Source organism: Solanum dulcamara, chromosome 3 (assembly GCF_947179165.1).
Source record: "Solanum dulcamara chromosome 3, daSolDulc1.2, whole genome shotgun sequence".
NCBI lineage: Eukaryota > Viridiplantae > Streptophyta > Magnoliopsida > Solanales > Solanaceae > Solanum > Solanum dulcamara.
This window is the reverse complement of record NC_077239.1, coordinates 1646533-1790711: the sequence shown is the minus strand read 5'-3', so window position 1 is coordinate 1790711 and position 144179 is coordinate 1646533. Positions and strand designations below refer to the sequence as shown.

Here is a 144179-nt window from a genome sequence, read left to right as displayed (position 1 = left end):
ACCATTTAGCCTTTGTCTATGTTTTCAAAATTGTGCAAAGATATAGCCTTTGAAACTGATAAACTATTAAAGTATAGTCTAATGACTATAAAAATTTAGATTGTTTTTTAACGTCTTCTCATAAATTATTCAATTTGCACAAAAAAATCTTCAGACATTATACTAAAAGACCAAAAATTACAACAGAAATGTAAGAGAATTATTTACTAAACAGTGGTCGTCCCAGAAGGGACAATCGAAGAAAATGTCTACATTTGATTAGAGATCATCTCAGATTCAAGTCATGAGAAATTAAAAAAAAATTAATAGAAAACAACCAGTCAATTGTAATCTTAGCCCATCAGTTACAATTAAATAATTAGTGAACCTTTGAGATAGAGAGATAATTCTATTATTAGTTCATTGATCCCTATGGTAGAATCAATCCGGGGATTTGAGAGACGAAGTTTACCACATGTTTCAAATCTGCTTATATCCAACCTGTGAACTTAGTACTCAAATACAAAATTTTATGATAGCAATCAATTATTCCGAATTATTCAATGCTTCAATTGTTGTTACATTAGATCTTAACGGCGAGAATCCAAATTAATAGTCGGGATTACAATACGAGTACCCATACCAGGTGGGACCAAAAAAAATGTTTTTCTATTGGATGGATGGATTGATGGATGGATTTGATTTGTGACTCTCTTCTGAGTGGCTGTTCCTTGTTATACGTAAAGAGACAACTTGAAGCTGATAGTACCATTTGACTTCTCCTAGACCTTTCAATTAACATAATTTGTGTAGGAAAAAAAAAAGATAGGGTTTGAAGTGTAACAAGTTGAAGCTTTTGTGCATTCAAAAAAATCATTTTTTTTTGTGAAATGAAATTAAATATTTTCTTTTGGCTTCACGGGTACAAGCCTTACAGACAGCCTCTGACAGAAATGCAAGATAAGATTGCGTACAATAGACATTTGTGGTTGGACTCTTTCCTAGACCCTGCGTATAGCAGAAGCTTTAGTCCACCGGACTGCCCTTTTTTTTATTTAATTACTCATATTTAAATCCAACTAAATTTGAAGATGGGTCAAAAAATTCCTATAGAGTTAAAACATGAAACTTAGGACCTAATATATTAACAAGTTCTCCATTCATTTAGCGTTATCATTAGACACTCTTTTATTTGGTTTGCTCGACAAAAATTTATACACATGTATATTTAGAAGCTTTTGAAGTTAAATACTCATTACACAAAAAATATGAATTAGTTATGTAATTTGTCGTTAATTTGTTATTAAATAGTCCGTAGTTAATAAGATTTTTTAATGTATTTTATCGTTAAATAGGATTGATGATAATTAATAATATTTCACCAATGATTATACAAATAAATAATACTATTAAAACATAGACAATGGTTCATAATTTTAAAATAAAAGAGTAATAAAAGATAGAAAATGGTCTAAGATCCTTTTCCTTTTATATATAAATATTGATGAGGGGAATATTGTAATAAAGAGAAAAGATTAATAGTTTTACTTTAACCAATTATTTTATAAATAACCAACAAGGACTGTGGTGGAGTGATAAGTATTCCTTCACAAGAGATCTCGGGTTTGAGTTTTCTTGGGTACGGAGTCGCCTTTGATAAAGAGCGATTTACCCGTTCCCTATCGAACATTAGGTGGAGAATAAAAAATAATATTTTACAAATGGGAATTAATTTAATATTAAAATAGAAAACAAGTCACCTAGTGCTTTAAATGTCAAGATATTGTACGACAAGTGATCATATGAAGTCTAAATTCATCTGAATCACAATCTTCTTTTTAGTATGTAGTGTTTCAAGATTGAGATTTTTGGTGCACTAAATTTTTCTTATATACATAATTCGAAAAAAAAATTGGATTATATAGGTGCATTATACATAAAATTATTTTATATTTTTATATATGTAAGTTATTATTTTCACAATTTGAATTTTATAATTTTTGATAATATGACAATATCGATTATGTCAAGACTTTGTTCGAAAATCATATTTTTTTTCCAATTAAAATGAAAAGGATAGAACAACCTATGATGATTTTGAGTTTATCAAGATTATTTATAGGACCCACATGGAATATATAATTAGCATGATCAATTTTAAGGCCCCCTATATTGACAATGATGCTTAATTTTTTCTCATTTATTTCTTCAAAAAGGCTAGAAAATTATTACCAAAATAACATAGAGGTCATTGTCATTAATTAGTCATTATTAATCTAGTGAGAGATGAAATTACAAAAAAAATAAAAATATAGTGAGAAGTGTCATTTTGTGATGTGGAAATTTTTCTTTGTAGAAAAATCAATTGTTACACTAAAGAATGTGAGAAGAATGTTTGCATAGTTTAGTTGAAAAAATGATTATTGACTAGAAAACTACAATTAAAATAGAAATTAACAATTCAGCGGTAAATTCTATATTAACTATAGATTAGTGAAGAATTATTACAAATCATATCAATTTTAGCGATAAATTAGTAGCAAACACTACAAAAGAAAATAAAAATTAGCAATGAATAACGTCTATTGCAAAACAATGATTAATCCTATTTAACTTTTTAGGGGCATATAATCGATAAATCATCAAAAAAATTTATTAGTTACAGACAATTTAGCGATAGATTGATAGACAGATTTATAGCTAATTCCTTTTTTTTTTTAGTGACAGAAATTAGAGGCTGCCAACCAAACCTATATCTATCAATTTTTCTTGGTGAATTATTATTGATTGTATTTAAAAAGTTGTCTTATCATTCATTATATGGGAGAGTGAGTTGTCAACCCTATGAAAAAGAAAAAACAAGTATAATCATTATACTTAAGAAAACTATTAACATTTGTTTAAGTTATGAAAAAGTAATCACCTTTTAGTCGAAAATTCTGAGATTTGAATCAATAAAACGCGGGCTAACTTGACACGTGTCAATGAAGCGGTGGTTCGGAGTTTGGCTAAGTACTTGTATATTTTTTCTACCAATTCAGAAATCTCTCATTTGATCATAAATTTTGAAGTTATAAATTTTGGAACTTAAAATTGTATTTCAACAAAAATTAATTTTTTGTGAGTGAGTGAAATTTCTCCCAAAAATTTTTTAGATCAATTTTTGTAACTTGAATTTTTTTGACGACACGTATTCAAAACATGATCCAGAATTTATGGCCAAACATATATTTGAAGCTTAAATTTTTAAATTTGATTCAAAGTCTATGACTAAATGCTAGCTAACTATTTACTCAAATCCGATATTTTCACCAAAAATAAAAGACGAGAGAGATCGATATTTTTCTTTTTTTTTTTCAATAGGAGTCGTGACAGAGGCCTCCGCTTCTACGAAAATTATGATGTATGCTCGACCACTTAAGCCAACTTTAGTCGGACACCCCGCAAGTGCAGTAGAGGTCATCAACCCAAGGCATGGACCTTGATTAAGAGCCATATATATTCACACTTTAATTGAGGAGTAATTTCCAAAATTAAATTCTTTGATCTGATATCTATTGGATAATACTCTTTATATCTCAATTTATGTGAATGTATTCAATACGAGGGTTAGAACACTTAATTTTCACTATGCATTCAGATAAATTTACATGTTTGAAAATTATAAATAAAAAAAATTATACAAAAAATATTACACGTTAATATAGCTCAGAATTCAAAATATTTTATTTTTTAAAGAAGTAATATTTAACTTCCAAACTAAATTCACATAAAATAAAATAGAGGAAAGTACGTACTCCATAGTCCATATCCCAACAAATAGTTGAAAATGTATATATGATTAAACAAGATTGAAAAATAAGCATGAATTTCTAGGAAGTTTGTAAAGTTGGATGATGAATTACATTTTTCTTGTTTTCACATAGTGTCCAGTTCTCATATTGTAATCCGACTAAATTTAAATTTATATCGAAAAATTCTCTATTATAAGTAAAACGTCACCCTAACAAAGTCTCCCATTAACGTGATAATAAGAGAAGGAAACCATAAAACACTAATATGAACCCATTCTTTTCGGGCTTTATTATATTCATGTCATATGTCCATCAGTATGGGCTAATATACATAAGTTGAGACCCATTTTTCACAGTTATACAATAACATGGCTCCATATATACATGTAAGCTTAGAATCATTACTATTTTTTATACGGCACGAATTCAATTCAAATGTGTTTGGATTGTGATAAATGTGATATCAAACTCGAACTTATTTAGTACGACATGACAAAGTTTACTTGTGATGTTGAGCCCCTATGGTATATATGTGATATCATTCACAAAGAACGAGTTGATAAGGGTAGGTCAAGATAAATGACTAACAAATTTTCAAAAAGGTGTCTGTATGTCACCTTCAACAAATCAGATAGTACATCTCCGAGCCATACATACTACAAAACCATACATTATGTCTATGCGCCATATATTTGAGTTGTAACAAAAACGTGTGTCAGTATTTATATATGTGAACGCCGACATTATAAAGATTATCAAAATGCTTTTAACTTAAATTTGTGTCCAAACACTTGCAAAAATTCATGGGTAAAGACAAGTTGTCTTACACCATAATCAATTCCACTTTGTCCAAATTATCTACTATAGCATCATTATCGTAAAAAAAAAATATTCAAGAAATCATAACTTATTTATGTGTTGTATGTATATAATATGGTTTTTGTGTGGAATTTTACAGCAGGCTTGGGTTGGAAAAGCCCATCATTTTCTACTTACCATACATTAACAAATCTATTTCTATTTGAGTGTTCCCTTCAATGGTATATCACCAAGCTGAAAATTAGGGTTAGTGGGAAGGCTTTTTGTAATGACTCATTAGGTCATTTTGAGAATGAGTCCTCCTCCTTTCATAGAAGACCCTTTTCGTAAATTTAAGTTAAAAATTTTGGACCTTTCGGTAACTTTGGTTAATTAGTTAAGGGATAATTTTAGAGAACTAATTTAACTGATGGGCTAAAGTGTTAATTTATTTAATACTTATACCACTTTTCTTATATTTAATAAAATAGATTAGTAGGGTTTGTAAATTTTAATACATAATCAGTTTGAAAAAGGAAAAAAAAAATAATAAAAGAAAAGAATAAAAATAATTATATAGATACATAATCAGATGGCTTAATGCCATCAGATGTAACGCGAAGAGAAAACGAGAAATAGAAACGGGAAGAAAAAAATACGGAGGAAGACAGAAAAAAAAGGGGAAAAGAAAAATAAAGGAGAAGAGAAAAATAGGGATTTTCATTCCAAAGCGTCAAGGTAATTATTCTCATCCTTTCCATTAAATTTTCAAGTGATTATGAACATATTTTTAGGGTATATTGGTGGAGAAACAATGTTGAAATAAGAAAATATGACCCTAGGGTTCTTCATATAAAATATTGATTTGGGGGTCGAATAATGATCCGTTTTAGCTGAAATTTGACATGTAAGTTTATTTTATCACGAGTGAACATAATCGGAAAGAAAATTTCAAATTTGACTTCAATGACATAGAATGAGTTAGTTCCCGAATTTTGATATATTGAGATAGATAATTAAATATTAGGTATATTATATTTTATGAATTCCATTAAATTTATGATATTGGGCAAATTAGAACCTAATTCTAGCTTGAAATTCAAAAAATATGGGAGTTGACATGTTAAGTGGCATCAAGATTAGGAACGTGATTATAGATTTGTGTGAGTTTTTGGGTCTAGGCTAGACATATGGTAATAAAGGTGTTGTTAGTTTCAAAAATCTTATTGTGATTATTTATTTGACTAGATTACGTTGATTTGGAGGCCCAACGAAAAGGGAAGGCTCAAGTCCCGGAGTGACTGCTTGATTAATTAAGGCAAGTGAATTTCTAAACCTCAGTTTAAGCTTGTAGATGCTTGTATTTCCGTGTTATGTGTACTAGGGAGTAATGAGAATTAGACTGGGTTATTGACTATATGATTGACCTTAAAAAATGGAGATGAGGGGTATAAAATGGTGATCTAATGACATGTATTGGTGGAATTGATATGTTGTGATTGTGGATTTATTTTGGACATGTGAAATGACTATGTTGATGTGAGATAGGAAAAAATATTGTTATTGTCGTGTTATTATCGTGAATTATATGAACATGAATTGATTGCATTGGTTCTGACATATTGTGTTGAGACTGAAAATGATATGAAACAAAGGGGTCGGGCCACACGCTCTGTGGCAGGTATTATGAAACAAAGGGGTCGGGCCACACGCTCCGTGGCAAGTATTATGAAATAAAAGGGGTCGGGCCACACGTTCCGTGGCAAGATATATATGTTGAGGGGACGGGCCACACGTTCCGTGGCAGGTTACATAGACAGAAATGTCCCCCATGGGTTCCGGACTGTAATTCAGTGGATGTGTACCGATAGGACAGACATGCATCATCTCATTGCATTTCATCGCATTTTGTTGATATTTGTGAATTCGCGTTTACCCCTTTATTGCTCTGTATATGCTGAACTTGACTTGATATGATTCATTGATGAGACTATTGATGAGTATTCGTGGACTGTACTACTGTTATTATTGTACAAGTGAAGAGTTGAGCTGGTTTTATGCAGGTTATAGTTAAGGAGGTTCGGTTGGGAGGACAGGAGTACTTGTATCTATTGAGCTTTGCTTAGTTTTAGTTGTCAACTTGTTGAGTACCGTGTTGTTTGGTACTCACCCCTTGCTTCTACACTTGTGTAGGTTGTGAGCCTAGACTTGCTTGATCTCCTAGTATTTTCACCACATCCGAGGCTATCATTTCGAGTGTTGAGGTAGTTGTTACATCCATCTAGTGAACACCTCTTACTCTTTTAATATGTTTTAGTCCTATTCTAGAGACAAAGACATTGTGACTGTATTTTCTTTCGTACTTCGATAATGTATTAGTGGCTTGTATACGTGACAACCAGTCTTGGGGATTTTGAGATTATTTATTTGTTTTTGACTAAGTTAAACCTTGCTTTATCTCAATTACTTCCGCATTTACTTTTCGTTGAGTTTTAGGCTGACTTATCTTGGTGGGTTGAGATGAGTACCATCACACCTGGATTCGGATCGTGACACTTTTCCTCTTGAGTAAAAATTTATCCGTATCGTATATTAATATCAAATTAATATATGCATAACACGTGCTTGTATAAAAATGTATTTTACTTATCATGATTAATTAATAGGTAGTTTTAGTTTATTAAACACATAAATTGATATATTTTGAATTAAATATTTGGTGCGGATAACTTTTTACCGTCAGGTTAAGTGTCAAGAAATTAATTTGTTACAAACTATTTCAACGTCTCTATTATTGTTCTTTTCTTTTATTTTCCATGTCATCTTTTTATTGTATTTGATGTTGTTACTATTCTTACTTTTAGGTGCCATCCTTCTTGTTTTGTTTTCTTTTTTGTTTAATACTTTTGTATTATTCGACCAAAAAGTGAACATGCACCTAGAAAATACAAACTATTACTCCATTATTTTAATTTATATAAATTAAACTTATTTGATTTGGCACATTTAAAAAGAACGAAAGATTTTTAAATGTGGATGCAGAGCTAGAATTTTCAGTGTATGAATCTGAATCGTAATCATTTTTATTTACTGAGTTTCTGATAGATTATTTTTTCATATCAAATGAATTTTTGAATATAATACATAATTTGAGTCAAAGTTTTTAAGTTCTGCACCCGTCCCTAGCATTATGTCTTGGCCCTGCTTAAATATATCGTCATAAAAGTAAAATGAGAATTTTAAATTACATTATTTCCCTTTGTAAATAAACAAAATAGGTCATTCTTGAAGCAGTTTGAAGAGAAAACAAAATCACATAAATTGAAATATAGAAAATAATACTCGCTCCTTGTAGGGATTGTATATGTCATGAGTTTCATTTATGAAACCAATCACTAATCCTTGTATTAATAGACTGTCTATATCATATCCTTTGAGATGCGGTCTCTGTGACCTATAGATCATGATTTTGAGTCGTGCGAAAGCAACCTCTTAGAGTGCGGTCTTTCCCTGAACGCTGTATGAATATGAGATATTTTGTGCACCAGACAATCCATATAACTACGCATAGAATTAGACCAATGTGCAGTCACGATCGAAAGGTACTTGAAACCTAACGAGATGATTTAATTTATTATATATAAATAGAAAAAGAAAAAAAAGTGTGGTTTTGAGTCTTACAGCAAGTGTCTAGAGCATTTTAGCTTAGGCACTAAAATAAATTCATAAGAAACAATCATTATAAGTTTTACCTATTATTTTTAATAGGATTATTTTTATTTAGTGGTGATCCTCCAAATTTTGGTTAGGGAAATTCACTTTTAAGTTGACATTATAAGACCATATACTAAAAGCATAATAGTTAATTACTATATTAAACTTATTACACCTTCCATTTCAAATTATTGAATATAAAGTCTGAGAAATAACAAAATATTTTTGAAACTTATATTATAGTCTTAAATTTTAATGTCATAATATTAATATGACTATAAAACTTTTGAAATTTATAAGTTGAATCATGTCATAATATTTGTGTGAGTATAAAAATTTTGTACTATTAATTAGGATTAAGTACTGGGTATTACGTTCAAAGAATATTAAATAATGGTCATATTTTACTATGATATATATATATATATATATATATATATATATATATATATATATATATATAGATAGATAGATAGATAGATAGATAGATAGATGTCTGAATTCAAGTTCCGCCGTCATGCATTAACTAATTAAAAGAATTTTTAAGTGCTTGATTTTTAAGAAAATAAAACAGGTTCGCTTGTGAGAAAGCATACTACGTTAAAAACATAATCAAGTAAATAAAAGTATAATCTCTTTAATAATTTAAACTTTTAATGAGAAGATCACATATTTTAACAATGGTATATTAAACCTAAATATATAGAGACCTTCGTGTGTATATATGGAGGGGGTGGGGGGGGGATGATCTACTATCTTTATATTGAGTTACATAAACTGATGGCTTCAAAATTATTTTATATCTAGGTATACAACAATAACAACAATAATCTTACCAATATAGGTTGTGTTGCAGTAGTGAGACTGTTTCACCTTTAATCAGGGTTTTCGAGTTCAAGCCTTGGATATGGAGAAAATCTAGTTGGGAGCACCACTCCCGAATGAACCCTGCAGTGCGCGATCCAAATTTAGTTGGGGCTCCAAACACCGGGTAGAAAACCAAAAACAATAATATTCTTTAGTCCCAAATTAATCATATGAATACTCTATTGTAATAACTAACATGTCTTATTTTTAAAACAAAAAAGGGTTAAAAATACTCTGAACAATGTGAAATTGAACAAAAATATTTTCATCTAATAGTTTGAACTAAAAATATCCTTGTGTTAGTAGTTTGGTCTTAAAAATGACTCTATCATTACTTAATGGTCTAAAAATGTCTTTATCGTCAATAATGACGGAGTCAGGATTTTGACTAAAGCGGTTCAAAATCTGAAGAAGTAGACACACAAAGTAGTCGAAGGAGGTTCGAGATCAACTGTATATACATAAAAAAAAATTATTTTAATCATGTATAAATAGTATAATTTTCCACCGAAAGAAGTTCGGATGAGCCCTAACCACATGATAATTCCGCCACTGACCGTCAATAATGAACTTTAAATTTTCACTCCGTCTGTGATGGTATATATATGCACATAACTTAAAACTATTCAAGAAAAGAACTGTTACACCTCATCATCCTTAATGTATAAAAAGGTCACTATTCTCCAACACTTAAGTATCCAACTCACAAATCCAACACCATTTTTGCCTTACACCCAAAATCCTTCACACAAAACACATTCACTTGCAGTTCATCAATAACTGGTTTCAATTTTCATCTCTAATCCACATAATTTCCACTTTCCATAAATGGCTTCCTTAATCCATTTCAATAATCTCAACCCTAATTTCCACGAAGCTTCCCCTAATTATTATTCTCAAACAAAAAATTATATATTTATAAATGTCGACTACTTATGGTGGAAAGAATAACATTATCGGGGGCAGTAATAATTCTGTTACTATTGCCCCCGATAATAAAAGTTATTCGGGGCGCCACCCCGTTTACCGAGGAATAAGGAGAAGAAAAAGTAGTGGGAAATGGGTATCTGAAATTCGCGAGCCTAGGTCCCCTAACAGGATTTGGCTCGGCACGTTTCCCACCCCCGAAATGGCTGCGGTCGCGTATGATGTGGCGGCGATCGCGCTTAAAGGTCCCGACGTGGATCTCAACTTCCCTAACTCGGCTGCCTCTTTGCCTGTTCCTGCCACGAGCTCTGCTCGTGACATCCAAATAGCTGCAGCCGGAGCAGCTGCAGTGGTTGGGGCAGCCGGGGACGCGTTGTTAGCCGCGGCTACCACACGTAGGGAGATGGTAATTAATGAAAGGGGTAAAATGGAGAATTTGGAGATTGGGAATTATGAGTTTATGGATGAGGATTTGATATTTGATATGCCAAATGTTCTTGTTAATATGGCTGAAGGGATGTTAATGAGTCCACCAAGGTTCAATATGCATGATGATGATCACACTACTATTGCCTACCAGAATTTGTGGAATTATACCTAATAATTTGCTATTTCTACAAGCAACATGAAAAAAAAAATGAATTTCAAATAATGTTGAACTTAAATAAGTTGAATATGTAAATTATAATTATGTGTGTGTTAATTTGCATTTTTTTGGTTTCCTTCCGAAGTCTGGTATTCTTATTGCAGCCTGACTAAATTCGAATTCACGCGTTACAATGCCTATTTCTGGAGGCGGCGCTCTCAACAAGATTTTTTTCATTTTGAAGCCTCAAAACTGAGATCTCTAGTTAAGAATGGAGAAATCTTAATTATCGATCTCAGCACAACTCATGTTGTCGTTCTTTTATTGTTTGTAAAGGGTTTTGATCATGTTTGTTTTTAATTATAAGAAGTACAGTATTATATATCCCTTAAATTTGGTTCAAATGAAGATATTACTTGTGTTCTTTTAGTTTCTTGATTTGATATATTAACTCAATGGATTTCTTTAATTGCTTAACTTCTTTTTATTAGTCCTCTATCTGTTCTTGTTTGATAAAGATTATGATGTTTTTAATTTAACAAAACACTATATGTGTGTTAATCTATTTTGGTAGGTGGAAGCAACCAATTTTAGAAAGTTTTCTCAATTGGGATCATTGAAGTCTAGATTCTAGCTAGTTAGGGTTTTGTCCAACTAACCTTCTAAGTAATTTACGCTTCTGCCCCTTTTCTATTCTCTTTTTTTTTTCATTTTTTGAGAGAAGTATTGAAAACATTTCTAAACTTGACGCAAATTATTTGTTTCGCATCCATACTATTGTCAGCCTTAAAAAAAAACTTGACTTGACTAACTGAACTTAAATACACCTTCGATCTGCTACATGACATAGTAAGTGGTCTGAAACTCTTGTAGGAGCATGTGGATCTTAATAAAAAGTTGAGAGAAGTGCTGAAAACACCACTAAATTTAACGAGAATTTAGAAGTGTATTTCACTCATGTTTCAAGATCGGCGGTGTATTTAGGTTCAATTAGTCAAGTAGAGGAGAGTCTTACATACTCTCAATAGTTAGCGGAAAAAACTAATAAGTCGCGCCAAGTTTTATGAGTGTTTTCAATATTTCTCTCCTTTTCATTTGGATAGTATCGATAACATTATACTCTATGTTCCAATTTATGTGGTAGTATTTATCTAACTACAAAACTTTGGAAAGAGAAATAAATGAAATTTATGAGTTAAAACAAAGATATAACATACAAAATATGTGTTTATAAATTATCTCATTAACGATTATGAGCCTCTGTAATGTCGATTTAAAAAAATGTATATATAGTATGTGTACCTCTCGAAGGACGAACACATATTTGATTAGGCACATGGATAGATAAAGGTTGGTTGGGAGGCATTTATTGAGTCTGTTACTTAAGTTCTTCAAGTGTTAGATTACTTGGGTTTGATTTCAACTTTAATTAGCACTACCTTATATTTTCTTTAGTGTTTCCGTCCACCGTCTTCAAATTTTGAGTCCACCTCGCTTCAATATTATTGATCTACAATCAGCCTCCACGTACGTGTTAGAGTAGTACAATTGCAAAAATTACAATAATATTGATTGTCCTATTGAACAAAGCATGATAAAACTGACGTTTGGCAACATAGGCATAAAATTAGCTATTATTTATCTCACATTTTAATACTTTATCGTCTTTTAGAGTATTAGTTCAAGTAATTGTGTTTATATTGGTATACTTCAATGAATAGATGAGTTTCGAGCTATTTGAAGCTTAATAAAGTGAAACAAGCAAGAAATCATAGGAAAAATTATTAGAAAAATCACTTTTTAATAAATAATTACTGATTTTAGCGATACTTTTTATTTATTACCATTTATAACAATATATAACAATATTATGATATATCTATTATGTATTAAAAGTGAATTATGCATGCAATATAAATGTATTATAAGTGTTTTAAAATATATTATACTTGTTTGGTAAGAAATTGACATAATATATTATAAGTGTATTAAAGGATTTGATAAATTAAGTATCCATGAATAAAACTTGTATTATATGAGTTTTATAAATTATTCTCACTAATATGTATTAAAATTGTATTATAATTGTATTATAAGTGTTCAGTGGAAAAAAATATTATTGGTATAAATAGTAAATATTTTCTTAATGTTGTACATTTATGCAAATTTCCCAAAATCATATGGAGCTTTATTGGGCCAAGTCCAAACATATTATGAAGCCCAAGAAGCTCAAGTGGTTCATAAAGCCCAAGAATTGTTAGCTTCTTGTTGTTTCTTTCTAAATTAGCCAATAATTGAACTTTTGCTCATTCTCCTTTTTAAAGATAACTTTAATAAATAGTCATATTTTATGCGCGCAGATCATGATCTAAATATTTCTTTTGAAGTCGAAAACCTCATGAGAAAATGTTAGAGACGACAATCTAAAATTTTGTGTAGGTTATTTAAATGTTAAAGTATAATTTAATATTTTATTGGTAAGATTGAGTAATATAAAAGTAAATAGTAAATTCGAATTGATCACTATTCCATTTTCTGGTCAAGTCTTGCACCGAAATCTTTCGTTTTGTAAACTTAACAATATATATAGTTCTTTTTTTTTGTCTTAAGTTAAATAATTAAAGTGAAAAAATATTAGAGAAAAAATATTAATTTGTTGTACATAGTGGATGTCCTTATCCACATTTTCCTTCCCACCCAATTTTGTCCCCCAAGTTGATCCCTCAATTTGTTACGTTCTCTAAATTTGCAATAGCTATAAATAGTCAATGATGTTATACAATTACACAAAAGAAAAAAAAATCTCAAAAAAATAGATGTTCAAAAAAATTTCTCAACTCTTTACTATCTCTCCTTCTTATTAGTTTGCTAAGTTAGTTTATTTTATAACAGGTTATCAGCACGAGCCTCCATCGCTTTGAGCTATTTCAAAAAGGTAACAAAAGGGTAAGAATTTTATTTTATTAAAATGACGAATATCTCTAAACCTGAATTTGCTGCTCTTGATATATCTAGAAAAGGTTAATCATCATAGGCACTAAATACCGAAATACACCTAGAATCGATTGGTCTGACAGACACCATCAAAGATGACAATAAGGCATCTAATCAAAACTGTGCCAAAGCCATGATATTTCTCCGACACCATCTTGACGAGGGTTAAAATTACAGTACCTCACATTAAAAAAAAACCTTAAACTGTGTATGTAACACCCCAAAAAAAAATTCGCCAAGACTCGAACCATCCTTCATATGTGTGTAGACTCGAACTGAATAAATTCTAATTGTATACATGAATTAGGATTAATTCCTAAGTATTTTAAGAGTATTAGATATGGTTTAGGGTCATAAGGGATCTCTAACACCAAGCTAAGTCTAAAGAATTTTTGTCGGCTAGGTTTTCGAATGAGTTCGTATAATGGTCAACTTCAAACGACCATATATCCTAGAATATAACGAATTGGGTGGCCCATGACCTATCAAATTACAGTTCTTTGAGTTCTCTTTTCAACTCGACCGAGTTTACCTCATTTGGAGTTCGGAGTATAAAGTTATGGCCATTTTATCGAAGCATGTCTATACAGGATAATTCGGCGAGCTCACCAGCCAATTTGGCGACTCGTCGAATAGTTCGGCGAATCACGACCTAGCTCGTCGAATAGTGCCAGAAATCCTTCAGAAACTGTTGGATTGGGAGAGCTAAAGCACCATTTGGCGACTCGTCGCATAGGTCGGCGAATAGATCTCCAGCTCGCCAAAATTGCAGACGGAATTTATTAAAAGGTAATTTTTCTCAATCTTTCAATCTAATAATATTTTTATACGTAGAGATACTCTCAAAATCCCAAATTCTCCTTCTACCAAAAATCAAAACCTTTAAGAAAGAGATTTCTCCAATATTGGGAGATCTAAAGACTCCAAGTTCGAGATCTCCTTGACAAATCCATAAATTGGTTTCTCAACTCTTTTATCCAATAACTCCTAAGATTCAGGTATGTAAGGCCATTGGACCGGATTCTTCCACGTGCTCCTTCATCTTTATTGATTCGAGTTAAGTTGAGTTGGAGTTTTCGAGTTTCTTGAATTGAATTCTTGAGTTATCTATTCTCTTTTGGGTTCCTTGTAAATATTTAAAATATGTATTGATGTTGTTCATGGGTTGAGTATTTGATTTGGATGCATGTTCATGTCTTCATTCACATGAACCCTAATTGAAGTTATATTTGATTTTGAGCATTGATTGTACAAGAGTTTGAGTTTTCACATAAGTTGATCTTTTTTCATTATTTTGAACATAGATATCATGGGCATAAATGATGGTTTTGAGACAAAGTTTTAATGAGTTGTGATTTATTTTCAAAAATATATTTCTGAAAGCACTTGATGAGTTGGGCATGAGTCGAGCCAGAGTTGAATTGAAAGAGTCTTTAAGATTTTTAACCGTTTGATCTTGATTTCGCTATGCATTATTTTGAGCCAAAATTGTATGTTTTAAAGAGATTTAAAAGAGTTGAGCATTTAATCTCAATGAGTGGATTGGATTGAGTTGATTTGAAAAAGTATAATGATTGAAATGAGATTGAGTTTTGATGGGAGTTCAATGAGACTAGTCGAAAGTTTTGATTGAACTAATTTGTTTAAGTTTCATGAGCATTTTGAGTTTTGGGAGTAGTATTGAGCACCGAATTGAGTGAGAGTAAAACTCAATAACTACATTGCCAGCGTAGGAAAGTATTGGACCATTAAAATTGGATGTTTTCATATTTCATTGTTCTGAAAAGATAGGACTTGATTGATTGGTAGATTTGTCTTTTACCTTGGAAAGTATTGGACGGACGTGGAAATAACGTCGGTTTGTTGTGCATCACCTACTTATAGGTGGTGGAATTGTTGTCGGTTAAGAGAGACTCCCAGATTGTGCATGAAAGTATATGTTGTCGGTTAACTGAGTCCTTCTTAAAGCATTGCTATATTTTATATTTGCATATCATACTGAGTTGGGTGAGTTTCATTCTATCTTGAGTACCTTTGATATATTGTTATTTTATTCTACCATATTACATACTCGTACATTTCACGTACTGACGTTCATTTAGGCTTGCATTATTTTATGATGCAGGGACAGGTGTTAGAGATCATCAATAGACGCTTCATTGAAGATTTATTTTTTTCCTGATAGTGGTGAGACCTCCTTTCCTTCGGAGAAATCATATTCATTCTTTTCATTTCTTATGAGTAGTTTTTTTAAGGTAGCCATTAACTTGTTATTGGCACCATTTAGGTAGTAGAGATAGATGCTTCATATACTAGATAGTGATGGATTTATTTTGATGTCTTTAACTCTTAATTAGTTTTCTTTCAAACTATGTTTTTAATATGAATGATGGAGATTGATGATTGAGTTAGCCCGCTAAGATTTGTTTTTCTCTTAAACTAAGTCTTCCGCTAAAGCAATGAATGTGTGATCAGGCCAAGTGGTTCACTTGTGAGCCAGCAATGGCTTTTGAGTGCCGGTCATGTCTAGGCTACCCTCTCGGGGGGTGACAGTGTAACAATCTAAAAAAAATATATGACCACCTGAAGTTGGTCATCCTTCCACAGGCACTTCATGATTAGCTCAATCTGAGATTAATAGATTTTAAAAATATAATTAAATATAATTCTGCCTTATTTAGAATTATAGCAAAGTTAAATTTATGCGGAGAAGAAATCATTAAGCAAGACAAACTTGAAAAAATATACTCCACATTTCCACCCGCGCATATGCTCCTGCAGCAATATTGTAAAAAGAGTTTTTAAAAATTATTCTGAATTACTTTCTCACCTTCTTATTGCTGAACGTCATAACGAACTGTTAATGAAAAATCATGATAGTCGGCCCGTTAGCTCTTTGTCATTCTCTAAAGTGAATTAGACAAACTACAACCAACTAGAAAAAGGTCATGGCCTAGTCGTGGTCGTGGTTAAAGAAGAAGGTATAATCATGATGCTCATCTGGCACAAAGAAATGATCATCAATATAAAAAGAAGAGTGAGAAGCAAGAAGCTATACCAAAGAAAAAATTCAAAAGGTATATGTCATAGATGTAGATGTATGGACCATTGGTTACGGACCTGCTGATCATCAAAACGTTTGTTTCAGCTATATCATGCATCCTTGAAGAGAGCAGTAAATAATCCAGAGACAAACTTTATCTCTGAAGATAATATTGAGCCTATGTATCTGAATGTAGCTGATTTCTTTAATTTTGCAGAAGAAAATATGAATATTGATAAGCTTGATAATATTTAAATAATTTTCTTTTTGTTTATTTGTACTAAATAATATGTTTATATTTTTCTAATTCATGTAAATAAGTAAAATTTGTATAATGAATCATATTTTAATTATAACGTTTACCTTATTTCTTTTTGAAGAAAAATATGAATATGCCTCAAACTTTGTTTGGATCAATAATCAATTACGAGGATTTTTGTGTAATTTATAGTGGAAGGACTCATGCCATTTTTAAAAACGAGAAATATTTTTTTTACTTGCTTAGAAAAAAAGAAAATATTACTATAATTTCTGGTAATTCAAAAATTATTGAAGACTCCGTAAGAGCTACGATATTTCTGCCTAAGGAGACAAAGATTGTTGGAGAAGATGCACTATTCTCTTTTAAATCTCCAAAAAAATGTGAAGTTTAAAAGATATCCGCAGAAATGGATATTTTGTTGAGACACTAAATGAAATGAATATTGAATACCTTGGTAAACTAAGAGTGTCTCAGGCCAGAAATATATTTTTAAAAAATTACCAACTTTGTCGTCTTGTCTATATTATGCAGAAATTAGTGCAATTGAAGCACATTTGATCGTAAACCAGAAGTTTACTGGTCTAAATACATTTGTGTTATAGCATGATAGAATAAGTCATTCTGGATCAATAATGATGAGACGAATTCTTGAAAATTCAACCGGACATCCGTTAAAGAACCTGAAGATTTTTGCGAATGAAGAATTTTCATGTGTTGTTTGTTATCAAGACAAATTAATTTCCAGACCATCAACCCTAAAGGTTGGCATCGAATCTTCTGACTTTTAAGAGTATATACATGGGGTTATATATGGACCAATTCATCCACTCAGTGCATTATTTAGATATTTTATGGTCCTAATAAATGCATCATCAAGATGATCTCATGTGTGTCTTTTATCATCTCGCAACCTGACGTTTGCGAAGTTATTAGCATAAATAATAAAATTAAGGGTGCAATTCCCAGATTATTCATTTAAGACTATTCGTCTTGATAATGCTGGAGAATAAAAATATAAAAATAATCTTGTTGCTCCTTTTATACTCAAAATGCAAAGTTATTTATTAAACACCTACAATTGATAGAAAAACCTCTACTTATAAAAATAAAATTATCGATTACTGTTTGGGGTCATGCTATCTTACATGCAGCAGTACTTGTACATCTCAGACAGATAAATTATCCGTCATAATTAGTATTTGAAAATGAGTCAAATATAACCTATCTACGGATTTTTGTTTGTGCAGTATATGTGCCTATAGTACCACCACAACGTAAAAATATGGGTTCTCAACGAAGGTTGGGCATATATGTTGGGTTTGACTTACCCTTCATAATTCGCTACCTTGAACCGTTGACAAGAGATTTATTTACTGCTTGATTTGATGAAATAACTTTCCCTCAATTAGGGGGAGAAAAAAAGGAACCGAAAAGAAAAATTGTGTGAAAAATTTCATCACTATCTCATTTTGATCCATGTACCTGCACATGTGAGCAGAAGATCCAGAAGATCATTCACTTACAGAAAATAGCAAATTAAATGCCAGATGCATTTACTGATTTAAAATGGATAACTAAGTCATATATCCCTGCATTGATTGTGCATATCCGGATTGATGTTCCAAAAGGACCATCTACTACTATCATAGCTTCTGAATCCCAAACACGCCTATAGCGTGGTAGACCATTGGGTTTAAAGGATAAAAAATCTAAAAAGAAAAGTGTGAGAAATAATATAGATGATACTACAAAAAAACTTCATGAAGAAGGTTAAGATTTGAGTAATCCTGATATTCCTAAAGAAATCAGTGAATCTGAGACTCAAGTAAATGAAGAACTTTCAATAAGTTCTACCGGTAATGAGATAAATTTAGATCAATTGAAAATCACAATTGATAATGTTTTTTGCATATAATGTTGCACTTAACCTCATTCAAGATAGTGAAAGGCTTGAGCCTAAATCCGTCAAAGAATGTCGACGTAGATGTGATTGGTCAGAATGGCAAAAGGCAATTCAATAAGAATTAGACTCACTTACTCAATGTGAGGTTTTTGGACCTGTAGACCAAATTCCTGAAGATGTAAAACCAATTGGCTATAAATGAGTTCTTTTGCAAAAACGAAATGAGAGAAATAAAATTGTAAGATACAAGGCACGTCTTGTTGCACAAGGATTCTCTCAAAGACCCGGGGTCTACTATGAAGAAACATATTCACCTGTTATGGATGAAATAATTTTTCGATATCTCATCAGTCTAGTTGTACATAAAAATCTTGAAATACATTTAATGGATGTAGTTACAACTTACCTTTATGGTTTACTTGATAATGAAATTTACATGAAATTCCCAGAATGATTAAAATTGCCTGAAGCATGTACTAGATCTCGAGATATGTACTCAATCAAATTGCAAAGATCATTATATAGGCTTAAATAATCAGGGCGCATGTGGTATAATCGCCTTAGTGAGTACTTGATAAATGAAGGTTATATAAATGATGTTATTTGTCCATGTATTTTTATTAAGAAAACGGAATCAGAGTTTGTTATACTTGTCGTTTATGTTAATGACATAAATCTCATTGGAACCCCTGAAGAGGTCCAAAATGTGACTGAATATCTAAAGAAAGAATTTGAGAAAAAAGATTTTGGAAAGACAAAACTTTGTCCGGGTCTACAAATTGAATATTTAGCAGTCGGAATTTTTGTCCACCAATCTGCCTACACTAAGAAAATCATAAAACGATTTTACATGGACAAAGCACATTTATTAAGTACTCCAATAGTTGTTCGATCACTAGAAGTGGATAAAGATCCATTTCGTCTTCTAGAAGAGAATGGAGAATTTCTTGGTCCTAAAGTATCATATCGCAGTGTTATTGGTGCACTTATGTATTTTGCTAACGCAACCAGATCTAATATAACATTTTCTGTTAATTTATTGGCAAGGTATAATTCATCCCCAACGCGAAGACATTGGAACTGTATCAAGCATATTTTGCGATACCTAAAGGGTACCATTGATATGGGTTTGTTTTATACTAACAAAGGTTGTGCAGATCTTATTGGTTATGCAGATGCAGGTTATTTATCAAATCCACATAAAGCTCGATCTCAGACAGGCTATCTATTTACATACGGAGGAACTACTATATCATGGCGATCTACAAAGCAGTCTATGGTTGCTACTTCTTCAAATCATGCTGAAATAATAGCAATTCATAAAGTAAGTAGAGAATGTGTGTGGTTGAGATCGATGATACAATCCATCAAAAAAAGATGCGGCCTGGAAAATGATGTCAAAGTACCTACAGTTATATTCGAAGACAATGCCGAGCGCATAGCTCAATTGAAAGGTGGCTTTATAAAAAGAAACAGAACGAAACATATTTCACCAAAATTATTCTTCATACATAATCTCCAGAAGAATGGTAATATTGATGTACAACAAGTTCGTTCAGTGATAATCTTGCAAATTTATTCACAATGAAATTACCAACACCAACTTTTCAGGGGGGAGTAAAATACGCATTGTATTCTTTTTTCCTTAACCAAGGTTTTGTTCCACTGAATTTTTCTAGTAAGGTTTTTAATGAGACAGCACTCAAGGCATATTACCAGATGTGTGTACTCTTTTTTCTTCATTAGGCTTTTTTTTACTGAATTTTTTCTAGTAAGGTTTTAACGAGACACAACATTTATGGGTGTTCAAGATAACTATGCATATTATTTTTTGTAGAGTTTTTAATGAGGCACATTATAGTGGATGTCCTTATCCACCTTTTCCTTCCCACCCAATATTATCCCCCAAAGTTGATCTCTCAACTTGTTACGTTCTCTACATTTACAATGGCTATTTATACAATTACACAAAAGAAAAAACAAAATTCTCAAAAAAAAAAAAAAAATTCTCAATTCTCTTTCGTTCTCTTACTATCTCTCCTTCTTATTAATTTGCTAAGTTATATTATTTAATAACATAATCACATTTATCTAACTTCAAACAAATGTAGCCCCACAAATTTATTTTTTGGTCCCTAATAGTTTCCATTATAATGTAGCCACCACAATTTATATTTAGAATGCACCAATTGGTCCTCTTCCCTATAAATATCTAGTTACTACATCAATCAAAATCACAAATCATGTCCTAAAAAAATAATCTTAGCGCTTTCTAATTAGTTCCAACTAATTTTAAGAATAAAATAATTAAAGGTGCTCAACTTGTTGCCTTTAACAACTATTAATCTCTCAATCATTTTGATTCCTAATAATTACTCTCCAGGTCACTATTGACTATATACTATATCCCCACAAAATGTAGCTAACATGCACATATTATATTGTTGCTCTTTACATATAAATAAAAATACCTAGCAATCAATCAATAAACATTATATATAAATGTTCTAAAATCTCTCTCTCCCTCTCCCCCAAATTTTCAAAATGAGTGAAATTTCAATTGAAGATCATATTGTTACAATCAATTGGGAAATAAACAAGACTCAACTAGAATTAATGCAACAAAAACTCTCCCAACCACCTCAACTCCTAAGTGAATCGGCGGGGTGGAGTTCTTGTTGTATTTTTCGAGTACCTCAAAGTTTCATTAATGTTAATGGTCGATCCTACGAGCCTCAAATAATGTCAATTGGCCCCTACCATCGTGGAAAAGACAACGTAAAGATGATTGAAGAGCACAAGTGGAGATTTTTGGGCAATTTGCTTAAGAGAACAAAGGAAAAAGGTCTTAATTTAGAGGACTATTTGAAGGCAATTCAACCACTTGAAATGAGAGCTAGAGAATGTTACTCTGAAGCAATACTTCTTAATAGAGATGAGTTTGTTGAAATGTTGGTTCTTGATGGTTGTTTTATAATTGAACTTTTTAGAAAAATTGGAGGGGTAATTCCAATTGAGAAAGATGATCCACTTATATCAATGTCTTGGATATATCCTTTTTTCTTGAGGGATTTAATTAGACTTGAGAATCAAATACCATTTTTCATACTTCAATGCTTGTTTGAATTAACCAATATTATACAAGGTGAGGATCAATCAACTCATTCTTTAGCCAAATTAGCCTTAACTTTCTTTAACTCCACATTACAAAGGCCTAATGAAGTTCTTGAAAAGTTTGGCAATCTTGAAGGGAAACACTTACTTGATTTTCTTAGATCAAGTTACATTTTTCTTGACCATGAAGAGCCTAAAAATAGAAGGAATTCACCTACACATGTCATACAATGCATATCAAAGCTTCGTTGCGCGGGGATTAAGCTTAGGCCTAGGAAAGAAGAGACATTCTTGGCCATAAAATTCAACAATGGATTCATTGAGATGCCAACAATTACAATAGATGATTTCATGAGCTCATTCTTGATAAATTGTGTGGCATATGAGCAATGTCATGTAGATTGTTCAAAGCATATGACAACTTATGCAACATTTATTGATTGTTTGGTGAACACACAACAAGATGTTGAGTATTTGTGTGATTGCAATATAATTGAGAATTATTTTGGGACAGATTTTGAAATTGCAACATTCATCAACAATCTTGGGAAAGATGTCATGTTTGACATTGATGAGTGCTACTTGTTGGAATTATTTATTAAGGTGAATGATTATTATAAGAGTAGTTGGCATGTTCATTGGGCAAGTTTTAAGTACACTTATTTTAGTTCTCCATGGTCTTTTATTTCAGCATTGGCTGCTCTTGTGCTATTGGTATTGTCCATTCTCCAAACCCTTTACTCCATTTTGAGTTATGTTCACCCTCTTTCTTGATTTGGACTTACAAATTATTTGAATCTTTGTGGCTTTGGTTATATGAGCTTGGAATTTGTTTTTTACTTGTTAGTTGGAATTACAAGTGCAAATTCTCAGACGGGTTTTTTGAACAGAACTTTGATAGGTGAGAGGTATAAGCACCCAAAGTGTGAAGCGATCTCGTACTAAACGAAATAACTTTCATGTATTTGTCATTCACTTTAGTGTGATGTTATATTTGACCGGAGATGAACAAGCATAACACCACTAAGCTCTTTTTCTTAATTTACCCTTATATTTTGGGCTCAAAATGTCATCGCCGTTTTGTTTTGGTTCAAAAATGCCGTTGTCGTTATATTTTTGTTACTCAAAAATATCCTCAATTAGACAAATAGCTCCAAAAATATCATTCCCTACTAACAATTGCTCTTAAACAAAGAAAAATCAGTCAAATTTATCTTTGAACTATTCGAAATAAGTTCCTAGCTCAAAGTTATTGTTATTTGATCGTGGCAGATTTATACAAATATCCCTTTTTAGGTCATTATTTAGATTTTGTTTTTATTTTTCAAAGTTCTGCAATGACTAGAACCTAACATTTTCTCACAAGATTTTCAAATTGCTACGATGATTGCGAGGGGGGGGGAGCAGATCGCTTTCGAGAACTCAGATTGACGGGTAGTGAGATAGGGGCGGGGAGGGAGAGAAAAAGAGATCCAATATTCAAACAAGACAAAATTTATAAATAGCTATAATTTCTGCGTATTTGTTGTGTCGTTAATTTTTCCTTTAAACAATTATTCCGAACAAAAAAAAGGTGATGGTCCATTTATAGATACCACGGACACAACAAGAAGGCCCAGCCCAATGTTTGGATAGGGGCAAGGCTGGCTTTTAAGCAAAGCCCACTAACCATCTAGATAGGCCCAATGTTCCATCACCTTATTGCTCCCACTTGGGTTACAGGCCCTCGTTACAAGGCCCAGTGATAATATTTGCTTCCTTAATTACTTATTAATTGAAAAAGATTAGTTCTTGATTAACGATGTGTTAATTGAATCATGTTTATTTTTTTAAAAAAATAATAATAATAGGCTTTCACTTGTTAGAAATTTTGGTTCAACATGCATCCACATTTGTATTTGTATGTAGGGTTTGAGCAAGAAAAGTTCTGATACCAATGAACTCACAAGTTATTAACAAGATATGATTATATCTATACATTTTTACTCTTTTCGTAAAAAACATTGAAAAATACTTATATAACTCGATTCAATGAATTACGATTGTCACGAATGTTTGTCTCTAAAGTAGAATTCCACCAGACATGTTTTGGATTTACTATAAATCAATATTCAACTTATATATAAAAGTAATAATCAAAAAGAATAAGAAAAATTATTGCACCAAATAAAGTTTCTTATTGGATATAAAACAAAATTATTGTCCCTTAGTGATATTAGTCTTTCAATGATAAAAAGGTTTGACAAAATTATGTGATGGTCCCCTTAAAAAGTTCAAGATGTAACATTTGGTTCTGCAATTGAGTACGTGTTCACTTTGTGTCTCTTCAAAAAAATTTCCTTTCTATCCTCAATTTATGTCATCACAAATCATCATGAGCTGGATAAAATCTAGAGGTTCTTAATCAAATATTCAAATTTAAGTTTTATATATAGAAAAAATTCTAGTAAAAAACACTTTTATTTCTAATCAATACATATATAAGTATCAAGTGCAAGTAAACGATCATATATATTACTGGCCAGTTTATTAAAATTAAAATATATATTTATAGCTCAATATAAATATCGAACACAAAAAATTAAAAATATAGTAAGCACGTGTGCCTCAAACATACAAAGATATGAATGCACCAAATTAATTTGTTTTTTTCCTTCTTTTTTCTTTTTATGAGAGGGAGTGGCACAATAGAATGAAAAGATTGTCTTCTACTGATTTTTGTTTTTAACATAAGATAATATTTAATTAATAAATTTTGGACGGCTTAATTTTATTGGACAAGAGTAACACTAGCTTCCATTGAAAAAGACAACTTAGTACTTTGTTCACTTGCTACATTTTCCTATTTAATATTTTTTATTTCATTTTTTTATCCTTAACCCAAAATGTTTAAAAAAGATTGGGAAAATTTCATATATGGCAAACTTTTTAACCATAATAATTTTATATGAGTATAATTTTTCTAATTACTTATAATAATAAATTTATGTTTGCTATGGTCCATATGTATATTTGTCGAATTGTATATGTATATTTATCAAAAAATTATATATATGTATTTTTGTATATATGGCAATGCAAATTGAGAGAGAGGACGAGAGAGGAGAGCGAGAGGTGAATTGTATACATATATATCTATCGAATTGTACATGTAATTAGTCAAAAAAAATTGTATAATGATAACTGATATACATATATATTTGTATATCTGACAAGTGAGATTTATCATACCGTGTAAATAGATAGTTATATTTACTGTGAGCCGTAATTATTTTAAACTATACTCTAAACGCGTAATATAGTAGTAAGGTTTTCTATACCACGTAATTTTCCCAAAAGGGAATTCTGAAAAATAAGAAAGGAAAACACCAAAAAAAAAATAGTTATTGTTATAAATACACCGCATTGTACTTATCCATTATACAATTTTTTGGATAAATTTTAAATTACGCAGACAACTTGCAAACATATTTCTGAAAAGTCAGCTTCCTTATGTTTGACAGCAACTCCTGAAAAACTTCGTAATAGTTTTCCGAAAAAACTTGCAATAACTTCTTTTTATTTATAAATAAGAAGTCAATTCAGTTCATTTGTAGATCAGTTTGAAGTTGAATAATATATCAATCTCTAAAATTATATTTAACGTATTTATTTTATAACAGTTGGGATTTTTTCGTTTATATATTAGAATTTGGATTGGTTTGTCAAATTTTGTCCATGTTATAAAAGATTGCATCCAATGATGTTCTAGAAATATTTTTCATGGGCTTTGATATGGGCCTAATGATTTAAGAACACCATTGATTTGTTGAGCTTAAAAATAACATGTTGAAGAAGAAAAAGTGAATCTATTTATTGTGGGAGGTTTTGGTTGAATCAATCCATTGAGAATTGTTGCTACTAGTATTATTGGTGGTTAAAAGCGCTCTCTAACTAAGACGATATCATACTCAAGAGTTAAGACTCAAACACAAAATTTCTAGTTAAGAAGGTAGAAGTACTTGACATTTTACCATTACCTTTATAGCAGTATTTCTATCAAATATGATTTGTGGTAGTAGTAATTTAATCAAGTTCCTAATATATAAATTTATTTCTAAATAATAATGAGATCAATGCTCAAATATTTTCTTACTTGAATTTTTTCTCTCTCTCTTAAAAAAGGGAGAAAGTACAAGTACCTTTTTGTTGATTTAAATTAAAGCAAGTCCACTAAAATTCTGAAATTGAGCAGACTATTTACTTTTTGCGCATGCACAAATTGCCCTTGTCTTTTCTTGTTTAGTACAAAATTTGTAGTAGCAACAAAAGGTTATTACTGTCTTTTCGGATGATTCAAGAAACAAAAAAAAGTAACTTGATGCACTAAACTCGAAATTTGGGAAAGTATCGACCATTAAGATTAATTATATAGTATTATCTTGTATTTCTTCAGAAGACTATATTTTCATTATTCGAACTCATGATCTACAAGGGTCTTTTTTGAATAATCCAATTTTATTTAAACTAGATAGACTATGATCTTTGAAATATCAAAGCTCCATCTCAATGTTTAAATGAAAAGACATTCGGTATTGAAAACACAAAGAGTAATTTATTTGAACTCAATATTTTCCACGTGAAGTATATGTGACATTCTTAATGGAGGATGGTTTGACGATGGCAACTGGCAAGTCAAAAAGATCGACTGACAGGCTTCTAGCGTATTAGTTTCAAAAGTACGGATGCATATATCTTAGGCAAATTTTATATCAATGGGGAAAGATTTCGGACTAGAAAACTTCGGGTGTAACTTCGAAAAATTTGAGCCTAGGCCAAACTTGGATGAATTCTGAGTCAGGTGAAGTCTAGGGTGACCACATGAATAATGGGAGGTCAAATTTATAATTTGATTGGACAGGATGATAGCTAAGACGATACAGAATATTTACGGCTTCGCGGAATCGCATTCGGACAAGTAAAACTCTCAAAATCGAATTTGGCGTGAAGGGTATAATTTTAAAGCGTCTTTGAAAGGGGTGTGTTGAGAAATGGGGGCTTGGAGCACAAACTCCGAGCTCACTGTTTTCGCATAACCCGCCAGAGCGAGATCTATCCCGCCAGAGCAAGACAGTCGCGACTTAAATCGTGAAAAAGATCAAAAATGGTCTTTTTTGCAACAATCAGTTTCTAAAAACCCCAAGGCGACCTAGGGTGATTTTCATTGATTTTTCACGGATTTTCACGCTTAAGGTAAGGTTTTTACTACTTAGATTCATAATTTGATTCTTAGAAACTAGAAGTATGGGTGATAATCATTGGGGGAGGTTTGAACTAAAAATCTATGGTGGGAAATAGCTCTAGGATAAGGTTAAGATCATGGGTTTGGCCTAGGGAATGAAATTGTGTTATATTTCTTGATAGTTAGGTCATTGTATTGATCCTTGATATGTATTTAATGTTTCTATACCAAGAACGAGAAGAACGAATTCGAAAAGGGGAGGCTCTTGCATTCTAAGGTTGTGAAAGCTTGAATTTGAAGTAGGTGATAGTCTAGTTTCCTATATGTGTTTCATATACTTGATAAATTGCTTCATGATATGCATGTGTGTATATGAATAGGAAAACATGCTAGATTATGTGGGAATGATCACTTGCTGGCCTGTTATTGTGATGAACTTGTTCTTGGTGGTATAAATATTGTAAACAATGAATGTACTTGTGATTGTGATATCTTCGGATCGGGTGTCATATTTTGACACATAATTTGAATCGGGTGTCACGTTCCAATACGTAATTGGATCGGGTGTCACGTTTCGATACATACTTGAATCGGATGTCACGTTCCATCACAAAATTGATTGTTTGTAAGTCCCTAGAGAGGACCCTTGTGTGAAATTATAACATGTGGAAGGCATTAAGTTGTGATATTGAGATGTTATCGACTTATTCTGTATATGTATATGCCTATTGTATTGAATTTACTTGTTTATGATCTGCTTGCTGGCTAACCGCGTGATCCTACCAGTACATCGTTATTTTTGTGTAATGATGCTACTCTTGCTCTGCCTTTTGTTGAGTACATTACATATTCAGTCGGTTGTTGAGAGACCTCGTCTAGAGGAGTCATCGTATTTTTGAGTTCAAGGGTGATTTGTTTCTTCAGATTGTCGTGGACGCTATCGTTGTTCTAGTTCTTTTCTTTTTCAAGACTTAGGTGTTTAGACAATGTTTCTATTTAATACTGATTTCTGTTTGGAGTTGTATTCCTGTTCTAGACTTGTTAGTTTAGAGTTTTGGTACAATGACTTTCAGTTCCTAGGGTGTTTAATTCCGCACATTTGAGGTTATAACTAGTTAGTTTTCTGAGTTTATTTGAACTCGGCACTTGTCTTTGATATAAACCTGTTTCCGCATCTTTAAGCTTATGTACACATTGTGATTGTTGTTGTTGGGCTGTTAGAATGGTTCTCCCATCAGAGAGTTAGAGTGGTGTCAGTCACGACAGATCGGGATCGTGACATTTATAAACTTTGATCATGATAATAGAAATAATATATTACATAAGAAGATCAATTAACATAAATAAGTGTACATCCAATTGTTTATAGCTGTGTAAAATTGTACTTTCTTTGTCCCATATTATTATAAATAGTTGCCCTAATTATTTGTCAATTTACAAAATCAAGATAGAATTAATTAAAAAAATAATATTTTATCCTTACAATTATTCTTTTTCGAAAGAGTAAACAAGGTTGTAAAGTTTCAAAAAATTTCCTAATAATTAAATTAGTAAAACCATTATTCTTATTTATGATTTCTTAAGAAGTATGTAAGCTATGTATGAGTCCACGTGTACATTTAGACAAAATTTTAAGTTTTAATTAGCCCCACATAACAAAGACAAAAACAAAAAAAAAAACAAATATATTAAGACAAAAGAAATGTGACATTTTATTATTTGCATGTGTGGAAGAGACGTGTATGATTTACAAATTTAGGAACATTACAAGAGTAGATTTTCTTTAGTGCGTGTGATTTTCTGTGCACCTTTTGGTTTCAAAAAGTTTTCAAGGAATGAGACATATAAGTGATTAGAATAAAGGTATAATGTGTTGGGATGAATGCGATTCTTTCATCATTCATTGAAGATTTTTTTGAATTCAAAATTTAAGAATGAAGAAATTTTTGGTTGAAGGTAAAAACAGTTCAACATTGAATTTGAACTTAAATTATTAGTAGATGTCACTGAATTCACCGATTGTTTGAGTTATTGGGTTCACATTTTGATATTTGTACATATTTTGGTAGATTTCTTAACACATATATAGGATTTGAGACTGATTATAAGAAATTGAATAGTTGATCTAACTCAATCTAAAAGAATATTTTATATGTTGAGTATTGTGCTAGACCATATAAAAAGACACATAATTATTATCCCCATCAATATGCAACTCGACAATCCCTTTCCACACCTCAGGATTGGATTCGAAACATTGACAACTTAAGGAGCCCAATATCGGGTTAATTAAATCATAAATTGAAATGGACCTACTTTGATAATATGATTAAAAAAAAACATATGAATCTGAAACATAACTTATCAACGTTAAATATTAGCTCATGAGGTGATGACTGAGCAAAAACATGTCCTCCCATAGACGTGGTCAATAGAGTCAAATCTAATGGACTCGAACCTTGGTAGGGACCATTTCCCTAATAAGTCATATAAAATGCGAATCAAAATTAATTAGATCAGTAAGGTTCGAATACAATTCTTTAAGATAAATCTTACTCCCACTTAATTCTTTCCAAAAAAGAAATAAATTATTTTCTCAATTCTGTCTTTAATGTTGTCTCGTTTGTGATTTATTCTTTCCAATTTTATTTTCTTTTTGATTTTTTCTCCATCAATATAATTTCCCAATAATGATGATACATGCAACACCTTCATTTCGTTTTGTTTTCATATAAGAGCACAAACAAATTAACTAAATGTCTTATTTTATTTGTTTTTTCTTGCATTTTTCTTGCCCCTGTTTATCATGTTGTCATTTATGTTTCTTGTTTTTTTATGTAATATTGTGTGTACAATAGTAATGTACGTGTTCAATCAATACACAATAACAAGAGTTAAAAGAAAATGTATTAGATTACTAAGGTGTATCTTTGCTATAAAACAAATTAAATACAATGTCATTTTAGTAATATATATTTGTCTTATTTTCATGAATAAAATGGGAGGACAGAGTAATAATAATGTGATATCTAAGATAGAATCATATAGGCTCACTCCACTTGTCCTAGCTAAGATCTTAGTTGTTACTATATCATATCAAAATATAGAAGCTATATATATAAAGTATGATCTAGTACAATTAATTATTTCTGTCATAATGCAATTATTGTATCTACTAGAAGATTAAAGTAGAATATGTTAGGGTAAAACCATAGACTAATTAAGTAAAACAACAACATACCGAGTGTAATTTTATATAAATAGAGTCTGAAAAGGGTGATAGGTACACAGCCTTATTCCTACCTTGTGAAGGTTGGGAGATTATTTTTAATATACTTTCGACTCAAGTTAAGCATGATAAGATTAAATAAGGATTGGAAAGGAAAGGAAATTACATTAGTGAAGCAGTCATGCTGAACATAATGAATAGAAGAGAACAATAGCGATCATACATAATACTATAACCAAAGCAAAGAAAACAACAAGTAATAATAAAATCGAAGAAGAAGATTGTATGTAAGTAATAATTAATAACAATACTTACAAAAAAAACTGAATAATACTCGACTACCTACTAATTTCTACTACTCTAATCCTCAATCTTCATATCCTCGATAAACTATATGGCCTATGGATATGTCATGTCCTATCTAATCATCTCTCGTCCTCAATCCTTCTTTGACCTATGTACCTCTGCCTCTCCTCATAGACTGATTAAACAGCTAGATTTAACTAATCCAAACTTAGTCACAATTATGCTCATGTATGGTATAATTAATATGACCAAAGTCCAATAAGTAGAAGCTAATTAAGATTAAATTAATAAAGTAAAAGACAAAGAAGAGCAACATGGGGAAAATAGTTTAGGGCAAAGAGATATAAGCACAGTCCAAGTCATAGACATGCAGGCATTTTGTTGCCTTCTTAGGGTTGATGAAAATTCCAATAAATTTGACAGATTCTTCTTTGTTATTGATAAATTTTGTCTCACTTGAATAAGTACTACAATATAATAGTTTATCACCCATCAAAAGTTGTGTCTAAATAGATAGAATTCTCCTAATTCTTAATTAGATCAGGTCTCAAATTCGAGCCTACGTAATTAAAATAAATTGGTAGAGAGTTTTCATTTTGAATAAGCCTGACGCGGCACAAATTCAAATTAATCGAAGGCTCAAAGTAGATATTGGACACTGTATGAGAAATAAATCGGGACAAAGTAAAATCAAAGTTCTTTGTAAAGATATTATTTCTTTAGATATATTCGGTTGTTACAAAGAATGTATAATATAACATAACATTTTGGAATGATTCCACGGAAAATTTGAATGTGATAGTGAAATATTGTTATATAGAGAGAATAATTTTGGTATCTCATCTTTGACCAAGAAAATTAGCATCAAAATTTTCTCTTTAAAAGAAAAATTGTTTGAGTACTTTCTATGAAGGAGAGGACAACATTGGATTCTTTTCTTTTTAAAAAAGTACAATGAGAATCTGGATTTGCTTAAACCATATGGCTATAGCTACTTGTAGTAACATATTTGGACAATTTTGACCAAATTAGAAATATAATTAAATCTATGTATTTGTGAAGTACTGAGAAAACATTTAAAAATGGATGGTAAAAAACAGCATAGGTACCCCTTTAATGTGTGATTTAATCTTAAAAGGAATTGAAGAATCACATTTATGTGCATTGTGTATATTATAAGGGATATATACGTTGGACTATATTGTTTATTATTATTATAAGAGATTAATTTCAAATCTTTTATTTATAATTAAAAATGAAGAAATCCTGTCCAGTCAACTATGTTTTTTGCCGGTAAGTATCATGGATGCAATATCAAATTATAAATAGGTTGAAAAATAAAATAAAAATTGAAAATATAGAGAAAAATAAGTATTTCAAAGAAAAAGTATATATTTTTCAAATTCCCACATTCCTAAATTCTAATCTTTCAAAATAGTCATCATGACTCACTTTAGTTACCACTAAAGGTTATCGTGAGAGGAATATGACCTCATCATTACTCTTAATCAAAAAGTTAGATTCAAATTCTGAATATGAAATTTTTTTTAATAGAAAATATTTTCTCTTACAAAAAATTATATGAGGTACAAATTTAAATTAATGAGATCATAATAGAAATACTAGATACTGATGAGTTTTTTTAAAAAAAGATATCAGAAGGGGGTCAAACAAATCTATCATGACAATTGACAAGATACAAAAGTTAGAACACAAAGCTGATAAAGGTTTTATACATGAAATTCAGAAATATATATACATGCCACTAAAATACATTGACTAAAAGATAAATAAATGTTTTCACAAAGGTGATGAATGAAGAATAGAAAGGGACATTTACACCTTTTTCATCTGCAAATTCAGTTTGTTTCATTCTGATGTCTTTCCGATAGATTTTGAAGTTGAAATTTAAATTTTAAAAATTGTGATTTTAAAAATTTAAACAATGTATTTTATTTAAATTTTTTTTGAAGTTTTCTAGATGAAAACACATGTTCAAACACATCTTTAAATTTTAAAAAGTTATTTTTCAACAAACTTTAAATCAGAGCAAGAGTTTATATAAGGGTTATTTGGTATGCGAAATTGATAAGAAAAATAAGAAATATTCATAAGTTGAGATATTTTATGAAATTAGCTATTTCATCATTTTAATATAAATGGTGATATAAAATAATCTTACAAATAATTAATATTTTAAATTAAACACAAAATAAATAATCTCTCATTCTATCTCCAAATTATTATACTTATTCCACGAATCAAACAATTGTTATTTAAGCCGTGACTCAAGGGCTAAAGTGGTATATGAACACTCCATATATGGAGTAGCAAATTTTTATCATTTTTCACATTTAAAAAAAACAATAAAAAAAGAAAGAAAAAAGAAAAAGACAGAGTATATCTTCCTTGTATACACACAATCTATTTGTAACTATTTTTTCAATCTTTCCACATTCCTTTTACTAGAAAGTACATTAAGAATTTAAGTGTATATGTTCTGACGGTATAAAAGATATTTATATATATATATAATTAAATTATTTGTAAACTAGTTATAGGTATTATACTAAATAGAGGAATTTTCATATATAACCACTCAAAAATATCTTAATTATGTTCAATAGCTATAGTTTGCTAATTACAATTCATATCTATAATTATAGCAACATTTGTATAATTCGCGCATCATTTGTATACGTTTGTATAATTCACTATACAATTCGCAGTTTTTGTATAACGTTTGTATATTTCACTATACGATTCATGCACAACGTTTATATAATTTTCTATACAATTTGTCGTGTTTGTATATTCCTCTATGCAATTCGACTCGAGTACAACGTTTGTATAAATCGCGCGAATTATACAAAACTCAAACTGTAATTACAACTAGATATTTGCCACGAGCTATAATTAATTCAAACTATAGCTATGTTAACTAATTAACTAGTATATGTTTGCTTATCCACGTAATTTTTCCTACTAAATATTATAAGAGGTAGATTGTTTTGTGATTAAGTTATGCTGGGTTTATAATTATGTAATTATATTGCGAGGTTAAATAATGACGGGATTATATATAGTCTATTTGTTGATATTTATGTTATGAAAAGATTAAATAATGCATTTGATTGAATATTGAGTCAGTTACTTAAAGGACTAGGGATATCCATGTTGATCTCCTTCGAAATTATCATTCATGTGTAAACTACTACAAATAATTAATATATTTACTTTTTGTTTTTTTAATGATACATTCATATTTTAGAAATTCTAGATCTGTCTTTGATCCACGTAAAAATGACAAAAATATAAAAGAAGACTACATTAAAGTGAATTTTCTTTTACATATACATGTGATTTTGTGCACCTTTTTGTTGTTGAAAAAGTATTTTTTGAGGAATGAGACATTAAAAATTGAGGGGAATGTGAAATTAAAAGTGAATGGGAAAAGCCAAGGAACAAATTTCATTCTTTTGTTTACACTAATAATAAAAAAATAACGGCAGATATATTTTATAGTGAAATAGTAAAATTTCTTATTAATTTTATTTAGCGACATATAATAAATAATATTTTTTTTATTTTGATTTTTTAATTTGGTGTTCAATATCCGTATTAAGGGAGCTCCAACTATATTTAGTGTTTCGACTCAAATTCACAAGTCGTGATGACACCTATGTTCCCAATCGATAGGTAAGCCAACCCCAAATATTTTATCAATTTAGTAAAATAAATACAGTAAGATGACAAAAATCAAGTAGAATATTCCATACACTAATTCCTTCGTAAATATGAAATGCGTAAAGCTAAATACCACCCAAGAATTGGTATCATAAGTACAAGAGCTTCTAAAATAGGATTCAAATATGAAACTAAAATGACAAGTTTAGACGTAATAAATATCTTGTATGAATACTAAAATAACAGAATAAATGAAAGATAGAGGGAGGTGTTGGCCGCGGAACATACAAGCAGTTCACCACAACTTAAAGATAACTCAAGCTCGAACTCAAAAAGCTCCGCAAGATGGGCTCGTATTTGGAATCGAATCTGCACCACAGAAGAGTGCAACAAATGTAGTATGAGTACGAAATCATGTGTACCCAGCATATCTCATTTACCGACAACGAAGAAGTAACAAGAGTATATAAAATTCACACTCTAATTTTATAATTCTACATTATACTTATCAATCAAGTCTCACCAAAATAGGGATAAATCAAATGTCACAAAATATTTAACACATAATCAAGTAAAATGAAGAAGATAATGAGATGCAATGCATCACCATGAGATGATATGCCTCAAATATCAAGTAACCTTACAATCGTATATACACAATACTGCTCGGGAATTCTTCGAGAGTTTCTGACCCAAGGGGGACTCGCGAGGTCCACCGACACGGAGATCTCCACGTGTCTATGCGGACGATCTCTATGCACTATCATGAAATCAAACCATCCCCAGCACGGACGATCTCCACGTGCCCAACATATAACCATAAATTAATCTCTCACAGACGATCTCCACGTGTCAAATATTTACTCATACTTAATCTCATTTCAATGCATGTGCACAATATAATATCAACAACATAGGGGATGATGATGCACCTCAATAAATAAAATATCAATATGACATATAATCACCTCAACTATCACAGTTATACAGATTCAAATAAGAAGCACAATCACACAAAAGAAATCAATCAATAATACATCCGTTAATGCCCATATGCTTTGGCATTCTCAAATTACAATCCTTCCTTCTACAGTAATAAACTTTCCCTTTATAACACTGATAGTCGTATCAATGTCTGTCACACCATTGATACGAGATCCCCATCTTTCGCCCTTACCCGTTATCTATTTCAATTGTTAATCTTTAATTAGGAAAAAAACATCCTCCAACGAAGTCTAAAAGTCTTAACATACCTCGAATGCCGAACACGTGTCACAAATCCTCAAGATTTTGCCATTCCTTTTCGTAAGGCCTCGGAATATTCCAAATCTATCAAAAATGCATTATTCATAAGTAAATGAATCTGTAGATACCCATATCACTATATGTTTAGCCTAGACCTAAAGACTCACCCTCAATTTATAATTAATTACTTATCTTAATATACCAAACTTAAATCATAATGTGATAATAATAAGAATATAAGCTAAATTACGAACCTCTCACAGTAAACCACAATCTAATAACCTCAAAATCCTACGCCTATATCCTTATATCAATTCTAATCATTAACCACTCATAAAAATTATCACTTAGAATTGCCCATTAAAAACAACAACCCTTTCCTATCATACCACCTATAGATTTTTCTTTTTCACAGCAATTGAAGTGCCCATGTGATGGCAGCACTTTCAATTCAATTTTTTTTCCTTTTTGCTTTTTTCTGTTCAACGTCAAGATGACAATATATTGTCATTAATTTTCACCACTCTTCTCACCATACTATATTAAGAATCAGACCATATATGTATATATATAAAGAACTACACGAATCCTTACCTGAAGCACACAAAAAGGTTCTTTGGCCACGGCAAGTATTTTCCTTACTTTTCCTTCCTTGCTTCTTTTACTTTACAAATTATAAAATATTATTCCTATTTTATCCAACCTAATTATATGGACTTAAGGAGTAGTGGGTATGATCCACTTCTAACAAAAAAAATAATTATTGTCTTTCATTAATAAATAAACTATTAAAATAATAAATCACCATATAAATTAATTATTTAAAAGAATACCCTTCAACTAAATAACGACAGCTTAACGGATAGTTCAAAATTATTATTTAAAATTTTATGGAAAGAGTCAAGATAGTTCTAGTGTTCAAAATGACCTGACGGATCGTTACATTTAGATTGCGCATTGCAGAGTTCATTTGGGGGTGACGCTCCCAATAGGAGTTTCTCCCTATCGATGACTCGAATCTCAATCATCTGATTAAGAATGGAGCAATTTCATCATTGCACCACATAATTTCTGTTATACACCAAAGATTTAACGAAAATTCATAATTTTTTGCTATAAGACATTGCTTTAGTGCTAATATAATCTTCTTTGTTAGTTTTTGCCTTCATTTTATATTGGCATGCATGTGTGCAATAATTACAAGGATTAAAAACTATGTAATGTACCCCAATCGAGGGGCAGAGTGAGATAGATGAAATTCATTAACGTATTTTTAATTAGAGATTTTAAATTTATATTTTGATAATATAGAATTTTTCAATAAAAAGTATTTTTACTCTTTGATGAATAGATTTATCCATCACGAGTCGAAATAGACCAATCAGTTGACTTCAGTAAAGCTACGACATTCAAAGTTACACCTCAATTGATCATTAATTATCACTACCCATTAAATTTTTGTGTAGCATTTGGTGACATTCAGGGAGGATCTACATGGGTGTCAGGGGTTCTCCCGAGCCTCTCGGATTTGTCACAATATATATAGGATAGATTTTTTATATTTTTGTACTTATATTAATTTCGAATCATCTAAATTAAAAAAAAGTGATAACCTAATGGTACTAGACTTTCAAACTTGGGTCGCGAATACTATTCTCAATTTGTAGGTTTGATTCTTCATGGGTGCACAGATTGTTTAATTTTTTAAAATTAAATTTTTTGTTGGTGTACAACTACTACTTTTTTTATAAAAAAAAATGTTAGAATAAGTTAAAACTTTTTCTTTTTGATATTTGTATTTGCACTCTAGTTCACACGTTATATTTTTATTTTTTCAAACCCCTGAATAAAAATGCTGAATCCGTCATTAATGACATTGTTACCGTACAAATTTGTTGCACGTTGACAAAGGGATGTTACACTTTGACACTTACACATCATAATTATAACAATTGGGTCCAAATATGAACGACAAAGGACAAATATCACACTATAATATACAAAATATACGTGAAAATTAAGTATTTGTTCACATACCTTTGACAAAAAATTAAATAAACAAAATGAAAAGAGTTAGAAAAATCGTGTGTACCATATGAATTCTTTGTGTTATGCCTTTAAAAACCTTCATTTTTTTCCCTTCTTATTTGGACTTAATCGAATTCGTGTAAAATTTTATTTACATTTGATTTTCTTCAAAAGTTTACCAGTTATCTAAATATCTATCAGATCTTTTTTTTGGATCAACTTCTATCGGTCTATTCTCCGTCATGGGCGTCACTTGAGTACATTAAATTTCATTATTACAACCTAATGGAATTAATTAAAAAGAAATAGTGATACTAGTAATTGTAAGAATGATGACAAAAAAAACTTAATCCACTTGGCCTAAGATCCCAAATTGTTATATAAGAATAATGTTCTAAACACAAATTATGTCTGCTAGACATTAAAGTATTAGGATCTGGGGTTAAAATTATAGGCAAAATTGATTTAATTAAGTATAATTTTTGTCACGATTATGTCCATGCACGATATAATTAATTTGACCTAAGTCCAATAAATAAATAAAAGCTAATAAACATTTAATTAATGAGGAAAATGACAAAAAAGAGCAACATGGGAAAAATAGATTAGGGACAAAAAGCTAATTAGCACAGTTCAAAGTCATCGACATATGAATAATCTGTTGCCTTGTACTAATATTTTAAAGCTTTCTTTTATTTAAATAGAGACGAATCCAAATTTAAATTTTATGAATTTATATAATAATCTCAATTTAATTTATAATGATAACTAAATTCATGATCAAATATTTATAAAATTTCAATAGAATTTTTAATACATATATATAATATGAGCGAAGGGGAGTCTTGGAGTAATTGGTAAAATTGCTGTCATGTGATAGGAGGTCACGGGTTCAAGGCTGCGTACAATAGACCCTTGTGGTCTGAATCTGACCTTGTTTATTTAATAAGGTAACTTTGTCTTTCTTTGGACAATAAAAAAAAACAGGAATCACCATCACATGTACTATGTCACTAGTTATTTAGTAATGTAATAGTAAAAACTCTATTAGCTAACAATTTACTACAACTGAAATTAGCTACGAACTTTCTCGCTATTTTCCTTGTATTTTCCTTGTAGCTAATAATTTTATCATTAATTTGTCCCTAAATAGGATTAGCTATTAATTTTATAGTTTTGCAATAAAATTTGTCTGTCGCTAAATTTAGTTATTTTTTATAATGATTATTTAGCGATGAATTACCAAAGAATTATATAAATTCTATATAGTACAACAATTAATCTGAATTCGCTCTGCTTCATATTGAGAGTTTTTTCATTCATAAAACTCGAACTCAAGATCTCTCACTCGATCGAATAAATATTGCTAGTGCTAGTAATTTAGTACACATAAAAAGTTATAATTATTTTATCTTCTTGCAAAACATCTAGTGTTTTTATTACTAGTACAACAATTAATCTGAATTCACTCTGCTTCATATTAAGAACTTTTCAATTCATAAAACTAAAACTTGAGATCTCAAAAATGATACTTATTTTATCTTCTTGCAAGCCAACTAGTTTTTTTATTATTATTATAAAATACATTTGAAAAAAGAAAAAAACAACAACATAGGATACCTCTTACATGTTTGGTTTTGTGTGTTGTACTTGAGTTTTCACATATGTCATTTTTATATGACATGACAATTATCTTAATTTTCTGTCTTCTGTTTTTTTATTTCCTTTTTCCAAAATTTTGCCAAAATCAATGGTTTTTAGTCCTTCCTCAACCTCTCCATAAAGTTGACCAAATTAAGTAACTGAGTCTTTTTACAAAAATAGATAAACCAAAAGTATTGTGAAAAGAGGGAAAAATGATTTGTTTGTTGAGAATTGTAAGGTTTGGGCAGGTCTGCATCGGTCGATTCCCTTTTAAGTATTATCGATTCAGTTTATTAGTTTTTAACTTTTTGAATATGCTAAATTGATAATCAAATTAATAAGATATTTGTTATCGATTTTTGATTAATCGATTTTTGTTTTTTTACGATTCGATTTCAATTTAACCAATGGAAAAATATTTTCAAAGCAAATATAAGACTTTTCAAACAATTTGAGGCGGTACAAGTATACAATGAAACAATTAAGCAAATCAGACGTTCTTGTTGTGAATGCTCACAATTCACAACTGTAGCCGTCACATAATCCTTGTTGTAGTCATTGCAAACCGTAGCGGTCGCCGTTCTTAGTGCTTTAGATTTTGACGTTGTGAAGCTAAAGTAATATTAAAGTCTAAAGGATATATACAGTGTGAACTGTGAATTGTGTAAGGTACTGATAGTCTGATATAGTGATTATATTAATATCTTATATTTGACTCTTTGATATTTATGTATGAGTAAAAATTAAAATAGTAAATTATTACAGTCTTAATAGATTATTGGCTTACCCAATAACTCAATATTAAAATATCAATACAGAATCGATAGCCCAATATTTTTTTTTATAAAACTAGTAAATAACTATTAACTGTTAACACAATAATGCAATAACAATAAACCAATAATACTTTTTCAATTTATTTTATCGATCGGTTTGATTTTTTTACGCCCCTCATTTTGGATGTACTCTAGTTATAATTGAAAAAGAAAAAAAGGCTAATTATAAAATATTTGAATATTTTTATTGGGATGAGGTTTTTGTGGAAAGTCATAATTTTAGCTAACTTTGATTATTATTTTTTTTGGCCTGATAATTGATATTAGAGTAAATGATTCCACTTCTAATAAAATGATTTTGTTGTATCCAAAAATACAATATGGAAGAGGCAGAGTGATGAAATGGTGTAGGGGCCGGCTTAGTGCTACCTTTACTTGTAATTTTGAAGACACATACATCAAAACAATTAAAATAATAACAATAATAATAATAAAAATAATCGATGTGCTTTAGTGGTGATAAATAATCAATTAATATGAGTGACATACAATTAATTTTCACATTATTTCATAAAATGGTATAGACTAATGAGTTATGTTGAATATTTTCAATAGTGTGAGACTTTTATAGAAAATCGTACCACTTTAGCCCAAAACGAATATATATATCACACTATATTAATAGTATCTTCGAATTGTTTTAGCCCAATAATAAATACTCATAATTATCAAGTAGAAATTTTGAATTTAAATTCTTAAAATGAAATTGTGTTTCATAAGAAGTGATTTACTTCCCAAAATAAGATAAACATATAAACATTATTGAACAAACACCTTAGGAAATTTTAAAGGGAAACTTCCGTAAATATACAATATTAAAAAAATATTTACCATTTATAGCAATAAAAAAATAATTTCACTGAACACTTATAATACATTTATAATACAGTTTTAATACATATTGCAGAGAACTATTTATAAAACATATATAATACAAGTTTTATAGATGGATAATACATTTATCACATATTTTAATAGACTTATAATACATTATGTTAGTTTCTTACTACACAAACATAATATATATTTTAAAAAACTTATAATACATTTATATTGTATGCATAATTCACTTTTAATACAAGTGTAACAACAACAACAACAACAACCCAGTGAAATCCCACAACAACAACCCACTTTTAATACAAGTGTAGATTTATCATAATATTGCTATATATTGCTATAAATGGTAATAAATAAAAAATATCGCTAAAATCAGTAATTAATTTTTAAAAAACACTCAATCAAGTAATTTTTCCAATTTTAAACATAACACAATCTAAGTTTGGTTTTGGATTACTTCCTAATGTCCATTTTAAATGTCTTTTAGCTAAACTGTGTGTGTACAAAATGATTGATCATTTTAGGAAATTAAGAAGGTATTTAGATTTTGTTTTTCTTATAAATCTATCCTTGCTTCAACAAATAATTTAGGTATTTAATTTTGTAAAGATTTTCTCAATAGTTATTACTTATTTGGAGGTTAGGTAAATGGTAATTTAATTAAATAACTCTTGTGATTAGTGTTATTAAATGATATTTTTTTATTAAAAAAAAGTAAAAACATTTATATATGTTTCTTTTTTTTATTTTCTGTTCTAATATTGAATAATTCTAAATTTTTACTGCAAATTCAAAATAATATACACTTGTGTTTCTTTTATATTGGAAAAGGTGATCTCAATGGGGAAATTTTGAATAGTTCATATTCAACAGCAAAGAGGTAATAATTTGTTGGCATAAAAAGAATGAATAGAAAAAAAGATTTTCTCGATTCTTTAAATTAAATTAAGGATGCACAACTACTTATAATTTTGAGTAACTTTTAATGTTAAAAGTAGTGTCTTTTTATATTTTATTTTTTTAGGCAGTGTACTATAAATATTCTTAATTACATACTAAAAAAAAAAAAAATTTATTCAACTTGAAATAAGTTTTTATGTCATTTTAGGATATTATTTTATTCGGGGCGATGCTAAAATTTTCATTAAGAACATTCACGATATATATATATATATATATATATATATTTATTATTATTATTATTACTTTTTAATTATTTTTTTCCTGATAAAGAGTGATCAATATTCTATAACTCTGCCTCTACGTTTATTTGACTAGTTATAAATTTAGGTTCTCAAAGAATATATTTATTCATAGAGACAATTGTTAATTATTTTTATTATTAAATTCTAACTTTCTTATATTGAATGTACAATTTCACTTTTTATAAGCGGATAAATTAATATATGATATTAGAGTATGAAATAATACAGTCAATTTTTAGAAAAATTAAAACTAGTGGATATTTCTAATTCATAGGAACACCCAAGAATGTCCTCTAATTTCATGGATTAAATAATAAAATTTAATTAGGTCAAAATTCGAATAATGAAAACATAAAAATAAAGGACGAAGAAAATATATTTTCCAAATTCTCAAATTAATCTCAGACTTTATGAGTTTTGAATTTTAGGACAGAACAATAATTTGATTCGATATATATATATATTTCTCTGTGACCTCCCACCGTTCGCGACATCCCTTGCTTCTCGCAAGAACGGCTCCTCGGTGGAGGAGTAGAAGCGCTGGTCCCCTTCGGTCAACTTGCTTGTGCCTGCTGTTACCTACCGTAGGACCTCCGTCCCCGAAGCGAAGAAAGAGGAGCAGGAACAAGAGGTTGTCCTCTCCGACCAGTCAAGTGGCTTTCCGCTCCTCTCCCGGCTCAGTAGTTCCGCAACTACTACCGTGGTTGTTGCCAACGGGGATCCCCCATTCCGAAAGGTTACTAGGCCGGTCGTTAGGTCCAAAGTTGTATATCACTGCTATGGAGCCGATAGTGAAATATATATATATATATATATATATAAAGTAAATTTTAATACAAATACAATATTTAAATCAAATTTATTAGATTCTATTGTACATGTAAACATAAATATAAATTACTAGTATTTACTAGATTTTGTAAAAGTTAAAGCTCAAAACTGACAAAGATGAAAGCTGAGATTCAGAAAATATATAGGCATGCCACTAAAATACAGGGACTAAAAGATAAAATGTTTCCACATTGGTGAAAAATAGAAAGAATATTCTTAGATTTTTTTTATCTGCAAATTAATTACTAGTTTTTTTTTCATTCTTGAAATATCTACCCCTTTTGAATATAAAAAGCAAGGTGTCAATTCAAAATATGTAGAAAGTAGACTGTCCTTTTTCTTTTCACAAACATTCTCAAACTTCATAAAAGATTTGAAAGAATAATGAAAAGGTCAATTTGTTTGAATTAATAGTTAATAGTATTTACATGTTAACATGTAAGTGTGGTTGGGTTGATGCACTAAATGGTATCCCAATGTCTTCTCATTTGAACTCATTGTATAGTATTTGTATAGTATGATTTATCCTTTTTTTTTATGTAGTTTATAAATTATTGTACATAAATAAATTTATTCTGTACATATCGTAAGAATAGCAATTGTAAATTTCTCGAAAATTAAAAAAAGAAAGTATGTACATATCTCAAAAATATTAAATTAAACAATGATCGTTCAAGCCTTAAAAGTAATGTTAATTTCAAATTAGTGGGGTTATTAACATTTACCAAATACTCCACTTTCTTTGTCTTATTATTTATATATGATGACAATGTTAGTCTTTGAATCATCAAAGTCAAGAACATTTCTATTAATATATTTCGTGTTTTTTTTTTTTAAAAAGATAATAAAATAATCGACTCAAATAGATATCATAATAACCTTTTTTCCAACTTTTTTTGTTTGCTTGTTTATCAGAATTCAAAAATATGTAATAGTGCACTAATTATAATTACAATTTTCTCGTTTAGGTATATCAGAAACCAGATAGTTTTGTTCATTTTATGATTTTTTAAAATAATTATTTTTATTATAAGATTTGTGATTTATAATAGTTTTATTTTTTAAAATAAATAAATTAAAGAAACATTTTCAAATTTACAAAGAAAAATAATAACTTGAATTTTCAATAGTAGAGTCAATTTCAAATTTTGTACATTGGAATGGTGGGACAGGTATCTTTTCCAAAGCAAATCAAGAAGATTTCATTTCCTAATGTTTCAATCAATTATTGATAACAAAATGAAAATAAAATAATAAATTTTTTGTGGATCTTTTTTTTACCAAATCATAGAATATTCAGGACTAAAAGTTATTTTTGCAGAAATATGTCAATTGTCCCTTTGAAATTTACTTTCACCTAAGTGGAATTTTGAATTTTTTACTATTTATTCCCTGCCAAAAATGAAATAGGAGTCTTACAAGGACAAAATGACTCTGAATTTGGAAAATTAATAACTATTTCTTAGCGAAAAACCTTTTCAATCAATCTCCAGCTGCTATTGATGCGAGTCGTAAGAAGTCTCAGTCTTGAATCAAGTCGGGACATCATTTCATTTTCATAACGAGAATGAGTGCACCACAAGATCAGTCAGATTATAATAATTGATTAAAATTAAGAGATTAGATGTTACTATTGAAGACAATTAAATTTTCAAGTATTCATCTCTATATGATCTTAAAATTTTAATTATGTTATTATGCATAAATTTAAATTCTGAATTCGTCTCCACTAAATATTTTTTACTAAATTCTACTGAATCTTTACTTTAATGATAGATTCGCCCCCAAGCCTCACGAGAATTTTTGAGCCGCCAAAATGGTTGCATTTATAGAGATAAAAATTATATGAGACTTTATAGAAATTAATATAATAACTAGTCACTAGCTCAAATAAGTTATAGTGCACCTATCATTAAAAATTAAAGGATTTTATTCATTTTTTTACCGATCGCTTTTTTTTTTATTGTCTTTGAAAAATAGCAATTGTCATGGAGTATCAGAATTTAGAAGTGACACTCCATAACAATGTTTTAGAGTTTTAGGTGTAAAATTTTAAGCCAAGACTATTTTTCTTATTACAAGGACTAAAAAAGTAGTTATTTGTAAAAAAAAAATGTATCTATAAAAATAACGCTCACTAACCACTTTTTGTTTTTGTTTTTGAAAATAACCATCATCATGGAGTATTAAATTTTACAAGTAAAAATTCGTGAAATTTTTTCCAAGTTTCACCTCAAAAATTTGAAACTTTTAGAATAATAACTACTGTACAATTTTTCTTGTACCTTCATTGCCAACTCAAATAATTGCTAATCATCATGTAATATCTATATTAACAAGCTGTGAAAATGCAAGTATCATAATCACAGGCCTAGTTAAATTGGTACAATAAGTGATTTGCACTGACAAAATTGTTTTGTTCACAGCTTTTTAGGTACACAATTTTGTAATGAATGTCTCTAGTGAAATGGAGGACACTTATTATGACAAATATGCATAGAATATAGTTTATGTTATGGTTTTGATTATTTGAGGTTTGAAATCTACTCATTCAATTGATTTAGATTTGTATTGTTAGGACTATTAAAGATGAAAACGTTTTATATCAAAACTTCTTTTATTCTTAAAATTTGAATTCGAGATTTCTAATTAGAATGAATGATTTCTATCTATGGCTTTAACAAACTTAATATTGAAAATTCATTGTTCGACTAATTTATATTCATATTATTTAGGACTTTAAAAGGTTAAAGCACACTCTATTAGGAATTTCTATTCATTCTTAAGTCTTAACATTCGAATATGAAGTCTCTCGATCGTCTTAACACAATGGTATAGAAAGTAGTTGTTAAGATCAATAAAAAAAGATACAAAAATAAGTTGGGCTAAAATAAATCAAAGATAGAATTAATATGATTATGAGATTTGTTGATCCACAAGATTGACTTTGAAAGTAGATGGTCTCGAACTTAAATTTAACAAGTTTTATTTTTTACCTTGAAAATTTGCCCGTGGAGCAAACGGGGCCAAAAGTTCAAAATTACTCCTTTTGCATGATTTTTTTTCAAAATATTTTACAAGTATCCTACATTTCATAGGTAACTTCTTCTTTTTTTCAGTTAGTAATGTGAGACTTTATTTGCATATTCCATTAATTATATATCAATAACAAATTTCAAACCTATTAAGTATTCAAGAATGTGGATCAGTAGTTAATGAAGTAAGTTGAAAATCGTGAAATTTCAAATTTAATTTTCAGCCCAGATAAAAAAAATCTAGGTGACAGCTTTGATAGATAAGGCTGTTTAATATCTACCTGAAATTAGTCTCACTATGCGCTGATTTGAGCACAGTAATTATAAAAAATCACGAAAATATTTGTAGGTTACGAAATGAAATGTGTCAAAGCAATGCACAAAAGTGTAATTGGTCCACAAATGCACCCCTCAGAGCATGCCAGCTCCACTGCCTTCCCTTTTCCTTACAACCACCTTTCGTTCTCCAGAGTCCGTTTGGATGGATCAATTTAAAGCTCCTTTTTAGCTTTTAGACGTGTTTGTCTAATGCTAACTTTAAGCTATAAAGTTTTTAAAGTCAGTCAAAAATAAAAAGTTAGGATTCCTAACTTTTTTTTCCTAAGTGCTTAAAGTTATTTTCTTTGACTATGAAAATTACTTTTATATCCCTTATATTTTAACTAAATTTCCAAACTACCCTTTTTATTCTTTTAACCCTAAAATTCACATCATTTTTCTCATTTAAGCACTTTTATCCAAACACTCAACTGCTTATTTATAAAAATAACTTTCAACACTTCAAAGTTCTAAAAACACTTCATACATAAAAGTTACTTTTTTTAAGCCCATCCAAACGGGCTCCTAATTATTTATTTAAAATTTATTGTCTCGATTAATTAAAAAAAAATTCGACTAGTATAATTATGTCATATTCGGAATTTATTAATTCAATTATTTAAATTTTTCATATCAAAATCATTAAATAAAAAGTACATTTTAAGTAGAAATTGCTCTACTTACAAATAACCTACAATTTTCAATCAAGAGCGGAGGGATCACATTCACCATACTGAGTTGAGGTACGACTTTCTTATGAGAAATTTCACCCCGTTAGGTTTAAGATCGAAGATGTTTCAATCGTTTCATGACCTTCCTATATCCTCTCAAATTATGCCGGACATTCAAATTTCAAATTTTAGGATAATAATCTTAAAAATTAGTAATGGAATTCTAAATTTAATATGTAACGTTTGGAATATATATATAATTTTAATAAATCTATTAAATTCTGTCGAAATCGAATTTCGAAGACTACATACGCTCCGGTGTGGAATAATGGACATAAACTTTCACTTTTACCTTTTCCATTACTAACCACCCCAACCCAAACAACCTACTGTCTCACACAACCCTCCTCTCTCTACTCCACCTTTAGATACAGATATACTTCTTCCATTTAATCAAATTAAGAGAGTTTTATTATTTTTTCATCATCTTATCTTTAGCAGTTCAAGAGCGTTATTAATAAAACTGATTTAGTAAAATATATTTTTAATTAAAAAAAAACTGAGAAATATATTATTGAGTGTTTGTCCTGATTTTTCTATTATAATTGAGTTTTTCTTTTCTTAAAAGAAAAATACAAAGTTTTCATATTTGACTAGTTATTTTTCTGGTAGGAAAAGATTTATGACTATATAAATAGACACTCATTCCTTAAATATTTTGAATGAATTGTGTGAGATATTTTTTTCGATATTTTGTATTCTCATATTTATAGTAAATCAGAATAACACAACAATTATGTATGTAAAGTCCACCCCCCCTCCACCCACCCACACATCCTACCCAACAAACGAAACAACAACAACAGTTTATTGTGGCATGGCACCATTCTTGTTGAGTTAATTTTTTAGCCTCCTCCTATTGATAAAAAAAAAAACATTCCGGTGCACTAAAGTTTCCGCTATGCGTAGGGTTCGGGGAAGGGTCTGACCACAAGGGTCTATTGTACGCAGCCTTACCTTGCATTTCTGCCAAAGACTATTTTCAAAAGGTGAACCCATGACCTTCTGATCACATGGCAACAACTTTACCAGTTACTAAAAATAAAATGAAAATAGACAACTTAATAGGTTTTGCCTGCTGGTTGTGGTACACTATTACTACAAATTCTACAGTCCTACACATCTACTGTTTCCACCTCAGTTAACCATATGTCCATATTATATACACCTTTTTTAAAAAAATTATTTTATACAAATACCAAAAAATTTCATGTTTTTTATGTGCAATTATTTAGTATATTTATCATCCACCATGTATTTTGCCTCGATATTGTAAACACTCCAGATTTGAATCAGGGAGTCTCCTCATCTGAACCCCACCCCCTCTTCCATCCTACCTCACCTTCTCAGATTTTTGTGAATTTAGTAATTTTTTATTAATATTTATATATGACGTTTTAATTTATGTGGTATTATTTGACTTGAGGTTGAAATATGCAATTTAAAACATCTTTGACTATGTATATGACTAGGGGCGGAGCCATGAACCCCTTTGATGAAAAATTGTACTAATTATATATAGTTAAAATTGATATTTTCAAAGTTAAATTACTTTTAATTATAATTTTTTTAGGATAGGCAAAATAAAGAAAATATATCATATAAATTGTGACAGATGGAGTATATATATACTCTCTCCGTCCAAAATATTTTTTGCTTTTTATTTCACGATATGAATTTTAATCAATATTTTAGAATATATGTATTTTTTACCATATTGATACGAGCAGAATTGCTACTTATAATATTCTAATAGTTTTCAATATCTAAACTTTTAATTTTGATTTATTGAATTTATTTAGTTCAATTCAACTCTAAAAATAAATATATAAAATTATCAAAAAATAAAATGAGACAATTATTGTAAAATAAAAAAATATACCAAACACCAATAAATAATTTATCGCACATCCAACTATTATGACAATATTAATAATTCATCGTTATAATTAAAAATCATAAATTTTAAATTCTGAATTCTAGAATAGAATACAGCACAGCCATAGCTCTTTTTATTTTGTCGAGTCTCTAGCTATATGTACACAACTTCCCCACTTACACTTTTCAAAACCCACATAACAATCCCCACAGCACCTCCCCCTCTCCAAAATCTCTTTGGTTTCAAAAAAGTTGAAGACTCTTCGACCAACAAAAAAAGAAAAGTTATAATTCGTATTCTGATTAAGAATTTCATCGTAAATTTTCCCTTTCACCATCTTTAATGGCACAAAAACATTTACGTGAACTTCTACAAGAAGATCAAGAACCATTTCAACTTAAACATTACATCGCCGATAGACGTTGTCAGCTCAATAAAAATCCTTCCAAATATTCGTTACAAACCGTAGAGAAACAAAAACCGATTTCTCCAAGTAATACATTGTTATGCAAAGACGCTTGTTTTTTCTTATCGATTAGAAAAAATTCATGTAAAGGTATGGAGATATTATCACCTATCAATTTCTCAGTATCAACACCAAAAAGTAGTCCAGCTAGGAAAAAAGTGTTTCTACATATACCTGCTTCTACTTCCTCATTGCTACTCGAAGCAGCAATGAGGATTCAACAGAAGCAGAAGCAAAATCGACCCGTTAAATCGAAGAAAACCCAGATGGCTTTTGGTTTATTCGGGTCGATTTTGAAGAAAATCAAGGAAAGGAGTAAGAAACGCGAGATTAATCATGAAATTGGAACTCAGAACAATGAAATTGGTGGTGAGTTGAGAAGTGGGTCTTGTTCATGTAATCATAGTAGACTTAGTAGTGCGGGTTGGTCGGAGAGTAACGAAGAAAAATCGATGGATTTCGAAACTTCTAGTAGTTGCAGATCGGAAAATGAAGAGATTGAGAACATCGCTCATGGAGATTTTCCTATTTATGAAACCAAATATTGTTCGAGTCCCATAAGCCCTTTTAGATTTTCTCTTCAGAAATGTCCGTCGTCGACCGGTTGCCTGACGCCGGAGTTTTCATCGCCGGCCGCATCTCCGGTTTGCCACAAGAAAGAGGTTTGTCGTTTTCTGTCTCTCTATTTTGTCAGTTTACAATTTTTTACATATATAAAAAAGGCATAATACCCCTAAACTTGCTTCAAATTTGAAATGTAACCTTTAATTTTTATAGTGTATAAATAGCACTTTAATTATTTATTTTTTTTAAAAAAACATGTTAATTCAAGTTGGCATAATGCTTGATTGGAACACAATTCAGACGCGTTAGTTAGGTGTAATTTTTGAGGCCACAACGGTAAAAAAATAAATATAATGACAATTCTATCTTTAATGAATACTTTTTCTTTTGTTTTCTTTAATTATAAAATACATGTAAAGTTTTTTTAATTACGTGACATTTATTGAGTAGCTAAAATTCATGTAGGAGCGTTTATATATATCACGTAATAAGGCTGTTGTTTAGCGTGTTTTTTGTTTGAAAAATTGATAGTTAAAGTGCCACTTGTGCATTGTAAAAGTTAGAGATTATACTTAAAATTTGAAATCAAGTTTAAAGGTCAATTTATGTATTATGTCTATAAAAAAAATACAAATCTCTATATTTTTATAAAGAGCATTCCAGGTCTCGTATTTAAGCTCAAAATATTAAATCACTTTTGTTATAGAGCATTTTTTGCCAACTTCAAATTTAATTGTGCCTTAGTAAAAACACCTATTATGACTTATAACTTGTTATAACGGGTTAAATTACATAAATTTATTCTTTTGAAACTATTCTCTTATATTAATGGATTTTTTTAACCATTTAACCTTGTTAATTTATGTGTAAACTTATTTTACTTTAATAGGAGTAAATTCATATACTTATAAAGATTTCAATTTCTACTTATAATATACACTTGGTAATCCGGAAGATTTTTCACTAAAATGTAACTGTAGTTAGTTTAGCCTATCACGACTTAGTAAAAAAGATTTTTCGGTGTATAAAGTATTTTATATTAATAAGATTAAAAAAATAAAATCACATCTTAGAAGAGTGTGACGTAAATAGTCTTTTTGTAGCCCCTATCACGACTACTAACTTGTTATAACACGATAAATTGCAAAGTAAAATTTTTTAAGTTAAATTTCTTCTAAATAAAGTAATTCTTTTTACCATTTAATATATATATATATTTTTTTTTTACTGTAATTTTTTTTTATTTTTTTGTGTGTCTGAAAATGAGTCAAACTTGTAATTCAGACGACTAAGTTTGACCTTGTTTTTACCTGTCGGCAAAAGGATCTCGTTGGTCCGATTCTGTGGCCGGAATGTCGATATTAAATGACAAAAATGCCCACTGAAAATTTTGGCGTTTTAATAATCAAACAAATGTATTAGGGGAGAAATTTGTCATTTTCTTATATAGCTAGAAATTTCTTATTTGTTTAATAATTGGACCTTTTCATATATCACGCTTCTGCCACTAAAATCTTTTTTTTTTATTGGACCTTTGTCTAAGAAAATATTTTTTAAAAAAATAAAAGACACAAATTTTAATAAAAGGACAAAATTAAAAAATTTGTTTTTGTCTTTTGGACCTAATTGATAATATTCTAATCTCAACATCACTGTTTCCCATATTCCTTCTATAACAATTTATATGGTTTTTTTAATCAGACACAAAGTTAAAAAAATTGTGCTTTTAAACGAAATTATAAATATTTTGTATGATTATAAGTTTTGCTATAAAAAAGAAGGCGTTTTAATGGAATTCATAGGAAATTGACTCGATCGAAACGTTCTTGATGGACCTTCCATCGAGAATCCCTTTAACAAAAAGCCATTTTTGATTGAACGTTTGTCAGAAATTTATGTTTTTTTAGTAGTTCTTGAAGATAGATTGCATCTAAACAAAAATATAATTATCTTTTTGAAACAGTAAAAAAAATGTACGATATGTAAATATTGGAGTGTAAGGAGTATTTATTGTTTACAAATTCTAGAGTATATATAATAAATATCAACAGTCAACTTCATATAATTTCTTGGCCCAATTAATAATTAAACATTCCATCAAATAATTAAAACACTACATTTTTTTGAAATTATGTAAGCTTATTATATATGTTTGTAGTTTGTACTTAATAATTGGATTTTTTTGTGTTTAGGATAAAGAAAACTATGAAGGTTTGGCAAATATTGAACAAGAAGAAGATGAGAAAGAACAATGCAGCCCGGTTTCCGTCTTGGATCCTCCGTTTGAAGACGATGGACATGAATGTGAATACGAGGACAAGGGCGAGGAAGAGGACGACGATGATTATGGTATCGAGTGCAATTATGCACTTGTACAGAGTACGTAAATCATTTCGTCAAACTTATTTTGAATACTAATGTGCGATATATGATTAATATGTGATAACTACGAACTTGGTCATTGAGGATTCATATCACCCATGTCTACTTTTTTGAGACTGAGATATGATTATTGTGATAAATGATTAAAATTAGGTAAATTATATATTAAGTAGTGTAAGTACATGACCTAGATGTTCTAATAATAGATAGTTCCTAATATATTATTGAATATAATAATTTAAGTAGTTTGTAATATAACATTTGTTGTGAAGTCATTTTCAATATTATGGAAATGTTGATTTGTCTAAGGACGTATTTGGTTGGATTTAATACTATAATTGTAAGGTCATAACCAACTTGATAATGCTGATTTTGATATATTTCGATGTGGGATCCATAAAAAATTTCAATCTTGATAATGTAACTTAATCTTGTCTATACACAAATTCATCACATGTTATACTGACGATCTAAAAAATATTTACACACTCATATCGTTATGATTTAAAACTCTATGAAAAAATACTAATTGATTAAAAAAAAGGGTAGTCCGATAAAGGTTTGGACTACAAGTGTCTAGTAGACTCAGTTTTATCATTATACCCGTTACACTAAGGCTTTTTTTATAACGTGATAAAAATAACATATGAAGTGCGATTCTTACGTGTCAGTGTATATAACTTAAATCTTTTATTAATTGCATGACGACCCCACATTTAGTACATGTAGGGTTTTTGTCACTTAATTGATATGCTTGTCCTTTCTTTCAATTTATTGAACTTTGAGAAGAAATTAATATCAAACTTGTTGAATTTCAAATATATTTGCTAATTTTGGGCTCTGCTTTATTCAGTGTTTTTTTTCCAGACTGCTATGATTCAGAGGAACTGATTAATTAAATGATAAAGGGTACATTTAGTAGGGTCATTTATGTTGTTTTCTAGCCTTCCCTCTTTACCATTTGTTCATAGTTGATAAATCATTATTAATAATAGTTACTTGTATAATATAAGATCCCCTTTTCTGCTATTTTTTGGACAGTAACAATAAATACAAAGTCAAAAGGGACAGAGATGTCTAAAAATCATAAAGACGTAAATGTTGTTACTTTCATTTGTACCTATATTGCTAGACATTTCAAAAATGTCGTCGTATTCGTATTAGATTTTTTAAAAATATCCTATTTTTGGAGGATACGATACACATATAGACGATTTTGAAGAGTCAGAGCAACATAATTTTTTTTTCACTAGTAGGGTATTTTAAGTTGTTTTCTAGTAATTCCCTCTTTACCATAGTTGTTCATAGTAGAAAATCACATGAAGGAATAAAAGTTGTTACTTTCATTTGTACCTATGTAGCTCGGACTTTTCAATAGTGTTGTTATATGTGCCAGATCCTCTAGGACTGCACTATTTTTGGAGGATATGGCATGCACCAGTCGATATTTTTAAAGAGTCAGAGCAACACAAATTGCTACTATGTTTGATTGCAATTGAGATTTCTCTTAAAAATAAGTGAAACTTATGTTGATTGTATTGCATTGCTAACAGGAGCACAACAACAACTTCTATCCAAGCTTCGTAGGTTCGAGAAACTAGCAGAGTTGGATCCTATTGAACTCGAGAAACTAATGCTCGAAGAAGAAGACAATGATGATCTCAAAGATGATAATGACAATGATTCGGTGTTATCATACAGAGACCGTGATTTTGAGACGTTTGCAAGTGAAGTGACAATCCCTTTCGACATGAAAAGGCTAGTCTCAGACTTAATATCTGAGGAGAAAATTGAGACTAACAACTCGAACAATAGGGAAGAAGAAGTAGTCTTTGGAAGAGTATGCAAGAGGTTAGATTCATGGCAACATGTCAGATCAGACACCATCGACATGATGGTCGAATCGGACTTGAAAATCGAGCTTGATGATTGGAAAAAATTTCATGAACAAATGGAAGAAATTGCATTGGAAGTTGAAGTTTCAATCTTTAGGTTGTTAGTAGAAGAATTAGCAGAGGAGATAATCCATTTTACTGGACATCATGGAAATTTCAATAAAGTTTTTGCCTAAGCATTTCTCCGCGAATCCAGATTAGTCAGGAAACTAGTGTTGATTCCAAACACCGAGTTGGGAAACCATAAAAGAACACAGAGAAATCTCCTATGTACTTTATTCTATCATAGTCTAACTTTTTGTACTATGACTTAGGCTATAGTTTGTAGTGCAACCCAAAGAGCTTTTTGGGGTGTTAGACAATAGTATTAGTAGTATTTAGTAGCAAAAATTACTTATCATGTATATGTGAGGGGGGAAGGTAAATTCTTACTTCATGAGACTAAACAGTATAGCCCTCAATTTTCTTACTAGAGGAAATAATCTTTGTATCAAGACTTTGCTTCTTTACATGTGGTCACTCTTAATTATGGCATATCTTTAATTCAATTTAAGGGCATTTGTCCAAGTCTCGATGAACAGTGTTATGCAAAGCTTATGCTAGTGAAAGGAACCAAGTAATTGGTAGAATTGTTAAGGTACAACTAAGTTATGCAAAACTTATATTAGTGTACTTGTGGCAAGTAACTAATAGAATAATTGAGGTACACACAAATTATTTAGCAAGATGAAATACTAGAGGTGCACGGAAGTTGTTCAACAAGAGATAGATGGAATAGTCTAGGTGCATACAAGTTGTTCACTAAGTAATCGACACAAAGTGCACACGAGCTGTTCAATAAGTACTAATCGTTAGAATGGTAGAGATGCACACACATTGTTCAACAAATAATCATTTAACAAGTATTCAACAAGATAGTCAAGGTTCACACAAACCGCTCTAGATTAGGGGCGTGCAAAAATCAAATCGAAAAAGTGTTATTAATTTATTGTTATTGGGTTAACGGTTATTTAATGGTTTTATAAAAAAGAATTATTGGGTTATCGATTCGAGATTGATTTTTAATATTAGGTTATTGGATAAACCGATAACCCTTTAAGACTTATAATTTACTATTTTAATATTTACTCATACACAAATATCAAATAAAAAATATTAATATAAATATATAATCATTATATCATACTATGAAGGGGAGCCTTGGAGTAACTGGTAAAGTTGCTGCCATGTGACCAGGAGGTCACGGGTTCAAGCCTTGGAAACAGCCTCTGGCAGAAGTGCAAGGTAAGGCTGCGTACAACAGACCCTTGTGGTCGGACCCTTCCCCGGACCCTGCGCATAGCGGGAACTTAAGTGTACCGGGCTGCCCTTTAATTATTATATCATACTATCATTGCCCTACACAATTCATACTTCACACAACTTCATAGTTCACAGTGTATTTATCCTTTAGGCTTTGCCGCTTTAGATTCACAAAGTCAAAACTCAAAACCTAAAGAACTAAGAATAATGGCTACAGTTTGCAAGTTGCAACTACGACGGCAAGGGTTAGGCGACGGTTAGGGTTGTGAGTTTGATTTCTCTTTTTTTTTAATTCTCTTCTTCTGCTTCTCCATACCCACTTTCTCAAAAAATTCGACTTCGTTTGTAAACAATTAAGAGATTATTTCATCACAATTGGGGTTAAATCTTATGAGCATTTGAATTTTTTCCTTAAGAAACTCTTTTTCCTTTTTCAGTAATGTTCAAGATTTTTGAAAATTATTGGAGAAGTCGTATATTTATTTTGAAAGCATTTTCTTATTGGTTAAACCGAAAACCGAACAGTTAAAGATCAAAAACCGATAAATCAAAAATCGATAACAAATATCTTATTGATTTAGTTATCGATTTAGCATATTTAAAAATAAAAAACCATTAAACTAAATCAATAATACTTAAAATCAAAACGAATCGAACAGACCGATACACACCTCCTACTCTAGATTCTATTGTTATGACAAAGAAAAGTGTTGTCGAGTTTTTTTTTTTTTTTACTTCCCATTTTGGAGGATTTATAGTGTTTCCACACTTCTCCTCCAGTGTGACTCGAACCTAGGACCTACCGGTCGTGGGTGGAGGTGCAGTGTTGTCGAGTTCATTTAACTTAATTAGTCTTTGGGAAATCATGTCACTTTCACATGACACCAAATATTGACCTTTTGTGAACTTTCCCTATAAAGTGTGTTGGCTGTCAAATTGATGCCATTTCACATAAACTTGGAACTTAAAAGGAAAATTCTTCCATAATAGAATCAAAGTCAAATCTTTGATAAGATTTTAAGTAAAGAATATGATTCTAGTCCTATACCACAAGACAATATCAATTAAAGTAGGTTTTTTATATTCCATAATATTCAGTATTTATATTAAATACTGGAGCCCGACTAATTCTAATTTATGCATTGTAAAGCCTATTTATAGAGGCGACATATGTTTCCAAAAAGATTTTTTTTCATATGAATATCTCACCACATTCGAGATCTCTGATTAAAAGTTGAGAATTCCACTAAGTTGGTAACTAAAAGCAGGTACTTTTACCTTAAAGAAAATATTACTAATAAGGAATCATCTTTTATCAACCTTTTAACCTTATCCACTTTATCTTTATATAAATGCTTTCTAGCTACCACTAAAGTAAAAAACCAAAACCAACCAAAAATATTCTCACAATTATGAGTTAGCTTACTTTACATAATTTAATCTATTAAAGTATTTCATAGTGAATTATATAGTATAGTTATGAATTGCAAAAATGTTAAAAGTGATAATGGGCCCTTATCCAACTAATGACTCATAATTGTTCTAGCAAAAGTTGGAGAATAATGTTACTTTATTTATTTTTGTACCATAGATTATGGGATGAGGTGTCACATTTTTTAAAGAAGTGGTTGTTGCCTCTATAATTACCCTTTGGAAGTAAAGATAACAAAAGGTATGTAAATTAAAACCATAGGATATAAGAATTGATGCTTCTTGTTGTTTGCACCTTTTAAATTTTGTTTCCTACTTTTATTATTTTATTTAACTTTTTGCTCAAAAAGAGAATACACAAGTTCACAATAAAATATCATTTGTGCTTTTATAATATGGATAATGATAGTGTTAGTACTAAATTACCCAATCTATCAAGAAATCAATAATGAATATAATTTTTTATACTGTGTTTTAAAAAAAGTAAAATAGAGGGGTGTGTTCGGTAGGGAGGAAAATAGATTTTCATATTTGATAAATATATTGAACGACATACATACTTCGTTTAAATGGATAAAATAACTCGATATTTATATAGATGGAGATAATAAATACTTAAAACAGATCTACGACAGATCTCAACAATATATAACTAAACAATTAAGATTTATAAATAATACACAAAAAATAATTAGTAGGAAATTTCTTGCATGCTTAACTTTGAAAAGGAGCAATATTTATTTGTTTAAAAATTTACCTACTTTTAAACCATAGTGACTAACATGCTTCAACAACCGGCAGATTAGAAAGTTCAACTAATTCTCTCCTCCCTCCGCCCAAATTTATGCGATATTATTTAATTTGATATGTAATTTACGAATATTTTTTTAAAAAAAATTATGGTATAAAATAAGCATGTATGACTATATATTATCTCAATAAAAATAAAATAGATATTTTAAAGCTAAATAAATATGTAATATAACAATTGAGCCATGACTAAACAACAGTATGTCCAATAAATTGAGATAGAAAGAATAAAACATTCTAAACATATATAATAATAATAAAAATAAAGTCTTAAATTAGTTATTATATATCTCACTCTCATCATCATTGATCTATTATTTTTTTTCTAGTTTTTTTAAATTTAGTTTTTGCTGTAATTAGGAATGGAGGCCCACAAACAAGATAATAGAGATGTTGATATATGATTAGTTCTTGTTATTTTTGTAAAATTATATGAAAATTATATCAATAATAGGATAATGATGGAGGAGCACATGATTTATCATATGTTTAAACCAAATTAATTTAATTTATTATTGTTAAGTGATTAATAAAATAAAATGGCGCGGAATTGGACCTCTCTCAAATAGATGAATCTGGGATTGATTGAATTGATTATGAATTGATTACAATTAAATGATAAAAATATATGTGCAAATATATAATATTCAATATAAAATCTAATGCAAATAATTTTTTATCGAATAAGTTAGAGATCACAAAAAAAAAATTAAATTTGTTTTTAATGAAGAATGTTCATGCATGATTGGGTGTTTTTTTTTGTATATTATATGCAAATAAATATTAATAATGAGTAAAAAATATACATGGACAATGGGATAATGGTGGAGAAGCATCTGGTTACCACTAAATGTTTTTATTATGAAATTACAAAAAAATGACTAAAATTAGAACAAAGTCAAGTACTATATATCTTAGAATTAAATTAATAACATTACATCAAAGCCCATCACTACACTAAGCTTTATTATATATCATCCTGTTTTTCGAATAAATATGTTATACATCAACAAATATTTTATTCGCACGTCTAATATTTTGTAGGTCTATATCAATAAATATTTTGTTTGCATACCCAATATTTTGCAGTTCACTGTCTTCATACATTATTAAAAAAATTATTTTTTATTGAAAACTTTTTTCATCGAACATTATTAGTAGATATTAAATTTCATAGATATTATAATTAAATTGGTGGGAAAAAATTGTAATATTTTTATACAGAATAATGAGAAAGTTTTTCATTATTTAGTAAGAATTTGTTTTTTATCATGTATTTTTCTAGTGAGTTGATGATAGAAAATGAGTAAAAAAAATTATATTTTATAGCACAAATTTCTCACAGATTTAGAGTGAAAAAAACCTTTGTTCCTAATAATGATATTACTTTTTCAATAAATATTTTCAAAATTAAATAGAAAAATTGATAAGTTGTGGCCATAATATTTCTCTATATACTTTTCATCAAGGCTACTAATTTCATATTGATTATTATTTAATGAAGAAGGAAGATCATGACAAAACTTGTCCATCATTAAGATAAGTCTTTATGCTTCATGATGAACTTTTGGAAGAGAGGATAAGAGTTAATTTACATGTGTATTGTTAAGGAAAAATATTCTAGCAAACTTTGACACGATACTATAATAATTCCAAAGTATAATTAATTTTGAAAAGAAATAGATAAAGATTCAGAATGTTAAGATTATGTGTTCTGAATTACTTTATTTATTTATTTATTTATGTGGAATAAATTATTTACGCACATTCGATGAATTTCTTAGTATAGAAGTTTGGATTAAAGGGTTGAATTTTGTCGAACTCGTAGCTTGTACTATGGATCCACCTTTGAAAATGATATTGAATTAGGAGGAAATTTCAGAAAATAACGTTATTTTGAGCCCTAATTATCAATCATAGTGACTGATTAGCAAATTATTAAATGCAATAATAGTTTGCTTTTAAAAAACTCGTGATATAATGTATTGTTTCGCTTCGTATCACTGTATTAATTTGTTTTGTATTTGTTGTATATGTTCTCTCTGTACCTATCATAATGAGCATATATATACACAATAGATACAAAGTGAATTGATACATTGATACAGAGTGAATCAATATAGCTTCGATTAAACAGATACAGAGCAAAACAAATAAAACTAGGCTTCTTAATGTATATTATAATGTTTTTAAACTCTCGATATTTCAAATAAATACAGGATATATATTTTCTCTATTAGATAATTTTTCCTTGAATTTAATCATAATGTGGATGAGAAATCAATTTCCAATCTTAATCAAGTCAATTATTAAGGGCATTTCTGCAGCATTTTTAATACGTTAAAAGCATTTTTGAACTTTTTTTCTACTACAATTTATCGACCCAAAGTCTTCCATTATTCAAGAGATTGAGTCCACAAATTCCTCATGTCGAATATATAGTTGTTACGAATCAAATTCATGATACGTATAATTGTTTGCTCCTACCACTCACATATTTGTTCGTTGGATTAAACTATCATCAAGCTCAAAATTATAATTATCATGTAAACTTGATCTGATTCATCTAAGATAATACATGCACCTTTTTATAATAAAATTTTAATTTAAAATTTTATGAGTCCTTCTCTTTAATTCGTCGTCGTTATAGTATCCTTCAGTCATGAGAATTTATACAGTGACAGTAGGTATAGTGTCATATCTATCTGGTGGCAGAATTATAAAGTGCATAGTGCATGCTTGCAATTAAACAGCTGTTAAATTCAATGCCCTCTGTGGCTATGATTTTTTTTCTCAAAAATAAAATAAAATAAAATTGTTTGGATTTTTGTCAAATTAATTAATATGATAGATATTTCACAGAAGCACAATTGTCTCAAAAATATTGTAAAAAGGAATTTATGGCGTTTAACCATAAAAAATCTTAACTTTTTTCAGAGTTGAACTCTAGAAAACACGTTCGCACATATTTACTTATAATATTTTGAAATTTAACTTGAGGTTGAATTTTGGATTTTTCTGAAATATGAACTAATTTTCAAATATCATTTTTCAATATTTTAAAAATAAAAAATTATTTTTTAAAATATTTACAATTTTAATGTTTGTTATGTTTCTCAACCATTTATTATTTTGGTTAGGAACTAGTTATTCCGGAATTAACTATTCCAGGATATCGATAAGTTATTCCGTAATACGTTATCCCACGATACATATAGGGTAACTTATTCCATTACTATATGATATAAATGGTGGTATAAATAATCACAGGACTATTTAATACCTTCAATCAAACACAAGATAAATTAATTCTACATTTTATTTTGACATTATTATACCTTATATCTCATACCAAATAACGCTAAGTTTGGTTTCTTTGATTAAGGAGAAAAAGACGACAAGAAATCGTGTTTTTTTTTATTAGGCTAAAGAGCTTAATCAATTAAACGTGGACCGTGGACGTATGAACCAGCTAATCGTCACTTGTTAAAAAGGATTAACTATTAATTCAGCCGTCCAAAGAGGGATATTATTATAGCTAGGTGAAGATGCGGAGCCATAATAAGGGACACCCGACCCGACGATCGATTTGAGATACGAACCTGATATTTGACCTGGGACCCAATCTTTAACTTGGGATTCAATTTCAATTCTCGATTCGAAATTCAATTCGAAACTTCATCTCGACACCTGACTCGGGATCCAATCCCAATATTCGATTCAGAATTTGACCTTTAATTCTAACTCGAAATCTGACTCTAACTGAGCTTGTTTGAGCTCAGTTGCTTCTAAGATCTAGGAAGAAGAAGAGAGGAAGACGATAGAGAGAATGAAGAGAAAAGTTAGAATAGAGAGAGGAAGAGAGTTCACACTTTTGGGGCTGTTGAACAAATGCCCTAACTACTTTCTTACATAGTTGGCATACCTCTACATATACCAAATTAGATGTCTAACTGACTAACTAATTTGGTTAGTTATTTCTAACCATATAGTAGGTAAACTGACCACACTACCCTTGATTCTAACTAATACTTCTAACTTCTTTTTCCATCTCAACACTCCCCTTCAAGCTAGGAGGTGCAAAAATGTTTAAAACTCCTAGCTTGGATAGAAGGTGCTCATATTGAGCTCTGGGCAGTCCCTTTGTCAACAAATCAGCTAGTTGTTCTTGGGTTGACAGGTAGTCGATTTTGATCATGCCTTGTTGCAACCTCTCTCTAATGAAGTGGCAATCTATCTCGATATGTTTTGTTCTTTCGTGATACACAGGATTGGCAGCAATTTGAATAGCTGCTTTGTTGTCACTATATACCTGCACTGGTACCTTCATTTCAGCATCAACTTCTTTGAACATTCCCAGCAGCCACACAAGTTCTGAAACAGTAGAGGCCATGCTTCTATATTCAGCTTCAGCTGAACTTCTGGACACTGTGCTTTGTTTCTTGGCTTTCCATGATATAAGAGATTTTCCCATCTTGATCAAGTAGCCTGTGACTGATTTCCTGGTAAGTGCACAGGTTGCCCAGTCTGCATCATAAAATGCTGTGATTTGATTATCTGATTTACTTGACAATAGTATACCTTGTCCAGGTTGCCTTTTCAAATACTTAACTACTCTTAGGGCTGCATCCATGTGGGATTTCTTTGGCTGGTTTAGGAACTAACTTAATGTTTGGGTGCTGAAGGCTATATCTGGCCTTGTCATGTTGAGGTATAGAAGTTTACCTATGAGTTTTTGATAGGCTGCCTGTTCTATTAGAGGATCCTGTGACTCTTCCTGCTTTTAGTTTACATGCTCATCATAAAGCTTTGATGTAAGCTTGATGTTGGCATCTATAGGTGTTCCTGCTGGCTTGGCTGCAGTCATCCCTACTTCTGCTATCAGATCAAGAGTATACTTCCTCGGATGCATAAGTATTCCTGCTTTGGATCTTGAAAATTCAATCCCCAAGAAGTATTTGAGCTCCCCTAAGTCCTTCATCTTGAATGCACTTTGTAGAGCTTTCTTTGTCTTTTCTATCAACTTTAGGCTGCTGCTTGTGACCAACATGTCATCGACATATACAAGCACAATTACAATCCCTTCTGCTGACTTGTTGATGAACAAGGAGTAATCATATTGGCTTTGTTTGAACTTGAGAGATGTAAGAGCTTCAGTAAGTTTGTGGTTCCACTGCCTTGGAGCTTGTTTGAGCCCATAAAGGGACTTTGTTAGTCTACATATCTTCTCCCCTTGACTGACAAATCCCTGAGGTAGCTGCATATATATTTCATCCTCTAGGTCTCCATGTAGGAAGGCATTGAAGACATCCAATTGATGAATGTGCCAATTCTTGGATGCTGCAATGGAAAGAATGGCCCTGACAGTCACCATCTTCACAATAGGGGAAAAGGTTTCTTTGTAATCAATTCCCTCTTGTTGACTGTATCCTTTTGCTACTAGACTTGCTTTGTACCTCTCTATTTCACCTGTGGATTTGTATTTAACTTTGTAGATCCATCTGCAACTAATGGGCTTCTTCCCTGCAGGTAAGGAAGTAATTACCCAGGTATTATTGCATTCTAGTGCTTGACAGCTTCAGCATAGCTGGTAGGTTCTATCACAGAGGATGCAGCTGCAATAAAGTTCTGATGAGAAGGTGAGAGGTGAGAGTAGCTTACATAGTTGGACAGGGAATATTGGACATCCTGTTTAACATTCAAGGAGACAAAATCCTTCATCCATGTGGGAGGATGTTTAGACCTGGCATATCTTCTAGTGATAGTAGGATCAGACACATCAGACTCAATTATATCAGTATATGGTTGTGTAGGCACACAACCTTGCTCATCACCACCTAGATGCACACATGAAGCCTCTTCTGATAATACAGAAGGAGAAGTACCTGAGACTATGAATGGAGACAGATGATGAAGCTCTGGAGCTGTCTCACCTAGGTCTTGCAGGTTATCCACAAACAGCTGCTGTGTTGCACAATCATCATCCTTGGCAAATGAAAATATGTTTTCTCTAAAGGAAACATCCCTGCTAACAAAGAATGTGTTATTGTGTAGGTCAAACAGAATATAGCCTTTCTGCACTTCAGAGTAACCCATGTGCACGGTTGATCTTGATCTGGACTTGAGTTTGTCATGTTCAGTGAGGTTCTTTGCAAGGTCTAGACAATCAATTGTTCTCAAATGAGATATGCCTGGTTTGCTGCCATACAATCTTTCATAAGGAGTGTGGAAGTCAAGTACACTACTAGGAAGTCTGTTAATTAGGTAGGCAGCAGCTAGTACACAGTGACCCCAATACCTGATAGGTATTTTAGCTTGAAATCTGAGGGCTTTGGTTACTTCAAGTAGGTGTCTATGTTTCCTCTTAGCCACACCATTTTGCTGAGGAGTGTATGGACAAGATCTTTGATGTATAATACACAGTGCTTTGAACATACCATCACATACTGAGTTAACAAACTCAGTACCATTATCAGACCTTAGGACTTTGACCACCTTGCCAAACTGATTTTTAGTATACTGCAGGAACAATTTAAGAGACACACATACATCTGATTTGTGTTTAAGTAAAAATAGCCAAGTCATTCTTGAAAAATCATCAACAATTGTAAGAAAGTACTTGTTTCCATCAAAGGTAGCTGTATTATAAGGTCCCCAAAGGTCAACATGTATCAACTCAAAACAGCTACTGCTTTTGATGATGCTAGAAGGAAATACAGGTCTAGTTTGTTTTGCAAAAGGACACACTAAGCAGTCTGACACCTTACACTTACTAACTTTATTCATAGTAAACATCTTGGACAGTACAATTGAAGATGCATGTCCTAGCCTTTTATGCCAAAGCTCCATATCTGATTCCTTGTCTGTTGGATGAGCAGCATCAATATAGTAGGCAGAATCCTTAGTCTTACTTGTATCACCTTGAGTTAATTGACTCCATAACAGATACAAGCCTCCCTCTTCTCTACCAACTTTCTTCACCTTCCCAGTGTAAAGCTCCTGAAAAACACAGAAATTAGGGAAGAAGGAGACTGAACAGCCTAATTCCTTGGTTATTTTGCTAACAGACATTAAGTTATACTTGAACTCTCAAATATGGAACACATTTGTGATCATACTTCTAGATGGTAGACTACAAGCACCAACATGAGTTACTTGAGTGGTACCACAATTTGGTAAACACACATCCTTAGGAGTGTCAATCTTATGTACAGACTCCTTTAGCAGCATCTCCAGCTTAGACACCATATGGTTTGTTGCACCTGTATCCACAATCCACACATCACTATTTTCAGTCACAAATAAGGCCTTACCTGCATTGTTTGCCTTATTGCACTCAGGTGCATTGGCTCTTGGACAAGATTGTTGGTTCATCATCATAAGAATTTGCTCATACTGATCCTTTGTGAATGTACACCCTTGAAGTAGTTACTTGACCTCTCTCTCAGCTGTCTTGTTAGAAGTAGTTGCTGTTAGTTTATCTGCAGTGTGCTGTACTGTGCTACTTCTGCCCCACAATGTTTCATCAGACACATTTGTGTTTAGACCATAAGAAAAGTTAGCCTGACCTGACTGCTGAGATTGACTAGTGAGACTATTAGTGTCAGTATGGACCATGTTTGCACTATGAACCCTTCTTTTTGACTTGAAATCTGGGGGATACCCCACCACCTTGTAGCAGGACTCTTTTGTGTGGCCTCTACACTTACAGAAATCACAGATTAAGGAGGTATTCTTCTTGAACCTATTGCCAATGCCTGAACTATTTCCAACTCTAGAGTACATAGCTACTGACTCTGAATTTGATGCATATAGTCCCAAATTATTGATGCCTGTAACCATAACCTTTTGACTCTCATCTCCTACTATCATAGCATATGCTTAATTGATATTAGGCAAAGGATCTATCATGAGAATTTGACTCCTAGCTTGATGATACGTGTCATTCAGTCCCATTAGAAATTGATATAGCTTTTGTCTGTTCATGTGAGCTACAAAACCTTTGGATTTCTCACAATTGCAACACGGTGAGGGCACCAACACTTCAAACTCATCCCACAATGCTTTCAGCTTAGTATAATATGCTGATACAGTAGTTGTTTCTTGTTGCAAAGTGGCTATCTCCTTGTGTAAACTATAAGTTCTTAACCCATCAACTCTGTCAAATCTCTCTTGCAGGTCAGTCCACACACTCGAAGCATTTGAAGCAAATGCAATTCCACTCAGCAAACTCTTCGAAACTGAATTCATAAGCCATGACAACACAATTGCATTTAGTCTTTCCCACTGGCCCCATAGTTCTTAACCATACATTTCTTTTCTGCACATTCCATCCACAAGCCCTAATTTGTTTCTACCTAGTAGGGCTAATTTGATTGACCGATTCCACAGAGTATAGTTTTCAATACCTTGCAACTGAAACGATATGATGCTAATACCACTCACATCCGTAGGGCTAAGGAATAATGGATGATTATAGTCAATACCTTGTCCATTGTTCCCTGCTGAGCTTGCTGAACTTGGTATACCCACTCGTTGAGCTAAACTAGTGGCTTCGCCTGTCATTTCTTCAAGTTTTGAGCTCTTTGTTGCAGAAATTGTATTGATTACAGTTTGTGCTTCGATGAAGCTTAGATCTGTAAACACGAGATAGAAACTTGACTGACTCTTTGACTCTGATCTTCGAGTCTTTGAATCAACCGTTTGAGCCTTTTTTGTAGTGATCACTGCTCTGATACCATGAGCTTGTTTGAGCTCAGTTGCTTCTAAGATCTAGGAAGAAGAAGAGAGGAAAACGATAGAGAGAATGAAGAGAAAAGTTAGAATACAGAGAGGAAGAGAGTTCACATTTTTGGGGCTGTTGAACAAATGCCCTAACTACTTTCTTACATAGTTGGCATACCTCTACATATACCAAATTAGATGTCTAACTGACTAACTAATTTGGTTAGTTATTTCTAACCATATAGTAGGTAAAATGACCACACTACCCTTGATTCTAACTAATACTTCTAACTTCTTTTTCCATCTCAACACTAACTCAAATCAAGATTCAGAAATTGAGTCTCGAATCGAAATTGAGAATCAGATCTCGAATTAGTATCGAAAATCGATACCTTACTCTTGAGTTAAGGTGGTAAGTTGAAATGTGAAGTTGAGAAAGAGTCTTGAAAAATGTAACTAATACTCTACCTTCGCTCCTGGCTCGATTGGTGAAAACTAGTGGAGTTTTTTTAAAAGAGACGAAAACAATAAGTTTGGAAATTTGTCTCCTTTATTTCATTAATCTTTAAGACTTCAAATAATTGTATAAACAAAATAGTAGATTCCTCCTACATACAACAAAAGTATTTAATTTTTACTATAACTAAAATATTTTAGCAAATCAAATATTCGACTCCTACTATATTTAATCAAAAGTCTCGAGTTCTCAATTTAAGAATATCAAAAAATTCATGATAAAAAATGTTTTTCCTTTTAAGAGCTCTACTCAATACTAATTTCAATTGGTCGATTAGTACTATTAGTAGATTTTAAAATAGCAAAATATTTTATAAAATAATAAAATTTAAAAAGTTAAATATATAGACGTATTCAAATCTACAGACACACTACCGTATATATGTTAGTGAAATAAATATGTAATTGGTTCATTTTATTTGGTCGAGAGAAGAAAGAAGACATTGTCGAGGGGATAATAAATCGAAAATATTGTACGTACGAACGTTATCTTTCTTTCGTTTATTTTTATTTATCCATTGAAATGGATCTAGAGAGTTTATTCGAAATTCCTCAGTAAAAACTTACATGATATATAAGATATTTTTTTATTTTTTCTTATCTATATTATGTAGAGATTTTGAACTCTTAAACATAAAATTAGAGGTTCGCATCAGTGGTTGCATATTTTTTATTTTTCTGAATTTTTAATCCTCCTCAAAGAAAATTCTAGATTCACCACACTGCTTGACCATCATTTTAAAAATAGTTTATTTCATTTTTAACATACCAAAAAATACGATCTTTTTCCTGTTTTATTTCTAATATTAATTATTTATTTTTCAAATCATTTCTCAAAATAGAAGATTAACATCAATTAATTACATAAATATTATGCTAAAATATTCATATTAATTATTATTTTTAAAAAATATACAAAATCTAAAGCGGAAAAAATAAATCTGAACAGAAGAATATATTGTCTAATTTGATGTGTATATTGACAAAACTTTGGATGTTTTCCTAGGTTGACAACCTCAATAATTACCAATCATGATTGATGAAATTTGTTATCTTTTATTTATTTTATTTTTAAACTTCTAAGTAAGAGCTCAGAATGGGAGGCCATACTACGTTATCGCACCGTTATTTGAATGAGCTTTATATTGTAAAGTATATAAAAAATAATATTGGTAGATTCAATGTATTTTAATTATTTATAACAAATCATTTATCAGATGCTCCATCACTTGATCGCTTGTATAGGCCCCTATTAATTGCTTTGAGTTTCAATCTTGCGATCTGTATTCTTTAGGTGGAGTGTTTCACACGAAGCCAACTTCTTAAGAAGAATGAGTTACTTTTCGATTCTTACTCTCCGAAGAAACCCTTATCCTCATAGCTACATGAGCTACCTATTAACAAAACTTTCCTTTTTTCTTTGCTCTTTCGGAATCAGTACATAAATAGATGTTTTTTCTTTTAAGTCGTATAATTTGAATCACCATAAATTATCCTTAACATTATGATTGTGTAAAAAAAATGGTAATGTAACGTTCATGACATATATCGGACCAATATAGGTGGATTATAGAGAAGACCGAAAGGCTTTTTATAAGCTTTTAAAGAAGGTGTAAAAGTGACAATTTAGGTGAATTTCGTATTGGAATGAGAGGAAAGTAAAGAGTTTTATAAGATATATTATAATTTAATATGGTATGTATATACATTTCTTATCTTAATAATAACGGTGCATTAGGGATAATTTGTGAAGTATGTTGGGCAAAAGCAAACAATATATATATATAACCAATTCATCTGAGTATGTTGTTGTAATAATGTCGATATGCACTTCCTCTAGTTCATCTTACTTGTAATGTTTTCCTTTACACGCCCTTAGAAAATATTGACTAAAAGATAATTTGACAAAATTATCCTTATTTAATATTATTCATCTTTTTATCACAATAATTTTTCTCCACATTAATTGAGTAAGAGTAAAAGTAAAAATTAATAATTAATTATATCTTGATATTTCTAATTATATCTTGATATTTCTAAAATGACAATTATTTCAGATCAATTATTTTTACTAAGCACGATAACTTATAAAATGAATCGAAGGGAGTATTAGCTAATAATGAGCAGATAAATTGTTACATGATTAATTACGTGACGATTATTTTTTTTTCTTATACGATCAGTAAAATTTTGTATTTTCATATGTATCATTTACTTGGTATTCATGATAACTTATAAAATGGACCGAAGGGAGTATTAGCTAATAATGAGCAGACCAATTGCTACCTGATCAATTACATGACAATTATTTTTTTCTTATACGATCAGTAAAATTTTATATTTTTATATGTATCATTTATTTGGTATTCAGTTTTCATATTAGAATCCGATTAAATTCTAAATTATGTATTGTAATATCAATTTTTGTAAAGGACGGGGAGGGGGACTTTCAATAAGATTTTTTTATTCCTAATAACTCAAATTTAAGATGTCTAATTAAAAACAGATGAATATAAATCATCCTACCACAATCTATATTGTACGGAATTATATACTATATATGACCAAATTTAATATATTATGAAATATAAGAACGGGTGCGCCACTCCGTTTATGCACACTATGTAACGGTAAATTTGTCCTTGTTAATTCAATAAAAAATAATATTCTGAAATTTAATATTATCTGGGGTCAATTAAACTATATATGTCTGGCTTACATTAATTATTCAACGTTATAATTTTATTTAAAATGATAGATGATTCTATATTTTTTTCCTTAATATATTGACATGTTATTGTTGGGGGAAACGTAACTTAAAGAGCTCCCATTTATGGCCACAATTGTCATTTCCAAAGAGTTTCTAATAGGGCTGTTCAATACGAACAAAAATCGATAATCTGAATCGAGAAAAAAGTTATTGATTTATAGATAATGTGTTATTGGTTTAGTGATTTCGAAACAGCTTTGATTTTTTTTAATTATCGGATTATCGATTCTTAACGATTTTAGGTTTTTTCTTAATGGGTTAACCGATAATACGATAGTAAATTAAATAATTATATTTATACCATTTGGTAAATAAAGTCCTTGCCTTAGAGTTTAGCTTCATACTTTTATTTTTGATTGTCTCAAACTCTTGGTTATTTTACAATGTGACAGTGTTTGTTTTTGAGCAAGATGCAATTTGTCAACTCATGTGAATGGTTCATCTGGTTTGTCACCTTGTTCCTAAGTAATTTTCAATTATTTTCATGTGTCAAATCTTAACAATTAAATTAAATAACCGAACCGATAACGATCAATAATCGATAAGTCAATATCTTAATGGTTCTTTAACGATTTAGGATGTCTACAAATTGATAACCGATAAGTCGAACCAGTAAACTTCAAAATCTAATCGAACCAATCAATACGCAGCCCTAGTTTCTAATAATGTATACTTCCTTCGTTCAAAATAAATGGTGTTTTAGCTTTTTTTTTATTTTGTTTTAAAATAACTAGTGTTTTAGAATTTCAAAAAAATAATAGAAATTACTCTTTCAAAATTACCCTCGTTTACATAATCAAGAACCCACTAATTAGCTTTTCTTTAATTAGGGGTAAGTTAGTAAAACGATTTTTTATTTTCTTGAAATAATCAGTAATTTCTTAAAGGGTGGACAAAGGGCGTGTCCAAGCAAAAATTATTAAATTATCACTTATATTGAAATAGAAATAATATTGTTTAAATCTTAAAATTCTTTCAAATACAGTTAACTCCATAGACATTGATGTATATATTTATTATGGACTAAATAACAAAAATCAGCTAGTAATATAATAAAAATAATAATTAAAATAGCGAATTGACAATGGAGAAATTATGTAATTAAATAGAAGATAATTTATGATTTATCCTATTTAACTATGAGTCGACGATAAATTATAAAAATTCTTGTTAATGACAAGCTAGTTAACAATAAATTAACGATGAATTTTATAGCTGATTTTTATTTTTCGTGTAAGATAGTTTTTTATGGATGAAATAAGATTGTCCCCGTGTTATCATATCATAATCTTTTTTTGATTTTCCACTCAATGTTCGAAGTCCGTACTGAAGCCTCGACTAAAAATCATACCATAATCTTTAACTTTGTCACCATATGGTCTCTCTTTTTTTTTCTTTTTTCTTTTTTTTTTCTGTTTTCCTAATTTTGGACTATGGTCTTTGGAAGGCACAAAATAATGGTGAAATAATTAGTTAAGGCCAACTATTCAGTCAAATATAAACAAAATTACATAATTTTGGTTGTTAGTTTTGGAAAAATTCTAAACTTCTTCTCTAGCCATCTACCACCTCACGACTACATAAAATGAATCTTGAATCGACGACATATGTTTGCAAGAGTAGTTTGAGCCAACAACAACAACAAAAAAAAATACATGTGATAAATATTTAGATTGTATTTACGATACATAGTTACAATTTCAAAAAATTACGACATGTAGTTAAATTTTAGGTTCAGTAAAAAATACATTATACGCACATGCACCTATTCAACTTTTTCGCGCACTTTAGTTAATACAACATGTGTTAATCAATTGATACTCGATCGATACCACCTAATACATCTAACACCCACCGTATTATCAATACAACTCTTTTGTTAATACAACCAATACCCACCTAATACAACTTTTTCGCCTGATACAATAATTATAGCTATGTTTTATATATACGCAAATTGTATCTACGTTTCGTAATCACCCTCTAAACTAAAACTAGCCCAAGTCTATGGAATCATTTATCCAAAACTAAAAAAATGGTTAAATTTGGTCAACATAAACCCATTGAGGAAGCAGATTAGCCCAAAAGGACTGATATCTCATAATATTACAAAGAAGACTAACTTAATGGGCCCAGATAGAAGCTAGCCCAAGTTTGAACAGATTTACAACTTATTAACAATATTATAATTGGGCTTTTTAAAGCTTTTTATTACACAAATAATCTGGTAGAAATTATAGTTGGTAACCAATTTTCATCCATTACTAAAAATTGCTATTTTCTGATTGAAAAATGTTTAGTGGCTATTTCCATAAATATTTTGAATGAATCAGTGAAAAAGAGAAAAAATAGTAGTGTTTCCATAGGAAAAATTTAGAAAGCTTCCCAGTATATCAGTGAAAATTTATTTTCTACCGTGCGTTTTTCTAGTGAGCTATTCGATGAGAAATGAGTCGTAAAATCATATTTTATAACAAAAAATTCTCAGTGATTCGCGATCTGTTTCTGGTAGTAGTGATCCTACTATTTGAGTGATATTAGCTTTTTCAAATTATTTAACTTAATGAACCCTCTTAGGAATTTGATTAGACAATTTTTTTCTTAAATTAATTCTAAAACGATTAAACATACAAAAATAATGAATTTTGGTTAGGTCTTAAATAGTGATCCTTTAAAATTGATGAATTTTGTTACACAATTTCAAGACATTGATTGATTTAATAGCCCAAATGGGGGTGGACTAGGATTTTAAAAAAATGCAAAATGGGCTCAAGAGAGTATTCCTATAATTGAATGACCCTTTTGAGTAGTGGAATGATAAAAGTTTCTTTCCCTTTAATCAGATGTTTCATGTTTTAGTTTCGCAAATAATATTTTTTAAGGGAATGTTAAAATTAAACCTCCTATAGTGGACTCTTTATCATGCGAATTTAAATTAATCGGACAGTAATTTCAGACACCTAATAATGAAGGCAAAATAAAGAAGTATTAATGGTTTCAATTTCTTAGTAGCAATCAAATTAAGGGACCATTAGTAGCTTTTATGGTTTAAGTTAGGCCTTTTTAAAAAACTTAGATTCCCAACAGACTATATTAAACTTTTCTTTTACCCTCAAGGCCTCAACGGTTGAAATGAATTGTAAATATTCATTCATTTTTAATTAAAAGTTTTGGGTACGAATTTTGAAAAAGGAGTCTCCTTTGGTATGAAGTTCGATCTCTACCCTGATAGTCGGACTTCTAACCAGGGAGGGAGTAAGAAATTTTTATTAAGGTGATTCAAAATATAAATAAGTAAACAAACGAAAAAGACAATTTTAAATAAGAGGTTTTGTATAAATTCTCTTGCGTCTCCTAGCTTTGTTCCTTTTTTTTTTTTACATGAGTACAAATTAATCGAATTTCAAAACTGACTTTTATTAAACAAACTGAGATTTTTGAACTTGAAAGTCAAGTGTACCTTAGAATAATCAATAGCTTTGAAGACACTCAGAGAACTTAAAATAAAGTCATTTTTCTCTACCTATTCATGTTTACTTGTTCATATCTTTTAAAAAGTAGTATTAAATAAAATAATGAATTTATTATATTATCCTTAATTATTACTCTTTTCGTTTTAATTTATGTGACGTTGTTTAACTTAATACAGAATATATATAAAAAAAAAAGACGCATGCATTTGTTGTCTTATTGCATGGCAATAAATTATTTCATTAACATTACTCGATACTTAGGCTAATGAAAAATAATGAATACCTTATCTATGATTGGAAGTCATGTTGTTGTTGTTTTGACTTAGAGAGTTATTGTAGACTATAGTACCGTTGGAGTATAGGAGAAAAGAAATATTTTGGCTATTTTCTTTTCAAATCCCCAAAAACTATACAAATTGGCACAGTGGTATAGTTTGTATCACTTTTGTCTACTCCAACGGTTATGTTCCCTCCCTATTTTGTATTTAAAAAATTATCTGCTTTTTTTTTCATCATTATTTTCCCAATAACAATAACGTACTTAGAGTAATTATCTCACAAATAAAATTTGAAAAAAGTAATTTGTATGTAGATTTATCACTATCTTGTAAAGAAAGAGTAATCGAAGTCAACATGCTTTTGCTATGCACGGATTCAAAAATGTGAAAACTTATTCACTTTCGATGTTTATAATGAAAGTTATTAATTAATCATGTCATATATTATTATCAGAATCAACCTCTTTATTCCATAAATATTGGACTTGAATTTGCGTATATTCTATTCTTTTTTATTCCATTTATAAGATTACACTATTTTCTCTTTACTCAACTTGTAAGATTGCACTGAATTTATCTTCGTTGTTGTAATTAAATCATGTTTGGTGTGAGGGAGTATAGTTGAACACTATTTCTTTTTCTTGTTATAAACAAAACTCCTCAAATGTCAACATTGTAAAGCTCTAGATTTCCCCTTACAACTATATATTAAATACAAATAACTCATATAATATTATCTAATTTAATTCAAAAACGTCACATAGAATAAAGTTAGTCCATTTTTAAATAAGATATGGTTAAAATCCCTATTGAAGATATAGTATATTGCAAGTAATCAATTTATCTTTTACTTTTTTTAGCTAAAGTAGTTAGCTTTTGTAGCTAAAGTAGTAAAGTTAGGCTTCTTTATTTTTTTTAATGTCATAGCTTTAATTCCCAATGGAATCTAATAAACTTTGTTCTTTCCCATAGACTCCTCCAGGATCCGGACTGATAATCCGAACCCTTTCTTTTTCACTCAAACTATGGTACACGACTTTTTTTTACCGAAAATATCTCTAATATTTCAACATCAGCCGATCGCATCTCTACTTAGTTTCACCCAAGCTGCATGGTCATAGATAGATCATCCAAGTTCGGATCCATCTCTCTTGTTAGGCAATTACCGAGGTGAAAGCTGCCCTCTCGAAAGTCAGTTTCCTCACTAGCTTTATGAGGTCTAACCTTTGCCACGACTATTACTAATTTTTAATGCATTTAATAACAATCAACAGTTTCAGGTTCAAATTTAAAATTAAAATTGTCTTTGAGAGAAAGTATTTTGTCTCTTAAAGTAAAAAATATCAGCATGAATTCAATTAGTCATGCAAAAAAAATATTCATAACACATTAACCTGATATTTCTGATTTTATCTATAATATAACATGCTTTTATAGTTACAAGGATGTGATTGCAAGTCGAATTGCAAGTTAATAGTCAAAATTAAGTAAAACACACATAATTGTCTAACATACTTTCCTCCATTTCCACAAATAAATAAATATGTTGATCAACAACACACCCAAAAATACGACAAAGAGGAAGAATCAAAACTTCTGATTGTTATTTAATTTTATGTCGAATCAAACTAAATCACATAAATGAAAGACAATATGATCGTTAACCTTTCTTCCAGTAATACACTTCGAACCAAACTACACGATAAGAGAATAATAGGGGGGAAAAAAGAATCCACAGATTGAGAGAAGACCTGTTTTAGTTACAAACATGTTTACAAGGGTATTTCCCTTTTGACACCTAAAATTAGATCATCATCCTGCTAAAAATGAAAAGAGAACAACAAAATACGCGAAAAAAACGAAGAAAGAATACACCCACCAAACGCGAAAACAACCATATAATAAATAGAAATTTCGATTATCTTCTTAAATATATCACACAAGCCTATTTAGTCGTCACTTATGAGCTTTTTTAAGGTGATTTTTCTTTCAACGAATCGTTTCTACACTCTTGCTCAGCTCCTCCAACTTCTTCATCCTCATTTTCTCGCTTTCGCCCACCAGCTAATACATACGATGAAACATAAAGGTCAGACACGGAGAAGGGAGAAACGTTCTAAATATACACACGAAAAATTCAGTAAAATTCATATTCACCTCCATCAATCTTGATATAAGTTGTACTTTTTCCTTGTGTTTTTCATTGAAGGCCTCGAGAGATTCTTTGTATTCTCTCTCCTGTAGTTACAGATTGAAATGGCCACCATCAAGAATCTCGTATATCAGTAAGTAGTAAATCCCATCACGGGGGTTAAGTAAATTCAGATAAAGTAGTATTATCAGTGTAACGATTCATTATATTGCTATCTATGTTGCTTGACTCTTCAGTAATATAACACCACGTGTGTATCAAATCCTCCAAAAGCTATGCATTTTTTGAGGATATGACATGGTGACTACATTTTTGGAGGGTCCAAGCAACATAGATTGATATATCTACCATTTAACAGAATTATTACCCAGTCATGACTCGCATGCCAAAGAAAAAGATTTTAACGAGATAAAGAGCTTAAAACACGACAAAAGGACAAAAATACATCGTACGAGCTATGTAGACGAAAAACGTGAAGTGAATTAACGTCATCTGCCTAACCCTTAGTTGGCAAAGTCACCTGATACCTAAGCTAGTTGGATGTATAGCAAGCACTAGTAGTCGAGGTGCATACAAACTGACATGGATTGGTCCATCATATTAAAAAGACAATGCATAGGCTTATATTGCACACAGATATGGTGAGAGTAAATTCAAGAATGTAGTGCCAAATACATCGTACGGGCTATGTAGACGAAAAACATAGTGAATTAATGCCATCTGCCTAACCCATAGTTGGCAAAGTCACCTGATACCTGGCTAGTTAGATGTAGCAAGTACCAGTTGAGGTGAGTAGAAACTGGCATGGATTGGTCCGTTATAGGAAAAAAGACACACAAAATGTTAAGAGTAAATTCAAAAATGTAGTGGCAAATGGAGTATGTTTTATACCTTCTTCTGACAAGTCTGTCCCAGGGGTTTTAACTCCTTGTTGACAATATCAATCCTCTTTCGGACCGTTGAAACTTCTTTCTTCATTGGATCTGCTAAAGCTTCTAGTTCCTGATAAAATTTAGTTGAACTTCATGAGGTATATATAAATATATACATGTATTATACAAACTTTGAAGAAACTTGATCTGAAGTTATTTACCCTTCACAACAGTTGAAATTTCCCAAATTTATAACATTTTGTACCGATAATTCGGAAACAACCTCTCTACAAGGCTGCGTACACACAACCCTCCCAGGACCCCACACACTTGTTGGATTACACCGAGTATGTTGTTGTATAAACTGGCAAAACTTGATCTTTACACAATTACAAGAGTTACCCTTTGTCAACAGTTGAAATTTCCAAAATTTATACACATTTTTGTACTAATGTGAACTGGCAAAACATAATTACAAACCTGAATCATCAGATTTATGCAGAAGACCATAATTTTATAGAAGGAAATTAGCTAAATCAGAGTTCTTTTGGAGCTCCTCTTTCCCCAAAAATGCTCAAAAAGAAGAGGAATACATGTCCAAAATTCAAGATTCTTTTGAGAAAAAGAAACAAATCTCTGCTTCATATTATTAATCTCTCAGACTACCTTGCCCTAATTTTCTAATTTTCAGCTTAACATGACAAAATTCCTCAAACTCATAACAAATCTAAAGCTATTTCAAACAGACATATCTTTAATCTTCAAATATGCAGAAACACTCAAGAAAAATCCCAACTTTTAAGAGTAATTTTTCAATTAAAAATTCAAGAATGAAGAGAAAATCAAACCCCATACTAAAAAATTTTATGAAAACACCAATCTTTAATCTTCAAGTATGCAGAAATTGCCCCACAAAAAAAACATACTTTAAGAGCAAATTTCCAGCTCAAATTCAAGAAAATCAAACCCCACATTAAAAAAACAACACACCAATCTTTAATCTTCAAATATGCAGAAACCCCACACACAAAAAAAATTCCAACTTTAAGGCAAAATTTCCATTAAACAAACCTCCTAACAAGTCTAAAAGCTATTTCAGGTTCTTGAGCTAAAGAATTAAAACCCCATACTTAAAATAGAACACGCCAGTATTTAATCTTCAATTATGCAAAAAAATCCCAACTTTAAGTCTAAATTTCCAGCTCAAAAATCAAGAATGAAGAGAAAGTAGTAAGCTTTTTGTGTCAAAAACAGTAAACAAATCTAAAAGCTATTTCAAGTTCTTGGGCTAAAAAATCAAAACCCCATACAACCAAAAAAAATAGAACACAACCAATCTTTAATCTACAAACAATACAGAAAACCCCACCAAAAATCTCAAACTTTTAACACTAAACAAAACTCATAATACTAACAAGTCTAAAGCTAATTACAGTTCTTAGACTAAAAAATCAAAACCCCATACTTAAAAAAACAATCTTTAATCAACAAATATACACAAAACCACACCAAAAATCTCAAACTTTTAACACTAAATTTCAAGAAACTTACATGTTTTTTTTGGTCAAAAACAGTAAACAAACCTCATAATACTAACAAGTCTAAAGATAATTACAGTTCTTATGCTAAAAAATCAAAACCCCATACTCTAAAAAACAATCGTTAATCTACAGATGTACACAAAACCCCACCAAAAATCTCAAACTTTTAACACTATTTTTTGTCAAAAACAGTAAACAAACCTATAATACTAACAAGTCTAAAGGTAATTACAGTTCTTATGCTAAAAAATCAAAACCCCGTACTTAAAAAAACAATCTTTAATCTACAAATATACCGAAAACCCCACAAAAAAATCCCAACTTTAACACAAAATTTCAAGAAAATGTCAACAAACCTCACGAATAACAGCCAAACGTCTAGTTTCCTCTTCAATACGACCCAACTGAGCTTGAACTTTCTCCTTAACTTCAAGTTTCTTCTTTTCAATCTCTTCTTCTTTAGCTTTAAAAGTTGAAAGTGCAGATTTTGACATTTCTTCATCTTCTTTACTTAAATTCCCATTAAAACTCAAACTCCCTGAAATCTGACCAGCTTGCATCAGTGTCTGTAGTTGCTGCTGCTGTTGTTGTTGATTCTGCATTTTTTTTCTTTTCTTTTTTTTTTCACTAAGAAAGAAACTAAGAAGAAAACTCTTGTTCTTGTTTGAATTCTTTCTCTTTAATCTTTTTTTTTTTTGCTTTATTTTTCTTTCGCTTTTGCTTTTTTTGGTATGATGGAAATGGAATGGACCCTTCTTTTCTTTTCTCTTTTTTTTGAGTTCCAACTGTTGCAGGGTGCTTATGGAATATGGTATGGTACAATATTGAGAGGGGGGGGGGGGGCTTATTGTTTAAAGTTATATTGACAGCACATCTAATCATTTTTTTCAAAAAAAATGGTTGTGTGTGTGTGACCCACAAAAGAGAGGGGTGAAAAGTATAAATAGTTAAAATACTGTGGATGATTTTTTAAGTTAAAATATGATTGTTGTTTTATTAAGTCGAAGGTCTATCATATATTTATTTTTTTGTCTTTGAGATAGCCATAGGATCTGCATTCACTATATCTTGAATTTTTAAGTTAAAATATGTTGTTGTGTTTTTGAATCAAAGGTCTGTCATATACCGTCTTTCTATCTTTGAGATAGCAATAGGATCTGCATCCACAATCTCAAATTCTATTTTGTGAAACTACTTCTGATATGTTATTATTGTTTGGTATAGTGAACCTCTTTTATCTTGTTTTTCTAAAGTTCAAGAATAGATTTTTGCATATCTTTTATTTATCTGTTAAGTTCGTTTTATATTATTGTTGTTGTTTTTCGTTTACTAAATGGTTAAATCCACTAATCTAGATAGTTTATGTTCACGCCATTTAGGATCCATAAAGGAAAGCATTTTCTATCTAGAATTTTTCTATTCGCCTTATATAAATTCAAAACCTCTAATTAAAGATGAAAATATTTCATCTATCACATTATATTCATTGATGGCTAAGTACAGATGCATTTTTCAGTTAACTATCTTGTATCCAATATCAGAATCGATCGATCTGATTAATCTACATTAACAACATATATGATTCATGAAGAGAAGTGGTTCCATGATGGATTTTTCTATTCACATGGCTCAAACTCAAGTGAATATAATTAAAGAATGGAGTGATCTCATCTATTCATCATATTCATTGATGACTAAGAATAATAATATTCTTTTTCAGACTAGTCATCTGATATTCAACATGTCTTTTTTTCGGATTAACCTATAGCATTTGATTGGTATTGATCGAATCAATAAATTTAAATTTGTGTTATATATAATTCATCAAGGGAAAGTATTTTCATTAAAACTTTCTTTATTCAAAGCCTTAAACCAAAGAGATCTAATTAAAGACGAAAGAATCTCATCTATCCATCATATTCATGGGTGGCCAAGTAAAGATATATTTTTTTTTTCTTATGTTGTATTCGATATTGAAATCGACTAATCCTATTAGTTTTAATTTGCATTCTCAGAATCTATGAAACAAATTTATTCTATATCAATCTTTTTTACCTATATAATTCGAATTCAAAACATCTTATTAATAATAAAATAAAAGAATCTCGTCTATCTCGATATATCGATGGCCATCTTAGTAAAAACCTATGGATAATGGATTCACTAGAAAAGCAAAAAAAACAACAAGAAATGTCCCAACCACCAAGTCAAACTTTTCATAAAAGTAGATTGGATAAGAATTTCATAACTTTAATTTGCACGTATTATTGTTTTAGGCTATTTCAGAGTTTGTCTTTGTTCACTTTTTCTTTATATATTAGCTAAGTTTGGTATATAGGATATATATATATATATAATGGAGTATGAATTTGAATTTATATTATATTTAATTGACGGTATAAATTTATCTCAAAAAATTCTAATATTAATGTATAAATTTATCCAAATTTAATTATGAATATCTCATACTATCTCATTCAATTTAATATAATTTTATTCCATTTTTGAAGTAATATAAATTATTTTAGAAATTATAATTTTAAAATTATAATCATGAGGATAATTTAATCCGCAAATCAAACGACCCGTTTTACGTTCAAACTACTGCTAACTAGAGATTTCAAAGCTTGTCTTGTTTCACTGCCCAAACTAGTAATGAATCTTTCGAAGGATGGCAAAATATCTATTTGAGTCCCAATTTGAAGACAAAGATCTCGTTTGAGGAATATAATTTTTTGTATATAAGAAATAATATAAAATTGTATATTATTGTATTGAGGGATGAAAAACAAAAAAAAGAAAATTAAGAATAATGTTTAAATAAAAATATTACTACCTTTTTGTATGACCGTACGTCAAGAATTAGGGTGAAAAAATAGTAGATAGTTGAGTGTGGTCGTTCATTTGAGGTGGGGGTTAGTTATCTTCATTCCGCTTCTCCTTATTAGTAATATTTCCTCCGTTTCAATTTATTTTTTCTACTTTTCTTTTTAGTCTATTTAAATTTTAAAAAAATATTTCTTTTCTTTTTTGACAATTTTTTTTATTTCAAATCTTCACTGTTTAAGATTAAAGGATAGTTTAGTATATTTAGTTACATATTTTTAGTTTAAGAGATTCAAAAGTCTTTTATATTTTCTGAAACTTATGTCAAGTCAATATCGGACAATCAAATTGAAATAGAGGGAGTAGTATTTAGTAATCACATAGTTTCTTATTCTGCAATATTTTTTTTTTGCTATATCTTATTTCATTTTTGTTATGTATATATCTTGACATTCTGATGTCATTTTTTCTTCTTGCAATCCTTTTTTGAATAACTTTTTTTTTAGAAAAATAAGGATCTATCGAAAATAACGTAACATTTCTATACTACAAAGACATATAAAGGTAATAAATATTTGAGTATATTTTATCTTTTTTAGTTCACTTGTGGAATCACATCGGATTTGTTGTTGTACAAAACTTTTTTGTTTGTTAGTTGTAGTGGTTATATTCTCTTGAGCTGTTACTACCCAACTCCAACTAACTCTTACACTTCCTCCACATGGCTTTGGTGTGCAATACTTTACTTTCATAAATTATCATTCTTTAGTAAATACCATTAGTAGTAGAATACAATGTTAATAGTATAATTTACATCACGTAAACTAATTATACAATAAGGTTTTTATTAATTTATTTATACTTTTTTTGCTTAGGCAAATTGTAAGGTATAAGTGATGTTGTTGCATGCCATAAAGATAATAGACAGCTTGACATTGTTCACTTGACTACTCTATCTTTTCAAAGACTTTTAGGTAAGGTGCCATTCGAAAACGATTAAATTTAAATTTGTATATAATAAAGCCTAATTATAAAGGTAGTTCTCTAATTAAAAAAATTTTCATACCCAAAAAATATCGAACTTGAAATGACTGACAAGAATGAAGGAATCCCAATCGTTCCACCATAATCTTCGATGGTCTTTACAAGACTTTTAGTTAAGGTGCCATTGTTGTATTATTGTTTTAAGTTATTTCATTCACATAACGCAAGTATATTCTTCTTTTTTTAGATATTTGGTATCTACCTCCATCTTTGTGAGTTTGCTCACTTATCAGTCTTCTAAGATCAAATAAAAGGAGGCAGGTTGGTGGGTTGAGCAGCTAGATTGTCATCAAGACTTAAACTAGTCAATTTGTGTTAACTAACTAGTATAGGATTGAGTTGTGTGGCTATTATTACATTGTTATTTATGTTGTTGTAAGTATTCGATACGCTAAGTTTACTAACTCCACTCATTCAGATTTGTATCGGATAGTTGACCGGCGAAGTCAGAATTTTCATTAATGAAACTCAAAATATATAATTAATTATAAATTCAAAAAAAAAAATCTAATATAACCTTGTACGTAATATATCATGTAACTTTCTGATAAAAGGAATTCGAATGAACCCTTACGCCTTTCTTTAATGTAGAAAGTCAAAATGAATGAGTTGAATAAGTCTACTGTAGAAAAAAAATCAAGAATTAAGAAAATCTAAATAGTAAACATAGGACTAAAATAGAATCATATTTAATTAAGTATAGAAAAAACTAACTTTATTATCTTTAATTTTGTCTCTTTTTTTCCCTCTCATTTTAATAGTCTGTCCTTCCAACTATTGGAAGAATGGGAGTTATGGGGACTATTGTACTGAAATATTGATAATTTTTTTTATAAAAAAAAATCATTTCTTAAAGAAAGGGTGCTTAAGAAAAAAGTTTGGTAAAGAGTGGGCAGAAAGGGTGACATGCCTGACGGCTTTTTATTTTATTTTAATGGAGACATGATTTCAACTCGGTGTTCAATATCTATATTGAAGTCCGATTAAAGGTAAAACTCTTCTTAATAAATACGATTTTGTACCCAGTGATTCAAATATGAGATCTTTGTTTAAGGATAAATGAATACTTATCACTCTACAACTATCTTTGTTTGGTGCATGTTGGTGCATGCATGACTTACCAACATTAAAAAGGATAAAAATAAGAGATAAATAAATAAATAAAAATGAAAAAGAACTAGCCTTGAGAAAGAAGAAAAAGTAATACTTAATTAATTATTAAAGATTACGTTAAAATAGTAACTATTTTTATATTTTTAATTTGTCATTTTGAGCTCGAGTTATTTTTATACATCTCAATCCGTATTGTGAGCTTTGATACACAATATTTTATCAGAGTGAGACACTTCTCGATGCGAAATTGAATTAATTGAACTTTAAAAAAGTAGTGAAATGAATTGAAAGATTTAGCTAAAACTCTCTTAACAAATATGACCAACTTTTCAATATTGATTTTATAAGGAAGAATCTTTGTCCGTCACAAAACATTACAAAAATTATTTCCAAATTATTTTTCAAACACTTCATTTTACGTGTTAGTTGGTTATGAGGGGGGCCAAGCTGTACTTTACAAATTCAAAATTATTTTTTAAAAAAAAATTATTTATAATCATAAAGTTGATAGTGCTTAATCTTTTTTTTTTCTTCATAATGGAGGACCATTTTCTCCCACTTGACCAGTTGACATTTTTAAGATTCAAAATTTAAATAAATTTTTTCGTTTGATCGGACGGTTAAAATTAAACGATCACGAAGATCGTGGCCCTAGGAATCTCTTATGTGGGACCATCAACGGTGGATGATCAACCCACGTAATAATTAGTAATCAATTTCGCGTGCTAATCAATTTGTCTACTCGTGCAAATATAAATTTGATAATTATTTTGTGGTTGTTTGTGCAAAACCTAATCATTTTTATTATTATTTTTCTTGGAAATTTGAAACAAAAAAAAAAAGAATTTTGATTGTGAAAATATAATTTTTGTAACTTCAAAAAGGAAAGGATAAAATTCTTTAGGGAGATTTTGGCGAAATAAAAGATAAAACGAAGATAGAAATTCTTTGAATTGATCAAAATTTTAAATTTTAAAATATACAAGAAAGAAATGATATAATAAAAGAATGACTTTTTGTTGGCGAAATAAAGGACTAAATGATGATAGTAATTATGAGTTTGTCTAAATTTAAAATTTTAGAATATATGGGAAAGAAGTGAAGATGTCGATATATGAGTATTTAGTGACTATTTCCTTCAGGATGATGAAAATAATTTTTTTGAGTCGATCAAATTTAATTGTTTTGAATATATGAAAAAGAAATGATACTCTTTTCTTCTTAAATTATGTGATATATTTTCGATTTCAAAATTCAAATAAGTCTATATTTAATCATAATTTTTTTCATTTAATTAAGGATGCTTACAAAATAATGATAATCCTTATTTTATTTGTATTATTTCCTCTAATATTTGGATTTCATTTTCAAAACTTTATCTTCAATCATTTGCTCTGTCATGACAGGTCAAAATGTGTATAATATATGATACTTAGTATTTTAATTAAGTACTAATTGAGTATATGTTTAATTTCTCATATAAAAATTAATCTATGCTTGAAAATGACGGTAGTTAACCAACTGTTTTTTCTTTGGATTTTCGACCTAACTCCAATTATTAGCTCCAAAAAAAAAATGATCACTGGGATTCAGTAATTTCTTTAATACATTAGAAGATAGCAAATTAAATTGACAAACAATCATAAGACTTTGTCTTGGTCTTTTTTTATATTGGTGTTTTTTTTAAAAAAAAAAAATATCCATTGAAGACCTCAATTTAATTAGATATTAGCCTTATCATACATTGGGTAAATATGGTTCTTCTCGAGTACTTATAGTTGACGGTTATTTCTGAATTTCATCTCTGTTGCAAATGAAACGTGAGAGTTTCTAACGATTATAAAAATAGTATTTACTGATCATTTTTATATATATCTTTGCAAAATAATCATTATCGTGAAATTACTCCATGACAATGTCCTAGAGTTTTACATGTGAAATTTGAAAGATAGTTTCACAAATAATTATTTTCTAGCTCGTGTAATTGAACGATGTTCATGATCTCTGATATTTTATCTATGAAATTTGAAACTGCATGTAGTGAATATTCTTCAATAATATGGATGAAAAATAGATAGTAGGCACTGTGTTTATGAACAAATTTGAAGCTCATTGATAGTAGCTATTTTTATATCAAGTATAAAGGTTGAAATGGCTATTTATGAATTTACACCATAATTTTATATATAGGCTAGTTGGGTAAATAAATGACATTTTTGGTTTGACTAAAGATGTGAATTAGTATCATAATTTGAATTTGGAAAGTTTTTGGAAAACAATTCTGAAGAGAATTATAATGCATTTAGATTACTTTTTAGGAAGAAATTAAAAGCGAAATTAATTCAAACGTCCTTTTCAAAAGTAATTATCACAATATAGGTCTAAATTGAAATTCCATTAATTCATGAACTTTTAATACATTTCATAATTAAGTCATGACTCATAAGTCTCAACAAGAGACCTGAAAATGATGTTAAAATGGTGAGTATTAGGATTACTCATTTACTTTGCTATTAATCAGAAGTCTCGATTTTGAGCCTTTGATATTAGAAAAATCTGTTAGAGAGCTCATACCAACTAAATGAGTTTTATATGACGCGAGTTTTAATTAATCAGAATACCAGTATGAATATCAGTCGAATAAAAAAAAATTAAATGTAAAATGACAACTAACATGTCTATATAAAAAAATGTGGATTTATCTATAAGGATTGAGACTTTATTGTTTCTTTCTAAATAAATAAAAAGCAATTAATATCTTTTTGTTCATTTATTAACAGAAAATAATTAAACTGTCAAATTCAGTTGGATAATCCAACATTTTGATACCTTAGTTCCACCTATTTATACTCATTTTCTTTTTGTTTGTATTAACAAAAAAATTCCTAATTGGACCCCATTAACTAGTATTTAATTTTAAAAAAATAAAAATAAGTCCATAACTGCTTATTTCTGTGATATCGAAGCTTTACCTACTATTACCTCCGTTTTATATTAATTGTTCACTTTTTCTCTTTTTACACATCTCTTAAAAAATCATAAATAAATATTAAAAATTAATTTTACTAATTTACCTTTTAAAACACTTTCTTTGAACATTACAAACTTTTTTACATTTTACAAAAAAATTAATATCTGAAACATCGTGACTTTCTCAATAAATAGTTGCCAACAAAATTGATTTTATTCAGAAGTTAAGTGCACACGGCCAGGGGAAAAGGAGGCGGGAACCAAAGGGCGGGCTCCACGGTTAACTAAGTAGAAGATGGATTGTTTTGTTGAAGAAAAGAAACTCAGGACTGAAAACAAATCGCGATGATTTTTCTTGTTCATGAATGGCTCTATTTCATCTTTTTAGGCAAAAAATCCACATTCGTTTTGTTTCAATAGAAGCTAGATTGACACCTTCAAGCCTAGAGAGAAAGAAGCTCTTCGTGGCAAAAGTCGTAAAGAAAATATTATTCCCAATATTTGGAGTGTTCAATGGATTCCATTATAATTGGGCCAGAACCAATAGCCCAGAGAAAAAAACATACCAAAATTATCCAAAAGGTTATTATGGACTTTCTCCTCAAATTCAAATATGTGGGGTGCAAAATGAGTCACGTGCAATCACGTGATTAATTTGCCCTTTCTTCGCTTTGAACAAGAGTGCTACTGAACACGAGGAGGGAGCAGGTGAAGCGTGTCGTTCGTAATGGAAAGAACCTTTCTCATGTGACAACACACCTTATTGATCCATAACAAAAATGTCATAACTAGAAATTGGGCCTCATATTTTAGCTGGGCTCAAGGCACTACAAAAATAAATGGGCCAAGTTTTGGTATATGAAATAATTGGTTTTAATGAGTTGATTTGCACAAATAAGTTGGTAAATTTTCATGCTCTTATTTAATTTTTGTCCCCACTTTAGAAATTGTTCACAAATCTTACCGGATTGATAGAACTTACCTGTACCTTATTCAAAAGTTACGAAAAATTGGTATATGATTTAGTGTATTCATTTTATCTGTTTTGTTAAAATTATTCACAAGTCCTAATCGATTAAAATGACTAGGTATTATCTTCATTCTACATTTAGCTTGTTAAATTGTGCACATGTCATGGCATATTTGTTAAAACTTAATGTTATCTTTGTCACAACCCGAATCCAGGTGTGATGGCACTCATCTCAACCCACCGAGATAAGTTAGCCTAAAACTCAACGGAAAGTAAATGCGGAAGTAATTAAGATAAAGAAAGGTTTAACTTAGTCAAAAATAAATAAATAATCTCAAAATCTTCCAAGACTGGTTGTCACGTATACAAGCCACTAATATATTACCGAAGTACGAAAGAAAATATAGTCACAATGTCTTTGTCTCTAGAGTAGGACTAAAACATAATAAAAGAGTAAGAGATGTTCGCTAGATGGATGTAACAGCTACCTCAACACTCGAAATTGATAACCTCGGCTGTAGTGGAAAACAGTATAAGATCAAGCAGGTCCGGGCTCACAACCTACACAAGTGTGGAAGCAAGGGGTGAGTACCAAACAACACGGTACTCAGCAAGTGGATAGCTAAAACTAAGCAAAGCTTAATAGATACAAGTACTCCTGTCCTCCCAACCGAACCTCCTTAACTACAACCTGCATAAAATCAGCCCAACTCTACACTTGTACAATAACAATAGTAATACTATCCACAAATACTCATCAATAGTCTCGTCAATGAATCATACCAAGTCAAGTTCAGCACACAGAGCAATATGGGGGTAAACACAAAGTCACAAATATCAAAAAGGTGCAATGCAGTGCAATGAAATGATGCATGTCTGTCCTATCGGTACACATCCGCTGAATCACAGTCCGGAACCCATGGGGGACATTTCTGTCCATGTAACCTGCCACGGAGCGTGTGGCCCGTCCCCTCAATATATATATTCTGCCACGGAGCGTGTGGCCCGACCCCTTTATTTCATAATACCTGCCACAGAGCGTGTGGCCCGACCCCTTTGTTCATAATACCTGCCACGGAGCGTGTGGCCCGACCCCTTTTGTTTCATATCATTTTCAGTCTCACATAATATGTCAGAACCAATGCAATCAATTCATGTTCATATAATTCACGATAATAACATGACAACAACAATAATTTTTCCTATCTCACATCAACATAGTCATTTCACTTGTCCAAAATCACAACATATCAATTCCACCAATACATGTCATTAGATCACCATTTTTTTACCCCTCATCTCCATTTTTTTAAGGTCAATCATACAGTCAATAATCCAGTCCAATTCTCATTACTTCCTAGTATATATGACACGGAAATACAAGCATCTATAAGCTTAAACTGAGGTTTAGAAATTCACTTGCCTTAATTAATCAAGCAATTACACCGGTACTTGAGCCTTCCCTTTTCGTTGGGTCTCCAAATCAATGTAATCTAGTCAAATAAATAACCACAATAAGATTTTGAAACTAATAACACCCATATTATTATATGTCTAGCCTAGACCCAAAACCTACTCAAATCTATAATCAAGTTCTTAATGTTGACGTCAAATAACATGTCAACTCTCATATTTCCAAATTTTAAGCCTAGGGTTAGGTTCTAATTTCCCCAATATTATAAATTTAATGTAATTCATAAAATATAATATACCTAATATTTAATTATCTATTTTAATATATCAAAATTCAGGAACTAACTCATTCTATGTCATTGAAGTCAAATCTGAAATTTTCTTTCCGATTATGTTCACTCATGACAAAATAAACTTACATGTCAAATTTCAGCTAAAACGGATCGTTATTCGACCCCCAAATCAAGATTTTATATGAAGAACCCTAGGGTCATATTTTCTTATTTCAACATTGTTTCTCCACCAATATACCCTAAAAATATGTTCATAATCACATGAAAATTTAATGGAAAGGACGAGAATAATTACCTTGACGCTTTAGAATGAAAATCCCTATTTTTCTCTTCTCCTTTATTTTTCTTTTCCCCTTTCTTTTCTTTCTTCCTCCATATTGTTTTTCTCTTCTCGTTTTTTTTTTCTGCCGCTGCGTTTGTTACTTACATCTGATGGCTTAATGCCATCAGATTTTTTTTATATATATATATATATATATATATATATATTTTTTTTCTTTTCTTTTATTATTGTTTATTTTTTTTTCTTTTTTTTTCTTTTTCAAACTAATTATGTATTAAAATTTACAAACCCTACTAACATATTTTAATAAATATAAGAAAAGTGGTATAAGATATTAAATAAATTAACACTTTAGCCCATCAATTAAATTAATTCTCTAAAATTATCTCTCAACTAATTAACCAAAGTTACCAAATAGTCCAAATAATCCATTAAAATTTTACGGGAAGGGTCTCATATGAAAGGAGGAGAACTCGTTCTAAAAATGACCTAACGGGTCATTACAATCTTAATCTATCTATCTTGTTAAATTGTTCACGAGTCATGAGTCATAACAGATCGATATAAAAAATGATGATATCTTCATCTATATATTTTGTTGAGTTATTCACAAAAAATGGCAGATCCATATTACTTTAATCTATCTTCATTATACCTGTCTGATTGAATACTAAATTCATATGCTTGAGTATCGTCTTCATATTATTTATCTTGTTAAAATTAATTATTTTTTGTACCAATTGACCCTTTTTGAGACAATGATTTAGTAAAGATGACTTCTTTTATTTCTCTTGTTTCTTTTATTCATGTGTTAATGAATGATTAACTTTGCTAACTAGGAAATTTAATACGTAATTTATGTAAGATCGATCACACGAGCTTATAATATTGAGCGTTAGACATGTTTAAAGCACAGAGGATGGATATCAATGTTTCGACTTTAGATAACAAAACAAAATTTAGTAGTATGAAAACAAGGAAGACATTGGAAAAATAAGTCACGTCCAATCACGTGATTAATTTAAGTTACTAATAAAAGAAAATTAATACACTTTCCATTTATTTTTACTTGTTAAATTTAATTTTGTGAGAGTCAAGTTGTATAGATTTTTACCAACATTTTATGATATATTTTGTTATCATAATATATTTAGGATGATTTGTAATTTACAACTTATAATATTTTTTTTATAATTTTTTAATATTTAAATTTTAATTAAAATCTAACTCAATTTAGCTTTTAAGATTAGTCAAATTAATTCTCGTTAAATGAAACATGACAAGTAAAAGCGAACGGAGGAAATAAAAAACTATTCTCTTTGTTTCAATTTGTTTGTCTTGTTTTAATTTGGCACGGAGCTTGAGAAAGTAAAGAATTTTTTTTGAATTTTATCTGCTTAAACTAAAGATATGTAAATATACCAAATGTTCTTTAATTTTATGATCATAAACAGGTCACGTGGAAAAAAAACATTTGGGACCCACATGAGAAGCTGTTAAATTTCTGACACAAAACTGTGAATTTTTATTTGACAATTTGTGTCAGTAATGTATAGAGTAGTCAAAGACATGTGACCCACCACCACAATCTTTTCTTTAATTATTTTCAGATTTTTTAAAAACAAATACTGTATACTCCTATTTATGATAACAAAAATATCTCTATTCTAAGAAAATAAAAAAATATTCGTATATATATATATATATATTCCTTATTGATGAATAGTATTGAATAAGTAGGTGCAAAAAAGATTTTTTATGATGGTGAAATCAAGGAGGGAGGTAAAAGCCAAGATACGAATTCAATTAAATTCAATATAGTAACTTTTATTCAAACAATGTGTTTATGTTAAGAGATCATTAAATACTTTAAATATTAAATTTGATTATTATAAAAAATATGTTAAAGATGTTCAATTAGGTAAAAAGATGGAGCAATTTTATAATGCTCTCATATTTTCTCATGGTAGTCCAAGGGATTGGTATGACTTTGTATGTATTGACTTGCTTCGTCCTGAAATATTAAATATATGTGATTGATTATATATCATAATTTCTTTATAACTATCTTCTATGCGAAATTCACTGATCAGATTAGTTTCGATTTACACCATACAATGCCCATAAAGAGCAAAATTATTTTAATCGAGTCATATAAAAGGGAATTTTGATTAGTTGGATTGAATCTGAATTTTGTAATTTTTTCATTCTTAAAATTCGTATCCCAAGCCAAAATATACAGCTAAGAGTGAATAAATTCTGTCCATTTTATCCTACCTTTAATAGTCGAGACAAGTTTCAAAATTTTGAATTTATTCGAAAAAAGACAACTTATATTGGATTTGAATAAATTATTTATATAGGTTAAATACTTTTTTAAAAAACACAAATACAAATTTTTAGATAATTTTTTTAATTTTTGATAAATTTATAACTAGAACTCTAGGTCCGCACTTATTTTAGGGTTGATTCTTTATTCTGATTATCATGACAAGAAGTAACCAGAAGCAAAATGAAGACATTTGACCACAAATTAAAGTTTTTAAGTCAAATGGTTGCACTTGACAATATCATGACATGCATGTGGAAGGGCAAGAGGATGAATAAATTTAAACAATTGTATATCTCATCTTATCTCTGTTAAATAACACCCAGAGAAACATATTAACAGGGAATATCTTGGTAATTGTAATTAATTAATAATTAAACAAAACTTGTAATCTTGTTCCATTATAAAGAATAATACTAATAATTATAGTTAGAAAGTGCATGGAGGGATAAAAACTCATGTGTTTGCAAAAGGGCTTTCACATCAAGCCAAAATACCCCTATCATTAATTAAACTTTTTTCATCCTATACTTGTAACATAATCTTGCTCTAGCTTTTGACCAAATAATAACACTAATATTAATAATCTTACCCTAGCTTCTAAAGAAAGTTGAGGTAGTGGTAAAATTACGTACATATTATCAGTGGCGAATTCAAAATTTTTATTAAGGGGTTCAAAAAATTGTAATGTAGTGTTTGAGATTTGAACTTGAAAATTCAAGGTGAATTTTGAATTCTTCAATCACTAAGCCAATCTCTAATCTTATGTTTAAGAAGTTCAATATACTGTGTAACTATTTGCCGAGAGGATTCGGGTAAACTCCCTCGATACCCTCTAAATTCGTCCTTGCATACCACCCTAACTCCCCAACTTTACATATGGAATTACACAAGATATGTGGTTGGTTTTAAAACAAGAAAAAAGACCTAACATTTGTTATAATTATGCTATGAAAAAAGGTCTAAATTTGGTCTTCATTAGTAGTTTGACTCGCCACGCAAAAGCGGATTCAAAATTTAAAATTTTATGAATTTTATGATTCTTGACATTGAATCTATTAAGAATTTAAACCTCAAATCATATATTTAAACACCAATTTAAAATTATGACTTCATGCCACATGATCCACCCAGTGTCTTGTACCCATATTGGAGCTCGATTAAATTTGGATTCACGTCAGGAAGTTCCACAATGAGTTAAAGCGCTCCCTAAAAAAAGCAACTCCGTATTCAAAGAGAGACTGCCGAATTCAAAACCTCTGATTAAAAATAAAGAATTACTTACCACATCACCATGATCACGGCCCTCATTGGTGTAAGCTAACTTAGTTTTCAAGGCCTTTGAGTGGCCTCAACAAAGTCTATCTTTGCAGCTTTTTCTCCCCCCTTCTTCTCTCACTGAACTCTTCCTGCAAAAGATACATACATACAAAAATGGTCCACATAAGAACTCACTGCAAAAAAAGCTTTTTTTCATCAACAACCAAACTTTAAACATCAACAAAACTTCAAGAAAACAAACCAACAACAACAACAGAATCCCCCCAAAAGAAACAATCTTTTTTCCTCCTCTGTAACTCTGCCCCCCCACCCCCACCTCCACCCCACACCAATGGACTTCAATTTGAAGCAATGGAGAAATCAAGAGAAAAATGAGTCATTAGAAGAAGAAAAATCAACAAAGTTACCAAGACTTGTTCTTCATCTTGACTCTTTTTCTTCTTGTTATTCACATTCTGCTTCTGATTCTTCTGCTCTTCCATTGTTTGTATCTGAACCTACCAGTAAATTGTCAGCATTTACTCTTTCTGCAGATTCAACACTCACTACAACCAAATTTTCCAGTAAGTAAATACTACTTTTAATTACTCTCTTTTGTCCTTTTGTTTCTGTTTGGCGGATTCAAGATTTGAACTTTATTAGAAAGTTGTGAAGACAACTTCAAGATTTGAACTTATTGGTTCGAAATGTCATTAAAGATTTGAATTTTACGAGTTCTAGACGTCTTTTTGTATCTTTATAATAGATTTCTTAAATGAAGATACAAATACAATTGTCATTCTATTTATTGTTGTTTAAGGATGTCAAGTTAATACAGGACGAGTAAAAGTAAAGATGAAATGAGGGATTACTATATATTGAACTTTGTTGAAGTTTCATATATATTAAATCTTGAACCGCCTTAGCGAAATTACTAGATTTTCCATGGCTTGTATATGCAAAGTTTCGAGCTTGTATCTACATTCAAGATTTAAATTTTATGAGTTTGAAATGTCACTTTTGTATCTATTTAGTAGATTTCTTTTATCACATATATAGAGTTTGAACCAAAAATACTGAATTCGGTCCAAATCAAATATTATATTTACACATATATGTGAAAACTTAAACACTCCTAGGGAAATTTTGGACTTTTCCATGGCTTGTGTCTCTTAAAGTTTTGAGCTTTTTATTGGTAGAAACGTATTCAAGATTTGATCTTTATGAGTTTCAAATGTCATTTTGTATATATAGTACATTATAAAATTTGAGCCAAAATTATTGAATTCGGTCGAAATCAAATATTATTTTCTCAACATATATAAAAGAAAAACTTGAACACTCGCGAAATTTCTAACTCCTCTGTGGCTTGTGTCTCTTAAAATTTTGGGATTTTTTATTTGTAGAAACGTATTCAAGATTTGATCTTTATGAGTTTGGAATGCCATTATATATATATGTTAGATTTCTTAACACATACTTATTATTTGAACTATCAGTGTTGAATTTGGACACTCTTAACGAAATTACGGACTTCTTCACTCCTTGTATCTGTTAGGAGTTGTCTGGTGTGAGGTATAAGATAATTCCGAGATAAAATGTAGGATTATTTTATTCTACGTTTGATCGGAAGTATTAATTAATCCTTGAATTATTTATCCCACAATTTATACATTAGTGATGGGATAAGTTATCCCATATACATGATGAAATAACTTATCCTGTGACAACTTATTCCGGGATAACTTGTTCCCAACCAAACGACTCCTTAAAGCTTAAAGCTTTTTTGTTGTTTATGTAACATATCCATGATTATTTTTTCTTCTTGTTTTGGAGTATAGGTATGGGAATTGGTTACTTCAGCTTAGCTCAGTGGCAAGAACTTGAACTACAGGCTTTGATTTACAAACATATGTTAGCTGGTGCTCCTGTTCCTCATGAACTTCTCCATCTTATTAAGAAGAGTCTCATCAATTCATCTCCTTATTATAATTTTCCTCAACAATATCATCATTATCAACAAGCTTGTAAGTTTTCTTCTTTTTCCAAATTCCACTTATTTATACAGTTTAAGTAATATATATCGTCAGTATAAACAAATTTTACACTAACATATCATTTTTACCTGTTGTACATTTGTAATAGGTAGCATATCTTATTTTCAAGATTTCATTTCAAGGAGCTTTACGTGTGTATATCCTTTGAATGACCTGATAGTGTGAAAAATGGAGAACACATACAAATAAGAAGTACTATATTCTTGCTATATGGCTTTAGTCAACAAAGTCAAGCTAAACTAGTATACTTTTACTTCATCTACATAATCACATTCTTGATCTTTGTATGATGTATGTAATTGCGTAGTCGCAAACGGTGAAGGGCAGTCAGTTAAACAATATTTAGTTTGAAATTTATATGGTGCATCTAGAAAAATATACCAAGTATATACATAAAAATTATTGTACGAAATTCCTGACTTCACCATTAGTCATATACATAAGTTCCAAGAACAAAAGATTACTAACATTTTTTCTTTTGTAAAAATTATGTAGTGTTACAATCAGGATATTGGGGAAGAACAAGTATGGATGCAGAGCCAGGGAGGTGTAGGAGAACTGATGGGAAGAAATGGAGATGTTCAAGAGATGTAGTGAGTGGACATAAGTACTGTGAACGCCACGTCCACCGTGGTCGGAACCGTTCAAGAAAGCCTGTGGAAATCACCACAACCATTGCCGCCCCTCGTGGAAGTAATGCCACCAGCAGCGGGGGCGGCAGTGAATTCTTTAAAGTAAACCCCGCCATGAAGAGTAATGGCGGGGTTACTCCTCAATTTGCTCTATCTGGACATGCAACTTCAATAGATCTTCTTCACCTCAATCAAAGGTATACATTTTTGAAATATCGAGTTTAAGTTATATGCATCGATAATTATATACTAATATGTGAAGAAATCATCTAAGTCTTTTTTTACTTTCACCGACAACACGAATGGTTTTTAGCAAAAGAGGATATGATTGATCTTTTTTCTTTTTTACAATCATGATATCTTAATCAATTTGCGTATATTTAAACTAATTTCATAAGATATGTATTACTTTACATCAAGCTATCGAATAATTTTGTCCACTAAAACCTGAATAGATGACAAAAGAATAACCTATATTTTTGTCTCCCACTACAAACATGAATGGTTTTTAGCAAAAGAGGAGACAAGAAGTTCAATAATGCTATGACAACATTGAACTCTTTTAACTTTATTCTAAAGAGACTAATTTATGTGTGCTCTTCTAACCCCATCCTTTCCTTTTTTCCCTACCACCTCCAAAGAGACATCTCAAAGTTATAATGTTTGATTGATAGTTGTCTCCTAAAAGGAAGAATATCTAAATTAAAACCTTGATCAAATAGCTTTATCTTTATCTACTTCATCTATTATCACTTTTTCCAAATATTCTTCTTTTATTCGCTGTTGTGGGTGGGGGAGAGGGCACTTACTGAGAGGAGCTAATATTAGGATTGTTTTTGGTCCATTTGTTGTTTTCCCTATTCGATTTGATATATGTATCAGAATTGATTAAATTTAGATTCGTGTTGAAAAATTTCATAATTAAAGATTTAGTTCTTCTAAACTAAGACGACTCTATATTCATGACCGGAATCTAAGAACTTTGATTTAAAAATGGAGACTTACAACTCGACCATAAATATTGTTGATTAATACTTGTCTCCCAAAAGGGTGGATATTTCTTCGCTTTATTGAGGACATGACGATCCTAGATAGAAAGGTTTGGAGATCAAGAATAAGAGTAGAAGAGCAATAGATAGCCAACATTGCAGTATTAGTTAATATATGCGTAGTATCATATTCTCCTAATTTTTACTTTTGTTATGTTTATCTTGGCATTTTCTTTCTATCATGTTTTGATTATATTTATTTTGAGCCTCTATCAAAAACATGTTGTTCTCGTCCTCACAAAAGGGAGAATATCTAAATTAAAACCTTGATCAAATGGCTTTATCTTTATCTATTTCAAATTCCATCATCATATTTTACATTATTCTTTTATTCACTCATGATGGAGGGTCCACTTACTGAATTCTTTTCTTGTGATTGTTAAAATCTCATTCAAGATTTTTTTTGTCCACTTTCAGTTTCATGGTCCACATTCTTCATTTATTCTGAGTTTGCTTTAGCCTTTAGTACATAGTTGCACCCTATCCACTTGGAGTAAAAACATATTTACACGATCAAGTCATATAAGTAAATATGTGTGATAAATATTAAATGGTAATAGGCTAAAAAGCTTAACTAATTTTTTGTCACAAGTTAAACTTCAATGATAGTATGAGATAATCTTAACATTTTTAGTCAGCCAACTATAAATTCACCCTCCTAGTCGTAATAGTTTATAGTCGTTGTCAGTGTATAAATCAATATATGACGTATATACAATGATTATACAGTGATCACACACTGCATACTAATTAAAATTTGTGAAAAAAATAAAGATTAGGGTTATTTTTTGTTTTTAGCTTTATTGGGTTGTTATGTAGTGTAAAAATACTTTTTTCCTCTTGGAATCTTTACACAAATAGCCTGTCTGATTCATGGTTGTTTTTCCTAACCGATGTACACATAGATTATATACGGTTATACACATATTACATATGAATTATACATATCTTAATTGTTGACTAGACGACTATTCAAGTTAATTCTTGTTCTTGTTAAATTTGTAGGCCTTCAAAATCTATAATTGAGAAAAAGTGCCCAATGGAAGCCCAAATTGATGGTAAATCCAGTGGCCGAATCCTTCGCCATTTCTTTGATGATTGGCCTAGACAACAACTTCAAGAAAATGAAAATGCTAGTTCACTGGCTTCTGCAACCAGCCTCTCCATTTCGATGCCTGGAAATCCCTCGTCCGACGTCTCGTTAAAGCTCTCAACGGGAGACAGACATAACTCTGGTACTCGAGTCAACAACGTTGAACATTCGACATGTGGAACGAACCAAGTGGCATCAATGGGTGGACCACTAGCTGAGGCTTTAAGGTCATCGATGTCCAACTCATCGCCAACGAGCGTTTTGCATCACTTGCCACGTGGCAGCACATCGGAGGCTAGTTATGTTAGCACTTGATTAGGCAAGTGCAATATTTTTTTTTTTAAAAAATGGCAATGGTGTTTTTGGACTCTATGTTGTATTAATTTTTTCCATCTTTTTGTATTGAAAGCACCCTACTAAGAGGCATTGCAATTATTGTGTTTGTATTATTTTGGTTTGTGTAGGTGAAATCATGAAGGTTATGCTTATTTCTTTTACAAGTAAGTTGTGCATGTTGCTATGTAACTATTATTAAACTTTGGATCTTATCCCTTGAAAGACTTGAGTAATGTTAAAATGACAAGTGGATGACAAGGGTGTAATTACACTTATTTATTCATTATATAATTATATTGTCCGAGTCAACTTTCAATCCGACGACATTCCAAAAAGAATGTGGTCGATCTTTTTTCCTATGGTGTTAAAATTTACGCCTATTTGTATTTATTTAGTGATTAGTCTACTAGAGTAGGTACTTGTTCAACCTTCATGAGAATTCATATTAAGCACTTGGATTCCCCCCCCCCCCCAACTATATACCAAAATTTGGAAGTCTCTAACAATAAATAACACAATAATCAACAAGTTGGTAGCAAAACTTGGAAGGGGAAAAACACTTCTAGACACCAATCTTTTATTATAATTGTCTAAGCCAGCTTGGGCATACCTCGACTAATTCCACATGATATTTGTCGCCTCCCACACTAGCAACAGGTAACTGTGTCCACGAATTTTGAGCCCAATAAAACATCATTAGATCAGCTCTATTTCCATTTTATTGTTATAGTATTTTAGGTCACATAGTTGATATCTAGTTGGCTGTACATATAAAGAGATCTTAGTAGATGATAATTTACAGAATGCAGTATGAACTCACTAAGCAAAACCTGCTGAAGCCCGTCCCAGCATCAACCTGCTAGTGGTTTTTATATGGCACAAGTAGTGGTTTTACATATGTTTGGCCAGCACTTCATCTCTTCATATATCGTTGGTCTACTAGTAGTAGAAAGAACTGCAAACCTTTTGTCACATGAAATTCCGCCAAGAGTGATGCAATATAGCCAGATTTGCCTAGAAGCTATGTGGATGACCAGGTAGTCTTCAAATCTTTCAACGAGGTCACAAGTTTGTTCATTCTTCAACGGGCTCTTCTTCTACTACTACTTCTTTGTCTACTAGTGCATAGACCACTGCCGTTCTACTAGGTGCATACACCATAATGGAACGAGGACGATCATCATACCATCCTTCCTGTATAGATAAGATTGTATAGATATTAGAAAATTCTTTCTGAAACGAACCTAAAAGTCACAGTCTGAGATAATAACGAAGGGAGATTTTACTATTTTACTTACAAAGGTGAAATATTCAGCATTATGGTCAATTCTCCTGAAGCCACCAAAAAGTGGATCGTCCGAGTCCAAGACAACCTGGAGGCCCAAAATTTGAGTTAAATCACATCAAATTAATTGAATTCATACAAAACATTAAGAAGCTGATGAAGAAACTAAGGCAGCATTCCAAACGCATTAAGTTCCTAAGGATCACGTACAGTAAGGACTTCAAAAAGACACATAATTCGAGGGATATCCAGATTCCCTTTTTGGATAAATGCAGGAAATGGACCGCTCCGAACTAGAGCACATGAGTTTGTCACTGAAGTGTTGCACGAAAAATTCTTGCTTTCCAAGGAAGTACTAATTTTGAATTGAATGAGAGTCTTCACATTTGCATTAATATTATTAACCATCCAACAAAACCTCATATCGCTCTACCATTTTACACAACAATATACCCAGTGTAATCTCACAAGTGGGTTCTGGGGAGGATAGTGTGTACGCAGGCCTTACCCCTACCTTGGAAGGTAGAGACTCTCTACCACTTTCTATGGAAGTGAATATCGTGAGGTGTTGATTCTTGATCATCCTACAATTTGGCTATTGCAAGCAAAGGTATGGGAAGAGCCAAACTAACGGTCAACGAACACCAGCATTTCATATTTATCTACACTACTCCAAAGAACAGAAGTCCTTGGATTTATTTTAGGTTCCACGGTGATGGTATAAAAGAGAAGGAAAAGAAAATTGAACAGTTTGGATAAAAACGGGGAACAGTAACAATTCATTAATCAGAAGAACATTTTCTGATTGTTCATTCTAATGTCAACTAATTGGTTGTACTGCTAACACAAAAGTGATGACCTCCATTTCAAAGGAAAGATTGAGAAAACGTACTAGGAAAGAAGAAAGGTTTCAACTCAGCATACCTTGTATTTTCCAGGCTTCAGGCAGCCTATGCGATAGTCTGAATAACTATTTGTCCAGTGAAAATTGAAGACAAAAACTAGGTTTCCTCTTTCAAAGACAATCATCCTATCTCCTTCATCCTTTCGTGATATGAACTGGTGTTCTGAAGTCATAAACTGAGAGAACGAGTAGATAAAAATTAGTCCATTACACAGAGGTATAAAATATGAACAAATTACAAATGAATAGTGAATACAATGGTACTCTCTCCGTTTCAATCTATTTGTCTTACTTTCCTTTTTAGTCCGTTCCAAAAAGGATGCTTCTTTCGTTTTTTGGCAACTCTTTAGTTTCAATTTTCCACATAGCATGTTTAAGACCACAAGATTAAAGGACATTTTGGTACACATTCTACATATCTTTAGTTTAAGACCACAAAATTCAAAAGTATTTTTTACTTTCTTAAACTCAGTGTCAAGTCAAAACTAAAAACAAATGGAAACAGAGGGAGTAATATAGATGACCTCTGAAGCAAATAAAGCTGCACATCAGACTATTATCATGCTTGTTTTCTAAAGATGACTACCAAGAGATTGGCATAAAAATAACTATTGTTCCATATGTTCTCTTTTGACACGATTTTGCATTAGAATAAAGAAGTTGCACGAAATGTCATTATCAGGTTTTAAAGTCAGCTCAAAGATGCTTTGACAACCAAAGTAGAACAGATATGAGCACCCAAGCATGTGGCCTAATGGTCAATGAAGTTTGTTGAAAACCATGAGGTTTTAGGTTCAAATCCCGGCGGAGGAAAAAAAAACACCAAGTGATTTCCCATTTGTCCAAGCCTTGGTAGACAAATACCCAGTACCTGTGCTGGTCGGAGGTGCAGGACCCGTAAAATTAGTCGAGGTACCCACAAGCTGGCCTAGAAATCACAGTTATTTAAAAACAGATATGAGCAGGGAAATCTAAAGAAAAACAGGAATGAGCCTTAGGGGATTTACACGTCTGAAAATGAAACAGGAAGCCTAGAACTATAAGGAAGAGAATGGAAATTTCAACATGATCTAAGGGTGCAGTAAGCTCATATTTACAAGTTCGTTTTAAAACTCAAGGGAAGAGTGTTACGATAATCATTGTTCTATTTGTTCTTCTAAAAGATTCGCACATAAACTGTGCTTGATAATTGATATATGGTCAAAGAAATCCCTACATGCACTGTGAGCTGGATTTCCATACAAAGGAAGTGCTAACTATACTGGTAAAGCCAGTGTATCTTTAAACCTTTGTTCTGAAACTAGGTGATGGGCCTATGGACACTGATATAGTGCTCATATTCGGGTAGTTTTAACAATGTTCTTTACAATATTTGCTCCATTTGGAGATAAAATGTGTCTATTCTGTGATGATATTGCATGTCACATGTGATAATGTGCAGTAAACCTTTATTTGACACTTGTGATTTCTAGGTGATTTGGTTGCACAGTCACAAGGTCCTTTAAGGTTTTGAAGGATGTTCAAGCAGGGAGTGCAACCAGAAGGCCAAGTGTCACAAATGGAGCAAGATAGGAGGATAACGGAAGGCTTGAGCACCCCTGAGCAATCATAAGCCCCACAAACTTGCTCCATGCCATCTATAAGGAATTTCACAATTAAGGCAAAGCTGATGAAGTTTGGAGAAAGAAAATGAAGGCAAGAAAAGAGATTCCTGAAAAAGAGACCTTTCCAGACAAGTTTCTTCTGATTTTTCTTAGTTACTTTATTATAATTGAGAAGTTCATGTATATTCTTAGACATGGCTAAGTTTTTCATTCTAAGATTGTGATGAAACCATGTCACTCAATGAATTTGTATTCTTCTTATTTTTGATGTATGTTGAGTTATTTGTTCAATCTTGTGCTTGTTCATCTAATTGTTATTCTTGTTTTTTATGGATGCCGAGTTATTTGTTCAATCTTGTGCTTGTTCATCAAATTGTGTCCACATTGGATGATGGAATGGGATGTTATCTCCTTATATGGTCTTAGACAATCTTCACCTCATGAGCTAATTTTTATGGTTAAGTTAGATCCAATTTCCGTTTTCTTTACATTCTTCTTTGCTATCTAGAAAGGGAGCCTTGGTGTAACCAGTAAAGTTGTTTCCCTGCGACTAGGAGCCCACAGGTTCGAGCTGTGGCAAAGCCTTTTGTAGAAATGCAGGGTAAGACTGCGTAAAATACACCCTGTGGTCCAACCCTTCCCAGACCCCGTGCGTAGAAGGAGCTTAGTGCACCAGGCTGCCCTTTTTCTTCTTTATTATCTAATTTCCAGAACAGTAGTAAACAGTCAGTATCTTATTGCTAATTCCTCCACCGGTAAAGCTGCTTCCATGTGACCAGGAGGCCACGGGTTCGAGCTGTGGAAAAGCCTCTTGTAGAAATGCAGGATAAGGTTGCGTAAAATACACCCTGTGGTCCAGCCTTTCCATGGACCCCACGCGTAGCAGAAGCTTAGTGCACCGGGTTTCCCTTTTTCTTCTTTATTATGTAGTTTCAGAACAGTAGTAAACAGTCACTAGCTTATTGCTAATTCCTCCACCATCAATCTTTGTGTCCGTCATGCTTGTGGCGACTCCATCCATCGTGGACCCATCCAAGATGTATTATTTCTGTGCAATCCTTTTCTTCGACGGACCTTCAGAACCAAAAGACCTCAAATTGCTTCTCCAATGGACAGCAAACAAAGTATTGTCTACTTCATCTTCTCACACCAAGTTCCACCCACCAAACAAGGTAAAGAATTTTGAGAATCAACCAACAGAAAAATCTGTTGCCCAGGTGACTCACAGCCTCCCTCTCGCAACTAAACGCTTGATAATCCAAGCTACAAGTAAGGATTCAGAAATTATATAACCTTCGAACTGACTATTAGACCTATTAACTAGTTATGGCTGGTTAAGACTTTGGTAATTAGGGTGGGTAAATACTTTCTATTTCAAAAAAATTCTACAAGTTCGAAACTTTAACTGCAATATCACATCTACTGGACAGACATAATCAGAAAGTAATTCTCATCAATCAGCACAGTAACTGAATGATTACCGTTTATGGCCAAGCATTTTCAGCAAGCTGTATTTAGATAGACAGTATGAAGATGCTTAGAACATAGACCCAAAACTATGTTTTACAAGACCTTAATGAAATCCCTCCAAAAAAAAGATATTACTGGTATGGGAAAACGAAAAGCACAAAACTGAGAAAGCAGGCACAATATAAACACGTACCTCATATCTCTCTTCAAGATACTGCATAGCCCGGTCAAATTCTTGCAATCCATGGTATCTTAAATATTCTGCATCTCCCTGAATATTTAGCAAGGATAAGGACTCAAAGATTAAGACCGAAAATAGTTAAAAAGGAACATTGTATAATCCCGCGAAAAGTTCCAAGTATATCGTACTCTAAACCCCATCATTCGTTTTAGGAACTGAGGGAGTATTTGCATCAGCACCACATCAATGCACCAAGAAGCTAGAATATACTCCCTCCTATTCAATTTGTTTGTCGTACTTTCCTTTTTAGTACGTTTCAAAAAGAATGCCTCTTTCCTTTTTTAGCAACTCTTTAGTTCTAACTTTCTACATGGCATGTTTAAGACCACAAGATTAAAAGGCATTTGGTACATTCTTGTAAAGATATGGAACTTGGGCCTAACTCAACCCCAAAAGCTAGCTCATGAGAGGAGGATTGCCCAAGTCCATATAAGGAGACCACCAGTCCATTCCCCAACCAATGTTGAACTTTTTACCCACTAACAATTCTACATATCTTTAGTCTAAGACCACGAGATTCAAAAGGCTTCTTTACTTTCTTAAACTCCGTGCCAAGTTAAAAGCAGATAAACAAATTGCAACAGAGGGAGTAACTTAGATATGAAACAGTGCAAGGGCTAACCAGATCAAATCTCCGCCTGCATTTATCATAACTGAATTGGTTTCCAGGAATTACTTTGCCATCAGGGAGGTGTTGATCAGCCCTAGGGAAGTCAATCCACTCTGGAAAACAAAAATGAATGTATTACTGTACTGTAAAGAATAACAGGAAAGAAAATCGTAAAAGATCAAAAGCAGCCAAGAGAAGAAATATGGCCAAGGAGAAAAATAGGTTAGCAATCTATACCAGGGTGGCCGAATTCATTTCCCATGAAATTTAGGTACCCTTCTCCTCCTAATCCCATAGTTACAAGCCTGATCATCTTGTGCAATGCTATCCCACGATCTATTAATGGTGTTGACGGTCTATCCAGAGCCATAAAATCATACATATCCTGAAAATGATAGTTTAGGGTGGGGGGTGAAGCATTACATGAGAACTTGATAAAATAAATCAATAAAGCATACAGCTCTAGTCGTCGAAGACGCCAGTTTGGGGACTCATAAACTCATAATTGACATTTGCTTGTTAAAAATTTCAGTTTCTCATATTTCTTATAGGATAGGGGATATTCATGCTCACGCATTATTACTATAGAAACAAAAAGGTAGTAATTTTGAAAGGAAGAAAGTAGTGGATTCATGTATAGTTACATCCTCAGAGAAAATTATATTCAGAAATTCAGCTGATAGTTTCTTGAAATAATAGAATATCCAATAGAAGTTGTAGGTGAAAGAAAGTAGACTTCTCCCTCAAATTAATGGCTGAGTTAATAATGCAGAATTAAAGTTCTCCTTCAAGTGGCATTCCCAATTTTAAGTTTCAATTTGATTGCTGAGAAACACAAAAAAAGTGTATATAACCTTGTCCATCAACCAGAATGCTATAGTTTTATCACCGACTAGAGCTTGATCGTGACTTTCAGCGTATGAAACACACTTTTCCAGCCATCTTCTATTTGTCAGTGTATGAACAATGTCACCCACTCTCCAATCCTCATCCCGTTTCCTGTAATAATAAAAAAAAGTGTTAGAAAAACAGCTTTCTAGATCAGCGATTTGCACGCAAAAAAATGTAAACTGCTAGAAATTAATCAAAGTCAAACACAAAATCTAAGGAGCATATCCGGAAAGCAAGCATTTTGTATTCTGAATAGCTAGAGCATATAGTCAAACAAGTAGTAGACACGCACTGCCATCGTACTAGGTCTGTGACACATTGAAACACATTCAGCTAGACAATGGAATAGCTCCCGCTCAAAATAGCATAAACATTGAAAACATCTGATTAAAGTTGGACAAACAGTCGGAGAATAATCTTTCTAAAGTCGCGTCTTACAACAAGAGTTCATGCATCTTTGTCCTACTTAAGAGATACTTCAAAATTAATGCCAGTTCCAAATAACCAAACACTACACCACTCAGACATTGAGAAATTACTAAAACACTTCCTCCATATACAAGGTAAACAAGTTTCCTCCACTTCTGTCCCTTTGTTGAACTTATGCCTCCCACTAGGAATGACTCGGATGGTTCTAGATTAGAAAAAAAAATTGAAATGCAAACCAAGAAATTGTAATCAAATAAAGGTTTTGGCCTGCTAAAGAGGGAATAAGCTGTCTTGATTGCAAGAGTCCATGTACAGGATTAGTGTACCATTACCATCAGAATTGCGCCCATTGAAGACAAATGAAAAGGTAAAAGGAGCCGAGACAGGTGGGTTTTGCCTGGAAAGCATCCTGTTGACTCTTAAATAATTCAGATTACTGCTTACTAAGAATCTTATCTTGCGTCATTCATGAGAAAACTTCACGAGTTGATTGAGGGCTCCACAACAGGGGCTCTCAGACAAGGAAAGAAAAATGTACAAGGAACAACAACCAAGATACGCAGCGCAGACCACATTAAAATGTTTCAGTGCTTGTGCTCGAGTCTCTTCATCTATAGTAAACTTCAAATCAATATCAGGGACACACTATTTGTAGGTTCTCTAGCCAGACTTGATCAAAAAAATCTAATATAATTTCAGGGACAAGTATATAAAGATTTAGAAATAGCATACTTGAGCAACTCAATCCATTTATCAGCAATAGCCATATGCAGCCGATAGTCAAATCCAACACCCCCATCTTGAACGGGAATACAAAACGTTGGCATTCCACTAACCTGAAATTAGTAGAAAACAGAGAAGCATTAAGGGAAGATCAGAAGAGTCACAGCCCAAATAGAGTAACATGCCCTTTCTCTTCACATTACATGATTTGCATTTTGCAATAAGCATAAATATCTCTTTCATAAAAGAACCTCTGAAAAGCATATAGTAGTACTGAAAGCAGAAAACCATACAAAATGCATGATTTTCTACAAATGAAGAAGTTTGCTTCTACTTTCTATGGCAGTTCCACTTGAGTTCATTAAGTGAACTTTATACCTATGTTAGAGGTGGGGAACAATGAAACTTCAAATTTCACTCTGAACAGGGTTCAGGAAGACGAGAATTTGAATCAGTTAGGAGGCACCAAAAATAAACTTTTCCAAGTAGTTTTCTGAAAAGTGAACTAGACTCCTCTTAGAACAAAAACTTGTATCCCCTAACGTCATAACCTAATTGATTCTCCATGCTGTTTTTTTTGTTTTAAGTAAAAAAAATTCATTCTCGTGTACTTTATAGGTGGTTTTAGCTGATAACATCCTCCAGCTTGATGATCCTATTATCAGACATTCAGCCTATGAAGGTCTCTTTGGATTTTACTCACGATCTCAGAGCAATCCAGTACCATAAGGTCAAGATCAAGAACTACTTACATCTTCACCGATGGTAATTGCATCTGGGAAAAGCCCGTGAATAAGATCGTTGACCAGCATCAAATACACCACAGCATCCACATCAGTTGCGAGTCCAAGGTATTCATCGTAGTTCCCGGTGAATCCGACCTATAGAAATTAAAATGTATTAGGTAAGTAATTTAGCAGAATACTGGAGACCACCTTAGTAAAACAGATGAAGCAGGAAGAAGGAAACTTATATTTCCAAATAATATGAAATTAGCTGTGCATATAATGAATTCCTAAAGCTAAAACAGAGGATCCTCGTAAACCTTCATATTTCATTATATGCTGTAGATATTTGGGAAGTATTTACCAACTCCCCCTGTGTGAGTGTTGCAAAGTATAGCTAGCATACACCTAGTATTTTTTGTCTCCACTGGGTTTGAACTTGAGACCTCATGTTCTCCCCGCTTCATTGACCACTAGGCCGCACCCTTGGGTGCAGACTTTCGCTAACTATTTTTCCATTTGATAGGACAGATTTGCCTTAAACATTCAGGCAGAGAATTAACATGACTTGAAGGCACAAATAATGAAGCCGATTTTATACAATGGTAATACCAGGCTAAATAGTACTATATAAAATCAAGAGAAGGTAAGAATTCTTCTAGCTAATATAAAATCATAATGCCTAGGCTAATAAATGGCGATGGTACTAAAGAAAGAATTGTTGCAGTTAGATGCCTAATTACTTTATGAGTTGCTTACTAGAATACTAAATAACTGATGAGTACTCCATAGAATGATACAGAGGTAAACTAGGTCATTTTTTCCATTATTTGGAAGTTACTAGGCACCTTGTTGTCTAAAAGCTATCACTTGTGATCACAAAATTAAGTATAAAAATTAAGTCGAATCAACTTCACCGATAATCCGTGGTGAGTATACATCATTGATGTCACACCATCAAATCTAAATCCATCAAATTTGAACTCATCCAACCACCATCTCGCATTTGAGAGAAGATACCTAAGTACCTATAACAAGAAACATATTTTCTGTCACACCCATTGACACGAGGCACGAGGTTGTGGCTGACTCATGTTTCAAAGGAAGAAAGTACCTCCCAGTGTCCATAGTTAAAGAGGCGGGAATCCCACATCCAATGATAACCACGAGCTCCAGAGTGAAAATAACAACTATCTGTGCCATCAAACATGTTCAGCCCATCTAAAGTATTATTTGATGCATGGCTGCAAAAGGTTGCATGATTCCAGTGAGTTAAGGACAAAGTAAAGCATGTCAATAGAAAATAAGTGCCAGATTCTTATTATGATTAGATTCTATAATGAAGCACCATTTCTTTCATTAATAATAAGATCATAGGAAATGCACCTAATGGACAGAAAGCTTAATGATGGATCCAAGGGAGTAAGAAGCAAAGCCTGATCTGAAGTACGCACTAGCACATTAACCACAAGAATCCAGAACACGACCTCAAAATAGAGCAAGTACAGTAGTACACAAGCTCAGTACAAAATCCAGAAGTCGACCAAATATCGTACAAATGATACAATTTTCACTTTAAATTCTTCTTTTTATGCTGTAGAAGTTTGTACTTCTAAGTTTTTTTCAATCGTTTTCACTTGGGGATTTGGACAGAAATGGATGAACTGAAGGTTTTCTCCCATCTCAAGAAAAACTATGTCAGCAATCAAAAAGAAAAAAAGAAAAAAACTCCATCCATAGCTTCCCTAAATTGCAATTGTACAAAGATTAATCAATACCTGTGAACAATGTCCATGAGAACAACTATTCCTAGCTCATGAGCTTTATCAATCAAAGACTTAAGGTCATCAGGCGTTCCAAAACGGCTGCTTGGTGCAAAAAAATTTGTGACATGATAACTGAGACAAAAAGGATAACGAGTTCCATTAGAAATTCTAAAATTACCAGTTTAAACACTTACTGACACCGGGGTGATTAGATGAGAAAGACGTCTTGCTGAAGATATATATATAGAGTAACCAGAGAAACAAATGCAAACAGCAAAAATGAGAATTACCCAAAACTAGCATAATAAGAATGCTCTTGAATAGCCATAATTTGCACCGCATTGTACCCAAGCTTTTTTATCCGAGGAAGAACTTCATCTCTAAAATTCACGTATGAGTTAATTTTAGGCTCCTGCAATCACAAATATGGAACCATATCTAAGGGTAGAGGATAACAACATACACTCAAGACAAACAGCAAACTTAAGGAGACTGAGATAGAAAATAACTAAAAGCTTCTCGAAAATGCATGTAGCATTTAACTCCTATCCCAGTATCTTGGGAGAAAAAGGAATAGAAAAAACTGCTAAATATTTTATTTTATTACTTTTTACATAATGCCAAAGGGACCAAATATTCAAAGCACATCACATTTTTCAGCTACAATATATATACACGAGGAATCAGTCTTGTTAGTCTGTATGCAGACCTTACCCTACCCTGTGGAGGTAGAGAGTTTGGTTCTGAAAGATCCTCGGCTCAAGTACAGCAAATCAAGTAGTTATGAAAAGAAAAACGGCAGTAAGATAACATGGCAACTAATACGGAAAGCAGTACAGAGCATCCAAAAAAGGAACAGTAACAACAACAAATTAGTGCGAAAAATATAATATATGGACTTCTTCATTTTTGTGATACTTTTGCAAACTATAATATACAAAAGTATCACAAAATGAAGTCCATATAAACAGCTGAAAACGTTCAAAAAAATCTTTGTACAGCAAAAAGGTATCTCGTACTTTTTTAAAAATAGTTCTCCACACTAGGTCGTATAAACAGAAAGAATAGTAATAGGAGAATAAAAGGAGTAAAAATACACAAGTGGTTCGCACTGGACAATTTTTCAGTATGTCCTAGTCTCCCTATCCCATAATGTTTTTATTGTGGAAGATAATATCTTAGTAAAGGACAACATCGACATGTGAAAAGGGACCTTCAAATGTCATTTCTAGAACAACATAAAAGAAATTAATATCTGGTTCATAAAGATAACATCCAGGACACCACACAACAAAACCTTAATTAACCAGCAGCCAATTGCTCTGACGACTAAATGTTCGCATATATGGCAATTATGACAGATAGAAATTAGATTCATAAATTATATGAAAGAAGAAGGATGCGCACCGGACTACTCATTCCAATATGAGATTCATATATTCTCAGCGACTTTGGTTTCTTAGGCCGTGGATGTTGGAATACATACCTCTCCTACAAGGAATGAAAACGAATCATAAAAACGAAAACAACAGAAATAAAATAGCATTTGTGAGGATGCAGAAATTTAGGAAGGGAACACAAGCACATTCATAGGAAAAGAAAAGAAAACTCTTCTAGCTCACAGACTGCTATGCAAGACGCTAATAAATAAGCTAATGAACAAAACCAACTAGACTAATATACAAGAGAAATTTTGAAGATATTTCCAATTCCATTCATAAGGTTAAATGGAATTGTATTGTGTCTTTATTTTTTTTTTGGTGTAAAGAAATAGGCCTAGAGGATTCAGATAAGTTTATGGAATTCTTAGGATCCTTGTAAGTATTTTTTTTCCCCAGTTTTTGAAGGTTCTTGGCATCTCCTTAATGCCATTTTCCAAATATATATATATAAACACACACACACACAGAGGAGAACATCAAAAAGAAGAGTTGGTACAAGACTATTAATCTATGCTTTCCATGGACCAACACAAATCCATAGGTCAACAAGTCAACATATTCTGTAGGTTTTGTTGAAAACTCTATGCCACACAAATCCTTGCTTATCACTTAGTTTTTCTTTTTTCATTTTTTATGACGGTGTCCAGGCAAACTTGCATGCGCCTCAACTATTCCATACATGCTACCTCCACCAGTACTAAGTGAGTATTCATCCATCTTATCACTCAGATTCTTGCTAAATAAATATGAGAACAAGCTAATCTTAAGAATGGATAACTCAAATCTCTTAATGATTGCTCGGGAAGAATCTCTTTATGTGGAAGGCTTCTGAGTTATTAAGGTACTTCATAAAGAAAATGTTTATTAAGGTGCATTGGGTTGTTAAGAAATAAGAAAGCTTTCAGCGGACAAAATTCACTATTAACAGGTTCCAAATCCTTGTGTTTTGACTAGTCAGAAAGCTTGGAAAAACGAGCAGGCAGAAATGAAACCTTCTGGAGTTCTCTTCTTTTTTATCCCTATGCACCTGTTATCCATGGTTGAAATCCTTCTTCTCTTAGATGTTAAAACTTGGATAAAGTTCCATTACCAAATACTTATATCCTAGCACAGCTCGATTGAAAAACCTTATCTAATATAGCATTTTGATGCAAAATGGTTATTGTACATTACGTAGATGCAATGCTAGATACGGTATAGGATTTGCACAATTGTAACTATGCCTGTTGCACTGGCTTAGTGCAAGTATTTATACAATCTCATATTACTTATTAAGAAAAAAATAAGAACCTTATACAAATGGATAGCATCCTCCTTACATAATTTGATTGTCTCGCATCTCTACAATTATTTTTTTGGTAGCAATCTTTATTTATTTCCAGTAAAACCCATTTGGCCATTTCAATTACATAAATTACTATCTAAACAGAAAATCATGGCAAACTTAAATACCGCCACAGGTGAATTTTCTGGTATGATTTTTCTCGAGTAAAAGTACTACAGATTTTCCATTCCATTGAAGTGTGACCATCTCACTGAAAAGTTTGAGCTATTAGACTGAGCACAGTTTAATTTACGTAATTATATCTTCAACATTCCCCTCACATGCACATCTAATTCTTTTTTCATGAGTCAAGCACGAAAAAATTCTTTTTAATAATAGATGGCATTGAGACTCGAACCGAGGACATCTGCCTTCTTTGCTACCACGTGGAAGTGTGATTCACCACAATACTTCATATGCAGCACAAAATACAAGACCATATACTAGGCTATTAGTAACAACAGAAAGAAAAGAGTGTAACCTCTTCGGGTGGATCATAATATACTCCATTGTATGGAATTTCATCTGGAGGCTGTACAGAGAAATTGATCCAAGCAGGAATGGAATCCTTAATACCTGATGGAGTGTCCATACGTATCTACATTTCAGTATATTAAGAGCAAATATTAGCAAATAGTGGCATAGAACCACCATGATCAGACAGAGACTATTGGAGGGCGTGCTATCAGGTTTAGAAGTGAAAGAGACCTATATAACTACAAAAAATAATCTTAAGCATTCTTTGACATAAGTATTTTAACCGAAAAGGTTGAATACAGTGATATCGACAGCCAACGCATAAGATACCTGAAAGTCAATTAGAGCACTGTAGAAAATGATTCATACCTTCACTCTGGACCCATGATGAATTGCAGGAGAGCCATCCGCATTATTTGGCAGAAAAATCTCCCAGACACCAAATTCATTCTGCTTATAGACTTGAATTAGTTTTATGCAACATTCCATCACTGCATAGAGCTTAACATTACTGGAAACAAGTCGAATGATTACTTTAAAATCTTAAGAAATCCACATTTTTGCAAAGACTTACTCATAACATGCAAATTTGAAAAGGGGATCACGTGCCAATACAACTTAATCAACAAGGGGTAAATAGAATAGGTAAACAGAAATAAGAATACGAGAAATTTGATAGGAACAGTAAAATGAATAGCAAAGACAATCGAATGAAAAGAACACAAGGCTTTTAAGCAAAAATTTCCTGTTCAGAAATGGCAACAGAACCCACTTGGGTATGTACTATGAGGGACATACCCTAGTCATAACGTCAGCATTTGGGTTCCAATTGTTGAAATCTCCAATGAGGGCAGCTGACTGCAAAGGAATAGAGAGGATATACAGGCAATCAGACTTTCAACAAACCAATATTATCATGGCATAAACAAAATGAAGTTGGTCAAAATATAATGTCTGCATTCCTTGAGACAAATTTGTGCTTAGTTGGCTGATCTCGAGTCGATTAGTTTGCTAGGTATCCTGGGAGCTGATTCTTACGGTCCAAATTACATACTTAACTTGCTAGATGCAAAAGGTCTGTACACGAATGTGTGAGTTATAACAAATACTCAGTAAATTATAGACCACTTCAAATCTTTGTTTTCGAGAGGGATAATCACTCCGCAAATATCGCACAACAATTGAAATACGTAGTCCGTATTGGTATCAGATCTATTCCCATGTTCCGATCTTTCCAGTTTTTGGACTCATTCCTTAGGTAAAGTCTCCCAACTATATTTGAAAATGTATTGGTTATCAAGAGAAAGAAAATTTTCTTCTAGTTTCGCTTCTTGCTTGTCCAATACAGAAAGACTTATCGGAAATCGCCGGTTGGGTTTATGTTTCACTGGCGCTCTTTGTTCCAATATTTTGGGAAATAGAAGTTTGCAATCTAGGGTATTTTAACATAACCTATATCTTAAATCTTAATATATGTCCATTATCACTCCATCCTCAAAAGTGACCATCAAATTGGACCAGAATATATCTTACAGACTAGGTCACCAAGTCGAGGCCTAGATCAAGCTTGCCGAGCTAGTGAGTAATGCTATCAAGTAACAAACCCTAACTTTAATAAGTCAAGCCAAACAGCTCTTATCCTTGTTTAAAGGTCAGAAGTCCATCCCGAGGTGAAGACCATAATCCATGCATATGACAGAAACTGTGGGCCGATTACAATATTCTAAAAGCATCAGAAAAGAAACATCCTTCCAGATGCTAACTGGGACCGAAGGACCCTATTGAACATGAGAATGCCTTGCAGGCACACTTCACTTCCCCAAACATCTTTCTTTAAGAATTAAAATATAAATATTTTCCTTTCTACTTCCTCTTAAATTTCTTTCACCTTTTAATTTAAAGAAAGAAGTGGTAATCAATTTTTTTTTGATGAAATAAGAAGGATATCATTAACAAAAAACATCAAGAAGATGCAAGCATTACAAAGAGATTATCAGCTCTCAGGAAGGGGAAAAGGCCATCACAACTATCAATTTTGTGCTCCTTTTTATCATAACAACAACAACAAACCCAGTGTGTTCCCACAAGTGGGGTTTGGGGAGGGTAGAGTGTATGCAGACCCTACCCCTACCTTCGAGAAGATAGAGAGGTTGCTTACGAAAGACCCTCGGCTGAGCAAACAGTGAAAAAGAGGCAATAGCAACAAATAGAAACAAAATCAAGATGATAGATATGAAACAACAGGTAGTGATAGAAATCTAACAATAAGGGAAAGAAACGAATAATACTAAAACTCTGGGAAAAGGAACGGAAGCGTCTGCCTACTAACTAACATTCTTCCCCTAATCCTCGACCCCCACACCCTCCTTTTTCTCATAGGAATCTAAAAGAAAACAAGAAAGGGAACACTGACCTTGGCACCAGGAGCCCACTCACGGTAAGTGATACCTGTAGCACTGCAACAAAGTTCATAGGTGGTCAGAAAGAGGTACTTCAGCCCCTCTCAGCAGAGGAACTTACAAAGCGGAAGGAGGAGCATCTACAGTATATAACATACATATAATTCAAGGAAAAGAAAAACAGAAAGTAAAAGATTCTACAATAAAGGGAAAAGCTACATCAAAGAAGTACATAGATTCTCTTCCAACAATTAGGTGAACATTAGCTCCAGAAGGTCCCCTTCGCAAACATTAGCTTTGGAAGGTCACTTTCCAGGAATCATTCCTGGTGTCCAAGACAGATATTACAAATACCAATATATAACATGCCTTCTTATAAATTTAGTCAAAGTAAGGCCTTCGTGGGGTAGCGTCCTTTTCATACTCGGTAATTAACACAGGAGAGAAGTACGGGATACTCAAGAAAAACTCTTAACAACAGATAATATGTAAGGATTGCTAGAAACTACTTAACTAATTTAGGTAAGGGCTAAGCATGTCAAGAATCAACCGCTACTATATACATATCCAGAAAACAAAACATAATCTTTTTCTCTTTTCTTTTTCTGCAGCTATTACAGCTTCTAACCATCTTTCAACTCCTCTGTAGGACATTGTATAGGTATGAGAGTGGGTCAAAGAAGTACCAAGTTGGCATCAAAGAATGACATTATGGCATGAAACATTTAACGGGATTTTGCACAAGGCCGGTCGTCCGAAAGAAAATTAAACAAGATAAGAGGCAGTTATTACCTACGAGTGAAACCCATCTTTTCGTAACCACGAGAAAAAGCTTCCAAACCACCCTCATACTTGTCAATTGCCTGCCTCATTTTCTTGTACTGTGAATACCTAAAAGTGGATAGCATAGAAAAAAGGACTTCAGATTCTAGCTGGCCAGGTCGAGGTGAAGGAACTGCAGAGAAAGACAGCACTGCCACTTGGGGTAGACAGAAGCAGATAAATGCTGAGGCAAAAGATATACCAAGAGCAAAACCATAATTGCATAACCAAAGAAAAATACTGTCTCAAGAGAAAGGACATCCAAACAAAGAGAAAAATCAATAGAGAAAGAATGAAGATTCTGGAAGTACATGTGAGCATTTGGTTCTCCAAGTTAGTAAAATTGAAAAGTTGAAGAATACTGCTGATGAATCAATACAGAGCACAGTAGACTACTATTAGAAATTAAACTAGCATGATGCTGGTGCTATGGACCTATTGCGTCCTTCAAGACTTGGACTTGGGAGACAATTATTTTGATCAAGGAAGGTTTCATTGATAATAATAAGGCCAACTTGGCCATGTACAAGAGACATGACTTGGGAGACAAAAACGAAGAATGTACAAAGCAAATAATCAAACCTAGGCAGAAGAACAAGCAAAACCCAATATAGGATCACATCAACTGAAAAAAGCTTTGATGACAATGATAAAACAGAAATACTGATTGAAGAAGTTTTGGTTTCAAACAAGTGATGACAAAAACATTATAAAGCATCTTAAATGGGAGGTATCTCTCTTGCTCACAAAGAAGAGATTCAAATACAGCATGTTTACGTAATGCATATACTGTTCCTGCACTATTGAAAATCAACATCAGTACAACTTTTGGACAAAATTTCAAGTGAGCAACAGTAGCATGGAAGTTGTCAATCATAGAATGATTGACAACCACCTGGAACATTATGAATTTGATTAATTCAACTTTTTGACTTTGGAACAATTAGAAAATTGTACTATATCTGGTCATATCCCCTCCCAAAGAAGCTTAGCAAAGGCGATCATCTCCCTCTTTGTTCACAAAAGTGGTGATCACTTATCTCCCTTTTTGTCCATGGGTGATAAATTAATTTTACCATTGAAGGACTTAGAGATATGCAGAAAATGGCTGTACACACGGGGGGGGGGGGGGGGGGGGGGGGGGGGGATAAAGGGATTTAATGTGGAGCCAGTAGACGATCACAATGTACCGATTACCCCATATTTTATGCTGATGATAAAATTATATTCTGTATGCTAAAGAGAGACAACTGAAGCACCTAAGAGTCATTTGATATGCCTTTGCGAGTTCCTGGCCTCAGAATCAGCATGAACCAAACTTTGTTTTTCCCAGTCAATGAAGTTCACAGCTCGCTGGCTGAAATGATTTGATACAGAATTCGTGAACTACCCACCATTTACCAAGGACTAGGAGTTCTCTTATGACCAAATATAAAGGGGCAGCAGAGAGGAATAGAATTAGAGAATGTGGAGAGGAGATTGTTAAAATGGAAGAGGCACGAACTTTCACTGGGTGGCAGACTAATACTTATTAATAGCATCCTATATAGTCTTCTTCCAACAATACCAGTATATCTCTAGCTTCCTGAGTCCTAGGAATGAGTGACAAGTTCAGAAGGCATTTCTATGCGACAGAAATGCAGAAACTAAAAGGTACTACCTACATAGATGGGCTAAGTGCAGAAGTGAAAGTAGGCCTGTGGTCTTGGAGTAAGAAACCTCAAACATTATAACATAAGCCTCTTATACAAATGGCTATCGAGGTACAATTTTCAACTCTCAGCAAGAAAGAATGTGGAGTAGTGATTACAGCAAACTATATGGTTGGCCAATTCCATAGTTTTTCATCCCGGGATTGCTCATCTTAGGGGTTCTGCCTATGGAAAACACAAGGAATCATTGGGCTTATTTGCTGAGTTATACAGTTTGACTGAGCAATAAAAGAAATTAAAGTTTGAGAAGATGCATAGAAGGCCATATTACCCTCAAAGATGAGTTCCTGATCCTATGACATGGCCGGGAATTTGCAACTGAGTTACTGAAGAATGTACAGAAAGATTTCACATATATGTACACAAAAGGATGGGTAAGCAGTAGCATATGTATGTACGAAGATAAAAATCCTAAACATCATCAACCAGATGACCATCACAGACACAAAAGTACAATAGCCTATAGACGAACTCTGCCTCTACAATAGGCAAATTACTCAACGAATGAGAATATTTTACCTGTAATCAAGGTGTTGACGATAGTTTGTCAAAAGGGGGTCTATTTCATAAATCTTCTGACCAAGTCCAGGTGGAGGAATGCCCCTTTCTCTGATCCTATCAGATTCATCAATGATTGTCTCTTCAGAAGTATTTAATGTTTTGGACTCCTTCAGTTTACCACCTTCTTCTAGTTGTTGTGATGAAGAAATATCCAGCTCTTCAACACTTCTTGTAAGATCACTTGCTGGCTCAACGTCATCATTCTCAGTTTTAATCTGGCTAGCGTGTTCCATTGTCGAACTATCTACATCAGTTGATGCCTAAAACACATAAGAATAAACAATTATGAAGCAAATTGACCAAATTAATCACCAAATTCATTTCTCATGGAAACGAAATGCAATAACAATTTCATTTAAGCAGAATCGTGGAGATATTTATTTAGAAGTGCTTTCCGCATGAAATCTGCCACCTCCACCCACCCACCCAAAAAAAGAGTCTATTGTCATGCGGGTGGAGAATAATGTAACATACTGGGGAATTTTCTGGAGCTGTCTCGGTGAACTTAAATTGGTCTGTTGAGGATGAGGAGCTATCACTCTGGCTTCCAGGCACAAGGACTTTCCCCGATGCAGCAACTGTAGAAGGTCGGGATTCGGAATCGTAAGAAGACTTTTCAGCCAAGATCTTCCCTACATACATATATCAGATTAGTTATATCTCCACAAGAAAAGACCACTACTCAGAGCTAGGCTACATAAGTCATAAGTGTCAATTAATCATGGTTGAAGAGAGCAAAGACTTTTGTGATTAGAAGTGATGCTCCAGAAGCAATCAAGAATTGTTGTTTTCCCAATCACAATATTACCAAATTATTTCAACCACACATTCAGAGAAGAAAAAGGTTCATTACTTAGTCTAAGAATCAAACAGTTCCATCTAGCTTAAAGTAATGCTAAAAGACTCTTTCTTCAGTGTGACAATCTTTTAGGGATATCAAGAAACGTCTACAGGAAGTCCACAAACAGAAACTATGACATCAACTTTCATTATTCAATGAATAAATCAACTAAAAAGGCAAAATTGAAAGAAAAAAAACTGATCATATAAGAGGAAAAATTATACACACTGATTGTTACAACTTATTTTTTGGAGGAATAAAGATCTCTCCAGAAAGCACCATACAGGAGGTCCTTTTAAACCCAGAGTCCCAGATCGGACACTTCTAAATACCTTTAACAATGTCAAATCAAATTTTTTCATGAACGTTCATTAATTTTTTTCTAAGAGAATATAAAAAGGGTTTAAAATGGACTTCAAGAACATCCAATTAGACAAACGAAGAAATGATCAATATCAACCAAACTATTTCTTCAGGGGGGCAATTTTCGGGGAATTATCAAGATGCTACAACAACATTGTCTACAAAGGTACAACAGACTGGCATCACTTTCTTTTATCAAGTAAACATATATTCATTCATAAACATAGTCAAAGAGGTGGCTGTACACAATGGAAGTACCAAAAGGTAGAGAATCTACACTACTTCTAAACTGAGAAAAGCTCGACTCTACCCCCTCAAAAGCTCTCCTACTTCTCTCTCTCCACATTACCCACATTAAAGCTAATGGAACCAAGTTCCAATTCTTCCACTCTTCCAACAGAATATCAATTCTTTCACAGTTCTTGACATAGCTCAACAAGTACCAAACCGTTCAAACATATCCCATCATAACCTCATGGAAAGACCACAATGAAGAAGAAGATGATCTACATCATCTCCCGTCTCCTTGCACATATAACACGAACTGACGCAAACAACCTTCTGCTTTCTAAGATTACCACCATCAAGATCACTCCTCTAGTATCTAGCCAAGTGAAAAAGCACACCTTCCTCGGCAACTTGAATTTTCAAACTGTGTTACAACTTACTAATAAAATAAGCCCCAATTCTTCAGACAAAAACCTCAACTTTCAGTCTTCACCACTCAGTCAACACATCACGTAAAGGGGAAAAAAGGCTGAGCAGTCACTGAGAAGAAGAATGAAAATCCTAGCACTGATTCTTACAGAAAAATTATACTTTAGAGCAAGAAAGATCTCACCGGGAAGTACAGTCAAGAAAGTCCCTTTAAAGACAAGTTAAACTCAATGATTGCTGACCATACTTCAAAAAGTTGCTACCTTTAGCAATGTCAACCAAGTTTCTCTATGAAAATTCAAACTTTGCTCTCTCAAACAATATACTCAAAAGGGTATAACACTAACTTTAAAGGATCCCCAATTACACAAAGCGAAGAAAGAACCTTGACCCATCAGGACTTGAAAAAGTTGCTACCTTTAGTAATGTCAATCAAGTTTCTCCATGAAAACCTCAACTTTCACCACTAAATCAATAAATCACGTAAAGAAAAAACAACTAAATCACTGAAAAAAGAAAAGAAAAAGAAGAACCTAACACTGTGATTCTTATAGCTCATATTTTAGAGCAATAAAGATCTCACCAGAAAGCACCATCTAGAGGGTCCCTTTAAAACGAGGCTGAACGTAATTACAGCTGACCACACTTCAAAAAGCTACTACCTTTATTAATACCAATCAAGTTTCTCCATGAAAATTCATAATTTTGCTTTCTCAAAACTTCAAAGAACCCCAAATTGCACAAACCAAACAAAGAACCTTGACCCATATCAGGAGTTGAAAAAGTTGCTACCTTTAGTAATGTGTTTCTCCCTGAAAACTCACCATTGTTACTTTCTCAAAGAATCTACTGTCAACCAAGATTCATCATTTTTGCTTTATCAGACACCAACTTAAAAGGGTATACATAATACCAACTTTTAAGAACCCCCAATTACACAAACATAAGAAAGAACCTCGACCCATATCAGGACTTGAAAAAAGTTGCTACCTTTAGTAATGTCCATCAGGTTTCTCCATGAAAACTTACCATTTTTTGCTTTCTCAAATAATATACTGTCAATCAAGATTCATCATTTTTGCTGTCTCAAAGACTATACTTAAAAGGGTATACATAATACTAACTTATAAGAACCCCCAATAACACAAACCAAAAAAAGAACCTCGACCCACATCAGAATTCCAAAACACGCACACACACACAAAAGCCAAACTCAATTACAGCTGACCACACTTCAAAAAGCTACTACCGTTAGTAATGTCAATCAAGATTCTTCATTTTTTGCTTTCTCTAAGACTATACTTAAAAGGGTATACCAACTTTTAAGAACCCCAAATTACACAAACCAAATAAAGAACCTTGACACACATCAGAATTCCAAAACACACACACACACACACACACACAAAAAAGCCAAACTCAAATACAGCTGACCACACTTCAAAAAGCTACTACCTTTAGTAATGTCAATCAAGATTCATCATTTTTGCTTTCTCAAAGACTATACTCAAAAGGGTATACACAATACCAACTTTTAAGAACCCCCAATTACACAAACCAAAGATAGAACCTCGACCCATATCATGACTTGAAAAAAGTTTCCACCTTTAGTAATGTCAATCAAGTTTCTCCATGAAAACTCACCATTTTTGCCTTCTCAAAGAATATATTGTCAATCAAGATATCATTTTTTGCTTTCTCTGAGACTATACTCAAAAGGGTATACACAATACCAACTTTTTAGAACCCCCACCTTGAAACACATCAGAATTCCAAAACACACACAAAAAAAAAGGCAAACTCAATTACAGCTGACCACACTTCAAAAAGCTACTACCTTTAGTAATGTCAATCAAGATTCATCACTTTTTGCTTTCTCTAAGACTATACTCAAAAGGGTATACACACTACCAACTTTTAAGAACCCCCAAGTACGCAAACCAAAGAAAGAACCTACACCCACATCAGAATTCCAAAAAAAAACACAAGAAAACACACACACAGAGTGAGAAACAGAGACAGAGCAGTACGTGAAACAGAGTGTTTTTTCAAGAATACAGAAACATTGGCATTCCTCCTATCACCATTACTGTTCAATCCTTGAGATTTGTACACTGATGGAGCAGTAGGAAAACGAACTCCAGAGAGTGTGTACACCATCTTTCTTTTTTTCTCCTTCTTAGGGGTTTTTATGGAGATCTGAGACTAACTAACTGAGTGTCAAAGTGCTAAGTTCAAGCCCCCAAGAGAAGCGTGAAGAGAGAGAGGGAGAGAATAAGAGACTGAGTGGAGGAGGTTTTTATATATAGTGAAAATAGATTTTATACCTTTGTGGGTTTTAAAGAGTTTTATATTTGACTCCATGTGTTATTTTATACTGTGATATTATTTTTTATTTATATGCATATTTAAGTTTTGTTTAAGAAGAATGCTTCATGTACGAGTTGCTTGGATAGTAAATATTTTTTTATTTTCAACTTTGAAGTCGTGTATTCAAATTTTCATACACACAATAATATATTTCAGTTTCAAAATAAATTGAGAATTTTAATTAATATGATGATCGTGAAACTATTTTGAATTATGATCGTCTTGATCACAATTCCGAGAAATTCAATTATACAATTTATTATTAATGTTATTTTGATTATAAGATCATTTTTATTAGAGAATAATGAAAAGAAAAGTACATGAAACCTCTAAATAGAGATTTTTATCGTGATATTTTTTTATTTCTTATTTAAATTATTAATGGGCATAAGGAAGTTTGAGAGAATGTCCTTCGATGAAAAATTATACTACTCAAATAATTAAAAACAAATTGTACCTGTTAATTTTTGAATTCTCTTGTGGTTAAGATAGTTCAAAACTTGCTTCAAGTTATGAGTTTTGATTTTCATTTTTTTTAGTCTACTTAAAAATTTCTAGTTTCGCTATAATAAGATATTTTCTTTAATTTTTCCATGATTATGTAATATATTAAAGTGATTAGTTAACCACAATTATTATTGATAAATTTGCATATAAACAAAATTGAGGATCTTTTTCTTTTTGGGAAATGAGTTTATAGAGGCCATATTTTGTGAAAACTTCCAAATATATAGTGATGGGTTGTATGGAGATTGGAGTAAATGGGCCCACACAAAAACTTTTTCCATCGTCAATTTGATATTTATTTTATTTTTCATAAAAAAGGTTGAGTTCTATAGAACCAAATGGGCCCACATGCAAGCCCATAAAAGAAATTCTAGAAAATAATAATATGGGTATTTTATTTAAATCTTATAATGAAAAAGCTCAATTACAATTTATTCTGACTTTTTTGATAATTACTCGAATTTTATCTTTTTTTCAGATTTTTGATACATACGAATGACGCTGATACATCGCGATTTAATACATAAGTCTTTTTCATGATACATCGTTAGTTGATATAAATCAAATATTGTAATATCAATAAAACTTATGAATCAACTTATAACACATAATATATCATGAACACAACAAAAATAACAGTAAAACTTATGTTTTACTGATACATTTTGTGTTTGGTTTGTATCAACTAGCTATGTATCATAAAAAAGACTTATGTATCAAATTGCGATATATCAGCATCATTCCTATGTATTAAAAGAGGGGGTTTTGAAATTTTTATAAATAAATAAAAAATTAAAAATATAAAAATATAAAGTGTGTAATTTGATAATTCTTCTTAATAATAGTGGATCTTCCAAAAGATGAGAAATGAAAGGCTACTAATGTAAGTCCATGTGTAAGTGATTAGCTGTCTTTTTCATTCTTGTGGATTTTACACTGTGAACTTTTTGTGCATTTTTAGTGGCATTATTTCTCCTTATTTCTTTTCTTTATATTGATCAATTTGAATGTACCTAATTAAATTTATATAATGATTATTGTCTTTATGTTACCTGAATCAAAAGTCATTTGAAATAGTTTTTTAATCTTTGTAAAATAGGAATAAAATATATTGTACACTCTATCTTTTACATATCCTGTCTTGTGGGACTACATTGAATATGTTATTGTAGTTATTAACGTTCTCCGACATATGTATAAGGCAACTCTATCTATCGAGACTTGAAAGCATGAGAAGAAATCACATAATTTTTGATATTTCTACTGAATTTGAACGAATTTAATATTGGATTCCCATTTTGAAATTGAATTAATTCGAATTTGCACCTAAATATTTTACGTTAGGAAATTATGTGATCTTGTTTTCAAAGCTCATAGTAGAGACCTTCGAGTAAGGGTGTAGGTTACTTCTCATCCCATTTTGTCATTTAGAGGTTTTACTGGCATTATTCATTTTTTATTTTAATTTCACCAGGTATACGATATATGTATTGAGATCACAAATTAATCTCATTAAAGAAAATGTGCACATTTTCTATCAAAATCGTTCAATATGTGAAATTTAAACTTGAAATCTAGTTATAAACTAAATTGTGTAGACTCTTCATTTTTGATGCCGCACTGTGTCAGATTCTCCAAAAATACACTACTTTTGAATAATCCGACCCGCACTTGTTGCTACTTTTGAAAAGTCCGAGCAATGTAGATTATAAATAAAGGAGTATTTGTTTACCCAACATAATTTTGTATTGATCTTACTAGCATTATTCTATCTCTACTAAAAGTTAAGTGTCTTTGTTGAAGAGTATTTTGAAGGGATATTCTTTTAGTACCATTGATTTGTCATCATATACTTATATTGAAAAGATATCAATATATCTTGATTTTAAGTGTCACTTGAATGAGTTGAAAAGTTTTAACCTGTAAACTTTTTAGTTTTGTTGTTGGATAAAAAAAAATCACTGATTAGTTCCAAATTAGTGATATGTAGGATAAAGCCCAATCTTGTTTCCATGAATACTTATTATGGTGAAAATAATTAATAAAGTAAAAAAAAATGATTAAATATAAGCATGTGTGTTATACATTCACTAACTTGACGTAATTATTATTTGAATTGGTAAGTCGAAGTACAAACACTCTCTTTTTTTGTTTGAGATGGTAACATCGAGAGAAGGGAATGCATCGAATTAAGCAATGAAAGATAACCATATTTTGATTTTCCTCTTGTATGACTATGAGATGAACTCAATCATGAATAAAAGAGTTGAACGGCCTAAAAGTACTTAGGTCGTTGGGCACTCTACATACGATATAAAGTACTTGCTTACACTTATTTTTTTTCTCATCACTAAAAATACTCCTTAGAGATCTAAGTATTCACATACTTGACAATCAATAAACCACTTTTAACATATATAATCACCATTTAAGTACTATTCATATGCTTAAGAGTACATACATTGACCTTCTTGAGTTTCATCAAATTTTGCATTCCCATTGTAATTATCATCGTGTATATGTTTTTTCATGTTTATTGATCATCTTGTCATGTATATATTGGTTGATTTTCTATTCAATTTTTGGAACTTTTTTAAATTTGATTAACTAACACATATTGAAAATAATACTTTAAAGGTAAAGCGCTTTCGACAATTTCATGCTTAGGGTTTTAACTCAAAACATTTAGATTTTAATTAAAAATATTTTAATACTTATCCCAACCTTTGATAGTCCACTTGATACCTATTTCTTTAAGAGTATGGTTGAAGAATGTAATTCAGCTGAGTCTACTCATACAATGTGTGCTTAGTTAGCCAATTAACGAATTGTCCTCGTCTTGTACCACATAGATATATAAATACAATAGTATTTGTCTGTTTTTATAAGTCGAAGGTCTATCGAATACTATATTTTTATTGATAAAACAATTAGTATAATATTTCAAAAAAAGCATTTACAACAGACAATTATTTTGATCAAAACATAACTGTTGTGATTATTCGATTTTCATTTTGAAAGCTTTGGAGGGTCTGTACATTTTAGAGGATAAATTAAATGCTTCTTTTCAAAAGTGGTTTAAAACTTATTTTGTCTTTATTTTTAGTATTTGTGCAAACATATAACCTTTATCTTTCCTGTATAGTGTTAGATTTGAGATAATATTTGCTCATACACGTATTTTTCAATCTTACAAATAAAATATCATACCGTCGTCCAACATTCACAATACGTTATAATGTTTTTGACCATTTTGTAGGATTGACAATTGGGCTAGTTGAATTTAATTTGGACGAGTCATAATGAGTCGAAATAACAAACGGCTCAAGACTCAACCCAAATCAAATTTGCTTGGATCAATATGAGTTATAAACGGATCAAAGACTCAACCCAATCCAATCTGATTGTTGCTATATTTTAATTATTTTATTTGTTGTTTTAAAATATTTTAGTATCTCGTAAAATGATGTATTCTTTATTATGGTTATATGTAACATATCAAATAATAATTAAAAATAAATAAAAATTATTTTGACAAGATTTTTCAAAAGTCAATTTGAGTTACATATCAATTTAATTTTAAATAGATTAAAATGAGTTGAGCTAATAACTGAGTGGGTCAATAATCTATCCAGACTTAAACGAATTGGACGAATTAAATTTGATTTTACCACCTTATCGTGCTTTAACATTTTCTTATAAGAATTCAATGTACATAAAAAAAATAATTCAGATTTTAACCAAAATAACCCATATAAAATAGAAATAAAAAGATAATTATTTACTAAATAATCATCCAAAAGGATCCACTCACAGATTTTATAAGTACTATTATATATTCCTTCCATTCCATATTAAGTGAATTTGTGAGATAATGCACATATATTAAGAAAAATATTCAAGGCTATAATTTGAACAATACTTTTCACTATTACCCTTTGTAAAATCATAAATATAACTTTGCAAGTGTGTGATTTATCTCTTAAAAAATATAAAACTTTAATAAATGAAAGAACAACTATGAAAAAAGTTTCAAACACTATTTTGAACTTTGAACTATTCGATTATTTTAAACAATGAAAAATTCCTAAAAAATTCACTTAATATGTAAGAGAGAGTATTGTTTAGATTTTATCATTAATTACCAACAACTTCACTAATTTCAAGTTTTGTCTATAACAAAACAAAAAAAAATAGATTAGGCCACGTCAAATAGATGATGTGGCATGATATAATTGGTTTGATGAGGTCGGTACACCAATTGAATGAGGCTTTTATTCTATTGGTCAAAGTTAACAAACTTCAATGTTCCAAAAAATTGTATTACATGCATCAACTTTAGGGATAATAGCATCTTTGTCCCTTTAATTATTTATAGATTCTTATTTTGATTCTTATAATATAGACTATATATAATAATCTTCAATTAATTAAAATGGGTAGCTCTTACCCTTTTATGCAAAAGAAGAAGAAGAAGCTATGTTTGGACTTTTTTAGAGGGTCAATTGATTTAGTAGCTCTATACAATTTTATTTTAGTTTAATGTTTTTTTTCTTATAAATCAGACCCCACATGATAGGATTATACTGGATTTGTTGTTTTTTTTTTCTTATAGAAAAATTATTTTTACACGTAAGAAATTTGAAAAATACATATTAGATAAGAAAATGTCATTTTCTTCTACTCAAATTGTAAGTGGTCATACGAGATCATTTTCTCATTTATAAACCTATGTTACCGCTAAAATAAAGTAATAATACAAGTTAACATAATATGTGACTAATTAAATGCTTGAACAAGTAATAATTGTGTCGAATTCATGACATTCGCAAGAAAAGTATATATTAAAAGTACATATTATAATTAATTAAAGATTAATTGTGTTTACTACATCTAACATTATTCGCATATAATGGTGAAATCTATAGATTGATTGATAAGATGATATAATTATTTAGAAATAAATCGGTTTGTACTTGAAAAATTATTACATTTGAAGTTAAGTTGAAAAAGGCGTAAGAAATAGATCAAATTATGAACGATCAAATCTATGTTGTTCAGAATTTTCAAAAATGTCAGTGGATGCATGTCAGATTCTTCAAAAGTAATGTATTTTTAGAGAATCTGACACATGTACGACTTCAAAAGTGAAGAGTCTGTACAATTTAGGGCCAAAGTGAACTAAAAAAACATTGCCTTGGGTCAGAACATATATAAGTAGACATTTGAGATAAATTAGATAATACAGATAATTCTGAGGTTATAATAGCAAATAAGATAAAATTTAATATACTTCAGTAGAAAGCTAACTGTAGCCGATCTAAATTTGCTCAATTTTAAGCCGCTTACCTCGGCCCGGTAGCTGCTTCCCGATTTTGCGCTACTCCGGCGACCGTGGGATTTCCTCCGGCGAACTTCCGTCGATGTACAACATCGGCTATCTGCATTAACGGTGAGTCACTATCTTTATCTCCTTTTATATATGATACAGTTTTGCTAGGGCAAACAAATAGCTGAATTTTTTTTTTCGTAATGAATATACAATATCGAATATCTGTGTGAACTTATAAATTGATCTTCAATATCCAGCTATTTTTCATTTTTAACATGGTGTGCTGAGATTGATGATATTGGAGGCCTAAAACCAAACTTTATACAGAAACTTTGATTCTTTTTATTTGACACATATAAATTGAACAACAATAATATATTCAGTGTAATCCTTCAAATGAGGTATGGGGAGGGTAGGATTTATGCATACCTTGTGAAGTAAGAATGTAAATAATGCAATTTTTCAATGAAAAAATATTATATATTGTTAGAATAATAAAATCTAGCTCAAGAATTTGATTAGTTGATACAATGATGTTGAAATAGTATTGCACTAAATTTGATAAGTTGGTATAATGTTATATGAGATAGTGTTATGTTGCTTCAATATAATGACAACTTATTGTAATCTTTGAAATTTGGAGAAGACACCAAAAAACAGATTTGATCTTTTTGTAAACAGACAATAATAAATTTTGCATAATGTAGAAGGTTTGACTGTTTGAGAGACTTCAAATTCAATAATAAAAGAAATGTTTGGATGGTAAGTACCCCTCATTTCCAACCGTAAGGTTATGAGTTCGAGGCACTAAAGGAGGAAAAATGGTGGATATCCGAGGGAGGGGTGAAAAAAAAAGAGGAGAATGATACGGTTGTGAGTTCAAAGCACTAAAGGAGGAAAAATGGTGGATATCCTAGGGAGGGGTGAAAAAGAAAAAAGGATAATGAAAATGGGAAATATAGGAATAATAGTGTGGGTTCATGTTAGTCGTCAAGAATATAAATGAGACAATAAAATAGGTAGCCACGTAAGAAAGAATACTACAATCACCTAAAAATCATTTAGTTTCTCAATTATTACAACGGACCCACATTGAATAAGGTAAAAAGTTATTATATTTTCTACCCGAAAGTTCTTTTCTAATTTACCAGTACATGAGATTTATTTTAATAATATATATTTACACACATCTTTAGGAAAAATTGGGGGACCTCAAGCCATTGCTTTAGTGGCCTTATAGTCGAGCCGACCTTGATTGATGAAGTTCGAAACGGAAGTAGGCATGAGTTTAGAAATTTCTGTTCAAGTTATGTAAATTTGAACAGTAGTTTTGCCATTGAATTGGAGGATATGTGAACATTTTTCTGTGTATTCAGGATCACCAATTTTTGAGAGTATTCAGATTACTTTTTTCTTAGCTCAATTTGTGAATGGTAAATAAATGTCGATAAAGTTCGAATAGACAATTTATTTAATTTTTTTGATAATCGTGGTGTCTAGGTTAGCTTGTGCGTACCTCGGTTAATTTCACGAGATACCTACCACTCCACCAAAGCTAAGACAGAGGAAAAGAAATTACCTACTGTTTTTTTTGTCTCTGTTGGGATTTGAACTTGAGACCTCATAGTTCTCAACCACTTCATTGACCAATAGGCCACATCCTTGGGTGCTTTGAGTTAGACAATTTATTGAAAGTTGATATGGAACTTCTCCACGTTATCATCGTGCTAGCTTGTTTTTGATGGATTGGAATTGTACTCAGCTTAGTTCTGCTTAGCTGAACTTATCATGATGAAAATACTTGAAGTTGAACCAATATGTACAATTTTGCTGTTTATTTGGGTCTGCAATTTTGAACCACTGTTTTGTCCTTGAATTGGAGGCTGTCACGATCTTATAGTTGAGGAGTTATGCTCAATGGGAACAACCATTTCAGTAGTATATCAAGCTTAGTTCAGGTTCAGCTTACCGGAACTTGTCATGATATAAGGCAGAGTTTGAGAAAGTTCGTTTCGAAGTATATACTTTTTTCAAATATTTGTTAAGGCTGGTTTGAGCCAGCTTAGTTCTGGTTCAGCTTAGCTGAACTTGTCATGATATAAGGCAGAGTTTGAGAAAGTTCGTTTCGAAGTATATAAATTTTTCAAATATATGTAAGGCTGGTTTGAGCCCTTTTTGGATGTATGGTACTCTAATACAAATGACCATTTCAGGAGTATATCTGCTAGATTTAAGAGAAATTCAATATGGGGGCTTCTGAAGAGAACAGTGCACTTTTCCCCATCTTTGTGTTGACTTTAATGGCTCTGCCATTAGTTCCTTACACTATAGTCAATTTATTTGGCGCTTTCAAGAAAAAGGCTGCCAAAATCAACTGCCAGTGTTCGGTCTGCGTTCGGTCTGGGAAGTATCACAAATCCATATTCAGGCGGGCAAGTTTCTGTATAGCCTAGTTTCTGGGTTTTAATATTGAAGTTAAATTCTGTAATGAATTTATTTATGTATTTTTTCTTCTGATGTTCAGATTTCAAATTTCTCAACATACAGTAATCTGACCCTTGTACTGCTGTGGGTCGTCATGGCTGTTCTAGTTTATTACATCAAACATATCAGCACTGAGGTAATTGCTGTTTATCGGGTTCTTCTCCGTAAACTTGATAGCCATATCTTTGTTGGTAATGCAAATGTGTGGCAACCTTTTTCCATGAACTCCTCAAGTTTAAAAAAATGATACTATTGGTAGTAATAGTTGCAGAAAATGCGATGAGTTTTTTCGTCTATATGTGCAAATCTATCAGAGTTAAGGTGTTCTTGTGCTTTTAAGCCTTCTTTGGATAGGATTTAATTTGTTTTTATTTTATGCAATAATGTTTACCTGTTCTTGAATCTAGTGCTGTCTTCAATAGTACAACACTTGTGTTCTTAAAATTTTTAGTGTTCGTCTCCGTTGGTCATATTTGGTAAGTCTTCAAATTCACATATCATAAATGTTTTCCTTACACAAGCAATGAGGGATTCTTTTACTGATGTCAAATTCTCATGGTCATACATATATATGGATAAGTTCAAGTTCCATTGGTCTTAAGAACACATTATTATAAGCACCATCTTTATCAACCTTCACAGTGGCCTCTAGGATTTCCTTTTGTACATAGTTTAAACATTTTATTCTGTAGGTCCAAATATTCGAGCCATTCAGTATTCTTGGACTGGAGCATGGAGCTTCAGACTCTGAAATAAAGAAGGCATATCGGAGACTTTCCATTCAGTATCATCCCGATAAAAATCCAGATCCAGGTTGAACACAAAAGCTATCTTGTGTTCACATCTAGGTATTACTGTGACGAGCTATATTTGCAGCCACTTGGCCATGACTATTCATCTCTTCTATTGCAGAGGCACATTCATACTTTGTCGAATTCATCTCAAAGGCTTATCAGGCTCTGACGGATCCGATATCTAGGGAAAATTTTGAAAAATATGGCCATCCCGATGGACGGCAGGTAATTCACTTGTATCATCGCCCTGTGGATATGGGGGATAGGTGGACATGGAAATGTCAACATCAAATTATTTTGCTTTTTGTCCGAGACATGATCATTTCACTTGTGAGGAATGTACTCATTTTTAATGTATCTTTTTTCTCTTGTTGTGTTTCCTGCAGGGGCTTAAAATGGGCATTGCCCTCCCTCAGTTCCTTCTAAACATTGATGGAGCATCTGAAGGAATACTGTTGCTTGGAATTGTTGGAGTCTGTATAATTCTGCCCTTGACAATTTCTGTTATATACTTATCTAGGTCGTCAAAGTATACTGGAAACTATGTCATGCACTCAACATTAGCCGCATATTACCACTTAATGAAACCTTCTTTAGCTCCAAGGTATGTGAGAGAAATAGTCTAATTGGCTTTCTACTTAAGGGTATACACATCTAAGTTTGTTGATTGCTTCATAATATCAAAAATTCTCATTTGCTCACTAAAATGTTGTCAAAATATATTAGTTGCATAGCCATGTTTTAATTTCTAGTTTATCTTCTTGAATCAAATAGTTCTCTCTCCTCTTACATTATGCAGTAGTCGTCGTTTTCTTGGATAGTGTTGCTTTTATTTACTCCATTCTGTCTTTTGTAATGTTGCTCCAATGATGCAGCAAGGTCATGGATGTTTTCATTAAGGCTTCTGAATTCATGGATATTCCTGTTCTTCGGTCTGATGAAGAACCTCTGCAGAGGCTGTTTGTCTTGGTTAGAAGTGAGCTAAATCTGGATCTTAAGAATATTCGGCAAGAACAGGCTAAGTTTTGGAAGCAGCTTCCTGCTTTAGTAAAGGTGTGCACAGTCTCTCTTCTTTTTCCAAGGTCAAAAAGCTTGTCACAACTGTCCTTTTTATTTTTTTTTAAAAATAGATTATAGCTAGGAGTACTTCTCTGCTTGCAGACTGAATTGTTGCTTCAAACCCAATTGACACGTGAGACGGAAGCCTTGTCTCCAACTTTACAGCGTGATTTCAGACGTGTGCTTGACCTTGCACCTCGGCTTCTGGAAGAATTGATGAAGGTATCGCCATTCTTTCTTTTTGTAGTCTTATTACTACTGTTAGTGCTGGTTTTCTTTTTGATAAGGTTATTGGTAATGCTGCTTTTCATTTACTGCTTGCATGGTATAGGTGGTAACTGTCATTAGAAAAAAAAAATTCACTAACAAGTTGGGAAATATATATAGGATGGCGACCTTTTTTAGAAAGTGTAAGGGGAATACCATTATGTTATTATCTTCAGGATGGCTATTGATCTAAATGTTCATGGTATTGCTGACTGATCCCACCCAAAGAAAAGGTTCGTGGTATTAGCTAGTTAGCAAAGATGCAGATTATATATATATATATATATATATATATAGAGTATGCATCTCTATCCACAGGGGAGAAGGCTTCTGCGATGTTTTTTCTTGGGGCATCTGGGATTACTTTCTTGACTTGTAGGAGCAGCAGGAACGACTTTGGTAACCGGATTACCGTCATTTCTTCTGCAGATTGGGTTTTCATGCATTTTTGTTTCAGCTGTAGGATTGCGAAAAATGAAAAGTTAATTTGATAAACATATTTAATTGTACAGAAATAAATGGAATATATCTCTATACAACATCAATGGTGTTTTATATAAATATATTGCGAGATAGCATAAACAAAAGAACTTGGTCTGACTAGAAAGGAAAAAACTTAAAAAGATAGCTACGGGATTGCGTACCAAGGTATTTATGATCTTTAACAAGCTTCCTATGTGATATAATTATCTATATAATACATAGAAGTATCTATTATGAAAGACCAAATGTATGAATTTATCCAAAAGTTTTGTTCCTCATATCAAATTAAGAAGTTCGTAATTAACCTACAGATCTCTATATAAAGCCACTGATTCAATGGTTTTATCAAAGTGTCCCTATTAACAAGAGTAATGCTTAGTTTCACACTTGGTAATATAGAAAATTTTGTTTTAGTTTTCATAACGGGGATATATAAAATGGATCAAATCCATTTTTTAAAAATTAAAATAAGATCCCACTTCTTACCTGCCTGAGTATGGGCATGTTGGATTATGATCTGTTTTTTTCTCAACCCATTTTCAACTCACTCATTTGCCACCACTAGTATAATACTAAACCAGATGCTAAACCTAATATCGAAGTCCAGTTCTGAATGAAATTGGATAGAACTTAATCATGTGAATTAATTCACTTCTTCAGCATCACTTGCATAAAAATTTCACTTCTTCAACATCATATAATGGACTTGTAGTTACTGTATGAAGTAATCATAATAAATCAACCAATATCTGGAGCATAATTAACTACAAGATAAAACCACACGTATAGTAAGAAATAGGAGAAAAAAGACGGAGGGTGGGAAATGAGAATAATGTACTACTATGTCAAAAAAAGTAGCCATATCCTAAAATTGTGAAGATATGGCAATATATCGTGTCTAGGAAATGAAGCTACACGCAAGTAATGTTCCGCAAATGGTTTAAACAGTGGCTTGCTGTTGGATTGTTCAGAGACTTCCAAATTGATTATGTTTTTTTTAAGCTGTGCTTGGGAGAGGAGGGGCAATGGTGTTATATAACCTAGGGATGAGACTGTTCAGCTTTTCATTCTTCTTGTGCTCTGTTCTTTCAATCTGTATCAAGTCCATATGTCATTTTTTTTTGTTGCTTAACATAATATGAGTTGCTATGGTAATGGAAGGAGTTTGCCTATTTGCATGCAGATGGCTATTATTCCACGCCCTCCGGTGGGGCATGGATGGCTAAGACCTGCAATAGGAGTGGTGGAACTGTCTCAGAGTGTTGTTCAGGTTAGGTTTTCTAGAGAGCCACTCTTCTGAAAGATTATCACTAGTTTCCACATCTATTATGTGCTCATCCTGTCTTATCAGTTTATTTTCTTTTTCTCTATTCCAGCAGAACGCAAGAAAATTAACTTAATTTCGTGATAACTTGTTGGATATCATCTTGTGTACCTTAACCATCATTTTGACTGCAATCATCCTCTGTTGGTTCTACGTTTTTATCTGCTTAAAGTATTCGATTGTATTATCTGAATACATAATCATGGATACATATTCATATGGGCATCACTGCTTATTCTTGTTTTGCGTCAAATATTGTTGAGATTCAGGCATTAAGATAATAGATAAGAATTCTTGTCAGCTTTCTTTTTATTTCTCTCAGTTGTTTTGATGAGGTTTTTATGCCTAAAATTTGGACTTCCGACAGTTATTTGTTTAGGAGTCGGACGCTAATTGCACTCCTTTAAAAAAGTTAAGGACCTAGGAAGTCCAATATACTACTCAGATTCATTTACACTCATTGCCGGCACAATTGGTTTGCTTTCCTACTCTCATGTCTAACACATTTTACTGTTAATGATTCAGGCAGTACCTCTCAGCGCAAGGAAAGCAGCTGGTGGATCCAGTGAAGGGTACGCCCCATTTTTGCAGCTGCCACACTTTAGTGAGGCTGTTGTTAAAAAGATAGCAAGAAAGGTTACAATTATTGCTTTTCATCTCTTCCTCAACTTTTTAAACACATCTGCCTATGACTGAATGTTGGAATGGAGATTGTTGATAATTATCTGTATTGTTGCTTCCAATACGTCATCAGTCAGCAGCTTGCTTTTGCATCTCTGATTGGTTCGTTAGTGGTCTTCGGGAAGTTTTTGCCTACTTATGGTTTTGAACTTTAGTTTAATTCAATAGTTAGAGGAAGGAAATTGGCCGTAGAAATTCTACTTGATCACCCCCAACAAAAAAGAAGGAAATTGTCCCTATAACGATCACATACTCTGGTGTTGATATCAGTAGGACCGTGCTATCCTTGTAATCCCTGCTCAAACTGAGGTGTTGAGTAGAGAAAAGCCATTTTGTGTTAAAGATTAAAATAGAAAAATACAGCAGACTTTGAGTGTATGGGATGTTATTTAACTTGATTTTCCATTACAGAGGATTGTTAGTTGTGACTGCTTATCTGAACTTGTCTCTATACACAATGTTGCAAGATTAGTACTTTGGTTTATTCCAATATTTTATCTGCGATAATTTTTTCTCTCAATAATATTTGTCAGAAAAATTAACTTTTACTCAATAATGGTTGAGATGTTTTGATTTATGCACTTAGTTATATGGTGGTTACGTTCATGACTACTCGATGTCATTAAAGATGTTTGCTTGTTTTTTGTGATCAAGTGGTATTTCATTAATTTTGAGGTTACGATTACACTTTTAGCATGTTACAAATTTATACTTTCAATATTTAAAGTTTGACACTTGCTTTGAGTGTGTCTCAGTGGCTAGTCTATGCAATGAATGCTTTCTCTGTGAAGTCTAATGACATCTCTAATCAGTGTCTTCTCTCTTTATTTCCTTGTGCAAAATCTGAGAAATGGTGTGAACTTGATTCACATTTATGTAATGATGAAAATCATAATTTTATAAGGTCTTTTGGGATCACCTTGGAATATTTTCCTTTAATGGTGTTTCTCTTGTATTCATAAGAATAACATGGACCGTCCTAATTAAAGGAATCATTATGTATGTTGGTTGTGCGGTTTTCAGGTTAATTTATCCCGGAGTGTTAATTTGCCATGTTTCTATTTCATACTGAAGCAACTTCTTTCTTTACCTGTGAAGTAAATGGCGTGGCGGCCTTTTTTTCTTTCTTTTTTTCATGTGGCAGCATGCTTGTATTGATTAGTAAGTATTAGTGCAGGCTTTGCCAAGTGAAGCCTTTTGTTTTGAATATCCCTAACGCTTTCTTCTATGTACAGAAAGTTCGTACATTTCAAGACTTCCGTGACATGACACCGGATGAACGTGCAGATCTGCTGACTCAAGTTGCTGGGTTCTCCAATGTTGAATCCCACGATGTGGAAATGGTTCTTGAAATGATGCCTTCAGTGACAATTGATATCACATGTGAGACAGAAGGCGAGGAGGGAATTCAAGAGGGTGACATCGTTACCATGCATGCTTGGGTCACCCTTAACCGTGGTAGTGGCTTGATACGTGCCCTTCCTCATTGTCCGTATTTTCCTTTCGACAAAGAGGAGAATTTCTGGCTGATGCTTGCGGACTCCTTTTCGAATGATGTGTGGCTCTCCCAGAAGGTTAGTTTCATGGATGAAGCTACAGCGATAATTGCTGTATCGAAAACGATTCAGGAGTCAAAGGAAGGGTCTGGTGCAAGTGCAAGGGAAATAAATGTTGCCGTTAAAGAAGCAATTGAGAGAGTGAAAAAGGGTTCAAGACTGGTAATAGGGAAGTTCCAAGCTCCAGCTGAGGGGAACTACAACTTGAGCTCTTTCTGCTTATGTGACTCTTGGATTGGTTGTGATGCAAAGTCAAATATAAAGTTGAAGGTTATGAAACGCAGCAGAGCTGGAACCAGAGGTGGTTTGGCCGCAGATGAGACTCCTGCCATGGAGGATGGAATTGAGGACGACGAGGAAGAAGAAGAAGAAGATTTCGATGATTATGAAAGTGAATACAGCGAAGATGAAGAAGATACAAAGGAAACAAAGAGTAAAGGAGCTGTGGCCAATGGCTCAGCCCATAACAAGGGCAACAGTTCAGGGTCTGATGAATCTGGTTCAGAAGCCGACTAACTTCCTTTCTTGGCTAGTTGTTTGTTCTCCTAATTTCTCTGTTCACATGATGTTCCAATTTCTAGGGAAGAAGAGAAGATGAAACCCGCGAGAAAACATCCCCTCACTCCAAATGTTTGGGGAGCTCTGGGGTGGTGGAGAGGCAGGTAAGAAGAGCACTTAATAGTTCTTTTTTTGTCCCTTTTACGTACTTTGGTACTGTTGATATACTTAGAACAGTAAGTACTGTAATTTGACATGAATAAAACATTTCATAGCATTGTACTCTTTATAGAGCTTAAATTAGTCCGACTATAGATCGTTCTTGTCGTTTTGACGTTTATTCCTTGTTTGTACCTCAATTTTTTTATCCCCTCCCAAAAATGAATTGTCAATTTAAGCTCAATTTCTGTGGTTGAACTTCAATCCACAAATGACATCTATGGTTGAGTGATAATAATGTCATGCTTCAGCTATTTGTGTGTGTCAAGAACAGAGGCTGACAAGGATGTACTTGCTTTTGCTGTTTCTTTTTCTTGTCAAGGTTGACAAAGGACGTAATTGCTTTTCTTTTGGTGACTGCTTAGGCTTGATTTGCTTTGATTTGAATGTAAACTAAAATAAGCGGCAAGCCATATTTTTTCATACTTTGGTCTCATTGACTTACCTAGAGAGATTGTGTTGGTGTTCAACGGACCGCCTTAGTATAACTGGCTGGATATATCGGCTCTAAAATGAAAAGATCAGAAGACAATTGACTTTGCAAAAAGCAGCTGCCAAAAGCTTTATTTTTGTCCAGAAAGTTGAGAACCAGCAAATAAGATAGCATTTCCAGAACCTAAGAATGTTTGTTTAATTGTTCAGCATCTCAAAATGCGAAATAAAATAAAATCTACGCCAATCATATCGATACCTAGGTTGTTTGGGACAGACCCTTTGGATTTCAAAGCAAATGCATTTTAGCAACAATTTCTCAAAAAAATTATGGGTTAATACACACTGAAAGCTTTGATATATATAGGAATTCTTGTTTTAGGACCCCAAAACGCAAAAAAAAATGAAAGCTACACCAGTTGTAGCAAAGCCTAGGCCGTTTGGAATGGATCCTCCGAACAGGAAAAACATAGTCCAACAACAATTTCTCAAAATGTGTGTTAATACACACCACGTCTCGATAATCATGAATCGCGTTTCAGGACTCCAAAGGGCCAAAAAAAGTAAATGCAACTTTAACAATGGCGATGTCCAAGACATTTAGGATAGATCCTCCGAATTTCAGGACAAATGAAGTTCAATGACAACTTTTCCAAAATTCATATGGTAACACACATCGAAAGCTCTGATAATCATGGATTAATATTTCAGAACCCCATAATGTGAAAACAATAGAAGTTACGCCAGTCAAAGAGAACCTCAGTAGTTTGGTAAGAACCCTTCAGATTCCGAGCAAACAGAGTTAGTAGAAAATTTCTCAAAAAATTCATGTGATAATACACGCTAAAAGCTTCGAAAATCATGAATTCGCATTTCAGGACCCTAAACACAAAGAATAAAAGCAATTTCAATCGCAGTGATGTCTAGGAGGTTAGGGATGGATCCTCTGAATTTTAGGAAAAACGGAGTCCAATGACAATTTAAAAAATTTAATCGAAAACTCCAATAATCACGGATTCACATTCAAGAACCCGAAATACGAAAAATATAAAATCTATGCTAGTCATAGCGAACGCCAAGATTGTTTGGATAGACCCTCTGAATTTTAGATCAATTGGATGGACTGCGGGAATTCAGGACAAACAGAGTCCGATAATTTTTCTTTTAAAATTCATATGCTAATACACATCAAAAGTTTCGATAATCATGGATTAATATTTCAAGAACCCAAAATACGAAAAATTAAAAGATTCGATAGTTATAAGCTTAAGCCTAGACCCATTTGGGATGGACTCTTCAAATTTAAAGGCAAACAGAGCCCGACGATAATTTCTTAAAAAAATCATGTGCTAAGACACACTGAAAGCTATGATAAACATGAACGTGAACCCTAATTGTTAAGACAATGGCGTAGATCATGCTACACATACTATTTCCCCAAATCATTATGGTAGGATCTAGTAAAGGTTTTGCAAAAAAATTGACCAAAAGCTAAATCACTAAAAAATTCATGGGCTAATATACACGAAAAACTGAGAAAATCGCCTAATTACTGTTGAGTGACCTTTAAATTCTAAGAAAATGGCGTGGATCATGCTACACATACTGTTCCTCAGGTCGTTACAGAGGGCCCCATAAAGATTTTGAATTTTTTTTTTTGATTGAAAGCCATATTACCAAAAATATTAGGGGCTAACACACACACACACACAAAAAAGAAAAAATCACCTAATTCCTGTTACAAGAACCCTAAATGCTAAGAAAGTGGCCCGAATCATGCAGAGGTTACACGTACTATTCCCCCTGGTCGTTACGGATGATCCTATAAAGGTTTTGAAAATTTTTGATCGAAAGCCATATCACCAAAAAATTCATGGGCTAACACACACAAAAACCTGAGAAAATCGCTTAATTTCTGTTGAGTGACCCTTTTCGATTTTTTTGATCGGAAGTTAGTTCACAAAAATATTCATAGGGTAACACAAATGAAAAATGAGAAAAAATCGCCTAATTTCGCTTGTGCGGCCCCTAAATGTAATGTATACGCCATGGATCGTGCCAAGGCGACACGTACTGATTCTCCGGGTACTTAGGAGGGTCCCATAATGGTTTTGTAAAAAATTTGATCGGAAGCCAGTTCACCAAAATATTCATTGGCTAATACATGAAAAATAAGAAAAATCGCCTAGTACCACTTGTGCGACCCCTAAATGCTATGAATGCGCCGTGGATAGTGTCGAGGCTACACGTGCTGATCCCTCGGGTACTTATGAAGGTTCTCATAAGGGTTTTAAAAAAAATTAATTGGAAATCAATTCACCAAAATATTCATGGGCTAACACACACAAAAAATAAAAAAATCGCCTAATTTTTCTTGTGCAGTCCTTAAATTCTATGAATGCATCGTGAATTGTGCCGAGGATACACATACTGATCCTATGGGTACTTTCGTAGGGTCCCATAAGGGTTTTGAAGAAATTTGACCGGAAGCCATTTCACCAAAATATTCTTGGACTTAACACACATGAAAAATGAAATAATCACCTAATTCCGCTTGTGCGGACCCAAAATGCTATAATTTGATGTGGATAGTGTCGAGGCTACACGTACTGATCTTCCAAGTACTTACGGAGATTCCCACAAAGGTTTTGAAAAAAATTTGACCGACAGTCAGTTTATCAAAATATTCATGGGCTAACACACACGAAAAATGAAAAAATCACCTAATTCAACATGTTCGGATCCTAAATGCTATGAAAGCACTGTAGATCGTGCCGAGGCAACACGTACTGATCCCCCGGGTACTAACAGAGGGACCCATAAGGATTTCCAAAAAAAAGGACTGAAAGTCAATTCATCAAAATATTAATGGGCTAATATACGAAAAATGAGCAAGTCGATTACTTCCACTTGTGCGGCCCTTAAATTCTACGAATATGCCGTGGATCATGCCGAGGTTACACGTACTAAAACCCTAAGTACTTACGGAGGGTCCCATACTAGTTTTAGAACAAAATTGACTGAAAGCCACTTCACTAAAATATTAATGAGCTAACATACGAAAAATGAAAAAATTACATAATTTCGCTTGTGCGCCCCTAGATGTTATGACTACACGTACTAACCCCACTGGTACTTATCGAGGGTCTTATAAGGGCTTCAAAATTTTTTTGATCAAAATTCAATTCATCAAAATATTCATGGACTAACACACACGAAAAGAAAAATTCTTCGAATTCCACGACCCCTAAATGCTATGAATGCACCGTGGATCATGCCGAAACTACACGTACTGATACCCCGGATACTTACGGAGTGTCCAATAATGGTATTGAAAAAAATTTGATGGTAATCCAGTTCACCAAAAAATTTATGGGCTAACACACACGAAAAATAAGAAAATCGCTTAATTCAGCTTGTGCGGCCATTAAATATTATTAATGCGCCGTGGATTATGTCGAGGATATATGTACTAATCCCTCGGATAATTATGGAGGGACCCATAAGAGTTGCAGAAAAAATTGACCAGAAACAAGTTCACCAAAATATTCATAGGCTAATACACACGAAAAATTAGAAAATTGCCTAATTACGCTTGTGCGGCCCCTAAATGCCATTAATGTACCGTGGATCATGATGAGGCTACATGTATTGATCCCTCAGAAACTGATGGAGGGTCCCATAAGGGTTTCAGAATTGTTTTGAAAGGAAACCAGTTCAGCTGAAATTTATGGGCTAACACACATGAAAAATGAGAAAATCGCTCAATTCCACTTGTGTGACACCTAAATGCTATTAATGAACCATGGATTACTCCGAGACTACACGTATTTATCCCTTGATACTTATAGAGGAACCCATAAGAGTTTTAGAAAAAATTAATTAAAAACTAGTTCACCAAAATATTCATGGGCTAACACACACGAAAAATAAAAAAATCATCTAATTTCACTTGTGTGACCCCTAAATGCCATGAATGTGCCGTGGATTATGCTGAGACTACATGTACTAATCCCTCGAGTACTTACTGAGGGTCCAATAAGAGTTTCGAAAGAAATTTGATCAAAAATTATTTCATCAAAATATTTATGGGCTAACACACACGAAAAATGTGAAAATTGTCTAATTTCACTTGTACGACCCCTAAATACCATGAATGCGCTATGGATTGTGATGAGGCTACATGTATTAATCCCTCGGGTATTTAAGGAGGGTACCATAAGGATTTCAAAAAAATTTGATCGAAAATCATTTCAGCAAAATATTTATAGGCTAACACACACGAAAAATGAGAAATTCACCTAATTACGTTTGTGCGGCCCCTAAATACTCTGAATGCGCTATGGATCGTGCAAAGCTACACGTAAAGATCTTCGGGTTCTTACGAAATGTCCCACAAAGATTTTAGAAAAAATTATCCGAAAGCTAGTTCACCAAAATATTCTTTGGCTAACATACACGGAAAATGAGTAAATCACCTAATTCAGCTTTGCGGCCTCTAAATGCTATGAATGCGCAGTAGATAGTGCCGAGGCTACACATAATGATCCCATGTATTGACAGAGTCACGACCCAAAATAGGCCATGAGTGGCACCTACACTTAACCTCCTAGGTGGGAGAACCAACGGTACAAACCTCAACCTATATTAGTTGTTCAACTTATGAAATATGATAATAATGCGGAAGTTCAACCTTATTAAAGTAAGAAATAAAACAATCCACCAAAATCTATTACATAACATTCCCCAAAATCTGAAAGTCATTACTTCAAGGACATCTAATTCTAAAATACTAAGTCTGAAAATATCAAACATCAGAATAAATAAATAACATAATGTGTCCAAAAACTAAGGACATCATGCCATGCCCGAGAGAATCCAACAGAGCTAGAAGGAATAGCTCACCCTTGAACTTGATGTGCTGGACACTGGCTAGAGCTGAGGTCAAGTCGAAGTCGATGGAACACTCGCTTCACTCCATAAAATAAAATAAAGAAAAATACAAGTAGGGATTAGTATGGGATAACATGTACTGAGTAGGTATCATCGGCCGACTCAAAATAGAAATCAATATGCATAAAGTAAGCAGGAAATTAACTATAATACTTAACAGGTGGCAACCAACAAGATCAAAATCAAGTGACAACACAATGAACAATTACATAACCAGTCAACAATATCATGATCACACATGATGACTCAGGTCTCCACATTACGCTTTTGGAAAATGAGTTATTTGAGATTGGGTAGCATTAAGCCATTTTAATCTATTTTCCTTTAATATTATCGTGTTGGAATGTGACACCCGATCCAAATATAAATAATTTTTCATTCTTTATTATCACATTCCACTTCATTAACAATATTTCATCAAGCCTTTTTTATTTAATGCTTCACTTTTAATATGGTAAATTCAAGATTATGGATTCCACAGTTTTGGGATTGCAGACCAATCACAACAACATATCAATCATCCAAACCACAATAATTAAATGCATAGTAAACTTCACATATTACTCAATGACTATCAATCACTATTAAGAGTCTATCTATGATATAGAATAAAATCATAACCTACCTCAACCCGAAGAACCGAAAGTCAAGCAAGCTAATTCACCAATGTCTTTCCTTTTTTCAATGTCTTACCAATCTAACAATTATACAACATTCATAAGCAAATGAGTTCGTAGTCATCCATACTATATGCATGTTTAACGTAGACCCAAAAACTCACCCAATTCTATAATCAATTCCCTAAAACTCAAACCTAGGATTAATTTTTAATTCCTCCAAATAACATAACTTTAATGGTATTCATAAAAAAATAATATACTTAATATTCCTACTTGGGAGGGCAACCTCTATTTAGAAGAAAATAAAACTCGAAACAAGAGAATCTGAGACTATGCGTAGAAAGAATTAAACAGACAAAACAACTTTTTTTTGTTTTTTTATACAAACATTTACAATCGAATCACTCAATTATTACTTCAATCATTGCCTAATTAGTATGTCTGCCACCTCTCCCAATTTTCAATCCAAATTAATTCACCACCCTACCATTCTCTTTTCTCTTTTCACCCAATAATATTATTATCATCCATGTGTCAATAACTATAAACATATAGAAAACAATTCACAACTAAAAATAATTTCTCACCTGAAAAGCTCGATTTCTCTTCATCTTATATTCATGCCGCCCACGACCTTTTCTTTTCCCTTCTAAAATTCTTAGATATTTAAAGTGACAAATAACCATAATTTATTTTAATAAATATGGGACAAGTGGTATAGGGTATTAACTAAATTATCAATTTAGCCCACCAACTAAATTAAATATCTTAAGTTACCCTTAAATTTAATAATTTAACCTACCAAATAGTCCAAAATACCATTAAATTTTATGGTATGAGTCTTTTATGAAATAAAAAACTCTAGTTCTCAAAATGACCTAATGAGTCTTAAACAGATACCAATTTATCCACCGTTCGTCCCCGAATGGTCAAGAGAAGAGCAAGGGTAGAAAAGAGTACCTGGCTCGACAAACACATATGGATATCTTCCACGCATATCTGCCTCAGTCTCCCAAGCTGTCTCCTCAACCGGACGATTCTTCCATTGAACCTTCACAGACGCAATCTCCCTTGACCTCAACTTGCCGACCTCCCTATCAAGAATAACTACAGGCTCCTCCTCATAAGACAAATTTTCATCAAGCAAGACCGAATTCCAGCGAATAATATAGTTTTCATCACTATGATATTTCTTTAGCATAGACATATGAAACACTGGGTGCACTCCATACAAACTTGTAGGTAAATCTAATTCATAGGCCACCTCTCCAACACGTTTAAGAACTTCAAACGGCCCAAAATACCTCATACTAGGCTTACCTCGCTTATCGAATCTCACCACACCTTTCATGGGTAAACCCTTCAACAAAACTTGCTCTCCCTCCATAAACTCTAGTCCCTGAACTTTCGGTCTGCATACTTCTTCTGCCTGCTCTAAGCATCTAGAAGCTTATCCTGAATGAATTTCACCTACTCTAATGATTCCCTCAAAAG

At 31.8% G+C, this 144179-nt stretch overlaps 7 protein-coding genes across 8 annotated transcripts; 5 read left to right on the top strand and 2 right to left on the bottom strand.

Annotated features, from left to right (window-relative positions):
* The first annotated feature begins 9046 nt into the window (after positions 1 to 9046).
* LOC129881418 (ethylene-responsive transcription factor ERF024-like) lies at positions 9047 to 11094 on the top strand. The gene has a single exon (XM_055955625.1). The coding sequence runs from the start codon at positions 10075 to 10077 to the stop codon at positions 10678 to 10680; it is 606 nt and encodes a 201-aa protein (XP_055811600.1). The 5' UTR covers positions 9047 to 10074; the 3' UTR covers positions 10681 to 11094.
* Positions 11095 to 21380: 10286 nt separating this feature from the next.
* LOC129881417 (UPF0481 protein At3g47200) lies at positions 21381 to 22778 on the top strand. The gene has a single exon (XM_055955623.1). The coding sequence runs from the start codon at positions 21412 to 21414 to the stop codon at positions 22753 to 22755; it is 1344 nt and encodes a 447-aa protein (XP_055811598.1). The 5' UTR covers positions 21381 to 21411; the 3' UTR covers positions 22756 to 22778.
* Positions 22779 to 49137: 26359 nt separating this feature from the next.
* LOC129882108 (uncharacterized) lies at positions 49138 to 54832 on the top strand. The gene is made up of 3 exons (XM_055956260.1): positions 49138 to 50144; positions 52239 to 52425; positions 53982 to 54832. The coding sequence occupies exons 1-3, from the start codon at positions 49359 to 49361 to the stop codon at positions 54497 to 54499; spliced, it is 1491 nt and encodes a 496-aa protein (XP_055812235.1). The 5' UTR covers positions 49138 to 49358; the 3' UTR covers positions 54500 to 54832.
* Positions 54833 to 75366: 20534 nt separating this feature from the next.
* On the bottom strand, positions 75367 to 78998 carry LOC129882106 (uncharacterized). Its single transcript, XM_055956259.1, has 4 exons — positions 78549 to 78998; positions 76671 to 76781; positions 75785 to 75865; positions 75367 to 75691 (listed from the first exon to the last, which is right to left on the bottom strand). The coding sequence occupies exons 1-4, from the start codon at positions 78792 to 78794 to the stop codon at positions 75617 to 75619; spliced, it is 513 nt and encodes a 170-aa protein (XP_055812234.1). The 5' UTR covers positions 78795 to 78998; the 3' UTR covers positions 75367 to 75616.
* A 13811-nt stretch (positions 78999 to 92809) lies between these two features.
* LOC129882105 (growth-regulating factor 3-like) lies at positions 92810 to 98089 on the top strand. The gene is made up of 4 exons (XM_055956258.1): positions 92810 to 93277; positions 94535 to 94720; positions 95246 to 95579; positions 97437 to 98089. The coding sequence occupies exons 1-4, from the start codon at positions 93046 to 93048 to the stop codon at positions 97837 to 97839; spliced, it is 1155 nt and encodes a 384-aa protein (XP_055812233.1). The 5' UTR covers positions 92810 to 93045; the 3' UTR covers positions 97840 to 98089.
* A 313-nt stretch (positions 98090 to 98402) lies between these two features.
* LOC129882104 (1,4-alpha-glucan-branching enzyme 1, chloroplastic/amyloplastic) lies at positions 98403 to 121401 on the bottom strand. Of its 2 annotated transcripts, none has more exons than XM_055956256.1 (22): positions 121137 to 121401; positions 117720 to 117877; positions 117204 to 117505; positions 114943 to 115041; positions 114165 to 114207; positions 112550 to 112609; positions 112121 to 112201; positions 111756 to 111872; positions 109916 to 109999; positions 108799 to 108920; positions 108521 to 108640; positions 107857 to 107986; positions 107660 to 107770; positions 106770 to 106898; positions 106027 to 106130; positions 104829 to 104973; positions 104212 to 104359; positions 103987 to 104087; positions 103317 to 103394; positions 100070 to 100225; positions 99159 to 99233; positions 98403 to 99054 (listed from the first exon to the last, which is right to left on the bottom strand). In XM_055956256.1, exons 1-22 carry the CDS (start codon positions 121264 to 121266, stop codon positions 98935 to 98937), a joined length of 2613 nt encoding a protein of 870 aa, XP_055812231.1. In that variant the 5' UTR covers positions 121267 to 121401; the 3' UTR covers positions 98403 to 98934. The 2 variants fall into 2 exon arrangements, with proteins under 2 accessions (XP_055812231.1, XP_055812232.1); XM_055956257.1 differs by having other exon boundaries at positions 117720 to 117872; positions 121137 to 121227.
* Positions 121402 to 127293: 5892 nt separating this feature from the next.
* Positions 127294 to 136801, top strand: LOC129882103 (dnaJ protein ERDJ2-like). Its single transcript, XM_055956255.1, has 11 exons — positions 127294 to 127435; positions 129529 to 129747; positions 129840 to 129935; positions 130492 to 130612; positions 130712 to 130818; positions 130980 to 131197; positions 131469 to 131646; positions 131755 to 131874; positions 133586 to 133672; positions 134252 to 134362; positions 135643 to 136801. The coding sequence occupies exons 2-11, from the start codon at positions 129562 to 129564 to the stop codon at positions 136477 to 136479; spliced, it is 2061 nt and encodes a 686-aa protein (XP_055812230.1). The 5' UTR covers positions 127294 to 127435; positions 129529 to 129561; the 3' UTR covers positions 136480 to 136801.
* Positions 136802 to 144179: the final 7378 nt, after the last annotated feature.

What these genes read in the sequence shown, in the direction of transcription:
- LOC129881418 (XM_055955625.1), top strand. Translation starts at nt 10,075, where the DNA reads ATGTCGACTACTTATGGTGGAAAGAATAACATTATCGGGGGCAGTAAT.
- LOC129881417 (XM_055955623.1), top strand. Translation starts at nt 21,412, where the DNA reads ATGAGTGAAATTTCAATTGAAGATCATATTGTTACAATCAATTGGGAA.
- LOC129882108 (XM_055956260.1), top strand. Translation starts at nt 49,359, where the DNA reads ATGGCACAAAAACATTTACGTGAACTTCTACAAGAAGATCAAGAACCA. An exon ending in CGGTTTGCCACAAGAAAGAG is followed by an intron (nt 50,145 to 52,238) that starts GTTTGTCGTTTT and finishes TTTTGTGTTTAG; the next exon opens with GATAAAGAAAACTATGAAGG. An exon ending in CAATTATGCACTTGTACAGA is followed by an intron (nt 52,426 to 53,981) that starts GTACGTAAATCA and finishes CATTGCTAACAG; the next exon opens with GAGCACAACAACAACTTCTA.
- LOC129882106 (XM_055956259.1), bottom strand. Translation starts at nt 78,794, where the DNA reads ATGCAGAATCAACAACAACAGCAGCAGCAACTACAGACACTGATGCAA. An exon ending in GACAGACTTGTCAGAAGAAG is followed by an intron (nt 75,866 to 76,670) that starts GTATAAAACATA and finishes CTGTAACTACAG; the next exon opens with GAGAGAGAATACAAAGAATC. An exon ending in TTATATCAAGATTGATGGAG is followed by an intron (nt 75,692 to 75,784) that starts GTGAATATGAAT and finishes CGTATGTATTAG; the next exon opens with CTGGTGGGCGAAAGCGAGAA.
- LOC129882105 (XM_055956258.1), top strand. Translation starts at nt 93,046, where the DNA reads ATGGACTTCAATTTGAAGCAATGGAGAAATCAAGAGAAAAATGAGTCA. An exon ending in CACTACAACCAAATTTTCCA is followed by an intron (nt 93,278 to 94,534) that starts GTAAGTAAATAC and finishes TTTGGAGTATAG; the next exon opens with GTATGGGAATTGGTTACTTC. An exon ending in CTTCTTCACCTCAATCAAAG is followed by an intron (nt 95,580 to 97,436) that starts GTATACATTTTT and finishes TTAAATTTGTAG; the next exon opens with GCCTTCAAAATCTATAATTG.
- LOC129882104 (XM_055956256.1), bottom strand. Translation starts at nt 121,266, where the DNA reads ATGGTGTACACACTCTCTGGAGTTCGTTTTCCTACTGCTCCATCAGTG. An exon ending in GAAAAAACACTCTGTTTCAC is followed by an intron (nt 117,878 to 121,136) that starts GTACTGCTCTGT and finishes ATATGTATGTAG; the next exon opens with GGAAGATCTTGGCTGAAAAG. An exon ending in TCTTATTATGCTAGTTTTGG is followed by an intron (nt 108,641 to 108,798) that starts GTAATTCTCATT and finishes TTTTTGTCTCAG; the next exon opens with TTATCATGTCACAAATTTTT.
- LOC129882103 (XM_055956255.1), top strand. Translation starts at nt 129,562, where the DNA reads ATGGGGGCTTCTGAAGAGAACAGTGCACTTTTCCCCATCTTTGTGTTG. An exon ending in AAACCTTCTTTAGCTCCAAG is followed by an intron (nt 131,198 to 131,468) that starts GTATGTGAGAGA and finishes CCAATGATGCAG; the next exon opens with CAAGGTCATGGATGTTTTCA. An exon ending in AGCTTCCTGCTTTAGTAAAG is followed by an intron (nt 131,647 to 131,754) that starts GTGTGCACAGTC and finishes CTCTGCTTGCAG; the next exon opens with ACTGAATTGTTGCTTCAAAC.